The 144,179-nt window shown below is 41.3% G+C and overlaps 2 protein-coding genes across 8 annotated transcripts in view; both read right to left on the reverse strand.

Moving 5' to 3' along the window:
- Nucleotides 1–15,232: 15,232 nt before the first annotated feature.
- Nucleotides 15,233–78,462, reverse strand: MKX (mohawk homeobox). Of its 6 annotated transcripts, none has more exons than XM_084620419.1 (7): nt 78,141–78,462; nt 74,738–75,029; nt 71,839–71,998; nt 63,094–63,247; nt 61,496–61,831; nt 17,937–17,970; nt 15,233–17,820 (listed from the first exon to the last, which is right to left on the reverse strand). In XM_084620419.1, the coding sequence occupies exons 2-7, from the start codon at nt 74,917–74,919 to the stop codon at nt 17,634–17,636; spliced, it is 1,053 nt and encodes a 350-aa protein (XP_084476545.1). In that variant the 5' UTR covers nt 74,920–75,029; nt 78,141–78,462; the 3' UTR covers nt 15,233–17,633. The 6 variants fall into 6 exon arrangements, with proteins under 6 accessions (XP_084476545.1, XP_084476547.1, XP_084476543.1 ...); XM_084620421.1 differs by lacking the exon at nt 78,141–78,462 and adding an exon at nt 77,674–77,875; XM_084620417.1 differs by lacking the exon at nt 78,141–78,462 and adding an exon at nt 77,521–77,664.
- A 20,876-nt stretch (nt 78,463–99,338) lies between these two features.
- The window catches only part of ODAD2 (outer dynein arm docking complex subunit 2), a 192,166-nt gene continuing 147,325 nt past the window's right edge, over nt 99,339–144,179 (reverse strand). The window contains exons 18-21 of one of the 2 annotated variants that reach the window (XM_084620410.1): nt 142,137–142,325; nt 141,197–141,418; nt 138,300–138,435; nt 99,339–99,611 (exon numbers count right to left, since the gene is read on the reverse strand). In XM_084620410.1, coding sequence (XP_084476536.1) covers nt 138,349–138,435; nt 141,197–141,418; nt 142,137–142,325 — 498 coding nt within the window. In that variant the 3' untranslated portion in view covers nt 99,339–99,611; nt 138,300–138,348. The remainder of the gene's footprint in view (nt 99,612–138,299; nt 138,436–141,196; nt 141,419–142,136; nt 142,326–144,179) is intronic. The other variant, XM_084620409.1, reaches the window with a different exon arrangement.

The following is a 144,179-nucleotide window of genomic DNA, read 5'->3' on the forward strand; positions in this document are numbered from 1 at the left end:
GGAATTAAACCTATGCTTAAAAACCCGCAATCTGCTCTTCTGGTTTTGTCTTATTCTTCCTCTCCTGCACCTGTGACCCCCTGTGCTCAGCTGCCAAGTTTCTGGTCCTACCTCTCCTGCTGGTAGCATGCCACAGAAGGGAGTGAAAAGATAGCTGTGTCGTATGGTTCAACCTGTTTATGTTCCAAACTTATTTCTCAAATAAAGACAGACTACAAGAGCTGGAGGTCAGCAACAAACACGTTTCTCATTTATTCTTCGACAGGCATCACATGGGGTTAGATCCTCAGTTGGTGTTAATCAGCAGAGGTCCATTGACACCAATAGAGTTATGCCAGTTTACATCAACTAAGGATCTGCACATTAGTTTTTATATACAGTGTTAATATGAAATAATCACTCAGTGCAAAACTATGCAATCACTAGATGTAACATATTGCTCTCCCCCCATGGAATGCTCTAATATTTGACTATTATTAACAAGAAAATGGGGATTGACTACTATGAATTCTGTCCTAGACCAGGAAGCATGATGTACCCAAATGTCTGTAGAGGAACTGGAACTTTAACTGTAGCATGAAGTATTCAAAGCAAATATCACATGAAAGCATCACTTACTTTTGAAAACATGTTGACAAAGGGCCATCTGCTAACATTGATATTAGAGAAAGCTCTGGAATGGAAGAACTGATAAACGTGTGTCTAAAACCTGAGCAACATGTCTCTGGGATGTGAGGCCATTTATGTGCTCCTTGTGCATGATACTGGTCCTGTCTTGCTAAGGGATAACCAGGAACCCATTTAAGCTGTATAAGATATTTGTGAGCTATTACTTGTCCTGGTGTTGACTCGTATCTCCCAAGGCACCTGTTGTTCTTGTGCCTTATGAATCATCCCCAATCGTTTCAGTAAATTGAAAGAAATGTCCTCTAACTAGAAGTACTGGGGACTCCATTCTTGTGGTGTGAGCCAGTGTTTCAGTAAGTTAACAAGTTAGCTAAGCCTTTATGCATACATTGGGGTTTTCTCAATGAAGAATTAGCTGGATGGTCTGGTGCTGATTTAATATGACCTCCTTCCCCATTAAACTGCAAGAGTTTTGAACTCAGAAGATAGAAATAAAATTCCTTTGTCACTCTGTAGTTGTCCTGGCAGACTGACTGAACATTTCACATACATCTTGGTAGCATACTCAACAGATGTGAAGGCCATTACACAGATCTCTGGCCACTTTGAATAAGCATCAGTGACCACCAAGAACATATGTCCTCAACAAAAACACCCAACAAAATCCACCTGAATATCCTGCCATGGATTCTCAGGCCATGATCACATATGCAGTGGTGCCATGTGGTAACCCCTGCATTCCTAGGGTCGCCATTCTCAGGGGCAGCCTATCTCTTCTTAGGGCACTGATTGAACAAATGTGTCAGCTTCCCAAAACAGGCCCTGTCCTCAGTGGCAACAAACACTGCGTAGTCATGCTCCCCAATCCTATAATTCAGGGAAACTTTTAACACTTTGGAAGCATTGTTTAATATCACATAAACCTGCCGATGAAAGGAAAAGACATGCTCTGGGGTTTTACAGCCCAAAGGAATCCTCCTGATAGGGTTAGTGATCTTCCCATAACCCACCAGGTCTCTAGCCAGCTGCTCATTTCCTAAGAAAGAAGGCACATTAGAGATAGAGACTTTAACAGCAGGTGTTGAGAGGGGCACTAAAGGGACGAAAATCCCTCAACCACCCTAAGTGTGGCAACACACACAATAACAGCCTCTCTCATGTGGGAGGCATACCTCACATGTTTAAACCCAATCACCTTCCCCATAGCTAGAACCCACTCCCTCACAGAGGCAAAATCTGCAACCATGGCCACGGGTTAAAGCCTTAGACACCACACAAATTGAGGTCTCTGTCCCCCTGGGCTGGCCATGACAGCCCAGAGGGCTGACAAAAAGCTGCTAAAACAAAAGAGAGCCTGAAATTAACCTAACAACCACAAAACTAAACACACAAAAAACCAAAACCCCATTTCCCCAGCAGAAAAAGCACAGAGAGAACAGCAAAGCACACCCATTTTCAGCCTCACTCCCACAATCCTTAGAGCATTAGGTTCGCAGATACTGTGACTGTGCAGGATGCAGCTGGAACATCAGAGGAATAGAAAGTGTAGAAACTTAGGCTATGTCTTCACTAGAAATGCTGCAGCTGCAACACTGTCTGTCCCAAAGAGCTTGCAATATAAAATGATGTACAACATACATGGAGTGCAGTGATTGGAGATAGGGCCTTAGGTTTTTCTTTGATCTAGAAGAATATTTAGAACTGTAGGTAGATGAGGAATGAAGAATCTATAAAAAGAAAAGGAGGACTTGTGGCACCTTAGAGACTAACCAATTTATTTGAGCATAAGCTTTCGTGAGCTACAGCTCACTTCATCGGATGCACATCGAAAGCTCATGCTCAAATAAATTGGTTAGTCTCTAAGGTGCCACAAGTCCTCCTTTTCTTTTTGCGAATACAGACTAACACGGCTGTTACTCTGAAACCTGTCATATGCAAGAAGAATCTATAGTAATTCAATAATCCCAGAAAGGAACTAAATATATTCAGAATTTTCAAGAACAGGAACATCCACTATGGTCTTAACCTTTGTGGGTACCTTGTGAAAACCATTAGAATCACCCATATGGCCCACATATTAGGGAATGCTGGAAAACTTTGCATTTGCCATTATGAACTCTCAGACTATAATGCTCAACATGCCAAGAATCTGTACATCATCTTGCTAACTTTCATTCTGACCAATGACTAGGTAGTAGTGTATCCCCAGCATTCCTCTCCAAAGCCCTCTGAAACAAAGCTGGTTCCAGAAGATAAACAACACTGCCATCCGATGAAGTGAGCTGTAGCTCACGAAAGCTCATGCTCAAATAAATTGGTTAGTCTCTAAGGTGCCACAAGTACTCCTTTTCTTTTTGCGAACACTGCCAGGGTATCACTGTTGTTAGTAAACCTTGAGATTTTTCCACCATTTGCATTTATAAGTAAGTTTGGCACAGGTCAGTTTTGCTAAGCTTTTCACTCACTGCAAAAGAAGCGGAGATCAGAGGAAGTGGATTTTAGTCTGAATAAAATACTAGCTTTATAGTTACAATGGTGTTTCCACAGATTGGAATGGTGGCATAATGGGAAGTTGCCCATTTTCTCAGTCAATAAAGAATTCATGCCTTGATCAGAGGTTTAAGATCCGCTTCAACATTTGATGACCTATGTTTCTATTCTCACCTCGCATCACCTGGTTAGTTGTCTGACTTAATGTTCAGCTCTACAGAGATGCCTTTCATGTTCCCCAATTCCCTCTTAAAAGTAGCAGCTGTTCCTGCAGCACTGTGGTTGGACCTTGTAACTGACTCACTGTCCTGAATCGCCCCCTTCTGGCATGATACCCCATTTCCACAATTCTGCCTCAGCTCTCCGTTGAGATTTGGGTTGTCCAGCATTGAGATGACTTGGCCCTCTGGCCATGGCCCACTCTAGTCCCAACTTTCTGGGGTACCACTGTCCTTTGAGTCTCAGGTAATGTCCACCATGATGCCCTTCACATGTAATCTCCTCCAACATCTTTTGTCCCTCCTGGGTCTCTTTTCAATCCTGGTCTTGCTGCCAAATGGTGTCAAACAAGAAGTATCCCTAGACCTCACCCCCTACAGGGCTTGAAATTTCAGTCACTTTTCCTTTCCCCCCTGAATCCTCTGTCCTGTTCTCAGGATGTTGACTCGCAGGCCCTCCTTGCTCGAATTTTATCCCTTCCCAGGGCCCACCACAGTAGCTAATCCTCTCCTACAGCTTTTCCATAGCCCCTTATCCATGGCTCTTGCCCATCCTCTCCTCTCAGGAGGGGATCCAAGGCTGCCTCTCCCCTTGGCCTCGTCCAGCTGCCCTGGGAATCTTCTCTTGAGTCTGCCACACTCTCTTCAGGTGTACCCAGGCTCTCTGGATCTAATTAACCCCTTCTTCTCCTGTGTGCAGTTTTGACACCCCGTCACAGACCTGTTTCAGCTTTCATTGTTGTCATGCAATGTTCTAGCCAATTCTTATGGCTCCTTTGGACCAGGAAGGATGGATCACCCTTCATTAGAAAGAATGGCAATCTACTTGTTTGTGACTGTTGAACATGAAGGGCAATTTGCTTTGCAAATGATATAGATCACAGAGGAAGGTGACTGACTTTGCTATAACCACTGCATCAGATAATGGAATTACCCAGAGCTACAAAAAGGCCTACAATAGTGAAGACATGCAAGTTTGTTTGTTTGTTTTCTTCTTTCTCCCTCTGTTTTCTGGCTCTAGCCCCTTTCATTGTCACAATTTGACAATCCTTCACCTTCCATTCTTGCCTCCTTGTGCCCCATTTACTACCTCTTGCCTGCAGCCATGTGCCTTATGCCACAACATGCAGTCAACAGGTCTCTTTTCACCCCACTACCAGCCCATCAGGTCTTTGCACCATGCCAGGTCTTTGCTTCTGAGTGACCCATCTTGTCACATCAGTAACATTCTGAAGTAATGATATGTGACGTGAAAATTCTGCTAGCTTGTGGACTTTGTTAGACACATTCACCACTTGGGATTCTCTTACAGCAATGTCCATGACCTTGTGGTATGACACACCTTGCTCAGACAATAGGCACTTGTTTCTGTATTGCTTAACTACATAGCCCAGCCTGTCATGAAGGGCATCAGTTAATACTGTGTCCACCATGTTTAAGACTGCAATAAACTGTGAAGTTTTTCCTTCCTCTTCTTGGCTTCTTTTATGTAACCAAAATCCCACAGCAATCACCAGTGGATCCGGAGCTTTATAGGATCTCTGCATGTGCTTTTGTTCCTGGTGTGTCTGTCTGCATCAGACTCCATAATAGAGTGAAAGTTTTATTTCCTGTGCTGTTCAGCAGAGTGAATACAATCTGGTCCTTCAGTATAGCATGTGCAGCTACGTAATATTCAAAAGTATAGGAGCTCCACATTCTCATCAACAGATACCTGCCACTATGGTGACATGTACCAAAGAGCATGTACCAAAAATCTCTCTGTCTCATGATCTGCTCAGTTGCACCTAAATGCAAGTTTCCTTGCTTCTGGAAATTTTATCTTTCGCTTTAAATATGCATCTCTCTTTCTCTCTCTGTGCCTCCTTCCCTCTTCTTCAAGTACTTTGTTTTCCATCAAGGAGCAAGTGTTACCTCTTACTTAGAGACTGGAAGACTGGAGAAACAGAGAGCTTTGCAGTACTAACTCTCCTGCAGGTAGGAGATTTGCCCTGGTAGTGGTGTCACAAATTGTTGTCTTCCTCTCTAGAGCTGGGTATTTTTTCAGTTTTCTCGCAATTCTGAAAAATCAAGAATAGTCTCATTTCGGGTTGTCATGAACATGAAAAATCTCCAATTTTTGGCAAACCTAAATAAAATAAATTCATTTTGGGTTGAACAAAAAAAGTTTTGTTCAAATCAAAATAAAATGTGTCAGGTTCAATTTTGAACATTTAAAAACATTTTTGATTTTTTTAAAATAAAATTAAAGAAAATATGAAAATGTCACAATGAAATGTTCTTTTTCAGATTATTGTTTAACTAAACGGTTCAGCGAAACCAACACAATTCATGAAACAGTTCAATGCTGGTGAATCTGCATTTTTCAATGACCAATGTCTCAGCCAAAAAATGTCGCCCTACTTCTTAACACTATTAAGTTCGGAAAGGAAACGTACTCCAGTAAATGAATACACCAGCTGTGAGTTATCAAGGCATTCATCTAATAGTCTGTGGCACAATAGACATTAGATGGCTGCTGCCATCCCACAGGTTTAAGGTAAACTGTTATGGTCCATGTTATGGTGGACTATCTATGTTCCGGAAAGTAACACTGACTACCAATACATAATGCAACCTCAACCAAAAGTGGGGCTTGGCTGTCTACCCCAAGAGATCAGAGTAAGGTTGTGGGTGTACGTAACCCTCTGATCAGTGCATATTATGCATGTCTGACCCACAGAGGGCGTAAATATTACGGTGCCCAGTTGCAGTGCCAGGCTGCTTAGCTCAAGCTGTAGAGACTCGGGCTTTTAGCTCTGGAGGTTTCTGGTTCAATCTCTAGTGTGTTGTTCAACGAGTTAGAGCCCAGATGAAGGGGCTATAGCTGCATCTTAAAGCACTATTCCTTATGGTTTTCACTCACCTGTCATGTGGCATTCTGAAAAGGTGAAATTCATCTCTGTGCAGAGGGCCAGCATAAAGTTTGTGCACCACTTACATCCATCTCTAACATTATAATAGTCTATATATGTCTAAACTGCAGCCATCTTGAGATAAAACTCCTACTTGAGCAATGAATGGGTCATCACAGTGGACTATGGAAGGCAAGAAACCCAGAGGATAAAAAAATATTCCAAAGATTCTTAGTAATGCATTTAAAAAATAATAATCCTGGAGCTTGTTTTTGGTAAAAATTGAAATTGATGGAAAACTTCCATTGAGTTCAGTAGAAGCAGAATCTGGCTACATTTAAGACTTCACAACAGAAAAAGAAGTTTTTATGCTAACTTTTGATCTATGTAACTGCACACGCCATGTTTGTTCAAGACCTTTATGATATGGCCTTGAATTTTAGTCAATTAAGAAAAAAAGAATGAATACTAGAACACACCCAGTTTAAAAAATGTAACTAATTGTCCTTGGTCCTCAGAAGACTTTTTTCTTTTTGTTCTTGTAAAACAAGTTTAAAAAATTACACTTGGCATTTAGTTTCTGTGCTACCATTTTGTTGCTGTTGAGGAAATGTAGCAAAAAGTAGCTAAGTATTAGTTTACATAATAATGTTTCCACATGCCCATATTTAATGTCCAGTTGTAAATCCATGTTCCACTAAATCCCACACTCATGCTGGTACATGTCCTTGTGAAACAGATACAGGGGATATTTCATTTTATAAATTGGGTATAGAATTCCCACCACAGTTGCCCATGAGGAAATTGCAAAGAGGTTTCAACCGCTCTCCCTGTATTTTTGTTTCTGAAGGGGGCCCTGAGCAATGGTCCTCAGACTATATTTAATGTAGTGATTTATTTATAGTAGTTCTTACAGTAAATGCTTTTATTTTAAGTTGCTTTGGTTAAGATAGCATTTGTGGCAATGTATTTTGATAAGAAACAAGTTTGGTTTTTATATCAAAGGGGGTAGAGTACATATAAATATATGTCTAACAGTGCTACACATTTCAAACAAAGTGACAAACACTTTGAACATTTTCAGTAAGAGCATAATTTAGATATGGTCATATGGGTCTTCCCATGCCATGGAACCAGCCTTGTGCAATCTTCTCTGATTAAAGTCTTTATACTACTCATTCACAGACAACCTACTGAGCTGATATCTGTTCCAAGAATGTAGCCAATGATTTATAAAACTTTGACATTTCCAAGTTTTTCTTTACAAGATATTTTAAAAGGTTTGGGTCACTGTCAACCATGTTTTCTGAATTGACAGTTTATGTTGGTTTCACGACCAGTAAAATATTACAACAAATCTATGGCCACCTGGAACTTTATGGTTACCATTTTGCTGCTCACCATGACCATTCAGAAATTCATATACTAATTTTTTGTTGGTGGTGGTTATCATTTTAAGTGCAGGCAATACCCACCTCTTTGATCTGTTGCCTTGTGCTTTCTCCTGCTTCCTCCTTTGCTCAAAAGGATCTTGACCCTTACCTTCAGGTCTGGAAGGAGAAATGCATGATCTCCTGCATGAATTTGTTAAACACAAAAGCGTAACTTTTTGAAAAATAAAGGTGTGCAAAGTTAGGCTCCCAAGTGCACATTTTGGCACCTAAATAGGTGGCCTGATTTTCAAAAATGCTGAACAACTAGACGTTCTTAGTGACAACAGTGCAAGCTGTGGAGTATTCAGGACTTTCAAAAATCAGACCATTTATTTAGTTGTCAAGTTGTGTGTCACAGTTGAGGGCAACTGCACCTGTACTGACCTTTTATAGTCCAGAAAGGGCACCCACCCTTAGGCTTCCAGTTCCCCGGCCATCCCCTCTCTTGGGAGGCGACACATGTCTCTTCCACTCCTGACCAGGGTATTGCCAGGCTGCACAGCTCCCTGCCTACATGGTGAATTATCCAGCAAAGTCAGACCATCTAAACAGGACTACTTTACTTTTCTCCACAGAGAGAGCACAATAGGCATAGTTTGACTTACATATTGGGAGGGGTGGGGGCAGTTCCGGCCAGGTCAACGGGGCCATGCATTGGGGACAAATTCCACACCTGCCCAAGGCTTGCAGGGCTGGGCCTGCCATGGGGGTCACTGTTGGCCTGTGGGGCTGGGCATCTGCCCTGGTTTTGTTTGGGTCTCACACAGGTATCCGGGCGGGGGGGCGGGATTTAACCAGGGTCACAGGGTAGCTAATGTGCAGGAGCCCCAGCCGGGGGTATGGGGGAGGAGGTGCGTGTGTACTGGGAGGAGTATTTGGGGGTGCTGGAGGGGATATTTGGGGTGCTGGAGGGGATACCTGTGGGGTACTGGAGGGGAATACCAGCAGCCTCACACTCGAGGTGGTAGTGTTGTGATCCCTGTTATAGTGGCAGGGAAGCTGGTGGAGGCCCAGGATGCAGCACCAGCCCATCAGTCAGCACCTCCGTGCAGGTCTCTCCCACTCCCCCAGGAGAGGCAGAGACCTGGCCCTGTCACCCCTCCTGGCCAGGCTGTGAGGCCCTGCATTGGTGCAGGCGTCCCAGCCAAGAAGCACTTCCTGGCTCCACTTACCTGGCAGACTGGGCCAGGCCAGGGTGGGCGGGATCCAGCATCTGCAGTTGCAGGGGGGCAAATGGGGAGGCAGGGGGCAATCAGCTGTGGATGCAGAGCCGGGACCAATCAGGTATGGAGACGGCTCTTTCTGAGCTGCAACATCTGCTTCCCAAGGAAAAATCCCACACTTTGCCTCTTATTTGAAAAGTCCAGGTGGACAGAGAGCAGACTACCAAAAAAGAGGCAAAGTCCAGGAAAACCCAAACCTATGGTAACCCTAGCTTTTGGGGGGTGGGGAGGAACTCAACCCATGGAGAGCACACAGTGTAATTGCCACAGTTAAATTACCACAGGGCTCTTTCTAAGTGAACACATTCTTTAGGTGAAAGTATTACAGAGAAAACATATTGACACATGCTAATAAGCTTACCAGAGACAGGGCCGGCTCCAGGCACCAGCGTTCCAAGCAGGTGACTGGGGCGGCAATCTTAAAGGGGCAACAGTCCATGCGTCGTTAGGGTGGCATGGGTTTTTTTGCCGTGGCAGCAATTCGGCGTCAGCTTGTATCTTCACAGTCCCGCGGCGGCAATTCAGCAGCAGCTCCCTTCTTCAGGCAGCAATTCGGCACGCTGCTTGGGGAGGCAAAAACTGTAGAGCCAGCCCTGACCAGAGATCACCCCAACTCCAGCCAGGGCTCTGGATGGTGAATAGTCCTTCAAACCCCAGCAGGGTCTGGTCTGTGGTCAGGCGTTCATAACCCCTTGTGCACAGAACAAGAACCCTCATGACTGTGAGTTATCCCTTTATGCTTTTTGGGGGAGGGATAGCTCAGCACTTTGAGCGTTGGCCTGCTAAACCCAGGGTTGTGAGTTCAATCCTTGAGGGGGCCATTTAGGGAGCTGGGCCAAAAATTGGGGATTGGTCCTGCTTTGAGCAGGGGTTTGGACTAGATGACTTCCTGAGGTCTCTTCCACCCCTAATATTCTATGATTCTATGCTGTTTGGGCCTTTTGATCCTGGGAATAGGTTACTGGTGGCCAAAGGTCCCTTCCTAAAGGTGAAGTTTCAAAGAGCAGGCCTGGAGGTGGGCATTTGTATTTCCCTCCTCTCAGGTATTTCCTAAGTAACCTACTCAGCTAACCATACATTCTTGTCTTGGCCCACTGTTTAAAAGAGTCCTACAAAGCTCATAACACTTCCCAAGGATTACATCAATTACGTCTCCTAAACAATTTACATATAATCCCACAATAACACACAAACATTTGCATTTTTAATACAATGCACTCCTACAATACTTAAACTTATTTCAGCAAGGTTTGGCCAGGGTAGTGCAGGAAATTGCCTTAGCTGTCACACTACGCACTTAGGAGACTAACTTTAGGCACCTATATTTTAAATACTGGCCAAAAAAACTTAACTAAACTCTTTTTTATTTGGGTAATGTCCCTCATCAGCATCCATCTTCATCTCACCAACAACCAGTGGACCAAATTCTGAACCACTGTTCTGCTGCCTCCAGGCTGAGCAGTCACGAAAGAGAAATGTAATCTTGAGGGGGAACCCACAGGAACAATGCAGTCTCTCTGCACCACAGGCTGGGGAATCTATGAACCTGCTTTCCATGGCCATATATGTTGTTCCTCATCTGCCATCCCAGCACAGGGTAAGGGTTATCTCTGGCTGTGTGACATCTGGGTAGCTCATGAATGTGCCACATGTTACCCCATCATTTACAGACCTACAGACAATTCCTATATGAGGCTGCCAAGTAGGGAGAACAGGATCATCAAGAATGAAAATTCCCCCCCTCAGGGCAATTGGGAAGGGGGAGGAGCTAAGACAGCTTCCCTGGAATCCCCAAGCGACTCTTGCACAAAGCATAATTTTGTCCCATCTTCAGGCTCCTCTCTCACCTCCACAGCAGCTTTGTGAGTCCCAGGATTGCAACAGACTCCAGAGAGAAAATGGAAAGATCCAGAAGGGCTGATTGGCACGGGCAGTCCGTTCAAATGCTTGAGCCCTCACCCCATTCACCTGCTGTGTGTGCCCCGACCTCAGAATGATATCACACCTGTGGCCCACATGAAGGTCAGAGTGCTCCCTAGCTAGTGCAATATATGAGAGGTCTTTTTGAGCTGTAAGTCCCAGCTTCTCAGGAACCAACAACGCCCCCTTTTGGTGTTAAAACATCTCCTTTATTTACTAGGCGGACAAGGGAAACATGGTTTCCAAAATCAGCTTTGTCTCTCATACTTTTCTTCACTGCTGATGTAAATGTTACTGCAGTTACTTACCAAGCTTTAACTTTCCACAACCAAACACAGACAGACAGCCAAGCACAGATATCAGGGAAGACAGCAGAAGAGGGAAAAGGATAAAAAGCTCAGCTGTGGCTGAACTGAAATAGTGTTATCATGTCAAAGGTGGCACCTGTCTTGGATTGGCAGGAAGCCTGGCCCATGGACATTCGGGTCGTCCTGGAGTTGGAGGTGAAATCCTGTTGTCAGGAGAAATTGCCAACTTTATCCCAATAGAAGGAACCAGTGGAGCAGGCAATGACCAAATTCTGGACAGGCTAGGTCATACTGAGAAAAAATGTGGTTTGGTAGGTCCTTCTAGAGCAGAGGTTCTTAGAACAATTTTTTTGGTGGCCTAAGAATACAGCCACCAACTCTTGCTGGTGGCCACACTCACACTTTTTCATGAAATACTTAATTACCTTTAGGAAAACCAAATAAATATGCACAAATTATGATGATTTGGACATGTATATATTTATTGCTAGCTAGTAAGTCTGTTGTGAAAAGTGATATTAACAAACATACAAGTATTGCTTTTCACAGCAGTCTTACTCAGCCCTGGCAAGCCTGGGGAAAAATTAAGCCCTGGATGGAGGATCAGGGGAGGCATTGGGGGCCAGGGAAGATGGGGGTTGGCAGAGGTAGCAGGGGACCGGAGCTTGAAGCCCTGCTGCCAGAGCCTGAAGCCTCGCGGCTGAAGGACAGGGCCCAACGACGGAACTCAAAGCTGTGTGGCCAGAGCCTGGGGCCTGCTGTTGTGCAGCCAGAGCCCAGGGCTGGAGCCCAAGCCCCATGTCCAGAGCCTGCCTCCCTGCTACCTCAGGGCTGAAGCCCAAAGCTTGAGCCCCACTGCCCCTGTGAAGGCCGGGAACTCACTGGCTGCCTGGTCCTTCAGCCTTGTGCCCCAGGTGACTCCAGAGGGGGGCAGGACCCAATCCCTGCTGATAGCCCCAGCAACCAACATCAAGGCGGTGCATCTAGGCGCAACAGGGACTCCTGGGTGTTAAACAAAGCATCCCTCTCTGCACTGTTTGAGAGTTGAGCCAGCAAGTCTATGGTCATCCTGAATGAGCAAGCAAACACTATGCACACCACACAGACTCCCACAAGACCACATTCTGTCTGCTACTTCAGCTCCTTCCTTCCCTCAGGAGCCTGAGAGTTTTCCTTGAGAAGATGGCTCCTGAGCCCCACAGTGAATTTCCAACAGGGTCAACCCAAAGAAGTGCAGTGTTCCCAGCTCCACCTATGTGGCCACAGAGAGGTCACTTGACCTTGTCAAAATGAGAACAAAGCATCAGCATCAGACTGGTAGCCCATTGAAATAACCCTTTGCAAATGTTAACAGGGTTTTCCTGATCTGTTCTATGCTACATAATACTGCTGTGAGACCTGGACTACACTGGCCTGATGGGGCAGACATAAATGAATTAATGACCTCTGCTGAACAGGGAGAAAGTGAAGCAGGGATTCAGGTGGCCATAATATGAAAGAAGCTACAGTACTTACAGCACCCTCACCCTTTGTGGGAGAATATGCAACAGTTGCCCCTAGCCTCATGAACGTACCATTTCTCCAGCAGGTATTCTAGGCAGCCATACTATTAGTGATGTGAATTTTCCATACACACCTCCCCATTATTCGCATTTCTGATGTCTTGTATGTTTCCAAGTTCTGTGTTTGTTCTTTTCGTTACCCAGTGCTCACTGCGTAGCCCCTGGTTGGCTGCCAGATGGGGTCCAAGAGTAATCGAGGAACACTTTTGCATTTTGCAGCTTGCAGGCCCAATAGGACAGATGATCCTCTACTGCATAACCTAATATGATAGTAGCATCTTGAAAACCCATTAGGCTGTGAGTGCTCACCTAGATTCAGAGCATCCGGGCAGTATGGGAAGCCAGAGCAAGGGTTACATTTTCAGAACTTCTGGATCATTCTGGACTACAGCTTTGAAAATTCTCGTTTTTGAAAGCATCCATAACAGAGAGCTCCAGTCCCCTGATGTTTACCCCATGACTTCCTTTGGAACTCACGCTACATAGGCCTTACTCAAATTCACACAGGAAGGCTGTGATAAACCTGGGAATAGACTCCAGGTCTTCACATGCAAACCATCTTTCTGTCCCTCAAGGTAATGTGCCTTTACCGTAAAGGAAAGAAATGCCCCTAATTTGTGGTTATTTACAGCACTGTAAATCAAGCATTTGCCATGAAGTACCAATAAAAATTGTTTAACATCAGACTTAAATAACTAAACTCTCAGCAGCAGCTCATAAAATGAGACTTGGCAGTTCTTATGCAGTTATGGTTAAATTGACAGTCCTTTAGGGAGTTAAGATAGCCAAAAGCAGTAATAGTTAAGAACATAGTGATAGATAGTGCAGTTTGTTGGTTGGACAATCTTTACTGCACACTGTTGAGCCCTTCACATGTTAGGAACTGTTAATTAGCACTGGAATGGGAGAATGAAGATATCCGTTAATGGGAGACTTTGTCATTCAGTACTATCCTACTGAACTGATATAGCCTTCACCCACATGGGCCTAGACAGAAGAATGAGCTCTGGCATAAACGGTCCTGTTGCCATCTGTATGTAATAGGATACTTTTCAAGCAGGAAGAAAGATGGAAGAGGAAGCAAGTCCAAAAGAGGCTGAAAGGGAAAATCAAAATCTGAAGAAGGGACCCAGAGCACAAATGTAAAAAGAACATCCATTAAGAATCTACATCTCAATTCCCTTTAAAAAGTCAGGTGTGTGAGTTAAATTAGCCTTGAGCAAGGTCTAAGTTCCACTGCCAAAAACCACTTCCACTGCCAATAGCCCAAGCTGACATAACAGAAGCATTTGGGGACTTTTCTGTAGCATTAGGCATTCATGTCTCTTTTCCACTTACTTTTTTAAAAATGTATTTGTATTGTGGCCAACTACCTCCCTCTCTGTTAAACACGGTGAGTTTACAGATGGCGTCCAAATCAGATCCACAGCCCTACACTTTGAGGGACTTTTAACTCTGTCCCCAGACCTGGATCTGACTTTTGCAGTCTCCCGTATCCTGGAGCAAAACATGCTGAAACTTTGGCATGTTCAAAATCTGGATCCAAATTTTGCAGCATAATCCCACCTCTGGGCTCCATTTCTGTTACAGTTGTGAAAGCAAGGCAATGTTGCAGTGCAGTACAGCCTTGTGATCCACACCTAGTCACACTCCCCACCCCTACAAGAATGCTGAAGCAACTTTCAAAACTCTAAATGCCAGTGGGCACTGGGAGTGTTCAAAGGCTTTCAGTCTGCAGTCTGAAATTTATTTTCCTGATATTAACTTGTGCAACTCTAAACTGTGTCCTTCATGCCCATGCATGAGTGTGTCCAGTGGCACAGAACAGCATCAGCCCCAGAACAGCTCAGGCTTTATGCCACAGAAAGCTGGCATATATGCCAGGGGTGGAAAGTCTGCAGTGGTGAAAGTCAGCTGCAAACTTCCCTTTGCCACATGATTCAGAGGCATCCAAGGCAGCCCAAAAAAGTGGCAGCACTAGGTGGGGACGGTGTCTTGTTAGTGTGGCCAAAGAAATGTGCTGACTCAGAACATCTCTGCTACAACCTTCACAAACTGGACCCCCAGACAGACTTAATACTAGCTACCGTCCCACCGGGGGACTCCTCCACCAGGCAGTTACTTTCACTGATGCATAGAGCTTAGAATTGCCTTCCTGTGCCAGCTTTGGAGAAAAGGCCTAGCATCTGTCAGAGCATAAGAAATGGCAGCATCAGAGCCATCAGCATGAGCATGAGACTGTTCAGGGGAAATTCCCACGTGAGATTCTGAAATCATATTCTGTGTAGTCTCCTCTCCGTAGCCCAACACACTATGCCAGGAGGATCAGCCAGTAGCCATGACCTGGGGTGCACTCAGCTGCTACCATTCAGTCACTCGTCAAGGGGGCTACTAACAGATAGGCGACAATTCCCCTCCTCCCTCTGCTTATCACACGCTGCACCCCATTCTAACAACGCCATAGTACTACACGAAAACAGAGAGAACATGGCATGCAAATGATGACTAACGAAAGAGAAATGACCATTTATTTCAAAAATGGCAAGATGTGGTTTGCAGTTATTTATTTTATTAAAATGGTTACATATGTTGAAACAAAAAAGAGCAATACTAATAATGTTTGTTTTTCCTACATCATAAATAATTATTGAGTCTCCATTAGCTGTTGGCTCAGCACTGATCATGATCCTTGTTATTTAAAAAAACCCACACACACATACAACCTATTAGCATTTATGTTTTTAGAAAACATTTAAGCAGCAACAGAAAAAAATAAATTAAAGAAAATTGTAACAAGAAATGATGCAAGTATTTGTTAATTGTAAAACCTACTTGATATGTTTTTTTCAGGCTATTCTTTGTGCTTTGATCGTTTAAAAAAAGACAAACACATGTTTCTAAAATGGCTTGTCTTCTCCAGTTTATCCCAGAGAAGTCACTGAAAGTACTTTTCATTTTTAACACTATGACAAATATTGTTGTCATTTAGTCAAATAAAAACACTGAGAATATATCTAACAGAATAGTTTGACAAGACAATCAATTTATTGTCACAAAATATTTAATACCAGAATAACTTATAATAGTATGAACAAGAGTGAAGTATTTACTTTCTGTTCTTAGTTACAAACTCACATTATTATGAAAAAAATCCAGTAAGTCAGGTATCAAAAATTATTGTCATGGAATTCTAAATACATAATGATGCAAGTCAATAAGAGGTATACTTCAACTGTTCATACAGTCATGACATATGTTTCCTGCTTGGCACTTTATGTCAATGCAAATCAGCAATTTAGAAAACAAAGTAAAAATATATATGTACAAAATATTTCCATATCAATCATTTTCACTGTACCCTAAATAAACCCAACATAATAGTATGTTACATCGGGAAGTGTCCTAGAAGTCACAAAAAGGATATTTGCTATATATCTTGACTATTTTAGTGCAACTGGAACAGACTATGCTTGTAGGGTAGTTTCATTATTGGCCCAGTCCTGCTTCCACTGAAGTATATGGGAGTTTTGCTGTCAATGTCAACATTCCAGGACCAAAGGGCGAGCAATAACAACTGATAGGTTACCCACAGGAAAAAATATCCAAACCCTGGGAACAATCAGCTCTTTTCCAGTTTTCTGTAACTGATTCAGTACAAATTATATTTGGCTTCACCCTTGTTTATTCAAGCACTGGTTAGGATATTGTTGTACGATTCAAGAAAACCTTGTACACCAAACACAAATTTCTGCTTTTACATTGATTATATCACTCAATAGCAGTCAAGTTTAGAGACTTAAAATGTTATTTTTAACGCATGATTTAGCATTGACTTTAAACCCTCCTAAAATACATGCTGATATTTTTCAGTGTTTCATGTCCCAGATGTTTTTAATTTGCGTTTTAACTTGGAGTATATATAGTTTTGATTATGTCTTTTTTTCCATTGAAATGTGAATTGTCAATCAACTGTCCTTATTTGATACAGTATGTACAAAATAAAGGCATTTGGACATATTAAAGTAATAAGAGTTTCCATTGTGGAAAGTTATTGAGCTCCAGTACAAATAACAAACTGTACTATAGGTTTAGTTTGGTACCAGAAGAGATTGGTTTTGTTTATGTATATAACTACTTCAATAAGTCAATAGCAAAGCTTTAGAAAGATGAAATCCAAATTGACTGTACAGATGGTCTTGCTGCAACCTTCTCCACTATAAATCTCTAATGATCACAATGTCTGTGTGTACGTGTGCATTCAGATTAATTTGAATGACTGAAATATTCCTAAACCTGTATGTTTTCTACAGTATTGCACTTTTCAAAGGAGTTATTTTGGTATTTTAACACACTGCAGATACAGGTAAGAAACATGCACAACAACCTCATTGTCACTTTGACAAAACAGACTATACAATTTTTAATAATACTGTGGATTTAAAAAAAAACAAAACATTTTCATTAAGATTCGCCAGTCATCAATTTGTATAAGTCAAATACACAAAAATTCTCTCAAGGGCTTCCAGCAATAATGTGTTCAGCCCTAGACTGCTCAGGCTCACTTGAAATAATATACAAAGATTAAGGTTAATGGCATTGTCATTTTGAGGCATAACTGTGTTGTACTATGCCCACGTTATAGCTTATTTTTTGAAAGCAAGGCACTTATTGTTATAGCAATGCAGACATTTTATGCGCACTTTGATTAACATAAAATAAGTTAATATTTTGATAAAAATGGACTTTATTTTATAATTTACATGCCTTTTATAGAAGCAATTGAACATTTTATTTAATACAATGAAAAAGTCTGGGTCTGAGAGTGCATTTTAATTTTTTAACTGACCATAATGTTAAAAGGATCTATTTTCAATATTTGCTTCATAGCTGTGGATCGGATTTTACTGAAAACCAATGCTGTGAGGAATGTCCATTTGACCAAAAAATGTAACAATTTCTCAAAACTGCTGAACTAATGGCACTTTAACAGTCTTTATTTCTGATATATGTGATGACTTTTGAATGATGCAGCTGGTAGTTCCCTGCAGTTTATCCTTTCCTTGGGCAAGGTTTGTTAGGGCCATCGCTGCATTGATCTCCTTCCAGTATGTTTCGTCTTTGCTTGTTCCTTTTCTGTTAGCTGCGCTAGATTCAAGCAACAACAAACATTTACATGTACAGATTACATATCTACCATGACATGTGACCAGGGTACATATTGCACAGAAAAATTCAAATGGCAAAGACAGCCCCTCACTCACCTTTCACACTTGTTGGGTCCATTTTCCAAAGTTTCTGAAAGCAGAGAGAAAATCCTATTATTGTCCATTTTGCGCAGAGTATTTCCCAAAACATACCCCCAAACCCAGCATTAAATTGGCTCCGGTGGAAATAAGACTACTTCTGAAATGGAGATTAGTCTTTGATTAAATTAGTTGTATAGATATCCAATGGGAGAGCCTGAAATACCGTGGACCAGATTCACTCAAGGGTCTTGGCCAGGAGGAACTAGCATAGACCCTGAGCAAGGCACCAGGTGACAAAAAGTCCACTTTGAGAAGCTATGGCCAGGTAAAGACACAGGGGTATCATAACCAGCAAGGCCCCCAAAGTAGGTAGCATGAATGGGGAAGGAGCTGCTCTCTAGGGATGAATTCCTCCTGAGCACAGCGTACCAGGCTTGGGGGTAGATGTAGTTCTCCCAGCTTCACAAAGGTGACTCTGGCCCTGGAAGCTTACTAAAGGTTCTGGTGGGATGAAGCTAGATGTTAAAAAGAATAATCCCGAGGACATCAGGGATGATAAGAAACATGAAAAAGCAGAACCACAGTCCTGTACGAATCTAAAGGTAAATTTTCTACAAAAGAAAATTTCCACTGACAAGACAGTATGTGGTTTTAAATGTGACCCTGACCCAGTTTGTAACTAAACCACAAACAGGGATTTGGAAAGGACACATATTTACAGAAATAACAAACACACATGATCAGTAGCCTTTAGTGATTTTGTTGTATCACAGGCATTTTCTCCTTTGCCCCATCCAGGCGATCCTTTTCAGAAAAATTCTGTGAGGGGAAGGGAAAGTTGCATCAGCATCTAGAACATTATATGTGATTATGCTAAATCCTGCAGTTTCCAGGGTGCGCCAAGTGGCGCATATAGCCCTGTGAAACATCTGCCAGGCAAACCAAGCGTTGGGGGGCAACTTGCCCCATAGCAAATGACACCCTTGCCCACTCAAGAATGACAATTGTTCATTCAAGGAAGTTCTCCACAGTAACAGACGTAAGTGGATTTCCAATTAGGCACAGTAGGCACATGCCTAACGGTGCTGGCATCCCCTGTCTGTGTCTGGATTCCAGAGAAGACATATTTGAGAATCAGGCTGATCACTGGTTGCCAGCTACCACGATAATGCCAAGGATGATCTTTTCTTTAAATAGAGCTTCCATCTGAAGGGATCCCAAAACACTTTACAAACTTTACGAGGTAACTGTGCAAACTATATATAAAGAATCACTTCATCCGCCACTGGAATGCAGCCACTTCTGTCATGAAACCCAACATATGTTTATCAGCACAACACAGCACATAGCTATATTCTATACCAGTTCAGGGTAGGAAGTAAAGAATATGATATCTAGCTGACATTGCAGGAGAAAAGTAAGCTGGCAGGAAATAATTAAACGAGTTAGAATTTGGCTAGTGTGCCAAACTTTAACAAATACCCTCTCCTCTTCCGAAGTGCCATGAATTTCATAAATCTTCCCAAGTGGTCAGGGACCTGAATTTTCTATGTCTTTCCAAGATTAAATGTACAAAAGCACAGTGCCCACTAGCAGTATTTTAGGATATTGCTTCAGTACTGGTCTCAGCAGGGAAAATGTGCGATCTGTACTGAGAGAGGGAGTCACAGAGAGAAGAAGAAACATTTGATTTGGTGGGATGTACTGAATCATCCCAGTATAACAAAAGGCCACCTGCTTAACCCTGTACCTCCCTGTATATTCTTTTCTTCTGATTCATTTATTTTCTTTCATTTTAAGAGGATAGGATGGGGGTGAATATGCCCCACCTTGTAAAAAACCCTGTGTGGGTAGGTGTACAAATAGAAACGGAAAAAATAATCAATGTCACTGCCATAAGAACACACACTCACTCAAGCATCTGTGAGACTTTTACTTTAGGAAAACATTCCTGTGAACAAAAAAATTGCTTGTACAAACATTTGAGGAACATGGCCATGAATGGTGATCAGTATTCCAATTCCACTGTTGATTTCAATGAGTATTTGCAAATCTTTTTTAGGAGTGTTCATCTAGATATAAATGAAAGTGACTTGCCCAAGGTCATATCAAACCAGTACCACAGCCAAAAAATAGACTCTAAGGGCTTGTCTACATGAGAAGTTTAAATTGCACTAATTTTAGCTAGAATACACTCAAATAACTTGCATATATACAACGCAATTCTAGTCCTCACTCACCGACATTTACCATTACATAATGCTATTGTTTTAAATAAAAAATAACTCTTTAACTCAGTCAGGTTTTGTTTTAAAAAACAAATAGATGTACTTAAAATGTTTGTCTCTAAAATTGCACTGTAACAGAAATATCATTGATTATTTTGCAAAGTTCTTGCTAACAATTGATAAAAGAGAAAGATTGTATAATGAACTCCGAAAACCTTTTATTTCCAGGGTTGTGGCCCTTTTTGCTGCCAAAATTCCTTTGCTTCTACTCCTAGTTTCTACTGCACTTCTTGTCTTGCACTTCTATAGTAGCCAAGAATCTCAAACCACTTTACAAAAAGTATTAATTAAGCCTCACAACAACCCACTGAGGTTGGTGGGCACTGTCTCCATTTTATAGATAGGGACAATGCAGCACCGAAAGGCTAATGACGCCGTTCAGCCAGGTGATAAGTGCCTTTACCTCCCCCTGATGTCAAGGGGAATTGAGGGTCTCTAGGATTGCTCAGCACCTTGGAAGATCAAGTCTTTAAAATGACTGGACCAAATTCACAAAGCAAAGCTACATTTTGCTTGTTGTTCACCTCTCGTAATTTGTCCTGCTCCGTCTCTCTGAGTATTGGGCATAATGTCTTTTGACATTCTATGTATCTGAATACCAACTAATCAGAATATTTTAACTGCAAAGGCAACACATTGGTGAAAACAACTTCTGAATGTAAAAAAATACCCACAGGACGCTGTATTTCTGAACAACAAAGGAGATGGGGATCTTGAATGCTGAAAGCCAGAATATACAATGTATTCCTGAAAATGGTGTTGTTTCCTAAGACAGATCCTTTTCAGTCGCAATGGTAAAAATGGCATGACACTGGCACTGAATACTGTCCTTGACAATGGTATTTGCAAGGACTGAATTAATAATGCTAAACATATGAAATCCCATTGACCATACCGAGGTGAACACTTGGTCATCAGCAATGTACAGAATGAGCATTTTAAACTTGACCTATAACTACTATAAAATAGACTTGAACTGCAGATCCCAAATTTGACCAGTACTTTATTCAGGAGAGCAGGGATACCCCAGATTTACCCTATTTAGTAGCCATGAGCCTATGAGCTATCTTAATTTGCATAAAGTAGACCTGATTGCAGACATCTTTCTCTAGAGGCCCGGCTCTCCTTTTGGTTCCATCAAGATGGAGCAATACATACTGGGAGCTTTAGCCTCAATGAGCCAAGCTTCTTTACTAAAAATTAATAAAGGCTGCATTGTAGAGGTCTCTAGTCCACATTTGGCTTTGGTATTGTATTTTGGTTACCAACCCTGTGTAGCTTGATAAAGGAACAAGCCAATATCATGTCATGCACTATGTACAGTACTACCAAATTATAGGACCTCCATAGCACTTTACATATGAAAAGCACTGTATAAACAACTATGTCTTGAAGAAGAACTCCAAAGTTCGTCTCTCTCACCAGCAGAAGTTGGTCCCATAAAAGACATTACCTCATCTACCAGGTCTCTCTAATATCCTGGGACCAACACGGCTATAACAACACCGCATATAGAAAAGAAGTACTTGTGGCACATTAGAGACTAACCAATTTATTTGAGCATAAACTTTCGTGAGCTACAGCTTACTTCATCGGATGCATACTGTGGAAAATACAGAAGATGTTTTTATACACACAGACCATGAAAAATTGGGTGTTTATCACTACAAAAGGTTTTCTCTCCCCCCACCCCACTCTCCTGCTGGTAATAGCTTATGTAAAGTGATCACTCTCCTTACAATGTGTATGATAATCAAGGTGGGCCATTTCCAGCACAAATCCAGGTTTTCTCCCCCCCCCCACCAAAACCCACTCTCCTGTTGGTAAAAGCTTATCTAAAGTGATCACTCTCCTTACAATGTGTATGATAATCAAGGTGGGCCATTTCCAGCACAAATCCAGATTTTTTTGTGATAAACACCCATTTTTTTCATGGTCTGTGTGTATAAAAACATCTTCTGTATTTTCCACAGTATGCATCCGATGAAGTGAGCTGTAGCTCACGAAAACTTATGCTCAAATAAATTGGTTAGTCTCTAAGGTGCCACAAGTCCTCCTTTTCTTTTTGCTAATACAGACTAACACGGCTGTCACTCTGAAACACTGCATATGTAAGGATAAATATATAGCAATAAATATATGACAGGCACCTGCAGTCATTATCAACTGCATAACACTGTCTACTGAATTCCAAATATCACATTTTCTAAATGTCCTCTAGTTTCAGCTGCATCCAATATTCTTCTTCTGTGTCCTACTGAAAAGGTACTGGATTAAGTATCAGAGGATGATGCACTTCAGTGAGGGGAGGAGTGATTTCTGTGTACACTTTGGAAAATACTTCAGGGTCCTTGGGGTGAAAGACAATTAAACAGCAACAGTCAGAAATGCCCTTTTATTACGTGTTTGTACTGTGTCTAGTACAGGGGACGCTGGCCTACAACTACCACAACATAAATAATAAATAATTATGACTGTTGTTGTTGTTGTTGTTGTTGTACCTTCCTTTCTGCTGTTCCTTTCTGCTCCCAATTACACAAGCACTCAAGAGGGTTAGATTTTATTGGCCAGAAATGCTTCATTCTGTTCCCACCATGCACCCAAAGAGACCAGCTCGGCTGAATATTTGTTCCCTGTTGTTTATAGCAGGAAGTACCAATAAATCTCCTACCAATGGGATCCTATATACCTTTCCATTAATAGAAGTGTTCAGTATAGAGTAGGCATTAAAACTATAGCATTCAGTGCCAAGATTATAGTTACTGGACAATAATAGCTCCGTAATGCAGTATGGTATTTTTCAGGAGTCACATAATTATCATTATTAATACATCACACATATAGTATATTCTGTTTTTCATATTCAAAGTTCTGTAAAAGTATTAACTCATTAATAATCCTGACAACACACTCGTGAGGTAACTGTTATTATCTTCATTAGAACAGATGGGGAAAATGAGACGCAATGTACTGAAGGTGACACTATTCACTCGAAACTCGTCAACTGCAAAAGAAAAGTTAAAAGTCATATTTTTTCGTGACTATGCCCACCCTGAGCCCTCCTGCCAGTTTTAGTACTTTCATCGGCACAGTTGCCTATTTTAAAAATATTTTTTCTCTCCCTTGCTACTGCATGAAAGACCCACACAAACTGAATGACAGACTGCACAAGAGAAACAGTGAAACTGGCTAGACAGAACAGGCTGTCACATACACTAAGTCAAACTGAGGAAAGAGCAAGGTGTTTTTCCTCCAGTGTCTTTCCATTACATTTATCTTAGCTGTTACTTGTAACGATAACAGGCAAAACTTTTACAGACAGATATGTGGTTTTTGTAAGTTGACGGTGTCCCTTTACATGGCTTGTCCGATGCCCCAGAAGGAATTGGTGTAAAGCCAGGAGAGGAATACAGGGCCATTCCATGCAACTAGGACAGACACCAGCAAACTAAGATCTCCTTATTTTGACATGCTTGCAGCAGTTTCAGTTATTTTAGAAACACTCATAGGCTTGTCCAGTTATTTCAGTCTAGCCTCCAAATATGGAAAGAGGCTGGAATTTAAGAACAAAGCTTTCAATAATATAAATTACAGCTACAGCTTAGTCTTCATTTTGACCTGACAGTATTATTTTTACAGCACACACTTGTGCAATTATGAACAGCTTCACCAAAGTTCCCTCTAGTGAGCAGCTAATGAAAAAACGATCAATTATGCTGCGTCCTGTTAAGGGACGCACATCCCCCTTCCCTCCTATTTTATGAAATTTATAAAAGGATTATGCAAATTGCAGTATTTGTGTGCCAGACCCTGCTTTTTTGTTATCATTTAGAATATGCAGAGCAAATGGAGCTTACAATTCAAAGGAAAAGGGGTGTGTATGAGAGGTTGGAAGAGAGAAAAAGAGAAGGTTACAGATTACATAGTGAAAACAAACCAACATGGAAATTAACAGGAAGTCACTCTCATGTGACTGAAACATATTTAGAATGTATAGATTCCTTATAAATTTTACATTCTCTATTCCAAAAATAAAGACAACTCTGATCAAAAGGGGCTCTTTGTCCCCAAATCGTGAATACTGTAAAATATTTGCGGGGTTGATAAAAGGCCGTGTATAACTATCTTCATTTTAAAATTGGCAACAGCACTCGACTGTTTCTCTTTCCTCCTCTTGTGCACTGTGTTTTGTTGGTTTGGGAGACCCTGGTTTCACATGTGTTGACCAGCATTTTCAAAACAAGCTAAAGAAAGAAACAGAAGGAGGAAGAGGGATGAAGAATAATAGGAGTCAGTTGAATGAAAAATAAAGTTTACATATGTATGTAAATTAGTGGTGATGTGATATAATTCTCCAGGTTACAGACATATCTTGATTGTATAATGCTTTTCAAACCACAGTTTAAGGGTACATGACTTAAACAGCAGTGTGAGAAAGCAGAGGGGAAAGCTGGGTTAAGTGGAATTAATATTATTATATTAATTTACATCAATATAGCTCCTTTCCTCCCAGTAGATCCCAAAGTAGACCCATAAACCAATCAACATCACTAAAAATCCAGCCACCACTGGAGGACAAAGGTAGCAAGCAATCAGCGTAGAGCATGCTAAGCAACAGAAAGGAGAGACAATTGTAATCATGAACACTGGGCCATTCTCCTACTCTTACAAAGAGTGTCATTTAATATCCACGCAGAGCAGGTAGTCCCTTCTGAAAGACCCGAACTCAGTAAACAGCAGTTCATCTAACTTGAGTGGAGGAAATGTGAGTTGACCCGCCTCTGTGCTCAATCTATGGAGACTAGGTGTTACTGTTCTGTTCCTTAAACCAACAAATATACTTCTTTCTGAAGGACAATTCTGTTCAGCTAATGGGCCATTCTATCAAACAGCTTTATAGAGCATTTATGATCATCTTCTGACCCCAGAAACTGGTGCAGAGTTCTTCAAAAAGCCTTTTCCCTTTGTGCTCCCCTGTTCCATGTCTCGCTGATCTACAGAAGCCCCATGACAGATAAATTATAGAGGGAGGAGGGTAGAATGGAAATCTCACTCTGAATCTGACTGCAGTATATAGCTTTTTTTTCTGCAGTGGAGAAAGTCCAACATCCTCTCCCCCCCCACAATTTCCCCATCATAAGCAACAGAACTGCTCAAGGCAGTTTACAGCCTTGAGAATCTGGCCTGTCTCCACCTGGAATCAGAATTAAATGTTTCTCCCATGGGGAATTTTCTATCTGCTTTGTGGACAGGGTTGATCAAATTTTGAACAGACTGGCTGCCGCTGACAGAGTTATTTGCGTCAGGCCAGGGGAGAAGCACTGGTCGACTTACTGCCAGTTTGCACTGCCAGAAGTGTTGGGGAGTATCAGGCTATGACCTGTGAACTGGACCCACATCCATCCTACCGATATAATCTCCTGAGCACGTACTGGGTTCACACTTGGCAGAAATTTGTCAATACCTTATTTTGTGGAGCTGGAGGAGGAAAGGTGCCAGAAACTCTCAAATGAATGACCTCTAGCCCCATGCTCAGAAGACCAATTCTTTAAATTGATGTTTTCACTGATGATTGCCCTTTCTGTATGCTACAAAAGGTTACTGAGAAGGCTGTGATGAAGTAGCTCCAGCAACACCTTGCCTCGACCCCTTTCAATCTGATTTTAGATCTGGCTACAGTACAGAGCCTGAACTGGTCTTCCTGGCTAATAATCTCTTTCTGTCACTAGACAAAGGATACAGGTACCTGTACTGTCCTTCTTAGATCTGTCAGCTGCTCTCAGATTTATCTTTGGAGCCTGGCAGCGGGAAGAGAGTTGTTTGAATGGCCCCATTACTGCTTTATGCAGAGATTTCAGAAGGTGGAATTGGGACATTTAAATATAGATTTGTATTTATTTATAGGGATTTTTTGCTGAGAGGAGTTGCTTATCTGCTCTGATGGTTCTCTCATATAGGTATCAAAATCTGTCACTTCCCCTCTCTTGATTCAAATGTATATGAGGTCACTGGAAGAGAGTGAGATAGTGTGGGTGCAGTGCCAACAATATGCTGATGACACTGGGTATGGAGGTTATTGCACATAGGCCTTACCAGTTATTCCTATATTTGCCAACTCCAGACTGAATAACTGCAATGTTCTGTGCATGGGAATACCTCTGTAGACCACTTGAACTTCAGCTAGTGCAAAAGCATTTTATTTAGATTTTTTTTCATTTGGATCATATTATACCTATTCTCCACAGACTGCATAGGCTACTAGTTTGTTTCAGGGTGCAAACCCAGGTGTTGGTATTGATCGATTCTTTAAAGCCCTATATGGTTCGAGTCTTGCCTGTTTCAGAAATCACCTTCTTTTGTGCACCCAACTCACAGTTTGGAACAGTGCTGCTCTGGATTATCATCCCTAGATTTGAATGGCTGGGACAAGGCATTCTCAGTGAAACCTTCACTTCTGGAATTTGCTTCTGGCTCTGGAACATCAGACCCAAGTGTGTTAACCTTCAGGGATTGGTACAAGGCCTATCTACTCACTCAAGTCACTGGAGACACAAGAGCTTGAAGTTTTCCTCTGTGGAGTTTATAACAGAGAATGGGAAGCGTTGATCTTGGTGGAGAGTTGTCAGCAAATGGAGGATTGTGTTATGTTCTTTTGGGGCCTGATCCAAAATTCACTGAAGTCAACGGGAATCTTTCTTCATTGACATCCTTAGGCTTTGGATCAGGCCCTTCCTTTGTAATTAATAATGTTGCATATGAAGGGACTACAAAATATCTTGTATTGACTGGAGGAATGGACCAGATGATCAAATAGGGCTTTTCCATCTTGAACTGTTATGATTTATAATGTAAACTAAGAAAACTTCATTTGTCAAGCAGTGGGGAGGGGAATAGGAGAGCTAAAGGAGGGAAAGAAAAGAGGAGAATGGAGAAGAGAAGGAAAAAAGGTAAAGGAGATTTTAAAAGGGGGAGTGGGGAGAGAGTGAGAGTACATGAGGAGAAAGGGAGTAAGAGGTAAGAAGAGAGGATATTTTCTGTATGTATTTCTTTATTTTTAATATTAAAATATCCCCTTCCCAGCCAAGATCCTCAGACAGGCATGTTCAGATTTTCACTCTATTTGAAAAGTATAACTAGGAGTTCTTAAAGATTAAAACAAGGCTTTTAAAATAAAAAAAGTTAAAGTTAAATGCAGCCAGGGTAAGCTCTCTTATACTGCATGGCAAGCCCCAATTGTTTTTCATTAAAAGTGAGGGATAAAGGAGTGGGTTTCAAAGTCATTTTTCAACACTGTGTTGACACTATGGCAGTAAAATCAGATTTTGTTATGCTAGTTGGCTGTGGGTTTGGGAGCAGACCCTACACGCACGGTATAATATTATGATATAAATGCATACACACAGGATGTTTTCAGACTCCTGCCACAGAATTCACAAAAATGTTGCACAGAACTCCAGGGACTCTGCTCATAACCATTCCCCTGAGCTGTCCAGTTCCCCCACACCCCAGTCAGCCCTCCCCAACAACAACAAAACATATTTATACAAGGTACAAAAGTCATTTAAGCTGCAAGATGCCCTATTGTCAGGCCATACATCTGAATTTCTAACCCAATGCCAGAACTGATTCCAGGGAGTACTTATCCAGCATTACAGAGTGAAACATGCAAGTCAGAAGAGGGAAAGGACTTAATTGTTTCTCTCTCTCTTGCATACACCTGATTGAGGAAAAGGTAAAGAAGTACTTGACAAACTGACATGACCTTTCTAAATATAAATCCACAACAAAATGTTCATTTCAAAGCACAATGGGATGTCAGCAATAGTTTTTACAGCTAAATGTTCAAAAGAGTCACCTAAGTTGTGCCTAGACATTTATATTACCTATGCAATCACACAGGAAAGGCTTAAAACAAGGCTTCAATGGTGCATAAGCATTGCAGGGGCGAATTTCACCTATATACAGAGAACCTTCATATGCACACATTGACCCACCTGTCACAGCACTTTTGAACCAGCCTCAAGAGGGGAAAGAGCTTAATAGGGCCCCCAACAACTTGTTTCAGATCAGAGAAGGGCAAACAACAGATTTCTCAATTCAGTGGGAGTTCCAAAACACAAGGAATAATTGTTTTGAGTTGACCTGAAAGGAAATGTTTTTGAAATTTCTGGTGAACCAAAAAGTTGGAAAAAAATCTGTTTGGGGCTGAACTAAATGGTTCATTTGGCCCAAAACAAAACGTTTCAGTTTGACAGAAATTAATACACGAAAAGTCATTTTGAATAAAAAAAAATCAAAATGCTTCATTGCATACATTTCACAACAAAATGTTTCAATTTTTTCAGAATTTTGTTTTCTTTTGATTTTAGCAGAGACAATCTGGCAAATTCAAGGGAGTAGTTTGGTGCCTTAGTCCCCCGGGAATCTAGCCCAGAGTTCGTGTGTGACACTAGGCAAGTCACTTAAACCAACATCTCACGGGGGTCACTGATTGTGTGTTCCTCATTTTCTGAGCACCTTACTTGGGACCCTGGGGTCTGATTTACAGAAGTGCTGAGCACTCACAGCTGCAACTAAAGTCAACGGGAGCTGTGATTTGAGCACATAAAATGCTATATAATACTAAGTACCTTGAAAAATCAGGTCCTGGGCATCCCAAACTGGACACCCAATATTAGGGGATCTCTCTATGCCTCAGATCCTCATCTGTAAAATGGAGATAATACCACGCCCATTGTCTCACAGGGATGTGCTGAAAATAAATTCATTAATGTTTGTGAAGCACTCAGATACTATAGCGATAGGTGCCATAGAAAACCCCTGAGGAAACCAACAATTCTGTTTGAGTAGCATGCAATAAATAAGGCCTATGGCCACTCATGATGAGGAGAAACAAAATATTGAACAGCTCTTCATTAAGTGAGCACCATCCATCTTATGCACCAAATGAGGCAGGGGTCTTGTGGAAAAAACGGTATGGCCCAGTCTCCTCCCATCCCAACTCCCAGTCCCAGTTTCCACACACACATCCAGGCTCCTTGACCCAATCTACTCCTCTCCCCTCCCCTTGTCTGGGTCTCGGCGAGACAGTCTCTTTGCTCTCAGTCCAGGTGCCTGTACCCCAACCCAACACAGCCCACAGCAGCCTAGAGATGCAACTGCAGGAAAAGTCCTGCTCCGTCCCAGTGTGCACAGAATCTTTGGAGTATTTAGCTTCTAAAATCCAAGCAGTCTCTACTTAGAATGTGCAAATCACAATTTTTCAAAGGCTTATAACTTTGCCAAATTTGGATGGATTTTCACGGTGTTGGGAAAAGGCATATCTTTGATACAAAGGCTACCCTCATACCAAATTTCAAGTCCCTTCTCCTCCTCTGCTCACCACAACTCAGTTTACCTTTAACTTCTTGTCTATTATACGTTTCTTCCCAAATCCAAATATTCCCAGACACCTTCCAAACAACAGGCCCTTGGAGATTTCCACAAGCTGGAAGGTTTGTCAATGTAGATACTATGCTTTCAAAACCATTAAATGAGTGATGAAAAAGAATACAGCAAACAAGATAAAGGAGGGAAGAATACTGCAGCAAAAGGAGTTCACAAATTTTGTCCAGAGTTCAGGAGAAGCAGAAATTCCTCTGCTCCTCAAGGTCTCCAACCACCTGCCTGTATGCAAAGAAAGATTTGGGTCTGTCTTTGTACCAGGAGATTCTCTCCCTACAGATGTGAGGAAGGTGGAATCCCATGTGGAGTCTAGCATGGTGCAATTTCAGTGTGCTGTCAAGAAACTAATCTTTGAAAGAGCTCTCAAACCCAGCTATGGTGGTGGGTGTGGTATCAGGAGACAGATAGCTTAGCTTGTGTTCTTGAGGAATAGAGGAATCTTTACATTTTAAATGTCAACTCACTGAAAGTTGTAAAACAGATGAGGCCATTTTATTCCAGTATAGTGTCTAATGTGCGGGAGGTCTTAAAACAGTGGTAGATAGATTTGTATATGACACTGTGAAGGCTTTGGATCCGAAGAGCTGTGAGGAGGCGAACTGAATGGTTCTTTCGGCAAAACATTTGAAACTGTCTAATGAGGTGAATGAGAATAAAGAGAACTAAACAAATATTTGTACTGAATGCCTTGTCAGAACTGGGAGATTGCTTCTGATATGATCTATATTTCTAATGTTATTGTTTCTCACAGGCTTACAGACTTTGTAGATGTTTGTTGGCTACTAAATCATTCTTTAAGAATGTTGGCACCATTCCTAAGCTTGACTAGTCTAAATGAGAAGAGATTTGTTACACAGTAGATACTGATGCTTTGAAAGAAAGTGGTCTTGAAGAAACTAGCTTTCAGAGGAGAGTTGAGGGTGTGATCTAGTGGTAAGAACATTGGTCTGGGAGTCGGGATTCCTGGGTTCAGGTCTGAATTATGCTTCCGACTGTGTGACCTGGGCAGCCTCCCAGTGGCATAGCTGATCTATTTGTATAATGGGTATAGTAACTGCGGAAGTTCAAACCCAATGGCATTTGGGGGTTTGCAGGAGACTTACATTACTTTAAAATGTGTTTGAGGAAAAGTTGCAGAGTTTTGTCTGTTAACACTGATATAAGACATGTTCGGAAAGATTCTGCCCTCTCCTGAAATCTACACAGCATAGGAAAAAGTTGGGAGAGTGGGAAAGGGCCATCAGGCAGCAGCTTCTGACTTACAGCTGGTCAGAAATTTTTCGTCAAAATCTTTTTTCAATGAGAAATGTTGTTTTTATCAAAATTGAAACATTTAAAAATGTGTTGATATCAATGAAAATTCCTACAGAAAAAATATATTTCAAACTGGACAACAAAATTGTTTCCGAAAATTCTGCAAAACTTGAATTTTTCAGAAACTCCATTCTATGGGAAATATTAAAAATATTTGATTTTGTTCTGAGCCAAACTGAAAACAAATTATGAAATGTTAAAATTTTCTACCAAACAGAAATTCAGACCAGCTCTATTACAACTTCATTTTCAAGCTCCCCTGGCCTTAGTCTAGGGGCTGCTCTAAGCTATGGTCCCTACAATGAATTAGACACCTCTCATACCCCTCTTCACTATTGTCACGGTTCCTCCCCCACTCTGAACTCTAGGGTACAGATGTGGGGACCTGCATGAAAAACCTCCTAAGCATATCTTTACCAGCTTAGGTCAAAACTTCCCCAAGGTACAAAATATTACACCTTGTACTGGCCGCTACCACCACCAAACTAATACTGGTTACTGGGGAAGAGCTGTTTGGACGCGTCCTTCCCCCCAAAATACTTCCCAAAACCTTGCACCCCACTTCCTGGACAAGGTTTAGTAAAAAGCCTCACCAATTTGCCTAGGTGACTACAGACCCAAACCCTTGGATCTGAAAACAATGAAAAAGCATTCAGTGTTTTACAAGAAGACTTTTAATAAAAAATAGAAGTAAATAGGAATAAAGAAATCCCCCCTGTAAAATCAGGATGGTAGATATCTTACAGGGTAATTAGATTCAAAAACATAGAGAACCCCTCTAGGCAAAACCTTAAGTTACAAAAAAGATACACAGACAGAAATAGTTATTCTATTCAGCACAATTCTTTTCTCAGCCATTTAAAGAAATCATAATCTAACACATACCTAGCTAGATTACTTACTAAAAGTTCTAAGACTCCATTCCTGTTCTGTCCCCGGCCAAGACGACTACAGACAGACACAGACCCTTTGTTTCTCTCCCTCCTCCCAGCTTTTGAAAGTATCTTGTCTCCTCATTGGTCATTTTGGTCAGGTGCCAGCGAGGTTACCTTTAGCTTCTTAACCCTTTACAGGTGAGAGGAGCTTTCCCCTGGCCAGGAGGGATTTCAAAGGGGTTTACCCTTCCCTTTATATTTATGACACGCCCCCCAAATCTCAGCTAGGGTGAAACACTGGCTGGGATTTCTTCCTGGAGCTCTAGGAAAACAGAGTTAATAAGACACATGCATCTCTAAATATACTACCAAGTACATAAAGACTAACAATATTTTCCACATCTCAAGGACGATTTTAACCAGTTGATTCTGGGAAACTTTCAAGGGAGAGTGCATCAGCCACTTTGTTAGAAGCTCCTGAGATGTGTTGGATGTTGAAATCAAAATCTTGGAGAGCTAAACTCCACCGAAGAAGTTTTTTGTTAGTTTCTTTGACGGTGTGAAGCCACTTTAGTGCAGCATGGTCGGTTTGCAGGTGGAAACGCCGTCCCCAAACATATGGGCGTAGCTTTTCCAGAGCGTAGACAATGGCATAACATTCTTTTTCAGTGACTGACCAGTTGCTTTCCCTCTCAGACAGTTTTTTGCTGAGAAACACTACAGGGTGGAATTCTTGATCAGGTCCTTTCTGCATTAAAACTGCTCCCACACCACGCTCGGATGCATCTGTGGTTACTAGGAACGGTTTGTCAAAGTCTGGGGCCCTTAGTACAGGGTCAGACATGAGTGTCGCTTTAAGCTTGTTAAAGGCCTTCTGACACTTTCCGGTCCACTGAACAGCATTTGGCTGTTTCTTTTTGGTTAGGTCTGTCAGTGGGGCAGCGATTTGGCTGTAGTGCGGTACAAATCGTCTGTAATAACCGGCCAAGCCTAAGAAGGATTGAACCTGTTTCTTTGACTTTGGGACAGGCCACTTTTGGATAGCATCCACTTTGGCCTGTAGGGGGCTGATAGTTCCTTGACCCACCTGGTGTCCAAGGTAAGTCACTCTGTTTAGGCCTATTTGACACTTCTTAGCCTTAACAGTTAGTCCTGCCTCCCTTATGCGCTCAAGGACTTTTTGTAGATGTTCCAGGTGGTCTGCCCAGGAATCCGAAAATATGGCCACATCGTCAAGGTAGGCGACTGCATATTCTCCTAATCCCGCTAGGAGACCATCTACAAGTCTTTGGAAAGTGGCGGGTGCATTTCGCAGCCCGAAAGGGAGTACATTAAATTCATACAGCCCGAGATGGGTGATGAAGGCTGACCTTTCCTTGGCAGATTCATCTAGCGGTACCTGCCAGTACCCCTTGGTTAAGTCCAAGGTAGAGATGAACTGGGCCCGTCCCAGTTTCTCTAATAGTTCATCAGTGCGTGGCATTGGATAGTTGTCTGGGCGAGTTACAGCATTTAGCTTACGGTAGTCCACGCAAAAACGTATTTCCCCATCTGGTTTGGGAACTAGAACCACTGGAGATGCCCATGCACTTTCAGAGGGGCAGATTACACCCATCTGTAACATATCCTGGATCTCCCGTTCTATAGCAGTTTTAGCTTGAGGAGACACCCGGTAAGGGTGGACCCTAATTGGGTGAGCATTACCTGTGTCAATGGAGTGGTATGCCCGTTCAGTCAGTCCTGGGGTGGCTGAGAACGTTGGCGCGTTGCTAGTGCACAGCTCCTGGATATGCTGTCGCTGCATACGCCCAAGGGTCATGGAGAGGTTCACCTCTTCCACACCACCAGCACATTTCCCTTCGTAATAGACACCTTCAGGCCACTCAGCGTCGTCTCCTCCCTGGGCTGTAAACTGACAAACCTTTAATTCTCTGGAATAAAAGGGCTTTAGAGAATTAATATGATACACCTTAGGCTTTCGGTTGGAGGTGGGGAATGCTATGAGATAATTAACAGCTCCCAGGCGCTCCTGGACCACGAATGGCCCTTCCCACGATGCTTCCATTTTATGGGCCTGGAGCGCCTTTAAGACCATGACCTGGTCTCCTACTTTGAAGGAACGCTCTCTGGCATGTTTATCATACCAGGCTTTTTGCTCTTTTTGAGCATCCTGTAAGTTTTCTCTAGCAAGGGCTAAAGAGGTTCGGAGGGTGTTTTGTAGGTTGGTTACAAAGTCCAGAATGTTAGTTCCTGGAGAAGGTGTAAATCCCTCCCATTGCTGCTTCACCAACTGCAATGGCCCCTTAACCTCACGGCCATATACAAGTTCAAATGGGGAAAACCCTAAACTGGGATGTGGTACAGCTCTGTAGGCAAAGAGCAACTGCTGCAATACTAGGTCCCAATCATTGGAGTGCTCATTTACGAATTTACGTATCATGGCCCCCAAAGTTCCATTAAACTTCTCCACCATGCCATTTGTTTGATGATGGTAAGGAGTGGCAACCAAGTGATTTACCCCATGAGCTTCCCAAAGGTTTTTCATAGTTCCTGCCAGGAAATTAGTCCCTGCATCTGTGAGGATGTTGGAGGGCCAACCTACCCTGGCAAAAATGTCTGCTAGTGCCTGGCACACACTTTTAGCCCTGGTGTTGCTTAGAGCTACTGCTTCCGGCCATCGGGTGGCAAAATCCATGAAAGTCAGTATGTACTGCTTTCCTCTGGGTGTCTTTTTCGGAAAAGGACCCAGAATATCCACAGCTACTCGCTGAAATGGAACTTCAATGATGGGGAGTGGCTGGAGAGGAGCTTTGACCTGGTCTTGGGGTTTTCCCACTCTTTGGCACACCTCACAAGACTGGACATAGGTAGAAACATCCTTGCCCATTCCCTCCCAGTGGAATGACCCCCCCAACCGGTCTTTGGTCCTGTTCACCCCAGCATGGCCACTAGGGTGATCATGGGCTAAGCTCAAGAGCTTGGCCCGGTATTTAGTTGGAACTACCAACTGTCTCTGAGGATGCCAGTCTTCCTGGTGTCCCCCAGGAAGAGTTTCCTTGTATAAAAGTCCTCTTTCTACAACAAACCTGGATCGATTAGAAGAGCTGAGAGGCGGTGGGTTGCTCCGTGCCGCCGTCCACGCTCTCTGGAGGCTTTCATCTGCTTCCTGTTCGGTCTGGAACTGTTCCCTTGATGCTGGAGACATCAGTTCCTCATTGGATTGGGGACATAGGCTTGGTCCCTCTGGAAGCGATATAGGGGATGGAGCTGTTTCTGTTGACTGTGAACCGCTCTCCGCTGGTGCACTATGTTGGGATTCAGGCTCCGGCTGAGCCTCTTGTGTAGGGTTATCGGCTGCTGCCAGTTCAGGTTCGGTGGGGCCCTCTGGTGTTGAGGTTGCAAGTACTGGATTCAGTGCTGGCACGGGGTCTGGTGTTGGTTGTTTGGCTGGTTCCGGTTCTGGGACTGGTTCCGTCTGGGTCTCTGGGACTGGATCCACTACTGCTGTTGCAGACATTGGCCTGGGGTCCGGGTCCATCACCTCTGACCGGGCCCTGATAGAAGTTTCCGGAACAGAGCTAGGCCTCACGGCTTGTTTAGCCTGGCTGCGGGTGACCGTTCCCACCCTCTTGGCCTGCTTCACGTGATTGGCCAAGTCTTCCCCCAACAGCATGGGGATGGGATAATCATCATAGACTGCAAAAGTCCACATTCCTGACCAGCCCTTGTACTGGACAGGCAACTTGGCTGTAGGCAAATTGAAAGAGTTGGACTTGAAGGGTTGAATCGTCACTTGGATCTCTGGGTTGATTAAATTGGGGTCCACTAAGGAAGCATGGATAGCTGACACTTGTGCTCCGGTGTCCCTCCACGCAGTGACCTTCTTCCCGCCCACACTCACAGTTTCCCTCCACTCCAAGGGTATCTGGGAGGTATCTGGGCCTGTGGACCTCTGGTGTGATTCCGGTGCAATGAACTGTAATCTGTTGGGGTTCTTGGGGCAGTTGGCCTTTACATGCCCCAGCTCGTTACATTTAAAACATCGTCCAGCTGACGGGTCACTGGGGCGAGGTGGGTTGCTGGAGAACGGGGTGGTGGGACGATAAGGGGTCTGGAGGGTTCTTTGGGAGGTAGGTGGGGCTTTGGGCGGCCCCCGGTAATAGGGTGTGGTCTGGGGTGGTCCCTTCTGGTCTCCGCTCCAACTGCGACCAGTTTCTTCTTCTCTGCCACCTCCACCCATCTGGCTCCAATCTCTCCTGCCTCGATTACAGTTTTGGGTTTCCCATCTAGGATGTATCTTTCTATTTCCTCAGGAACACCCTCTAAGAATTGTTCCATTTGCATTAGGAAGGGCAAATTTACTGGAGATTCAACACTTGCTCCTGATATCCAGGCATCCCAATGTTTCACAATGTGGTAGGCATGTCGGGTAAATGACATGTCTGGTTTCCACCTTAGGGCTCGGAACCTCCGACGAGACTGCTCGGGTGTTATCCCCATTCTGACTCTCGCCTTGGATTTAAACAGTTCATACTTGTTCATATGTTCTTTAGGCATTTCAGCTGCCACCTCAGCTAAGGGTCCACTGAGCTGCGGCCTCAGCTCTACCATGTATTGGTCAGTAGAGATGTTGTACCCAAGGCAGGCCCTTTCGAAGTTTTCTAAGAAGGCCTCAGTATCATCACCTGCCTTGTAGGTGGGGAACTTTCTGGGATGGGAAGTGGTACCTGGAGAAGGATTGCTAGGGTTTGTTGGTATATTCTGCTGGGCCTTTATCCTCTCCATCTCCTCCACATGCTTCCTTGCCTCCATTTCCCTCTTGTGGGCAGCCTCCTGTACCTCCTTCTCCAGCCGCATGAGTTCTATCTGTCTTTCATGTTCCCTTTGTTTTTCCTCAGCCTGAAATTTGGCTAATTCCAGCTGTAGTCGAGCCGAGGATTTGGCCATTCTAACCTCTCTGTTTTTAACTAACTTTACACCCGAGGTTTAGAAATAAACAAACAAAACTTGGCTGTAAAATTTTGCTGTGCTGGAATAGAATACCTATTCTCTGATAGTGATTGTCAGCCTACAGAAAAAGACAATTCCCTTGTCTCTGCTCTGGGCCCAATTTAAAGCAAAAAACCTCCAACTACTTGGAAACCTGCTTACCCAGCCCAAAGAAAAAAAAAATTCTTTTCTAACCTGTGCTCCTTGTAAAACAAAAAAAAATCAAAATCCTAAAAAAAACCCTGCCACTTTTGTCTCCAGGCAAATGGGTAGAGCACAAACCCCCTATTTACTTTTAGGAAGAAAAGAAAAAAAAACCTCTGGGTTGGAAGACTGTGAATTTCCCTGCAGGAGTTAAGTACCCTGCCTCCCAACACTTGCACCCCCCCTTTCCTGGGAAATGTTGGATAAAAAGCCTCACCAATTTGCCTAGGTGACTACAGACCCAAACCCTTGGATCTGAAAACAATGAAAAAGCATTCAGTGTTTTACAAGAAGACTTTTAATAAAAAATAGAAGTAAATAGGAATAAAGAAATCCCCCCTGTAAAATCAGGATGGTAGATATCTTACAGGGTAATTAGATTCAAAAACATAGAGAACCCCTCTAGGCAAAACCTTAAGTTACAAAAAAGATACACAGACAGAAATAGTTATTCTATTCAGCACAATTCTTTTCTCAGCCATTTAAAGAAATCATAATCTAACACATACCTAGCTAGATTACTTACTAAAAGTTCTAAGACTCCATTCCTGTTCTGTCCCCGGCCAAGACGACTACAGACAGACACAGACCCTTTGTTTCTCTCCCTCCTCCCAGCTTTTGAAAGTATCTTGTCTCCTCATTGGTCATTTTGGTCAGGTGCCAGCGAGGTTACCTTTAGCTTCTTAACCCTTTACAGGTGAGAGGAGCTTTCCCCTGGCCAGGAGGGATTTCAAAGGGGTTTACCCTTCCCTTTATATTTATGACAACTATGCTCCTTATTTTCCCCAAGCATGCCCTCAGAAACAAGAAGGGGGCAGTTGGTGCAGGAGTCAGCTCCATCATCCCTACACCATCAGAGAGTCCCCACTGCTAAGCATTGCAAAGTGGCTGGCTCTTAGTACAAATATCCACTGTACAAATGTGAAATGTCTCTATGGACAATTCGTTCACAAGAACAGGAATTTTTACAAAGTCAAACACTGAACAGAACAACAGAGGCTCCCAACGTGCAAAACTCAAACAAAAACGTAAAATCATTTTCAAACAGAGAAATGAAAAAAACCCAACATCTAAAACAAAAAGGTTATTAATGGGGTGTTGTTCTGATTAGCTCTAGGACTGTCTGTGCTCTAAATAAAAATCACTCTCTTGATTGGGTGAGATGATTCAAAAAAATTATTTCATTTGAAGAAACTGTATTGCCCATTTGAAACCGTAGGTGATAAAACAATAGTACATGCCCTTGTTACTATAGTTTCCCATATACCAGCACAGCCTCATCTACCTGACAGGGAGACTGTATCAATCATATTTATTATTACATATGGTTCTCAGAAAACTGTTCATTGCCCTGCCCAATGCAAACTAGTCTACAACTGAGTCTGAAAAGCGATGCGCATCAGTGATTTCCATTGAAGTCTAGCTCCGTGACTGGGGGTCATCACCCCTTCGAATCAAGTACCGTGTTATCAAAAGCAGCACCTAACAACAATGTCTTGAAACTATATCTAAAAACTGGATATGATTTAAAGTCTTTGAAAGTCCATTTGAATGTCTTTTGAAAGTCATAACAATCACTCCTACTGTTGTATAAATCAAAACTCTTTGTCTAAGTAACCAGAAATTAGCTATTTAATTTTCAGCTAAGCTTCTACTACTTCATTTTTTTCAGGACTCTTTGAACTGATAAGTAATGTGACCTTTAAAATCAAATTTGTAACAAGGAATTCTATTTAAGCACTTGATAATATAAACATGGTAAATTACCATATGAATATATTTTTAAATTGTGCCACTCTCTTTACGAGAAGATCAAGCTATATTTTCTTTTTGTACCTTGAGGCAAAACAGGAGTTGTGGAAAATGTTTATCAAAAAAGGTAGTCTTAGAAACCCAGCCAAAAATTTGTCTTCATGTTTTCATGTTATTTTAAGAATGCTGAAAAGTGTGTGTGTACACACACACACGCACATATAATTTCATACAGAATCTTAAATATGTTTAAGTTCTACAGAAACAGTAGAAAGTTTTCTTTCACATACATTGAATTTTAAATTAGTGTGTAACTATGTCTTTAGCTATGTTATTGTTCCTTGTTTCAGCAGATTATTCCAGATGCACTCCACTATGAAACCACTCTGATTCCTAAACAATAGAAATGATGCCCTCCACCAGGTATATGCATATTGTTTATTTCTGTTGCAAAGAAAAATTTAAACAAACCAAATGTCCAGTCAACACTTACTCATTTGAAACAAAAAGAATTCTCTCTCTCATTGAAAGCAGATTGTAGTGAAGAAGCAGCAGTCTTCAAGGTTGTATGATGTTGGCAAAACTAAAAAATGCTTGTAGTCCAACTTGTTTATGTTCAGCTGTGTTTACTTAGTCTTAACTCGACAAAGTCTGCCTCTAATTATACATAGCAGCCATTGGCCCACAGATAAATAGATATTACACAAACGTTTGGAGGGAATGACGTTTAGCCACTATAATTTTTGGAATAATTTACTCTGTATCCTGAACTTAAAGCACCAAAATGATTCATAACATTTTTGGGATCCAAACATAAATATTTCCACTTAACAAAGTGATTGATCTCTATGACCTTTATGAATTTACATGACATGTTACTCACAAACAATAATTCTATAGTTAGGAATCCTGCATGTTTGTAAAGGGTGATTTTAGGTAGAGGTAGGGACTGATTCGAAGTGAGGTCAATGGCAAGACTCCCATTGGCTTCAGTGGGCTGTAGCCCAGAATTTGCAATGCAAACTGAAAAGAATGTCGCAAGAGAGATGACTTTAACTCAGTGTTAAAAGACATCTCTGTAACATAACAACATGCATGCAAGTATATATTGCTCAGTTATCTCCAGAGAATAAACCTCAGATTAAAGCTTATGTAAGCTTAGGTAAGAAGCAAAACCTCATTGCAGTGCCTAAGTTACATATGTGTATTGCATATTAAACATGTATTATTTACTTTGCTGGCTGTTATTTATACAATGAAAAATTAACATACATTGCTTACACTCTTGGATGCTATAATCCAAACTCAATTTTCTCTTTAGATCAGGCAGATTTTGGTTTGATGATATTTACATATAATGCTTGTAGTTAAGTAGGCCTAGTTCTTCTTTGAAATCAACAGGAATTTTGCAACATTAAAGATATTATTTGGTCCATGTATTTTGTATTATAAATTAGTAATTTGAATAAATAAATAAATTATAATCCTTAGCTCTCATTCCCCCACTGATACCCTCTCCTATTGCTAAACCTGTACCAATCCCCACAAACATACCTGAAGAAGAGGTTTGACCTCAAAAAGTGAGACATGCCAGAGACTCCTTGAAGTCCACTAGGGACTCCAGTATTGCTATTGATTTTAATGCAAGCTGCTCAGATATTAGGATGGTGGGTAGGAGAGTAAACTGTAGATGGGGTGGGGGGTGGGAAGAGAGACAGAGAGAGATTATTGGATTTTATAAAATTAACATGCTTTTGAAAAATTATCTTTTTGATCAGAATATTAAATAAAGAGACAGCCACTGATGCAATAAAAAGCATATGGTATTGATATAAGCAGCTTGTCTACCTCTGACATCTAAAATATTCCGTTTAAAGAAAATTAAGACACTTGTTTACACAGTTCTAGCTCTGTGTTTACAAAACTAAAATGAATGTTTCTAGATGGGACGATTATACCCCAGTCATTTCCTCTCATTTTGCCTTGATTCACAAATGAAAATTGTTATAAAAAATGGAATGTGTTTTTGGATGTGGGTAGCTGCAGAGACAGAAAACAGATTTTTATCATGTGGAACAGCACAATGAATTCTTTCTTTTGAGGCTATTTTCTTACAGAGACTTTATATTAAGACCTTATTAGGTTGTGATGCAAATCTGCATGCGTTCAAGAGTGTACCAATTACTCAGAACTGAAGAAGACTCAAAGACCAACTGAATCCAGGAAAATGAAGCAGCACAGAAATCTCATCATCAGCCCAACCACATGACAAAAACAGAGGCATCTCCAAAGTCACTGATAGAAATGCCTGCCAAAAAGAGAGAGACTGCTGCAAGAAAAATAACTTTCACAGCTTGATATCTAGGTCTTGTGACTGCTGTCCAAACAAGGAGTAGAAGTGGTACTATCTAATGTGGCAGAGTAAACAGAACCACCCACTCACCACCACAGATAGCATTTTTAATCCAGATAATTTATTTCTTTTAAAAGTGATATTTTGGGGCCAGGGAAGCGGGAAGGGAGAACAAAGGTTCTGTTGATGTTCCATTTAAGTTTAAAATTATATGGATAGTCTGATCTGCCATGGCATACATTTATACACTTGGATATACATGTAAAATGAATTATATGGGAATGTAGGATTTGCCATGCCAGATCAGACTATTGGACCATCTAGTGTGATGTCCTTTGTGTGCCAATAGCCAATACTTGATGTTTCAGAGGAAGGCTAAGATCCTGTAATGCTCCTTACCAACTGTCCAAAGCCTGTGGAATGGGGTAGGTGAATTTTCTTCCTGGGCCTTATAGATGGCAGTCTGAAACGTCTTAAAACAAGTTTCAGAGTGGCAGCCGTGTTAGTCTGTATTCGCAAAAGGAGTATTTGTGGCACCTTAGAGACTAACAAATTTATTTGAGCATAAGTTTTCAAAAGCATATGCTCAAATAAATTTGTTAGTCTCTAAGGTGTCTTAAAACAAGAAATTCAATTTGCAAAGGTGACAGAAAAGGAATTATGGGGTAAAGTTCAAAATATTTGGAATATTGGGTCAGAGATGCATCCAAACATGTCCAAACCACCTTACAGTAGGCTGAAAATTAGGCTACAAATTTGAAGACATGCCTCTGTGAGAGATTTCCAATACCTCCAGGTTTGGGTTCGGTTAGGCCAAGAACACTGTGAGTACAGCATTTGTCATAGTATTTCAGCACATCCACTTCCTGCCAAAATCAGGAAGTGCATACGTACTGGAAAATTAAAAGAAAAAAAAAAAGAAGTCAACTGAGCCTTTTCCAAACTCCAAATAAGATCAGATTTGTTTTAAATTTTGAGCAAAGACTTGTATCAATTCTTATTGTATCCTGAGCAGGTCATACCAATCCTTAGAGAAAAAGTGTGCTTACTTTGATCCCATGTTACATGTAAAAACAGTACAGACATGCAGTGAGTGGACTCACAGGTGCCTGCCAGAGGCTGGGTGGTGAAATACATTTCTTAAAAGCATGTCCTTTTATGGAAAGTGCTGTTTAACGAATGATGCCACCTTTTCATTTACTCCATAGGAAGGTTGACATTTTCTATGCTTGCCTAGATTTTTTGCCTAGATTTGCCCCAGTGAAACCCCAGGCCTTCCCCAACACTTCTACCAGTTCTCTGCCCTCTCCAGCATTTTCTCTTCCTGTCTCCTTCCCCCAACACTTCCCTTTCCTTTTCCTCCTCTTTTTCTCTCCTTCCCAGTGCTTATTTCCCATTCCTTTCTTCCTTTTCCTAATCTCTATCCTTCCCCATCAGCTTCTCACTATTCCTTATTATCCATTCCTTATCTGCCTCCTGGCCACAATGCCTTTTTCTCCACCTCTGTTCTTTCCTCCTTCTCTTGCCTCTTCCCCCACTTCATGATATCACAGAGATGAACTGACACAGCAGGAGGAACAAACAACATGCTACCTGAAGAGTGAGGGTAAATCCTGTAAGTTCACAGTCACTGCTAAAGTGAAAAGTATCATCTAAAAAAGACATGATCACATATGAATAAAATGAATAGGGAAGTGTTATTTATCCCTTCTGTGATGGGGCGTCTGCCCTGCACTGGCCCTGAGAGAGTTAAAAACAGCCTGGGGAGGCTGAGTGGCAGGCAGCCAAAAGAGTGGCTGCGGGGGAAACAGCCAATTAGGATGGCAGCTGCAGACAATTAGGCGGTGGCTGGACCAGCAATTCAGGGCCCAGCCAGTCCATATAAATGGAAGCTGCAGACCAGAGTGAGTTAATCTGCTGCAGGGAGCCCTAGGGAGAAGACTATCTTCCTAGAGGGCTACAGAGAGACCAGCATCTGGGGAAGGACTGGTGCTAGCAGGGACCGGAAAAGTTAGGGAGAGCTCCTGATGGGCTGCCAGGACTTACAGGCTTGAGGACCTGCGAAGAGGGCAAAGGAGCTGGAACCAGAGGCAGGAGCAGAGGGAAATGAGGCTCCGTGGAAGTGGCCCAGGGAATAGAGACAATGAGCTGGAAGGAAGAGGCAGCAGGAAGCTGCTGTCTGCAGGGTCCTTGGGGTGGGGCCTGGAGTAGAGGACAGGCTTACCCCCACCACTAGCCGCTGAAGGAGCAGCCTGGCTGTGGACTGCCAAGCCGCTGTGAGGAGTGGCTCGACTTTTGCTGGAGGAGTCTCCAGGAAGGGGAGGAAGCCGGATGGTGGCATGGCCGGAGGGGCTGTGCCACGAAGCAGATGCCGAGTGAAAGGAGCCATAATGGGTCTGCGAGTGGAGGCGAGGATGGGAGAGCTACCACCACCTGAGGGTGCATGCACTGGGACTAGAGTGACCAGGCAGCAAATGTGAAAAATCAGGCCAGGGGGTGGGAGGTAATAGGAGCCTATATAAGAAAAAGACCCAAAAATCAGGACTGTCCCTATTAAATCGGGACATCTGGTCACCCTAGCTGGGACCAAGCTAATTCCCATAATGCCCAGCAGGAGATGCCAATGTGGTGAGTGACCCCGTGACACCTTCCCATAACACAAGAACAAGAGGTCACCTAATGAAATTCATAGGTAGTAGGTTTAAAATGAATAAAAGGAAGTACTTTTTCACCACAATGCTCAATCAGTCTGTGGAACTCGTTGTCATGGAATGTTGTAAAGACCAATGTATAATTGGGTTAAAAAAAGAATCAGATAAGTTCATGGAGAACAGCTCCATCAATGGCTAGACCAGAGATGCAACCCAATGCTCTGGATGGCCCTAATCCTCCAACCACCAGAATCTGGGACTGGATCAATCAAAATTGCCCTGTTCTGTTTATTCCCTCTGAAGCATCTGGCACTGTCCACTGTCAGAAGACAGGATATTGAGCTAGATGGACCATTGGTCTGACCCTGTATGGCCATTCTTATGTTCTTAAAACAGAAGTAAAGGACTACACCACATAGTGATAGCAATGGGAATTAAGCACACGAATCAAGACATTATACACACTTGCTACCAATTCCTTATGCTGGAAAGGGAGTCTTGATTGTGTACAGGATTGTAACAAAGATGTATCCTAAATCAATACCCTGGATGGCCATGGAATAAGGGATTTTCTTGCACTGGCCACAACAAATTAGCGTTGAAAACAACAGTTCAGATAAAATAAGATACAGCCTCAACCTTCACCCAGGATGGAACCTAACACAACCCAAACCTTTGCTGAGGTTCAAAAGTGTTAGACAAAGCTTTTTTTAAAAAAAAAAAGAAAAAATTGTTAACTTCTACACTCTCCCATTTCTGCTGGGTCTTACAGCAGAAACATTAAAATACCACAAGAGAGGTTACTTGTGTGGTGTTTAGGACCAGGCCAACACCATAAAGTAGTGGAAATCTTGTGAGGCAGCCTTTTTGTCTTAAATTTCAAACAAAGGAGGAATCAGACTCACTCCTGGCTTAACTTCACTTGAATCAGTAGAATTACACCACGAATTAATTTGGCCCAGGAAGGTCAGAAAAATATAATATGCACTGAACTTCTGAACCTTTTGAGGTCTGCCCATCGCTACAATAAATATTTAATCTCCATTAGAAACAGGCTGAACAAAAGACATGCGTAAAGGAATCATGTTTGTACCCAATACACTGGAAACTACTCTGGAACATTTTTTTCATGGTGAAAATATTACCCCTGTAACACTGCCAAGCCTTAAGTTCTGTTCCATCTCCAGCTGGTGATACTTGGGCAAGTTAAATCAGTCTAAGGACTAGTCCAATGTGCACACCCAATTTTTCAAAATTTTATCTGTTTTCTTTGCCTCACCCCTTTTATTTCACTCGCATGCTTTTTTGCTGCTGCTGTCTTTCCATCCTCTCTTCTGTCGCACTGCCTGCAAGGTGAGCATACCAATTCCATGTAAGGAACATAAGGGAGAGAAGCATTGCATGATTTTTTCTGTGCACAGTAACTTGCACAACATTTGATAATACACAGGGATTAAGTCATTCATGAATAGGGCCCAAAGGGAGGAATAACTCCAGAAAAACAACCCTCCTTACTGGTAGAACAGCATCCAGAAATTCAGTCATTACTGCCACAGTTACAATTTGTAGTCTGTCTGGCAAAGTAAGGAATCTAACTGCAGGCTCTGTGGTTTAAATAAAATGTATCTACAGCAGTTTGGATCGATGTTTAAAAATGTTCCATGTTATTTTAGTCCAAGGACAAGCTTTTCAAATTAAAAGAAAACTTTGGCTTTAATTATAGATTAAAAGTGAAAGTTGTTTAAAAAGAATGTGTTTTCTGAACAGAATAGTTACAGAAACTGTTTGAAATTTAAAATTCATTCTCCTCTCCCAAGTGTGAGGCAATATTACCCATAAATATTTAAAGCAAATGTGTGAAAGTAATTAATTTATGAACAATATTTAGGATGCTTTTGCCATTACTATCGTGGATCATTGGCGTAATCTTACTTTTTCCAATGTTTAAGTTTTTATGCTGAAATAAATGTAGGATTATTCCAGACTACAACGACGCCACAGCAGGAAAATTTACCTACTTTTCTTGATTAAAAATATTTACTGTTAGGTATATGCAATGTAGCATGTCACCACTACACACATTAATGTAAGGGTCTCATTCCAGATCCAAGTATTGGCAATGTGGTCTCAAAATAGTTAGGTGCTATAATGGAGAAGCTGCTACTCTTGGGATGATTTTCAGCAACAATGGCCCATCTGAAAATCATTAGTGCATAGCAGTGGATTTTCCACATGTTCATATGCTGGACAAGCAGGTTGCCCTTGAAGTATTGTTCCCTAGGGGAAGAAGGAAAACCTAGAGAAAAGTATTCTATTGTCAGATCACTATTTAACTATAGCCAGACAAAAATATGGTCAAGCATTCAGTTAGCTGTGCCAGACTGGCGACAGCTAATGAAGATGACAAAGGATTGAGATTCAGAACAAAGAAGGCTAATGGAAGGAGATTTCTAAAAAAATAGAAATAGGACTAAATATGTAAATCTCTCGTCTTTCATAGCATTGACCTTTATTATTATAAGGCCAAAACTTTGGAAAGGGTATTCTCTTTTTTTGTGGAATAGCTCGGTATTTGAAGTACCAGCTAGAAATGATTGAAGTAACCCTAAATAAAAAGGGTAAGAAAACATCTATGTAGTATTTGACATTTAATGCCCCATTAATCGATAATTTGGCTTGAAGGAGAAAAAAAGTTGGCAAAAAGGAATGGAATTAATTCTTTAGCTCCTTGTTTTTACTTTAAAAATTCCCATCAGGCCCCACTTAAACAAAGAACTCTAGTTTTCCACTGAAAAGACAAAAAGAAAATCTTGCTCTAGTATGTCCTGCCACATGCTTAACTACACAGTAAAATAGTATGTACTTGGATTCCAGTCACATTTCAGAAGTGTAGTATTTATTAGCTACTCTGTTGCCAAGTTCCACTATTATCATTTTATTATAACTAAGGTATATTTTTACTAACTAAATTATATTTAGCTCTTTAGTTTAAGCACTTGTAGTTTTGAAGGTACTGGAGTGTAACAATATGCCACATATAGATGATACACAATATATCACAGGAAGTTGAAGTTTTATTTTTCTTGCTCTCTATAAACAATTACTATGTGTTTGTGGTCCTGGGGCATTCGACTTTCATAAAGCTCTACTGAAGCTCTAAAGACGTGTAAGGTTCTGCAGAGCATGTCCCTCAGACTGAGCCAACCTCAAGCTGAGCTTGGCAGGGAGGAAGGGGGTAGCTCGAGGGGGGGTGGGGGGGAGCTTCCAGGTGCAAGGGGATGAGGCTTAGTGGGAGGGTGTTGGGGGGGGGTGTCGGGTCCAGATGCACGGGGGTTGGGCAGACAGGGGGAGCAGATCCGTGTACAGTGACTCCTCCCACCACCTACACACCCAGAACCCTCCCTCCACCAAGCCACTCCACATCAGGAGCCCCCCGCACCCAAACTCCCTCCCCCCATATAAGTCCCACAAACTGCCACCCTGCCGACCGTCACCCCTGCCTCATGAGTTCCCCCGCACCCAGACCTCCCACCCCACTGAGCCCCAACCAGCTGCACCTTGACCCCCCTACCCCACCAAGATCCACTCCCCCAGCCCCAGCTGAACTCAAACCACCTTCACCTGGACTCCCCTGCAGAGTCTCATTCCACCTGTACTCAGAACTGCACACCGAGGCCCAGTGGATCCAGCTTCTCCCCCTGTACCCAGACCCCCCACCAAGCTGTCCACATCCAGATTGTGCCACACAGAACCCTGGTACTCTTGAGAGAATTCCGCACCAAAAAAATAAAAAAATTAAAATGTTGCAAAGTTCTGCATATTTTAATTGTCAAAATAACACAGAAACACAATAACAATATAATCACACCATTTTCAATTATTTTGGTAATTTATTTCAAAACACTTGTCAGCAAATAATTGAAAATGGTGTGATTATATTGTTTTATTTTGACAAAAATGCAGAATTTTAAAATATTGTGCATAGAAATTTTAATATTTTGATGCAGAATATTTAATTAGAATTCCCTCAGGAGTGTACTACACTCTTTACTTAACTCCAACTTTCATTTACTTGAATGGATGTTTGGGGTAAGGAAGAAAAGCAGGATTGGGCCTATAATAGGAACACTTCATTGTAATGGTGAAGCATAATAACCTGGGGAGAGGAATAAAACATCAGGGCAAGATTTCCTAACCAATAGCATTTCCTTTAGCTTTAGGAATGCTAAAAGAAATGTTCTAATGGGTAACAATTAAAATGATCCTAGCTGAAGTAGTTAAATAAGCAGGAAGACAATGCAATTGACTTTAATATTGCAGAAGGTGTTATCACAATAGAGAGCCAAATAAATCAATATGCAATATAGTGGAGTGCACTAATTACATGTACAAATTCAATCTCCTGAAATGTCCAGGGTTCCATAGCATTTCTCATATATTTCCAGTTCGAAAGTGTTACTAAATATTCAATACTGTTGAGAGTCGATAATGATGATGGTATGACAATTACACCAACAAATATTACTGAAGGATGAGGACTCCAAGTTGTATGACAAACCAATGATATACGTTATTCCCATGAAAATAAACTAAATGAGCTAAACTGTGCTTTCATTTACCCCTGTACAACCACATGGAAAACAATGTTTTTATTGCTGTGTTTTTACTGCTCTCAGGAACTCCACTGAAGTCAATGAATGTTTTGTCAGCAAAAAATATTAAAGGACTAAACCTTCCTTTACGTGATCTTATCTGACAATCCAAGTAAGTTATTAATATTATGTCCTAATCAATGGAGACACCATCTAAGCAACATAAAAGAGAGAAAAGTAGGAGAGCAGTGAATTTTAGTGCATCGCTGTAATGCATAATATACCACCAACCAACACTGCATTCACCTGAGATGTGGGAGTCTCTACTCCAAATCAAACAGAGTAGAGATTTGAAAACAGGTCTGCCAAATCTCAGATGAGTGCCTGGCCATTGGCTATAATAAGGGAGGGAGATTGATCTCTATCGATCTCTCTCTCCCTCCTCTTCTCTCTCCCCCCCCCCCCCCGCCCCGTCACAAGAAAAGAATGGCCTGGCTATGACACCTAACTCCAGGAGAGGGTTCACAGCTGAGAATCCCAAGCTAAGATAGGTGCCTATTTCTGGCCTGTCAGGCACCTAAGTACCTTTGTGGACCTGGGTCTTAAGCCCCACCCCTTCCTCTGCATTTAGGTGGCTCCCTGCTTGCTGGCTTTTGAGAAGGTAGCTAGCTCTCTGGGGCACCCAATCCAGGACTATGAATTGCATTGGACGGCAGAGGAGTTACGAGTTAGGCGTTGCAATGCTGAGCACTGCAATGCCTAAGGGCTTTGTGTATCTATAGTGCAGGGTGACTATTTTTGTTCAGGAACCTACGGTGAAACGCTGATCCCCATTGTCAATGGCAAAACTCCCATTGACTTCAGTGGGGCCAGCATTTTACCCTTTGTCTTTATATCTGTCCAGAAAGTGTCTAGCACAGCATTTCTCAAATGCGGCCACCAGGGAGTTTTTCTGCAGCCATGACAGCCTCCTTGTGGGGGGCAGGGCAAAACAATGCCCCGCCCCCCACATAGTGCCCAGCTGTGGATTCTGGCTGCCTTGGTGTTTGCTGGCACCACCAGCAGGAGATCAGCATCCTCCACCATGCAGCCTCCTGGGGGCTCCAGGCAGAGGCTCTGCAGACACATGGGGTCAGTGTGTGTGATCAGCGGGCTTCAGGTTTCAGCCGCTGGGCTCCAGTTCTGGGCTTCAGCCCAGGATGGCAGGCCTTGAGCTTGGAAAAATTATCAGAGTGTCCACCAACAAGGGTTGGTGGCCGCACTCTGAGGCCACCAAAAGATCGTTCTGAGAACCCCTGGTCTAGCACACTGCTAGCATTAGACAAATAATAATATAACACAGAGAAATGTCTGCGAACAAAAAGAACTTGAAGTGGTTCACTCCGCCAGAGCCTGTTTATAAAAAGCCCTGATTTTTTCAGCGAGCTGGATTTAAGATGACAAATAGTAGCTGAGAGAGAAAGAAGGAAGCAGACAAAGGGAAACAGAGAAAACAACATTTAACTTTAACTTCAATAGTGTAAATCTGTCAAGAGTCACAAATGGCCACAAGACTCTAATATTCCAACTTTAAGCTAGTCTGAGATACCACAGCTCTGGCACTTAGCTAGTACTTCATGCTGGAAAGAGAGTTTTTACATTTAGAAATGTAAAACACTGTAACATTTAAGGAATTTTGGCTATAGTCAGCTGGCCATCTTTCCTCCCAGGTTCAGCTGACAGATGATTTTGAATGTTGCTTTGCCTTCCGTGCATCTGTTGTCTAAATCAACTTGGAGGCGGGAGGGATTGAAAACTGGCTTTTGAAATAATGGTACATTTTAGTGTCATAACTGAGAATCTTGGCAATCAGTGCCATACCAAAAGATTTGGTCATCATAACGTTAGCCACTAGCCATGGGTGAAAGACCTAGACACAGGAAGTCTTTCATATTAAGGTTCAAGGCTTGTGAAGAATTAAGAAGGAGAACACATTTCCTGACTCATTAGAATTTTTCTTTAACTATTTATTTTTGTGTCCCTTTTCAGCTGTTCTAACCCTCAAGCTTTTCATTTCATTCTCTTTTTTATTTAGGTTGTTCTTACTTTTCCAGGTTTTCTGCAATACAACTTCCTTTTCCAATTTAGTCTCTTGCTTTAAACTTTTGTCTCTCTGGGGTTTTTTGTTTGTTTAGTTGGTTGGTTTGCTTTGCTTTTTGTCTCTCATAAAACTCACTCACATATACCTTGTCTGTGAATTGAGTGTATGTTTCAGACACCCCCACATTATGTAAAATGTGTAGTAATTTCTGCAACTGCTTCTTGAAAAAAACTCAAAAGGCATCAAGTAATATCTAGCGTTTATTATTCATGGAAGTTTAGGAATCTAGTCTTTCTTGAAGGACTATATCATTGTAACTAGAGAGAAGCCAAAACTGGAACCTTAAATCCCACCCTGTTTGAATTTTGGAGAGGGATGGGATGGATACACTTGAATCCAACACTGGCTCCATGTTTCAGTTATGATTTTTGGTCCAAAATGGAAGAAATCTCACGAAAACTGGTTCTCGTGAGTTTCCCCCTCTCAAGATGGCAGAAATATCACAAGATAAGTTGATCCAACAACTTTCCCACCATTATGAGGGTGAAGCTAATGAGATTTTGGAGTGAAAGACTATAAACCTAATTCCCAGTCTAAACCTGGTGCACACACAGATCAAAGCTCTGCTTCCCTCAATCTATTGCTATTTGCTATTGGTGTCAACTGTCTCCTGTAAGAGTGCATTTGCACATGTATGTAAGAGCAGAAGTCTGGTCTCAATAACCTACTTCCATCATTATGTTTCAGGTGTTCACATTATGGACGAGTGACCTCAAAATTTCTGTTAAATGCATAAAGTAGTTTTTTAAGTTATGCTGTGGCTTTCAAAAGCCACAAACCTACAATGGGCAACAGGATTTGCTATATCATATAAGATTATTGGTCCACCTACTTTGGCAGTGTCCAAAACATGACATTTCAGACCAAAATGGGAAAAAATATAGTGAATAAAACTGATTTTGCAGTGCTATACTGAAGAGAATTTTAAGTATAATTAATTTCTGCCCTACTGTTCAACCTTTAATTTAAAAAAAAATCAGTTAAAAAACTGGCTCCCAAGAAAAGCTATCTGAAACTATCAACTATTAATTTCTCATGAATTTGTATATCTAATCAATAAAGAAATTTCACCATTTTCACCAGTGAACACAAGTTTTCACCATGAGAAGTGGTTAAATGATATCTTGGGGCAACAAACTAAGGACATTCACACATTTGTCAACCAAGTTAAAATATTTTCACAGCAAAATGGCAGTCTTTCTTTTTCTCTGAAAGAAGTATGTGTATGTGAGAGAGAGTCAGACAGACAGAACCCAGAAGAAGGAAAGAAAAAACATTTTGTTTTTCTACAAACCATTGTAAAAACAGTTTTTCACCAGTTTCACAAGAGGAGTAAATTTATTCACACATCTCTACTCCTGGTAAGATGCCTTGAGTTTTATTTTCCTATCAACACATCAGGGATTTACAAGCATAACTCAGACTGGTATTATTGGGATGTACCTGCTTAAATCCACTACACCCAGATAGGAGAATAAACTCCCATCTATGCCAAGTTTCAGTCTAGACTGAATTTTAACAGCTGGGTTATAAAGTCAGGGATTAAAAGGGATTTTAATGGAAACACCAATACAACCTTAAATATAGCAGCATCAACAGCACCTCTCTAATATTGTAGAAGGACACAGGCCAATCCAATAGACCATGGTACAAGTAGAATTTACCAGTATGTCAACAGGAGTTGTTTTATTTATATCAAACAGTGAAAACAGAATGGAACACACAGAAACACCATCCCAGGTATGAAGTTTCAATTCAGACATTTTTCCAGAATGAAATGAATTTTTATAGGCTCCCCACTCCTTTAAGTTTACTGGAAGGAATGCTAAAAATACATGCCTCTTTCATTCCCCTCCTGCTAACACCCCCATCCTGGAATGGATGTTCGGATGACAGTTCCACGTATTGTGCATGTTCATTTGGGTGCATTTGCACACTTGCATATACACTTTGGTGCATTAACATGTGTACACACAAGATGAGTGGAATTTTTAGGTGTAAAATTCACCAAGCAAAAAGGTGTTTTGTCCTTGACAATGTTATTACCTGTACATGCAGGTGTGAGTGTATGAGTGGAAGCTTCCATGAGCGATGAGCCATTGAAAATCCACTATGCAAAACAGGAACATTTCAGTGTCAGGCACAACAAGTGTGTTGCCAGTTCAAGCTCAGCAAAGCAGCAGTTTAGTCTGTCTCCAGCTACAAATTTGTACTAGGAAGTAGAATCTCTCTTGTCAATGATAGAGTGAAGCATGTGATTTAAAAGCCAGTCCCCACGGAGTGGAATCACATGTTTTTATCTGTGGAAATTTGTTTTGTTTCTTCCCTTCACATTTCACTTGAATTTTCTTTGTCTCATGTCATATTTTTCACTTTCTTTGCCCCAACTCCTCCCTCCTCCACAAATACCTGGTAAAAGGGCTTTGCATTAGGGCTTCCCAAGAGTCGGAGAAAACAGATTCTCTCCTCCCACTCCCAGATGGTAAAGCTTCGGTAGAATGGTTTTGTGGCCACTGCACATGCCTGCCCCAAACCTCCCCCATAAATACACAAGGGAGTTCCAGTGGATCTGAAAGGTGCCATGTCCCAGCTTTATCCCCCAACCCTTCCATGGACCCAATGGGGAGATTGCTCCAGATCTCTGTTCTCTACGGCCTCTGCACCATTCCTCCCCAAGCAGCAGAACTATGGCAGGTCACTTATGCTCAGAGCCTTCTGGTGACTTTCTGTGGGCCCAAGAATTTTTCCCTTTGTCTGTTGTATTAGGAGTCCCTGCTTTTATTGTTCTGTATTGTTCTGTACATGCAGGAAGACAGACAGGATTCAAGGGATGTAGTTTAATTAGGCTGCAACTTTATTAACTTAACTCATCTGGGGACTACCCAGCAATAACTCATACAGTATAGGTCATCATTCCTTTGTTAATCATTTCCACCTGCTATGGGAGGACTGCTCTCAGTCCTCCCCCCTCCCAACCTGGCCCCAACCCATTGCTGGGACCCCATTGCCCTCATCTTGTATGAGTGCTAAGGGGCTGAGGAAAGCAGGTTGTCTCCCTCCTGTACCAGACATTAGGAACCTTACCTCCTTTCCCCAGCTTCTTTAGGTGATGCCTTCCCCTCAATCTGCTTCCAATTCCCAGTTTATTGGGGAACCAGATGCCCAACAGAATGAGTATGTGCACTGGATACATGCCAAGTTGTCACAACTTGAACCGAACTCCTGACCCTACCCCATCACATCCATGAGCTGCTTTGACATAGACAGAAAACACCACCCCCACCCCAGCCAATCTGGCAGTGAGGGAAAAATTCCTTCTCAGTCCCAAAAAAGGTGATTAATCCAACGCCTAACAGCAGACCAAAACACGTGATCCTACTCTGAGCCCAGGGTGCTGCTGCTCCAGCATGAAAGAGGGCTCTGTCTGGAGGGAATGGAATATAAGTATTCTCCCTCCCCCAGGTGTGCATGGCCAGTATCCCACCTGAGCTCCTTCCAGTCAGCTCCTGGCTCAGGTGATGCTCCTCCTTCCCTCCCCTTTTAACCCAAGGCGGGGGCTCTTAAAGATGCCGCAACTCCTTTTCTTCCCACTGGCCAGACAAGGCCCCCACATTCAAGACTGCAGGGAGCACATTTTGGTGTGCATCCTACCCTACCCTGTAAACGCTGTGAGCAGTCCTTACTTAAGCAAGTAATTTCACTGTCTTCAGTGGGAATCACTGACATGAGTAAGGGTTTGTAGGACTGGATATTAGGCCTTCTCCACATGAGAAAATTGTACTGACTTAACTAAATCTGTTTCAGAATGAATTTATTTAATTGGTACAAACATCTGTGTGGACCTTCTCACTCTGGTTTAAGAGGGTCTTATATCAATTTAGTTTCTGAAGTAGATTTTCAAAGGCACAAAGGGGAGTTAAGTACCCAACTCCATATACTTTCAATGGGAGTTAGACATGTACCTTTCCTTTGTGCCTTTGAAATCTCCCCTTAAATTGATAATTTATTGACTAAACTTAACCAATAGTCTAAATTGCAACAAGAGTGCCCACATACAGGTGTTAAACTCATTTAACTAAATCAGTTTCTAAAGCAGTTTCCTTTTCAGTTTCTACACACTCATTGAATATTCCTTATTTAAATGTTAATTGTCTTATTCTAATTTCCTTAGTATAGTAATTATTGGTCATGCTATCCATTGCTGAAGCTGAAAAACAATTTATGACCAATCTAACCTTCTGTTTTCACACACTCATAACTTCCTGAAACAGTCATATTTTGGGCTGGCCTCTTTTTAAAGGCAATTCTTATTCTTTTCTTTCTTTCTCTTTCTTTTCTGCAAAATCTCTTCAGTCATTTTGGACAATGGGGAAAATGGGAAAAAGATATTCTTTTCCCTTAGTACACAGGTTAACCACATGTTTTCAATAAGCCTAGATGGATGAAGTCTGAAACATGGTAGGGACATAGTCCTCACTGAGGACTGGAGCATTTGCTAAATTTGAGGGAGGATATGAACATAAAAAGGTGTAAGCAACGGCCAATGATGTTTGGGCATACTCTCTTGGCGTTGTCTACCATTTCAGAGGCACCTGACAATAGTGCTGTCCCATGATGACAGCACTGTATATTTTTTCCACCTGGCCAGACATAGATCCTGGGCAGGCACAAGATCCTGGGCAGCTTTCAACCTAGTGGCAAGAACATTTGTATGAGGGAAGCTGTAATGGTCTCAATTAAACACACATTGTCATAATATCGATGGCAGGAGAAAGCTGTAGCCACACAATCATTGCTTAACCCATCATTTTTAGATCTCTCTGGATTTTTTGTCACATTTTAATTTGAATTTTCCAATTCAAAGTTTTAATTTAAAAATATATATCCTTCTCTGCTGTATTGATAAAGCTAGCAAAAAACATGAAAAACATTGTGCTGCTACCCAGCAACAAATCTGCAACCAAATAACTGGCCTGCAACCAAATAACTGGCTTCATCCTGCTTTTATTAAAGTGCATGGGAATTTTGCCTTGCCATCAGTAGAAGCAAGAAGAGAAACTGACTAGAAACAACTATGAAATTGACTTAAATGATTTTCATTGTCAAAATGGAAAGAAATTCAGAAGTGTGCAAACAGCTTAAGTAGTGAAAAGCCAACTTGAGTTTTAACATTCTCACAGTTTGTTTACAACATAAGATATATTTTTAAACTGATATTGCCCATTTTAGCACAGGTAATTTCTTGTTTCTCTTTTTTCTAAAAACAACAATAAAGAAATTAAATGTAATCCCTTCCCAAAGAAAATCTATATCAATGCAATATTGCCCAATCTGATAATGCAAAAGGTAAAGTTCCATTAGCAAAGTTATTTAAACTGTGTAACCTTCAAATTTCAGTTCTAGCATTTTGTGCATTAAATACTATATTTGATATTCCACTTCCCAATTTTGGTTCTTGACTACACTGGGGTCTGCAGCTAGGACCTCCTGCAGTTTGTTTTAAGTGACCATTTATTTTAAAGTATCCCCAAGGATTCCTGTACAATTTAGTTCAAATTTGCAGAAATCATTAATACTAGAAATTTTTGCTAGCCCCTCAAGACAGGTTCCATTGTATTTAGGTTATGCTTTAGATTTTATAGCCCATTTTAAAAGTACATGTTCTGAAAATATTAAATTGAGAGGAAAAGTTGGCAAGGACAACACAGAATCAGAATGTTCTGTAGAGTACATACACACACAAACACACACACACACGGAGGCATAAATGACATTGGTGATCATGGGCCGGATCTTATAATTTGCTGAGTGCCTCCCACAAAGTTGAGGTGCTAAGCACCTTCAGCTCCCAGTGCAGCTCAGTGGGAGTTGAGGGCGCTTACAAAGTGCACAGGATCAGGCTGTGTCAATCACAAACTTCCCAGGAATCAGAAGAAGGAAAAGAGGAAGGAGAAAGGGGGAAAAAAGGAGAGAAAAAAAAAGCAACAGTAATGAAAACACCAGAAACCAAACATGCTCCTGAGTACAAATGTCTAAAAATAAAAATCAAACATCTTCAAAATCAACCAGTCTCTCAAGTTTTTTTTTAAGCTACCTTCCTTTCCAGGTCTGCAAGTCTTAATTTCCTCATTATTTTTATTTGTTTTGGCTCTCCTACAGTGCTAGGTAACACATAAAGTAAAATTAATGAAAATCCATCTGTCTCAAGAAGTTTGCAAACTTTCCATCCTGGCATTTCATTCTTTTTATTTTAAATTTTAAATTTTGCTTTTATTTATCAGCCCTAGCTCACAAAATAGTGACATTCCAGGAAGTTGCGTGGTTTTTTAATTTCCTTAACCTGTAATAGTGCAGAAGATTCTGTATCAATAGGTGACCAACAGATAGAGCATTTGAAGAACATATCAAGATAATTACAATGTTAAAATTTTAATAAACCATTGGGCAAAGATTAACTTAGGTTTTTGACACACATCCAGATCTCACTAATCTTGTTAGATCTTTTTGTTATATTATTGTACAATGCTTAACACAACAGAAACCTGGCCTGTAAGTACCTCCACAATATAAATTATAATAAATAAGAATAGATAAATGAGATTCTCAGTTCTTCATATATTCAATGAGTACATCAGAACAATATACAGTGGAACCTATCCAAAGGGACCAGTAAAAATTGGTTACCTAATATAAATATTTTTTTAACTAAAGGTTAAACACAATCGTATTGGAAAACCTGAGATACATAAAACTAAAGGCAGGAGGCTGATCAATTCTATACATAGTATATCTGCACTAAGAACTACTCTGGACAGATAACTTTCTGTCTTAACTGAACACATATATAACAGCACATGATATATGTATCCCTTAAGGTAGAAGCTCTTACGTAAGTAATATGTATGAATGTATATATTTTTCTCTTTTTCACTGTTCTATCATTTCATGAGCTGGCAATGGTACATATCATTTCAGTCTGTTCTCCTATTTAACAATGTCAATAATATGTGAGAATGGAGTGAAATGGCTGAGGGAAGTACAAACCAAATACAGAATGTGTAAAAGATTTAAGCTATGCAGCTTTCTGTTTTCTTTTGAAGACTATAGTGGGTATTAAAATGCTAACATTTGGTTCTCATGACCTCACAATAATTATGTAGCGGTATAACACAAACACATTCTCTTAACAATAGGTTACACTCTAGCCTAGATCTCAAGGTAGGACTCCCTAATTCCATACATGGATCTAGGGTAGCATATGGTCCAGTCTTTATAAGCATATTAATGATTGGAATGGGAAATGGTACAACCCATTTTCCGTATAAATTTTAAACTGCAATTTCTTGTTTTTATCATTGGACACTGAACTCATATCCTGTTAATTCGGCCAGAACCATTAAGATATACAGGGCCACATTCTGATCTCAGTTACATCAGAGTATATTAATGGAGTTACCCCAGATATACAGATATAACTGAAATCAGAATGTGACTTGTAACATGGACCAGCTGCAGTTAGTAAACTTTAAATTCATGATTAGCTACAAGAAATTGCTCTTAAGAAAATGCACAATAAATGATTTGCTTCAAAACAACATTTTCTTCTGGCATGTCTTCTACCATTATAAACATATCAACTTTGCTAATATTTTTTCAAAACTAACGTGCAAATCAATTTTCACTCACAGTTTATTTAAATGCCAAATAAATTGTTGTCATGAACTAAAATGCCAAACAGTTTGAAATTCAATTCTTGTCTGCTAAGAATTATTTATTTTATTAACACAAACTATATGGGTCAATAAATGTATAGTAAGCCTCACTTTTTAAAAAGTCATTCTCTAATTTTCTGCAATCAGAGACTTATGACTGACATCAGAAAATAATAATCGGCTAATCTGGCATCACAAGAATGGATTGTAGCTATTATTGAGAACATGCATACATGTCTGCTACATGATTATTCTGGGAACAATGGAGAGGTGGAATTCTGAAACACTAAAACTTTCTTATTTTAACTCAAACTGTCTAGCAATCATTTTGGTAATTTCAAATATTTCTAAAATAGCTCTCATAAATGGACTTGAAATAACTTGAAAACACACACATTATTTTTTCTTATAACAGGCTCTGTTCTTGCATCTCATAACACCACCAGAACCCCTTTAATGGAATTATAAACTTACAGTTTAAAACAGCCTACCTGCATCTACTATTTTATGAGTAGCTCTGTACACATGGGAAAGAGATTGCATGACATTGCACACACCTGGCAATTTTCTTTCCACAAACTTCTGCTTGTCTGTTTTATAAGTGTAGGTAGAATAAAGTATATCCTAAAAGTTGTTCTGTTCTCATCAAAGACTGTGGCCCTCAAAAAGTAAATAAAGGTATTTAAAAAGTGATTTAAAAAGATCTTACAATGAATTCCATATATGCCATGGTTATTAACTTTATGGGGAAATATGCTGCTATTCGTACATTACAGCCCAGTCTGTTAACACTGCAACGGTTATAGTACGGCTGTCTCAGCCTTTCCATTAAAGACCCTATTTTTCACTCTTGGCTGAAACCTGACAAGCAAAACTTAGCCCAGTAGCAAATTTATTACATTTAAAAAAATCATTGTGACCATTTTAAAGTTACAATATAAAAGTATAGAAAATCCGAAGTTTACATGTCTAAGCCGCTGTAACTTCTTCAATAACTTCTGATTTAAAAACAAAACTTGGCAGGCGATTAGTACATAATGTAGACCAAATGCTCTTGGTATGCCAAAAAATAATGTTAAATGATCAAGCAATTTAATTTTTGAATGTATTCACTATGCGTGCACCATTCCTGTTCTACATAAGATTTGATATTACCACACACTCTAAATTCATCATCCCCCTAAGATCTGCATGAAAGGGGTGATTGCTGTCTTCTTAGCACTGTACTTATCCCCTCATATTCAGCAGAGAACTCTTCACAGTGACAGAGATCCTGGGAAATGGGCAAGGGATGAGAGGTAAAGAGCTATCGACAAGTCAAGAGGAACCTGTGTCTTTCCCTCCCAATCAGCCCATCTGGAAATCCACAGCCTAGAGCCGTATGAACTTTCCCACAGAGCCCCTCCAAGCCATAGAAAAATGACCACTGCTGAAAGGATTAAAAGCTAAGTACAGAGTCCCTGGTAGGGCAGCTTCAGGTGGGGAGACCCCAAGCCAGTGGGAAGGCCCTATGCTGGTGCTGGTGAGATCAAAAGTTTGAGGTTCAAAATTCTACTTTTTTCAAGTACGGAGGGGAGCCACTGCCCATGTCTTCCATCCCCCCAAAATTGGAATAAGCTCCAAAGCAGAGCTCTTCTCCCCTCACCTCTCTCCCCCATCTGTGAGGCGGTGGCGGAGCCCAGAGAGGGTGCAAATCTTGCCCTAACATACACCCATTAAAGGTGGTGATTTCCTGACAGACAGCCTAGTGGGTGACACAAACACATTTTTTCTTTTATTGTTAAGATTAAAAGAATAAATTAAATGTTAAAAATATTAAACCAAGAAACTGAGAGCAAAGCCTAAAACTGCATGAGCGCAGTGTGTGGTGCCTAGGTAGTACAGCAACAACAGGGCCAAGCCACTTGCCAATGTATGCAGCAGTAGGAAGTGATTAACGATTATAAGCCCCAAGAGGTCATATAACCAGCTGCACACTGGGGCTGACTCATCCTGTGGATGACTGAGCCTGATGTAAGCAGGAAGGAAGGGATCCACATGGTCTGCTTGGGGAGCAGGTAACTCACATAAATATGCTCCCCCACTCCAAGGATGCCTAGATGGATTTAGATCCTGATGAGGCAAGGGTGGTACTTGTACCCTAGCACTGCAGTCATGTGACTCCTAATGGAGAGAGAGAGAGAGAGAGAGGATGGCTGAGCCCCCTAAACACCTCAGGACTTTCCTTCTGGGCTCCCGCAAACTAGGGCACCCACTTCTGAAAATGTTGGCTGCATATATCTTTTTATGCCTACCCTGAGGGGGGAAAGATTAAGGAGTGTCTCAAGAGTTCTTTGCCATCCTCCCCCGTCTTCAGCCCCAACAGATGCCCACCTCAGCCCCTGGGGCAACAGCTCTGTACTATCCATTTTAAAACGTGTCCCTGATGTCCATTGTAAAATATGGTATTTACACCAGGGTAGCTTAATTTCATGGACAATCATCATAGAAGTGTAGGATTGGAAAGGACTTCAATAGGTCATCTAGTCCAGTCTCCTGCACTGAAGACAGGACTAAGTAATAACTAGACCATTCCTGACAGTGGTTTGTCTAACCTGTTCTTACAAACCACCACTTATTGAGATTCCACAGCCTCCCTAGACAATTTCTTCCAGCGCTTAACCACCCTGACAGAAAGTTTTTCCTAATGTCCAACCTAATCCTCCCTTGCTGCAATTTAAGCCCATTGCTTCTTGTCCTATCCTCAAAGGTTAAGGAGAACAATTTTTCACCCTGCTCCTTGTAACAACCTTTTATGTACTTGAAAACTGTTATCATTCCTCCCCCTCTGCCCCAAATTCAGTCTTCTCTTCTCCAGATTTAAACAAATTCATTTTTTTCAATCTTTCCTCATAGGTCATCTTTTCTAGACCTTTGATCATTTTTGTTGCTCTCCTCTGGACTTTCTCCAATTTGTCCACATCTTTCCTGAAATGTGGCACCCAGAACCGGACACAATACTCCAGCTGCGGCCTTATCAGTGCAGAGTACAGTGGAAGAATTACTTCTTGTGTTTTGCTTATGGAATGATGTTCTGGGATGTATCAGGGGAGGGTGTTCTGATGATGACAATAATAGCTTATAACTATGTGATTGCACATGTATCAATAATGGGAGTTATCCATTCATATGAAGGACAGAATGGACACCTATATTCATTTTCACGTGACATTAACAAACAGAGCCAACTGTTTTAAAATGATACATGAAGAATTCCTTACCTGTCCGGTAGACAAAATTGCCTTCAGTCTCCGATGATGATGGGGACACCAATTCCTCCTCAAATTCATTGGAACTAAATGAACCAGAATGATTCCTTTGTCTCGTTTTTTCCATCATGGCTGCATTAGTAGCCATGACATGTCTCAATGAGTCATTTAGATAACGATTCAATAAGCTACTTTTGTATTTGGGAGGTGAAACATAATCCTCATTGGCACTTTTCTCTGGTCTCACTCCTGTTTTTATCACCGAATTTTCAGTTTTAATCACAGTGTGGTGAACTGGTTTGTTATATCCCCCTTCATTTATATGGTTTCTTGGAGGATTTTCCCCATCTGAAGAAGAAAGATACATTATGGTTTATATAATAGTTATAGAGTAGCCTTATCTGTGCATCTTTAAATACATATAACATGATTAAAGCTAGGCAAATAACATAACTAATGATTTCTCAATTAATTTCACTTTTTCCTGTTCACAAATTGTCCATAAGCAGATCATAATCTTCTCAAATGTTTTAGCTATTCTAAATTATTTTCTAACAATTTTAGAAATAATGCTTTGTCTGTAACTTTTATATGAACAGTGCATTCCATGCATTTGATATTTGAAATCTGAACAGTCAACTAAATCACATGGTATCTTTCAATACCCTGATCTGATTAGCTTAATTCTTAACATTGTGTTTGCTAAGAATTGTGAATTTGAAATTCATTTCCCATGAACACTCTGAAATATTTGCTTAAAATTTGCTCTTTAAACAATATTCCTGCAACTAAACTTTTATGGAAAGTGAACACAAAAAAAACCACCCATGCAGATGAAACAAATTCATTTAAAGGCAAACAAATATTTCCATAAATGTTTTGCAGCATTGGCTCATTTCTAATATGACTACAGTGGATAAATACATATATCATGTAACAAAATTATTGGAAAATTATTTAAATGTATGATTACTATCAACATTCAGAAAACAAAAGTAGAGTGCCATATAAAAATTTTTCACAGCACTGCACTTTCATTTTGCTGAGGAGAGGAAATGTGAAGGAATTTTCCAAGGACTGCTTTTTCTTCTATGATCACACTACAAACCAAATCCTGCTGACCTTACTATGTGAGAAGTTCAACTGTAGTTAATCAGACTACTTTTGTTAATAAAGTGACCAAGTGATTTGGCCCTACCAGCATATAATATCACATAAACACAGGAACATTACGGCCCTTTGATTACAATTAGACTAACCATGTCCTTAAAGCTCATTTTTAAGTGTTTTGCTGTACCTAAAGGAGTAGGTCTGTTATTTAATACCCAAAGAACTAAGCATTATTTTGTCTAATAATAACATACAGCAAGGACAAACAAACCTAATGTATGGCCAGATTCTCCCCCCCAGTTAAACTATGTAATCCTATTAACTATAGTGGAGTTACTTGTGTACAGCTCCAAACAGAATTTGGCATACTGCTCATGAAAAATAAAGCCTATGGCACTGAAAGCTTTTTGTGAAAGATCAGAACCCTTTCTGAAGAAACTGATATTTTCTAGTTTCACATAGAAACATGGAACAAAGTTAACATAAAAATATCAACAAACCTTCAGAACACGAATCATCACTGCTTACACTAAGTCTTTCAGCATTTCCTTGAACATATTTGTTGTACAACTTTATTCGTAAAGCCCAGCTGAGATCTGGTTGCCGGACTGTATTCTTTAGGCGACGTCTTGCATTGGCAAACCAGTTTGATACCTACATAAAAACAAATGCAATGGTTTTCCTCAAAAAAATTACAAATCTGATCTGCTAATTGTTTTACAAGTTTCATGTATGCTTTGTGAAAATGACTGAAATGTATTCATATGTATCAAGGCCCGAGTGTGTGTTAAACTCAATTAATGAGAATGGAGAATTTTGCCTGAGACAGGAGTGAAGGATCAGGCCTTCAGTTGACAAATACTCTTTCTGAAGCATTAGCAAGCACTTGTTATTAATAATAGTCAGTTTTAATTAAACTCTTCCATAAAGTCCCTTTTATATTAACTTCAGCATCTTTGAAAAAAGATAATATACTGAAATTTTTAAAGGAACTCCAATATACTATTAGTTTTTTAAATTAAAGTAATGTTAGATCATCTACCAGTTGACATTGCAACATCTATTCTTAGACTATAAAGTATGTGTATAATAAAAGAGTAAAATATAAACCCTTTTCAATATGTTGACATAAATGACTAAATTCTGCCATTTGCTATGCTGGCACATTATGATGGATGACAAGAAGGTAAAGGGAGCAGCATGTAGGGAACATACCATGTTTAGAGTCACTGTAGAAACCTAGACATTGATCTATAGATAATTATCCAAAACAATATTTTTCGAATAGTTAGATATGACAAAATGGACAAAAATTATTTAACACATGTGTTGTGCCTTCTGATATACACTGGCTCCAAGAAGTGAGACTAAAAAAGAGAGGGTTGCAATATTGTGTAGTACTTTGTGTGTTAATGAAGTGAAGAAGCATGTTACACATGCCATAGACTCTGACAAGTCACCTACATTGTGCAAACATTCCAAACACGATCCCATGTGTTTACAGTGACTTTGAATAGTAATGTTTGCAGTATTTGGGGAAATGCTGACTTTGATTCCACTTTCACTTAAATGAGTGTAAAACTGGAGAAACTTGATTGATATCAGTGAGCTACACTGATGTAAGTAAAGAGATTCAAGCCGCCTACATTCTATAAATTTGGAAATCTCAATAGAAACTAATCATGTAGAAGGACTTTAGAGTGCAGGTTACTTCTGCCAGGGTTAATTGTATTTTGATTGGCTCTCTTCAGAAAGGATGCAAAGCCGCATGACTTGAAAAGCAGAATGTGAGGGATCTCTGGATTGTCCACAAGGCCCTCCCCTATGTTTGTGCTGTGAGAGTCCTAACACAGAGAGCTGTAGAAGAGGTGATTCACACTGATTTCAGCACGATACCATGGCCTATTACCTTGCAAAGCCAGCTAATGCATGTTCAATCACCTGTAGCCATGTAAAAAGAAAATGAGGACTTGTGGCACCTTAGAGACTAACACATTTATTTGAGCATAAGCTTTCGTGAGCTACATCCGATGAAGTGAGCTGTAGCTCACGAAAGCTTATGCTCAAATAAATGTGTTAGTCTCTAAGGTGCCACAAGTATTCCTTTCTTTTTGCGAATACAGACTAACACGGCTGCTACTCTGAAACCTGTCATTATGTAGCCATGTAGTAATTGTATCAGTAATCATAAGATAAAGGCTTAAGGAATGGATAGCAGAAATGCTAGAGACCTACAGGCCTAGACCTATAACAATAGCTTAAGCAGTTAGCATAAGTATAAGGTCTTACAACCCGATAGGAGTAATTACTCAATAAGTTAGCATAAGAAAGTAAACTAACAATGACCTTAAATCACAAGATGCCATAAGACTTTGTTTATTGTTTTGTAATAGTCACGAGTGTTTCGAACTGCTGGTAAGTGACCACAAGAAAGCAGTTTGTATCAGATTAGAGTACTTTTGGAGGGAACATTATCAGATGCTCAGCTGCAGATAACCACAGTAATCCAATTGATGTATATGTTTATAAGCATTGCTTAATTAATATATTCACCTATAGGATAAGGGCACCCCAATATTATGAGGGGGAATAAGTTAAGATATAGTAAAGGAGGGAAGAGCTATGCATACATATACATGAGGACCATCAAGGGCTATAAAACATCTCGTCTCAGGTATACCCACTGGAGTTCTTCATCGGCATGCCAGTCTCAGAATAAAATATGTCTCAACTTCTAGAGCTCTCCCCAAGTATATACCTGAGATGGTGCGAGCCATCTTGACAACATTATACATATTATATGACTTTATTTGTTAGGATTGGTTTACTTATTGGACTAATTATTCTAATAATAAAACTTTTATAGTCATAGAAAGTCTTCCCTGACTGGGAATGTTGTTGTCACTGCCATGGCCCATGGGGCTCCCAAAGCAGCAATTCTGATAATACTGAGCCTGATCTTGGGACAAGAACCTACCAAATTTCAGAGCACTAATTGGGGATTCTAAATTAATAACCTAGTCAATAACTAATCAACAGATCAGGCAACACAACAGATAGCAGCCTATTATCAGAAAGCTGCAGTGTGGATCTCAAAGATGGATTTGGCCTAGTTTTATAATCCAGCTATTGCAGTAAAGTATATAAACAGCACATAAGTAGTTAGCTAATTATTTTGATCGCTAATCCATTTAAGGGTGATTATTGGGAAAATAAACACTACCTGCTTAATTACAACTAAAATTTTCGTCCCGCTTTCTACCTGGAACTTAGAAGAGACTCGTTAAGCCTGTCACTTTGATTTTACTTAAATCCTATTTTACATTAAACAGGGCTCCGCAGCAACTAGTGTGAGCTCTGGATCAGCACTCTAATGCCACATTCATTGCTTTACAAACCCTGTTGTTTGCTGTGTTGGGTTAGGAGACCAAAACTGTAGTTGGCAGAGAAGACTAAGTAATGTTTGTTCTGCTCCAAGGCTGCTTGTTTACATTCATCATACTGACACAGCAATCATTATAGTAAACCAGAAGGGATGTATTGGAATCCATCCACCTTCTAATGCAGTTAACAAACTCATTCCAAACTGTTCAGATGAAATGTTGGTCACCTGACTTTCACAGGATTTAGTATAATTCTAGATTCATATGTGCAATAATAGAGACTGATTGATTTGGGGTCCAGTTGAATATTTTAACAGTTTGTGCAATGCCTAAGAAAACTGACCATTTTCTCAGCATCCCATGAGAAACATATTGTTATCAAGCCAGGCCTGCACAGATTACCATGGTGCTATTAGAGTGCCACGTACAGAAATGGTGTGACTCTTGCATAAATGCAATTATATTTAACTAAAGTGATTTACCCTATCAATTTGTTGAAAACCTGACAGCAAACACTGTGGATATGTTCTTTCCATGCCAACTTTAAACATTTTTCATATTAATATGAATGAACAGTATATTCATATTTTAAGCCTTCCGGTATGAGAGGGTGAAATAATAATATTCAACTATTAAGAAATAATCTTAATTCAGCATTTACAAAAGAGACTTTTCCCAAATGTATAGTATTACAGATCCTGCCTCAGAAATACACTCCAGCTACTGACTCCCCCTTAGATGACTTTATACACAGATTCTGAACGGAACTACAAGACTGTTCACTAATGCTGAATGAAGATTAGGCCTATCCACCTAACAGTTCCTAAAATACTGTGGATGAAATCCTGGCCCTGTTAAAGTCAAAGAGAGTTTTGCCACTAACTTTAACTAGGGCAGGAATTCATCGTATATCTGTATGTGTTCATTCAAATGTTGCATGTCAAGTGTCCCAACAAGTCTGTTATCCTAAGGCCTATGTTATACAGGAGATCAAGCTAGGTAATCACAGTGGTTCCTTCTGAGTTTATAATATATTAATCTGTCTGCACACGTCATTACCACTATTAGTTAGGATTTATTTATAAAAGAAAGTACCCTAAACTAACAACACCCAAACACCCATTAAGATGGTTATGAATTATATTACTCTGTGTACATGAGGAAACTTAGCAAACAAAAAAAAAATAATGACTTGCTTACAGGGCACTGTGAGAAGAAATTTGTGTTAGAATCCAACCAATGATTAAGTATGGTTACTCCCTATTTATGCATAATAATAATAATAATCGTCATAGTATTAAAACAAGAGCCTTATGTGTAAACAAGAAAAAACAGGTGGATTTACCATAAATATGTTTGTCAGTCTTCTAGAAATTCCCCAGAATGGTCAAAAGTATTTATGCAGGCACCCAAGAAATACTGACCCTTTGGCTTTACTGCTGAAAAAATTTTTCTGATTTATTATGCTTTTCTACTCAAGAAGAGCCAAGGATTTAGAAGAGGGATAATAGCCAAATGATCCCTTTTGCCCAAATAAATTATGTCATAGATATGCTTGTGTAAACGGTAATATTATTAAATCCACAGCAGCACATGACCAGTATATTAATCTTGCTATGGCAAACAATTTCTTATTAAACAATAAAGCCATTCATATTTCCTTTTGGAAAGAATATGCAGTCATTTTTCTTTTTTATTTCACAAGAATATTTAAACTAAAATTTAAACTAAAATAAATCAAATGCTGTGGTAATAGTGCAAATGAAAACATAACATATTCATGGCAAATTAACAGAACAAATTGCTGGATTCCAAACTGGAGTCTAATCTGTGGGGTAAATTGTAAGACAGCTTTTAGAAGTACATTGCTTTCAGGTCTTCTGCCTTTGCAATTTTGGGAGTATAATGTTTTGAACTGCTCGCCAAATGCTGCAGTAACTTACACCCAATGCAATCCTATTGACTTTACTGGGGTTGTTTAGGTATAAATCAGCACAGAATTTTGCCCAATGTGTTTATATTAGTGATTAGAAATAAAGGAGCTTCGTAATACCTTCCAAACCCTAGCTCTTCATACAAGTCTGCCTTTATTTTCTAAATTTCTAGGGGCCAGGAAATAGAACAAACCTCCTTTTAGTTTCACAGCATCAACAGACAAACAATTACTAAAATGATGGAAATTAATTAAAAAAAACCTGGGAGGCAGTGGAGGGAATTAAAATATCAGGACACTCGAAAATGGCCCAAAATCTGGCTAGAAAGATATTACTCTAATAATAACCCTCCCCTGCTTCATATGATCCTGCAGAAGCCCTATTGTGCAAATCCTGCATTTTGGAGGTTTGCATATTTGGAGAGAGTGGGCGAGATGTAGACTGGGCAAAGCCTGGGGACAGTCACTCTACTGTATTCAGCATCATTTGCCAGCCAATTGTAGAGAAAATATATGCAGGAATGAATGCTGATTCTGTAAAGTTAAGTAGTAAGTTCATACAGGTTTATTCTCCATGCTTGCAAACACCATGTGTGGGAGCAGACAGGTGCAGGCAAGGAGACATTGGCAGCACAATTCCACCTGTAACTATTCTGGAGTCCAGAACATAGCATAGAGGAGCTGGACGTCAGTGCAGATGCATCTAAATGTATGAGAATTATTTATCATTCTTGGAATCTCTGCAGGGTTGTTACAAGGTAATCATTCAGGAAAACAATACCACCAATAAAACCAATTGGATGGTTCCCTGGATACACTGTTGGTGGAAACTCAAGGGTTTTCAAAGTATTGTTTGGCCTCCCATAGGATTGTCAATGCAGGGTGTGAACTAAGCCTGTCTGCAACTGAAGGTGAAACAGCTTCAGTAGATAATAAGCTTGAAAGACTAGTTAGTGAGAACATAACTACTGTGAACGCAGGCTGATATTCTAGGTGATAACAAAGGATGCTGTAAAGCTCTGAGAAACTGAATTGATGAACTGGAAAAAAGCTAAGATGAAATGTAAGACTGTTTAGAAAATTTGAAGGAATGCAGTCAGGAGAAAACATTACATAATGGTTCATGGTTCTTCTACATGTCTTGGCATTTGGATTACTAGATTAGAAGGGCACTTATACAACACCCTGTTTGATATATCTGGAATATGCAACTCTTGGAATGAGAAACAAAATTTTCAAACAGATACAAAAATATGGCCCAGAATCTGCCCTTTGTTATACCTCTCTCAATTCAGAGTAACCCCACTGACTTCAGTGGAGTTATTTCAGATTTACACCAGTGTGTCTGAGATCACAACCTGGTTCTGCGTGTTTAATTCTCAGGGTTCAACTATTTTGATCTGGATTCCAGTCTTGTTCTTTTTTGGCATTTGAAAAGCATATATGGGATACTGTTGTTTTATTCTTCCAGGCGCAGGAATTACTGTGGAAGCCAGACATATATATTTATCTCTCATACAGATGCTATGGTACTTCTGGATTAAAAGAATACTACACCTGAATTATGGGAAAAACAGATGGAGTTTCTCTTTGATCTTGTGCTTCTGTAAATTAAGATAATAACTGATTTACATGATTCTTTAAAATGTGATTTTCACATAAAATGCCTAGGCCAAATTCAACCCCAGTGTAACTCTGGTGAAGTCAATGGCCAGGGATTAATTTAGCTCTATATTATTCTTTTACTCTGCATCCTACTTAGAATATAAATTCTGTGGAACAGGGGCCATGTCTCACTCCATGTTTGTACAGCATCTATCACAAGAAGCCAGAGCCTGATTAGGGCTTGTGATTGCTACTATTATGTAACTATTAAATAATAGCAATCCAGTACAGTTTGCTTTATACAGTTAATCTGTGGCACTTCTAAAGAAAAACAGACAAACTTCTCTAATATACCAGCTATGTGAAATGATATTTTCTCCACACATGTATTCTGAAAATATTTTAAGTCTCATGTAAAAATACAGAAATGTTCTAAAGGTGCAGACCAATAATAGTCATATCAAGCTGTTGTAAGTTATAGATAGTGCTATGTAATGACATTTAAAAAGTCAGAGTGATCCTTTCATATCTATTTTTAAAAATTCAGATAAGTTGTTTCAACTATATCTTCCAGTTATAAATGGCATTTTCCAGGATGTAAATATTATTTTGGTCAAAGCTATGTTGCATTCACTAGTGCATTCAGTTCACACACATACTAAAGAGGTACTCTCTTCCAAGTACAGTTCATAGTACAGTCTTCTTTGAGGGAACATGCAAACTAATATTGGATTCCTATCTCCTTCCTACTTTTCTAATATTTGATGATATTTTCTACATGGATATAATCTGCTAAGTGGCACACAGTGGAGTACTGAGGTCCTGACCCTACAGAGACATACACACCTGCTTATCTTTATGCACCATGATGAATAGTCTTACTACAGTCAAGAAAATCATTCATAGTGTATAAGTCTTTGCAGGATCAGAGCCTGAGATAGCACCACCCCACAGCTGATACCATGTAATGCCATCATCTAACAGATGGTGCCAGATGAAAAAAGAAAATATAAGGAAGTAAGATTTACAAATCCTTGGAAACCAATCCTATACTCCTTTCTCTTGACACAACCTTCACGAATTTCAGTAGGAGTTTTGCCCAGGTAAGTAAAACCAGATAGGCTTCCATATCTATCGAGATCTTATAAAGATAATTTGTATATACAGTCTTGTGAAAATGGGAAAGTCAGAATCATTAGATGCAGGTACCCTTTGTGTGTAACGGGTGTAATACGTAGTAGTAGTGATCTCTGTAGTTAGGACTGGATAGCTCTTTCCATTCTATCCCATTTTCATATGGGAAATGAACAGCTACTCATCACTTTCTGAAACATTTGTCTTTTGTGCTAAAATCTTCCATGCTTAGTCGCTGCCTTAAGATGATTTTTTAAAGACTAAGCAAAATTGCTTTCATTAATGAGATGATTTAAAAAGTATACCCCTTTCTCACAAAAAAGGAATCTCTTGCAACTTGTGTTTTAACAGTTCTACCATCAGACTGGATGAAGTTAGAAAGTGCAAGTGTGGTAGGGAAATAGTCCTGTTTGAGAGGAAGTATTAATGGTTTGGTTCTGAATTAGTTAAACAAGTGCTTGGAGTCCTTGCCTCATTCTTTGTTCCTGAGACCTCTCCTGCCCCCAGCTAGACCTTTCAAGGTGTGCCTGGGCTGAGCCACGGACTTTGCAAGAGACATTTGTCCAGTCACTAAGGTGAGCACTGGTGTTAGAGAGGGGATAGCCAATTAGTTGCATAGTGAGGAAGGGGGGGGGGGTTCTTATTATATATTCCCGTAGCATTCGAGAGAGCGAGTCCATGCTATGGGCATTCTGTTTCAAAAGGTGTTACGCGCATGTGACCGTTTGTTCAGTGCACAACATCCACGGAACGCCAAGCTGCGGTGGCACGTGCAAGCTGAACCCCGCCCCCGTGCGTGTGCCGCGTGTGTGCACCTTACAACGGGGTCTTCAATTAGGTGGCCACTTCGCGTTTTCAAATCGGCCAATATAAACCGCACCCGAACTAGAGTATTTAGTCACGCCTCCTTAACCGTCTCCTGGTGAGGGTTTTGTGGGTGCCTGCTGCCTGTGTGTCAAATATTTCGGATACTGTCCGAATACTAAGGAGAGGGTCACACCCAGCCGGAGTCAGGACTTCAGCTCCCTGTCAGCACCGGAATACGTGGCCCTACACTTACACCCCACGGACAGTGTCACCCGAGGGAGGCTGGCGCCCGGCGGCTGCGCAAAGCCAGCGGAGGGATGCCGCCGGTCCCTGATGTTGGCTGCTTCCGCCGACAGTGCGCGGGGCGGGAGGCGCGGGGTTACCTGCACCAGGGTCATCTGGGAGCCGAGGGCCAGCAGGATCTTCTCGGTCTTGGTGGGGTAGGGGTTGTCGCGGTGCTTGTACAGCCACTGCTTGAGCGGCCGGGCCATGTCCTGCAGCGCCTGCCGCTTGTGCCGCACCTTCCCGCCGCTCTGCCGGGCCCTGCACGGGGAGAGAGCGGCCCGGCCGGTTAGTAACTCGCGGGGCGCCCTCTGCAGCCTCCCTCCCTGCGCCCGGCTCCACAGCGATGGCTGCGGCCCAGGGGCCCCGGAGCCGGAGTTCACTGCCTGAGAGCGGAGCACGCGCTGTGTGCACACGTGCGTATCCCACCGCACCACTACACCACGCGAGCTGTAGCTCTAGACACGTGTGTGTGCACACGCCGCACTGTGCAGTACAACTAGCGGCAGGGGCGGGTGCAGCTACACAATCTATAAACCCACCCCCGCGCGGTGTCTTCTTCGTGTGTGAACCTTAACATACTGTACAGGTAGAGTACGTATGCTTTGTGGGGGTGCAACACACGGGGACCCATGCACACCACTGCACGTGCGTGCCATATGTTTGCAGCAAAGGTCCTACAGCACATTCTGGCAAAACAAACGAGCGAAAAACCCCATTCCACTTCATCATGGTTTTCTAGCATGAGTGAAATTAATCCCAAAGAATGATGACAACACTACGTAACAATACTTATGTTGACACCCAAAGAGTACTGTGTTCAGCAGCCTCCGTGTCTGTGGATTAAGACATGGGGCCAATTGCCCACAAGAAAATACAAATTGCATTCTACTACACCCACTACTGTGCTCTCCATATTGCAGTGTGAATGTTTGTCCGAAGAAACAAACTCCTTAGATTTCCACGACGAAGCAGGAAAATTGTGGAAGCGTTTCAGTGAGAAGCACAAGCAGAAGGCTGACCTTGGGACACTGAAGAGGGGAGGGAGGAATGTAAAACAGACAAAACAGAGATTGCAATAGAAAAATATTTAATGCCTGTCATAAAAACCCAGTGTCCTCCTAGAACATAAAAGAAAGGCGGTGGCAAAGGGCTACATATACCCGCGCTGAAGTATTAGATTGCTGAGTAACGTGAATCAACGACGTGTCTGGTACAAAATTAGCGTCCGTTATCAGGAGGTGTATGGTATTCGGCATCTGCAAATATTTTTGGTAGGTTTGTAATCGGCCTTTTCAGCAGGTTTGCGAGATCTAAGGAAGCCTCTGTCTTGAGCACATTTAGCGTTTGAAAATATTGCAGCACCCCTTCCCTGCCTAGTTTAAATCTTTTGTATCGCCACTAGAAATATGTTCTTCTGTACAACACTTTGGGAATGTACACTTAAAAATCTGGCTAATCTAACTGAGTTAATTTGCCAGTGATAGACAATCCATTCGCGCTACAACTTTAAGATGTTAAGCAGGTCCTGGTTCATTGGTGCACAAACCCTTGTTAAATCAAGAGGTCAGACAATCATCGTCTTGAAAACACACGTGTCATTTCCCAAATTTGCAGGCAAAAATCTCGGATTTGAAAACAACTAAAAGAGGAAAACGTGAAACTCTAGTTTAAAAGATTTAAAATGCTTAAGGAAATAAAGAGCAGAAACAATAAACCAAACGCAGAAGAACAAAAATACAATCGGATTAAAAATAGTCCAGGGTATGTTCCCAATGAAATGCCTGCTACATCGTTAGCGGCTGCTACAGGGAGCAGGAAGAAATGTGATTTTGGTGTTGTAGTTCCAGACTTTGTCGGTAGGTGTCGCTGTCCGGCCTCGCCAGCTTTCTCCCATATTTTCCGGATTCTTTCGCCTGTTTCCCGGTCTTTTAAAATACTTTATTTAAATCTATGTCTGAGTCGGCTGGTAATAACATTTTGATGAAACATAATCTCTGCCCTACCAACCAGCACTGCAGTTAAAAGTATGAGCTGATGCAATCTTTAAGGTGGAAATTCAGCAATAAAGCTCTTCAGCATTTTTCGTTTTCCTTATCTCTTTTAATGCCTTAATCCTTAATTTCTAAATTTAACCAAAGATTTATCACAACAACACTACAAAGTATATTTTATTAGACTTTTAAACTAACAAAACTTATTATTTCCCCTCCTCCCACACCACCTCCCTTTTCACCTGTTCCAGAACAAACATTAAACATCTGATGTTTTATCGCCAGGTGGATTTTTAGCACAGCTCTGTGTCTAATACCAATATTCCCGGTCTTTGAAGGGCTTTAATGAAAGCGTGATTATTTTAAAATCCTCTTGCAAACATTGTAACAAAACATAAAGTTCATTTTCTTTAGCTCAGCTTGTAAACTTAAAGCAAAAACAAATTTGTAGACAGTTTGATTTACACGGTTAGACTTTCTTAAGGCTCCATTTGCTAAAAAGATCTCAAGATATCACTTCCTAGAGCTCGTGTTTTATAGCTGCCCTATCTGGCTGATTTGATATAATGCCATGGAAAGGATCATTTATAGAGGGCTTTCCTTCTTGCTGGTCTGTTATTGCGTTAATTGTTGTTAACAATTGTTAAATGTTGTTATTGAGTTAATATTTTAAAACAAACAGTATAAAGACTTATTTTACCCCTTTTTGTATTTGTATTTTTAAAAAGCAGGAGATAAGTAATCCAAAACAGAAGTACACTCTTTCACACATTCCAGTAAAACAAGATTGACACTGCATTATCTGCTACAGGAATTTCCACTATCCATGGCTGTGGAATTGGAATCTCAAGAGATTAAGGATTAAAAAACATATTTACAATCACCAGTCAAACAATAGTTTGACACCGCTAGATTCAACACACACCGCGCTTGCTTCGCTAGGTTCTGTTGTTATGTAGCGCTGCAAGAGTAACACAAATTACAGTGATCAGAATGAGGGCCATACCCTGTCCGCCTGTTCCGAAGACTGAGGTTGTCTTTAATTGAAGGGCTGTCGGGGATGTGGACTTCGGGGTGCTGTGGGCTGTCAATGACCCCCAGGTAAGGCCGGCTGTTACTTTCCCTTTCTTTGGCGTTTTCCTCAAAAAGCACTTGGCTGTTGAATTTGTTAAAGACTACGGTGTTCATGGTGCGGGGGAGGGCTGGTGGTCGGCTGCAATCTGCCTGGTTCTTCAGTTGCAGCAGACTCTGGTAAGTGGGAAACTTGCCGCTTGGATGTCCAGATGACTCGGTTTGTGCTGGAAAGAAGAAGCATCGGGTTACTCGAGGAAATCAGTCATATCACAGTAATTATTTAAACACGAGAAACATCAAGGCGAACTTGGCAGGGAAGGAGCTTTCTGCCGCTGCTTTTGCTGCACACGGTTCACTACAGAGCTCCATGTCCAGTCTGAATTGTTGCCCAGGTTGTGAAGCTGCTCTTTGTGTGTGAGAGCCAGTGTGTGTGGTGGGTGTGTGCACAGCTCCGTTCTATGTCCCTGATTCTCACTGGAATTCCTGCCCCATCATCTCTTCTCCTGCTCTCAAATCTCCCCCAGAGCCAGGGTTATCTAAAAGCCGTCGCCAGCCGCGGGGCTCCCCAGGGTGTCGCAACAGCCTGGAGCTTCCCCTCTCCGCTCCCTCTCCCCCCAAAGCAATAAAAAGAATCACCTCTGTAAACTCAGGATGGTAAATACCTTACAGGGGAATTAGATTCAAAACACAGAGAATTAAAACATTGTTTTAATTCCCGTAAAGCCTGAAGGCTCGCTTTTATACAGAGGTTACTCGCGAGGGAGATCTACAGCGCAGGGCTCGTTGCTAACTAAGCTCCGGAGCCACAAAGTCATCTCTTGGGAGCTCGGCGGTGTGCCCCGCTATCTGGAGCTGACAAAGGCTGGATTGTGGGGCACTCCGTCCAGACAGGACCCGAGATCCTCAAAACGCAAGCGCAGCCCGGGGGACAGAGCGCTCCGATCGCCCGGGAGCCTCACGCCGTGGGGACACGAGTGTTTCCCGAGTCACGGCGTGAGCGTGGGTAGAACACAGCGAGCCGCGCCCAGCGTCCGACCCGGGCGGGGGGCGGGGCGAGGCTTTAGGCTCCGAGGCGATCAGGCGGGGGGGCAGCTGAACCCAGCCTGGCCCGGGGCGTGGCAGCCATCGGTGCTGGAACTAGTGGTTGCCATTATAGGCCTGGTTTGCAGTTTGGGTCCATGGCTCCGGGCACCCCCCACTATACAAATTCTTCCAGCGCCCAGATGGCCGTGCCCAGAGGAGAAGGGCGGGAAAGGGAAGGGGTTACCAGCTTTGGTGTGTGGCCCAGTCTCTGGCTAATTGCACCCCCCACCTGGCACTAAGGTGAGCCTGGGCTATTTTTAAGACGCGGGAAGAGCTGCGGCAGGTAGCGCCGCTGGGCACCCTTTCCTTGCAACTCCCCAGGCTTATCCATGAGGCCGCGGTCCAGCCAGGCGGACGGCCTGGTCCGCTTCGCGCCATGAACTCGAACGACACGTTCTCGGAGAAAGGCGATGTTTTTTTCTTCTGGTGTCAAAGCCTGTTTGGCCGACCCCTGGGGCGATGGTAGGGAGAGTCCCGCGCGCTTTGTGTTTGTTTCCAAAGCTGTCCCCTGCGCATTGACTTCCTCCGCGACCCTCTCACTGTACCGCTCTTGTTTTCCAAAAGAACAGCCCCCTTCCCGCTGCTGCCGCCCCCCCCCCCCCCCAGCCACCCGCCCCGGGAACCTGCAGCCGGGCCAGCCCGCCCTCGCCAGTGGCTCCCGAGGTTGCTGCGCAGGGAAATGTTTAAGTTACTGTACACAGAAATTAAAAGACGGCCACTGTCAATATTTGCAAGGATGCCATTCAGACATTATTTGGCTGCTGCGTGTGAAATATGACTAGATGTCTGAATCCACTGGCCTGGGACGTGCACACTGCTCTGAGTGTGTGTTTGCACACAGATACACGTATTACAATTACACCGCTTCGGAGTTGCCACAGCTCCTCCTTGCTTCTTCTTTCGGAGCCTTTGGATCCCCACCATCCAAACTGCCCTTTAAACGCGGTAAAAGGATCCATCATCTGTTCTACCCTCACAGGGTTCATTTACCCATGTGCTTATTTTGCCTGGTCCCACTATGAATCACATTTGCTTTCCTGTCCTAACCCCCAACAGAAAGCAAAGGCGTTTCCATGATCCAGCCGACGTGTTTTCAGACATCGAGGGAGCAAACAACACAACTGAATCTAACAAGCCAACTCTTCTGACACGGATTTTAAACACAAACTATTTGCCAGGGCCTCTTAACGGCACAAAATTACTTGCTAACATAATCCATTGATGCCCGAGGCACAGGACCCAGGTGTACGTATCCAGCACAGCTAGCTCCATCCCGAGTTACAACCGTATCCCAGGACACAAGGATTTTGCTTCACTTCCCCAATAGGACCCTGCTTGTGCACATTCCAGAGCAAGCTACCGTGCTGTTGTCAGTCCCATCAGACAACACACAAACACACACACACACACACACGGGTGCATAACAACGCCGGAGAACCGAAACACGGGGAAACCACCCCCGCTCCCTCTCCAGCAGCCCGGGAGACGTGCTCGCGAGGGGCAGCAGCCAGAAAGCCGGTTCAGCCGGGGATCCTGCTCACACGGCAGCTCCGCAGCGGGTCAGAGCCTGCTCCAAGCCAGGCTGCAGAGCCGCGCCTGGCCGCCAGCCTCCGGGCGGCAAGGAGACAATACCTGATGCCGGCGGGCCCGCGGAGTCCGCTCGGTGGGGAATAATCCAGCTGGGTCCCTACTCCCCTTCCCACTGTGACTCCCGCCGCATGTTTGCTACACACACCGCCCGAGCTCTGACCACACCGACCGCGGCAGTCGCTCCTCTTTATTTACCGAGCAGGGGCCCCGGAACATGAATCCCGAAGCCTTCTCATGTTTCCCAGCTGCGGAGCTGAGCCTGCGAACATCCTCCCATTGCGCTATCCACCTTCCGGGGCCGTGCAGAGGGGAGGCTACCGGGCTCCGCGGCGATTCTCCTTGGCCTCAGGCTGCAGAGAGACCTGCCCGGCGGGAGCCTCCTGCTCCTTATTTTCTTCTGGTTTTGCTCCTAAAATCCCCGGAAAACCCGCCCTATCCCCCATTGCTTGCAAAGGAGCGAAGCCCCGCCGCGCTGCACGCCTGGCTCCTGGGCCCGGGGGACCTCTGGGGTCCTAGTTCTGTCAGCCCGTCCGGGGACAGGGTGTCTGTTGTGGGTCGGGCTCGGGCAGAGATTAAGCGGGGAAAGCCGGCGCATTCATCCCAGCCTGTGCTTGCTACCATCCAAACACCTTCAACACACAAGGTAACCCAGCAAGGTTTACCTGGCTGTTTGCTACGCAGGTGGAATCTGAACTCCTTCGGAGCAGAGGTGGGCAACCCTCCTACAACTGCCCGGGGCAGCGCCGGCCTGGTTAACCCGTTATTTTAGACCGACAGGCCGAGCAATAGCCAAGGAGACATCCGCTTTCTTCCTCTGCTTCTGTCCGCACAGGAAATGTTTTGCAGCTCCAGCTGGCCAACAGCTGCCCTAATGAGTGACATCACTTTGTGTCACTGTGATGTCACACTGTAATGTACAGGTAGATAAGTCAGGCTACCTGCTTAACAAGTAATACAAGCACGTTAAAATGGCCGCAAAATATGGATCGAAACCCTAATTTTAAAATTCATTAGATCGTTACGTATTCTAGGAGAATTGGTGGGGCAAGTGGGGTGGCCTTTCGCGAAGCAGAAACATTTAAGATATTCGAAGCAAAAAAATAAACAACTTGCCACTTTTTGAACAAAGTTTTTAAGGGCCGGTGTTTAAGGGCAGCTCTCAAAGTGCAAACTGCAGAGTTCAAACTCGGAGCTTTCCATCGTCCTTTTATTTTTGTTATCCTACACTTTTCCATCTTACCTTCCACTCTATGTTCGCATCAAGAGTAATGCATAATTAAAGACGCTGGCTGTTTTATGAATAGGAGGCATACTTTTAAAAAACGGAGCCTGTAAATTATATTCGACGGTACCTTTTAATCAGGGCAAACTGTTGCAGCCTTACTGAAAAGCATGCAACTCAGCGATTATTCACTGCCCTGGGTGAACTGTTTATGACGTGAAAGTATTATTATCATTGTATTCCAGTTAAACAAAACTCCAAAGCGAAACACTAGCTCAGGAAGGAAAAATGAAAAAAACTTCCGAAAGCTTTACTTTAGAGCAAGAGCTGGACAGAGCAAAATGAAAAGGCAATTTAGAAAGTGTTCATTTTCAAACATATTTTCCAGTTACCGCCTCCTTTCCTCTTTATAACACCGCTTGAACTGTAAAAATAATCCCGCAGAATAACACGTGGAATTATTTACACTTGACGGTACATAATTAGGTTGTAATTCCATGGTGGTGTTCTGTTACTAAACATAAATCACCAGGAGAAAGATTCTGACTGGTTTGCTAATGTCATCTGGGACCCCGAGGTAGAACTGTAGCCCGGAAATGGCATATAGACTGAGAGCAGATCACCGAAATGGATTTATGGATTTCACTGTACTGTGCTGGCGTCTGAAAGTTTTAATTAAACATGGTAAAGAATATTTAAACATTCTGTGTGTTGGGAGGAAAGACTATAGGCTTGACAATGATTTTTAAAATCGTGACTACATGACTTTTGATAATACAAAGAATTATGGTGCCCAATACAGTAATTCGATTTATGAATCTGGTAACATTTTTGTGGTTTCTTTATACACATGTCAATGCTAAAACGTTAACAATCCGTGCTCATTTTATTCCCAAGGAGTAGACCCATTTATTTCAGGGGATCTGACATGGTTTACCAAATAATTATGCGATTCATCTATCAGTTGTTTAGTAATCACACTAATGTGATTGTCACAATTAACAAGTGCATGTTCATAAACACGTGTGCCTGCATATTACATAATACTAAGAATAATGAATAATAATGTGGTTTGGATTTTAGGAAATCTCACTATCTTTGATCTGCTTTTGGAGGGCTTGCTTGTTTTCTCAATTTTTAAAAATGTAAATATGTTGTTAATCTTGCTAGTAAATCACTTTCTATTTTCAGGTCTGTACTAGAGGCATGTTGTGTACCTTAACTACTCATGTAAACTCACTGGAATATAGCTTTGTTATTTGATTTATAACTTATAATTATTCACTTGAACATGGTTTGCACATAAAAGGGGTGAAAGCTCACCAAGAAGCAGGATTAGACTTTATAATAATCCTATTTTTATTCTTTTTCTACAGACCTTGAATTTCATATAATAGCGAAATGAAAAACCAACAAAACCAATTTTGTCATGTAGCCTTTATCTACAAATGTCACCAAGGAGTAGGGTGACCAGACAGGAAATGTGAAAAATCGGGACAGGGAGTGGGGGGTAATAGGAGCCTATATAAGAAAAAGACCCAAAAATCAGGACTGTCCCTATAAAATCGGGACATCTGGTCACCCTTCCAAGGAGCTTTTGCCACACTTTAATTGTAAATAAAGTCTATGCACATTTGGTCCACTATTAAGAGCTGTAAAATAGAGATTTGGATAATACTGATACCTAGTTCATTCTGCAGGAGCTCCATAATGAAGTTGTGATAGGTTCTCAAGACTTCTTGTCCTGTATTATCATGGAGGTTATTAAATCAAAGTGAAGAGAAGCCCCACAAGTGACACTTTAATTCTACTTGTAACAAAGTTCTAAAACATTTTTAAAGCATGATTGTAAAACTAAGCAAAATATTTACTTCTAAGTTAAAGACTCACTTCCTTGTGTTTTGTAAAGATGCTGTTTTACTAAAGGCAAAATTCTTTCTAGTGGAATCATTTTTTCCATTAGTGCTTTCAAAAGAAATTCCTGTCATTTAGGCCACATCCCCAGTCATCAGCAAGTCTTCCAGAAACACACAGATGACAGAGTCAGGAGACTGAGTTCTGCTCTCCCAATTGGTCATATTAATCGATAGGTGGACAGCAGGTTAACAGAGAACAGCCTGTATGACTGATAGCAATAAAAAATATTTTTAAAAAATCAACATTTGGAAAGCGGTGCTGGAAAAATACCAACAGGCCCTGTAGGGAAAAATCTGCCAAACAGTGTGAAGGAACTGCAGGAGCAGTCGGCACCAAAATACCTTACAAGCCTTTAAAGTAGTGAGATCTACCAAATAATCACATGTAAATTTCACATACACTCTCGCCCTCCATATTTTATGTCTTAGACCAAATTTGAAAAGCTTTAATGAAAACAAGATTTCTATTTTCAGAGCATAACATTTAGAATGTGATACAGAATGTAGGCTTTATGTTTTTAATTAAGGGTTACTTACCCAACACTGCATGGAACAGTAAGTCCATAGCCGTTAACTGGGCAGCAAGCTCACCACTCAGTTCACTCACACTTCAGAATGTCCACAGAGGGATGGCAACAGTGATATTGTGTCTCAGAAATTATAAAAGATTACACAAACAACACCAGCAGTGAAATGTTAACTGTATCTAAGGGCAGAAATTCATAACAGGGTGGAATGACTGGGTGTTTTAGGCTATAGGTCAAACCCTGAACAATAGTTTTGAACTCAAAATGGGCATCTGTTACCTGGAGTCCCACTGAGAAGTTGATTCTATATTTAACGTAATTGGAAATTTCCATTCATGACTCAGGAATGACCCTTTTGGTGACTAGAGCACTTAACTGGAACCCAGAGAAGTGTCAGGAGGGCATTTTCCAGACATGTGTTACTCAGAATGGGCTCCAGAGGGCCTGAAAAAGGCACCATTGGCCTAATGATATTTCCCATTGGAAGCACCAGTAAGTGCAGGCTGGAGTTCAGAAGGTGATTTGCTTTAAAGGCTGAAATAATAGAAACCTCCAAATCACAAGCCCTCATGTGATACCAATGGCACTGAACAGGAAATGGTGAGTACTGGCTAGCCAAGACCATGGGAAATCCCACCTGCTGAGCAAGCTCCTGAGCACATTGAAATCTTGAAGAAAATTATTCAGCCTTCCTCCTTTTCTCTTTAATGCTGCTTTGAGAACCTTCTTTTTCAATGTTGTGGCAAGCTGAGGTCATGCTGAAGTTTCTAAGTGGTGGGTCTCAAAAACAGTTTTCCACTAATTCTTTCACTTTCAACCATATAATCCAATCCGAGGTCCACTTTTAGTCTAGCAATTTATATATACTTAAAATAAAAAGCTGATTTCAATGATCCTTCCCCTTCCACAAAATTTCACTCATATTACTCACTTTGAGTTACAAATTGTAAAATGTTATATTTCAAAAATATCACCTTCGACAAGATCCTGAAAGGTATTTAGGCACCTAATTCCCATTGATTTCAGTGGAAGTTTGGATCTGAATACCTTTAAGAATCTGGGCTCCTCTATATGTACAATTTCCTTTCAGCTGCAGATTCCTACACAGTTAACATATAGGTTTAAAATTCAAAGAATTTCCCTGTCTCATGCACACACACTGTGCTACTTGATTCTGGGTGGCTAAGAACTATCTTCCTGTATTTAAAGAGCCTAAAGCCCTCATGTAGGTGAGGGATTGTTTCGGATAATGTAACCAGAAGCCTTATTTACTCTCCTACACAGAACACGTGTTGACAAGTGTTGTTAACAATGATTGCCAATGAACCAGCACTGAACATGTTTCAGCTGTAAATGTAGAGAAGAAAAAACCTGGTTAACCAAATTAACTGAAATGGTGAGAAACTGGGTTTGCCCTTGTGTGACCCACGTTTAACACTTCAGTTACAATCACTCCCACTGCTACTGTTTGGTAATCTAGACAAGGGCTCAAGAGCAAAGGGATGACACTAAGTAAAGGTAAATTTAGGATATGTTTCCTAATAGTGAGGCCTCATTAGATTGGGAAATACTCTCACTGCATCCGATGAAGTGGGCTGTAGCTCACGGAAGCTTATGCTCAAATAAATTGGTTAGTCTCTAAGGTGCCACAAGTCCTCCTGTTCCTTTTGCAAATACAGACTAACACGGCTGCTACTCTGAAACCTCTCCTCCCAAAGGAACTGGTGGAAGCCTCATCTCTTGAGACACCTGAAATCAGACTGGATCAAGTTCTAGAAAATATACTGTCACAGGCACCATTTTTCCAAGTTGCCGGGGGGGGAGGGGGGAATGCTTGACTCCCCACTCCACCCCAGGCCGTGCACCCACTCCTCCCCTTCCCCCAAACCCCCATCTGGCCTCTTCTCGTCCCATTCCACCCCCTCCCCTGAGCGCACCCCCTCCCTCGCTCCTCCCTCTCCCCCCCACAGCACCTCCTGCACACTACTGAACAGCTGATCACCAGCAGGCAGGAAGTACTGGGGGGGGAGGGGTAAGAGCAGATCGGGGGGGATGAGGGGGGGCTGCCAGTGGGTGCTGAGCATCCACTATTTTTTTCCCGTGGGTGCTCCAGGGCTGGAGTCGGCGCCTGTGTATACTGTACCAAACAAAGGAAGCAAGCTTGCATTGGTAGGGAAATAGGCCACATAACCAAACTAACCTAGCCTAGTAGGTTATCACAAATGATCTCAACAACAACTTTTTTCCTGATGTGATCATGGTGGACAGAAGTCTAATACATAAGGAGAACAACTGTTTTATAGGTCCATTCGAAAATGCTAAGTCTGACTCTGTGGATATGACCAAATCCTTGGAAAAATATGTTCAGAGCCTCTAGGAGTTAAAGGGATATTAGCAGGGAAATGGGGGATCTCTGCAGTTTCATGAGGGATGTGAAGGATCCATCTGAAAAATAAGACAAAACCTTGCATTTTTCTTTTTACAGACATTGGACTAAAGGAATTAGTAAAAGGAGGATGATAAGTGGGAAACTATATTTGAAAAGTGAATAAACCAATATAATGCATGACTGTTTTTAAATTAACTTTCCTGCTGACTCTGTGGCCAGATGATATTGTTAAGCTGCTGGATAAGGGAATGTACAGCTCAAAGAAAAATGAAAAGGCAAAAAGACAAGATTGTCAATCTATGACATTGTGAAGACTGGCAGAATTAATTGTAAAACAATATAATGTGTTGTCCAATTTTAGTCAGACTAAATTCATTGAGAAACAAAGATTATATACCTAGCAGAGACTTGCTCTCAGAATAACTCACACAATTATTTCCTACCAGGAAAGACATTAATTTCAAAAAGATGGCCTTGAGTATGAAAACAACTGAAAGTAAGATGCTGCAAAATTAAATCTGGAAGAAATAGACAATGTCAGAAATGAAAGCTGAAAAGAAGAGCTGCCCCAGATTCTTTTAAAATGCAGGAGAGCACTTTGTGTTAAAATGGTATTAACTGGAAACATCGTGTGAGTGGTTTCAGATGTTTGACATATCAGAAAAGGACTCTGGAAGATCCTGCTTCCTTGTGATCGAGAGTTAACATTCACTCTACACCTAAGAAGAGAATGGTAGGCTCCCTGGATTACCTGGAAAAATGACAATCTAAGGCTGTTAATTTAGAATATTGTAATCACAGCAATGTGATGCCTCCAGTTTATTGCCCTTTCTGTCACGGATAGCATGGACCTCTGATGCATTCAAGCACCATTTTTCCTCTCACTTTATCCAGTAATTTATTCCGAGGTGGCCATCACTTCCCCACAGACAATAATGGACAATAAATAAAGATAACTCTTGCAAAATACGTAGTCCTTTTCATCCATAGATCTCAAAGGTGGATAAGCATTATTATCCCCATTTAGAATAGTAGATTAAAGCAAGAAGACTCAGAGACTTGATCAAGGTCATGTAACAAATCAATGGTAGATATAGGAAGAGGACCTTGGTCTGCTGATGCCCAGTGTGGTACCCTGGACCCAGCTGCCTCATTGTCTCAGGACAATGGCCAAGCTTAGAAAGCTTAGTGCTTTCTTTTTGGGCACCTCTTTTGGGCACTTCTTTTGTTCATTGCATTCCTCAAAGTTCCCATTCCCTGGACAAATTATAACAAAGCAAATCGTATGTGGATCTGATTCTACTCCACTGAAGCCAGTGTTTTCTTGGTACTGACTTCAATGCACACGGGGCAGACCTTGTGTGAGATGCACTGTGCTATTGCAAGACCCATTCTCTCCTTTTCTGATATGCACATTATGTTGTGAATGTATTTTGTTTTGAGGACAGCCATGCAGGCAAATAAAATCCATGCTTTTACTGAATGTTTGCTAGTGTTTTACTTGGAATTGCATCAGGCAGGGACAGTGGTATAACAAGTGTGTAATTATGGAGAAAATCAGATTGGCAAGCGATTCTGTGCAATGGTCACCAAGGCATTGTGTATTTCATATTCTTCTACTGGAATTCAATGTACAGTTACATTTGACAAGTTACGGAATAATTCAGTTCCAACTAATCCAGCATCTCAAATGGCAGATTACTTCCAGACGTTTCCAAAGTGATTGAGGATTTACTGGGGATTCACCATTAATTGGTATGTGCCACAATGCTAAAATTACCTACTGCTACTTTGAAAACTTAAGGTTAAATGTTTAACAGTCTATAACAATAAAAATTCATTTGCTTCATTTCAGACATCTGTGCAAAAAATAAATATCACACATCATTTTATTAAATTCACTAATATTTATTCTGGTTCCCAATCTAGTTTTACTGAAAGGGATAAAGTCAGATATTTGTAGGGTAACCTATACCACTGGCATGACTTCACCAATATAATAAATACAGTTGCCAAGCTAGCATTTTTAATAATCGAAAGCATTATAATGTTTCAAGTTGTGAGGGACTTTTGTTCAAGCCTGTCTTTTATACACAGGGAGAGACATATATGTTGGGGCTGGCCAGAAAACAACAATTCCAATTACCAAAAAAAAAATCAAGGTTTCAGTATTTTTCATTCCAATGTGGACCGGGACCTTTTGGGAATTTTTGTGAAAACAGCAGCACACAAAGCCAATAGGGCCTGAGCCTGGGATGTGGGAGATGCAATTCTAAATTCCTGCTCTGCCTGAGTCACATCTCCCATATCCAAGGGAAGTGCCCTAACCACCTGGCTATTCTGAGATGGTCTTTATAGCTATCGATATAAAAATTTTAGTCTACATGCTTGACACTTCATCTGTCCTCCATCTTCGTGGGACTTAGTCTACCGTTCCAAGCTCTTCAGCATCTTTAAATAGCTGCCATATTTATAATAGAACCAAACCAAAACCTGTAATAGGTGGATGGCTTATAAGAGTACTGATAGGCTTGAGGTGAAGATATGGGAGTGGAATTCATGAGGTCTTGGTTCAATTCCCAATTTGTGTTTGATCTTGGACAAATTGCAATCTCTGTGCCTTAGCTCTTCATCTACTACAAGGGGACAATAGTTGTTTCGTACTATGCTTTGACAGTGCCTAACACAGTATGTGCCAGATCATGGGTGGAGAACCTAGGTGCTACTGTAACATTAATAATACTGACAGAAAAATGTTTCCTCCTTCTTACTTTATACTGACAATATTCCTCTCCTGGTATCTGCCCACAATGTCTCAAGTTACTTACCCTCATCAAAAAGTTTGGGCAGTGTGAAGGGGCAGCTGCCCCTCATTGACTGGCAAAGGGTTAATAGCAGCCCTTGAAGTGGCTGCGCAGAACCCAGCCAACCAGATGCAGGCTTAGAAGCAGCCAATCAGGATCAGACTGGGCCCTATAAGAATGGCTGCAGGACAGAGAAGAGCTTAGTCTCTCCCTGGAGCTTGAGAGAGAAGGACTGGCTGCCTGTAGAGAGAAATGCCTGGGACAGAGCAGAGCCGAGCCGGGCCAGGCCAGGCCAGGCCAGGAGAGTAAGTGGAGCCCCAGCCTGGCTGGCTCCCAGATGGAGGCCTTGATACAGGGGCCAAGTAGGTGCTGGGGCTATGGGGAAGTGGCCCAGGGAAAGCAGGTAGTGGCAGAGGGGAAGGAGAGGCAGAGTGATTGCCAGCTGTTGGGTCCCTGGGTCGGGGCCCGGAGTAGCGGGCAGGTGGACCTGGCCCCCTCCCTTACCCCACTGGCCGCTGAGGTAAGTGGCCAGCCAAATGACTGCAGTTTGCCCCTGAGAGAGGGGCTGCAGTTCACCTCTACGGTGAAATGCCAAGTGAAGGACTGCCAGTTCCCCTGGAAGGGGGGAGACAATGGAATTGGGGCACAGTTGGAGGGCTGTGCCCTGAAGAGGATGTTGTGGTCCGGGAGCAAAGTGGGTCTCCACAGGCAGAGGAGAAGCAGTGATGGACAGTGAGACACCACAAGAGGAGGGTGCCCTGCTGATTGACAGAGCTAATTCCCAGAGCAATTAGCAGGACTCTCTATGGTGGTGAGAACAATTCATTACAGGCAGTTATCTGGTTACAAAGTAAACTGGACTAAGTCAAAAACAGCGAGGAGTCTGGTGGCACCTTAAAGACTAACAAATTTATTTGAGCATAAGCTTTCGTGGGTAAAAAACCCACACAAGAAGTGGGTTTTTTACCCATGAAAGCTTATGCCCAAATAAATTTGTTAGTCTTTAAGGTGCCACCAGACGCCTCGTTGTTTTTGTGGATACAGACTAACACGGCTACCCTTCTGATACTGGACTAAGTCAGAAATTCTCCCAGCTTCTATGTGTATAAATAAATTTCATGTGGACTTTGAGGGCTTAAAATGGATAAAAAGGGTCGTAATATACTTAGGCATGCTTGTCTCCCAGTCACTGAATAATATAATCAGAAGAAACCTCCCTCCCAGCCCCCCCCCCACTTCTTAAATTCCCTGATTATTGTAATCAATAAGCTGCTTTGTCAATGCTTTGGTTTGAAAAATGTAAAAGTTTATTCTGAATAAACCTTTGTCTTAAACTCCATTCAATGGATTTCTGGTCCTGGAAAGCATGTGTCAAGTCAATCTGCATTCTAGACACGATGCTGAATTATCATTTTGTGACCTGAAAAAAGAATCCCCACTTGTTTCCAGGTGCTGCAAAACTTGTTTTGGGAAGGCTAATCTGGGTTGTCTGAAACCATGGAAAGACACTATTCTCCCTGGGTCAATCTTGAAGTGAGACAGTCAGAGCTTTTTCCGGTATAGGAAGACCAATCCTGATAGTTCTGAGATTGTGTAGGTTTATGGAAAGCTTTTTCAAATGTCTCTAACTGTGAAAACCACAGGGTGTGCATGTGAAAAGCCTCTTCCACATGACTTGCAGTCATGCAAAGCCTGTCCTAGGTAGCTCTACCTTCTGGTTTACGTATGATCTTGATTATTTAAAATCTTGAGTTGAAGCAGACGATTTCTTGGCATTTAAGAGCCAAGTTTAATAGAAATAGCTATTCAAATAAATGGAATGACAGGCATAGCTAATTAATCTGTTGTGCTGATGGTTGTACTGTCTCATTTTTAATATAACTGAATTAATGTGCCATTCAAACAGTTGACAAGTCACATGCACCATTCTAAACCAGACGTTAAATCCAGAGATACAAAATGCTGGTTGTTTCTTAAAGTTATTGCCAGTGTTCGAGACATATTCTTCTTGGAATGATACCCAAGAAGCTGTAATGATCACATAGTCTAGTGCTTACCCCTTTTGTTTACAGATCATATATGTGTATTGTGTAGGTTGCAAAATGATAGAAATAGCAGTATGACTAATGCAGAAAATGCTATCACCACCTGTTGGTGAAAATGGGAACTGCAGGTGAATGCAAGATCAGCGTGAACAGATGGGGAGTCCTCATGACTCCCTTTTATGATCCCAAAGTAGTTGTCTCATGCAAGAACTCCATAAGATCCTTAATATGTTTATAAAAATGACGTAAGGCAAATTAGAGCCATACATCCACCATCCCCCAGGCCACTTTTCCACTTCCCCCCAGAACTTTAGGCCAAATCCCAACATATATCCACACTGTGAATGAAGTCCAGAACTCTCTTAAAGGTGGGTGGCACAGTGCCAGAACAAGATGTCACCTACTAACAGACTTTAACTGAAATGTTTTCACATTCAAACGCCATCTCTTATAACACAAAATATTTGTGAGCCATATGAGCTAAGAGAATGGCAGCTTAATCACAAAGCATTTTTCCCCTCTGTTACCTAGTAGGTCTTTTGGGAGACATGTGATTATGGTAGCATTATGATTGTGATTATGGTAGTATTCTGATGATCAAGCCCGCGGACCGCTACCCCTTCCTACTTCTGAATGTGGGCACCAATGATAATGCCAAGAATGACCTTGAACGGGTCACTGCAGACTACATGGCTTTGGGATGAAGGATAAAGGAGTTTGAGTCACAAGTCATGTTCTCACCCATCCTCTCTGTTGAAGGAAAAGGCTCAGGATAGGGATAATCAAATTGAGGAGGTAAATGCATGGTTGCGCAGGTGGTGTTGGAGAGAGGGCTTTGGATTCTTCGACCATGGGATGTTGTTCCAGGAAGAAGGATTGCTAGGAAGAGATGGAATCCATGTAACAAAGAGAGGGAAAAGCATCTTTGGAGGCAGGTTTGCTAACCTAGTGAGGAGGGCTTTAAACTAGGTTCGCTGGGGGATGGTGACCTAAGCCCATATGTAAGTGGGGAAGTGGGATACCAGGAGGAAACACAAGGAGGAGGGTGCAACAGGTGAGGCCTCTTGATTCATACTGAGAAAGTAAGGCAATCGGCTAGTTATCTTAGGTGCCTGTACATGAATGCAAGAAGCCTGGGAAACAAGCAGGAAGAATTGGAAGTCCTGGCACAGACAAGGAACTATGATGTGACTGGAATAACAGAGACTCGAGTGGGGTAACTCACATGACTGGAGCACTGTCATGGATGGGTATAAACGGTTCAGGAAGGACAGGTGAGGGAGAAAAGGTGGAGGAGTTGCACTGTATGTACGGGAGCAGTATGATTGCTCAGAGCTCCAATATGAAACTGGAGAAAAGCCTGTTGAGAGACTTTGGGTTAAGTTTAGAGGCGAGAGCAACAAGGGTAATGTCGTGGTGGGCATCTGCTATAGACCACCAGACCAGGGGGATGAGGTGGATGAGGCTTTCTTCAAACAACTAAAGAAGTTTCCAGATCACAGGCCCTCGTTCTCATGGAGGACTTCAATCACCCTGCTGTCTGCTGGGAGAGCAATACAGCAGTGCACAGACAATCCAGGAAGTTTTTGGAGGGTGTTGGGGACAACTTCCTGGTGCAAGTGCTGGAGGAACCAGCTAGAGGCCGTGCTCCTCTTGACCTGCTGCTCACAAACGGGAAGAATTGGTAGGGGAAGTAGAAGTGGGTGGCAACCCGGGCAGCAGTGACCATGAGATGGTCGAGTTCAGGCTCTTGCCAAAAGGAAGAAAGGAGAGCAGCAGAATATGGACCCTGAACTTCAGAAAAGCAGACTTTGACTCCCCCAGGGAACTGATGGGCAGGATCCACTGGGAGGCTAATATGAGAGAGAAAGGAGTCCAGGAGAGCTGGCTGTATTTTAAAGAAGCCTTATTGAGGGCGCAGGAACAAACCATCCCGATGTGCAGAAAGAATATCAAATATGGCAGGCGACCAGCTTGGTTTAAACAGAGAAATCTTTGGTGAGCTTAAACACAAAAAGGAAGCTTACAAGAAGTGGAAACTTGGAGAGTTGATTAGGGAGGAGTATAAAAATATTGCTCGAGCATGCAGGGGTGTAATCAGGAAGACCAAAGCACAATTGGAGTTGCAGCTAGCAAGGGCTGTGAAGGGTAACAAGAAGGGTTTCTACAAGTATGTTAGCAACAAGAAGGTGGTCAGGGAAAGTTTGGGACCCTTACTGAATGGGGGAGGCAACCTAGTGACCGATGATGTGGAAAAAGCTGAAGTACTCAGTGCTTTTTTTTTTTGCATTGGTCTTCACAGACAAGGTCAGCTCCCAGACTGCTGCACTGGGCAGCACAGTATGGGGAGAAGGTGAGCAGCCCTCAGTGGTGAAAGAACAGATTAAGGACTATTTAGAAAAGCTGGACATGCAGAAGTCCGTGCTCTGGATCTAATGCATCCAAGGGTGCTGAGGGGGTTGGCTGACGTGATTGCAGAGCTATTGGCCATTATCTTTGAAAACTCATGGCGATCAGGGGAGGTCCCGGATGACTGGAAAAGGGCAAATATAGTGCCAATGTTTAAAAAGGGGAAGAAGGAGAATCTGGGGAACTACAGACTGGTCAGCCTCACTTCAGTCCCTGGCAAAATCATGGAGCCGGTCCTCAAGGAATCCATTTTGAAGCACTTGGAGTAGAGGATGGTGATCCGGAACAATCAACATGGATTCACCAAGGTGAAATCATACCTGACCAACGTGATTGCCTTCTATGATGAGAGAACTGTCTCTGGATATGGGGAAAGCGGTGGACGTGATATATCTTGACTTTAGCAAAGCTTGTGATACAGTCTCCCATAGTATTCCTGCCAGCAAGTTTAAAAAAATGGACTATAAGGTGGGTAGAAAGCTGGCTAGATTGTCGGGCTCAGTGGGTAGTGATCAATGGCTCCGTGTCTAGTTGGCAGCCGATATCAAGCAGAGTGCCCCCGGGGTCTGTCCAGGGGCCAGTTTTGTTCAACACCTTTATTAATGATCTGGATGATGCGATTAATTGCACCCTCAGCAAGTTCGTGGCTGACACTAAGCTGGGGGGAAAGCTAGAAACACTGGATGGTAGGCATAGGGTCCAGAGTGATCTAGACATATTGGAGGACTGGGCTAAAAGAAATCTGAGGTTCAACAAGGACAAATGCAGAGTTCTGAATTTAGGACAGAAGAATCCCATGCACCACTACAGGCTGGGGACCGACTGGCTCGGCAGCAGTTCTGCAGAAAAGGATCTGGTAATTACAGTGGACAAGAAGCTGGATATGAGTCAACAGTGTGTCCTTGTTGCCAAGAAGACTAACCGCTTATTGGGCTGCATTAGTAGGAGCATTGCCAGCAGATTGAGGGAAGTGATTATTCCCCTCTATTTGGCACTGGTGAGGCCACATCTGGAGTTTTGTGTCCAGGTTTGAGCTCCCCTACTACAGAAAGGATGTGAACAAATTGGAGAGTGTCCAGCGGAGGGCAACGAAAATGATCAGGGGGTTGGGGCACATGACTTATGAGGAGAGGCTGAGGGAACTGGGCTTATTTAGTCTGCACAAGAGAGGAGTGAGGCGGGATTTGACAGCAGCCTTCAACTACCTGAAAGGGGGTTCCAAAGCGGATGGAGCTCAGCTGTTTCTCAGTGGTGGCAGATGACAGAACAAGGAGCAATGGTCTCAAGTTGCAGTGGGGGAGGTCTAGGCTGGATATTAGGAAACATTATTTCACTAGGATTGGCAACTAAACCTGCTCTCAGATCTGTCAGTCCATACCTGTTGTTATATATATATATTGGAAATACATAACTGCTTTCAGATATTTGGGATATATAGGTTCCTGTGTATTTAAGGATAGAATTGCCCCCCTCCCTCAAATGTTTGTAATGATGTGACATTTTATTTCCCCCAGAGTACTCAATGAAGCACAATTGTAGCAAGGTGCCAGTCACATGATAGTTTTTGTTTGATGTGGGTTATATGGTATTGCTTTCCCTTTGGAAGGACCATTTGAACTTCTTAGTGGCAAAGCCAAATGTAAATGAAATAGTCATCATATGATTTGTGAAACATTTTCCACCTTGACACAGAAGAGAGCTTCAAAGTAATTTGAAGTACTTGCAATAATACAATGAGCCATGGCAAGACCACCATCTTTTTGATACAACTGTGCTCATATGTCCGATGCATAGCTGACCTACTCAGATAGAACTCAAGAGGCTGATATATCATTCTTCTCTTGTGCAGACTAAATAAGCCCAGTTCCCTCAGCCTCTCCTCGTAAATCATGTGCCCCAGCCCCCTAATCATTTTCATTGCCCTCCACTGGACTCTCTCCAATTTGTCCACATCCCTTCTGTCTTGCGGAGACCAAAACTGGACGTGATACTCCAGGTATGGTTTCAGCAGTGCCAAATAGAGGGGAATAATCATTTCCCTCGATTTGCTGGCAATGAGCACAGTAATTTGTCACAACTCTGTTCCAAAGGGTCAGCGTTACTATAGCTACTGGACCCAGGCAATCGCTGGCCTAACAATGATGCTAATTTCTTCCAACTGTTCTCTATGAACTGGCTGGAGAAACCCAGGTAATTTCATATAGGTTTTCAAACAACCACTCCATAGCGATGACTTTTGGTTGCTATTACCCTCAAATGCATAGCTATCCCTTATCAAACTGCTGATCATCTATTATCAATCTTCATTCTCTTTGTCTGATTTTTTTTTCACAGTTTGTCTCAACATGTGGGTCCTCCCACGCATTCATTGGAAGATTTAATGATGTGTGAAAAACCATGAATATTCTTTGAACATGTTCTGGGAAATCTCCTTACAGTACATCAGTGGCCGGAATAAAGCAACAGGGCTAGGTGACTATGCAATGCACTGTAACTGAAGCCAATGTAAGATGTCTTTCTGCCATTAGAGAAATGCAAAGAATCCTTAATGATGACAGGATCAGACCCATATAGTGTCATTTGATATCCAATGCAGAGCTTCCCACATATGGTTTATGAATTTGTTGAAGGGGAACCAGACTTGTAACCATAATACAATTGACCACTCTTTGTAAGAAAAGATCAAACAGATGAATAACACTATGCACCATATAAATTTGGATAAAACATGTAATATGCCAGTAAAAATAGTAGGAATAGGAGAGGAACTTGCCAGCCAAAAGGTGCCATGCATAGATCACAGAAACAAGACTAGAAAACTAACACAAATCAAAGCAATCTTGTCCATAAAAATCCTTAATATAAAATAGGAACACCACTGAATTGGTATCTAGAATAGTGGTCTCCAAAATGGGGTGCGCGCACCCCAGAGGGCACACAAGATGATCCCAGGGCGTGCGCCGCAGCAGGAGCGCCGCCGGACGGCACTCCGCCTTTTTTTATCTTTGGTGGCAGCTCTGCATGTCCACGGCCGGTGTTCCCCTCCGTTGGCCTGCCTGCGGCAGGTCTTCTGGCCCTGTTCCATTGGCGGCGCGCCTGCAGAGGTCTTTTTCTGTCCACGGCGCATCTGCAGCAGGTCTTCCAGTCTTCACCCTGGGGGTGTGCGAGCCAAAAAGTTTGGAGATCACTGATCTAGAAGACCATGTTTAAAATCCAGTTACAGAAATACAAAACAGCACATTAGGACTAACCTAATAAAATAGAAAAGATTCATAAAACTGGAGCAGCACTTTGCTAGTTTCAGCATCCTGGCTGGGAGAGCGAAGTACTGAAAAGTGTGGCACGTTACAGGTTAAGCAGGGTTGTAAAGCACAATGGGTACGCCTTATCTTTTTTTTGTGAGAAACTCCATATAGTCTAATAGTCACCATAACATAATGGTTCCCATTAGAATGCAGACTTTTGGGCCACTTCTTCTGCTAACATAGGTCCCCTAACCTCAGTGGTATTACACCACCAGAGATTTTTGGCCCTCTAAAAGGTAACTGTGTCACTGAAACTCAGAGGACTAGTTTGTTTCAGTGTGGCTGAGCCACACAAGATTGCCTCTCACAGTTTTTATGCAGCCTGAGGAGTATGTGGCAAAGCTTAAATGGCTACAAAGATGAAAACCACAGCTTACAGCTGGGGAAGAGTTTGCTTATGAATTCAGAAATATACTCTGTACACATACAATCTATATGGAAAGTTGAATATCATCATTAGAGAGACACGTAACATGTTTTCTTTTATGTTATTCTGCTTCTGTTTATAAGGCAAAGATAACTTCGGTAGAAATAAATGTACAAGGAGCAGCCACTTAACTTATTATGAGGTGAAATTCTTAATAGTTCAACCTACTGGAAAGACTCATTTCTTTGCCACTGTGGGGGGCCTGGCACCTCACCGCCCCTTTGGGGCGGGGGGGATGGGGTGTCGGAACCTTGCCACTCCCAAGTTCGTATGCTCACCTCTTTGTGGGTGGCCCGATGTGGCCTAATGGCCTCCCTCCACCCAATCACCCCTTAGTCAAGGTAGTGTGCCATAATGGCCAGAGTCCATATATCCCCTCCTCGCAGGCAGGATAGTGCGGCCTAGTGGCCGGAGTCCGTGTAACTTGCCCCAAACATCAGGGCAGTGTGGCCCAATGGCCAGGGTCCATACAAATCGCTCCCAGCGTTGGAGCAATGCGACCTAATGGCCAGAGTCCATATAATCCCCCGCATTAGCAGGATAGTGCGGCCTAACAGCCAGAGTCTGTATGATTCCCATACTGGGCCACCCCCATGACCAGCAAGTGGGAGGACAGGTAGGTAGGAGGACCCGGGCCAGCCCTCTCCACTGGATCCCGACCCAGGACCCTGGTAGTGGCAAGTTTCCCTTGCCACCGGATCCCGAAACACACCAAGCCTCTTTGCAGCTCTAACGCTATTTTACTCTAAAGTTCCCCTGGGTCACTTCCTACCATAACCTCCGGGTCCTCCATTTTGTTGGGGTCCTCTGGTCTGTTCCCCTTCACTGACGTACTCCGTCTGAGGGTTGGGGCGCATCCCAGCTTGGCTGGCTTCCGGATCCTGGAGTGCAGGCTGTCCCACCTCAGGAGCTGGCAGCTGCCTCCTTCCCCTCCAGTGGTCAGCCCAGATTGAGCAACTCTGCGGGCTTTTATACCTGTTCTCCAGTTGGAGCATGCCCAGCAGAGCCTCAGGAGCCTGGCTTCCTCTGATAGGAAGGAAGGGTTAATCCCTGTGGTACCCGTGCAGGGCCGCTCTGCCCCGTCACAGACACCCAGCGTCAGCAGCTCATCTCGGGTATCTTATGACATGTGAAACAAAAGAGCAAATCAACTGCTTTCAGAAGAAGTGATCAGCTGGCCTACAACAAATTTAAATCTCACGACAGAGCCTTGTGATCTTCAACCCCACCAGCTTTCATTACATTCTCATTGGTCAGCTATAGTATTTCTGCATTAGAAACAATGCTTTTTCTAACTTTTTACCGTTTTTGGAATTTCCATTTTTCGGACTATTTTAATGAAAACGAAGAGCAAAAGTCTAGACCTTCTGCTGGTGTAAATCAGGCACAGCTTTTACTGACTTCGGTGGCACTATGCTGATCTACACTAACTGAGGACCTGGCCCCAAATATTTGAAAAGGTAGTTCCTGCATTGGGACAGTCTCTGCTCTTACAGGAAAACAAATGTAAATAGATAGTAGGCAAGGAAGAGATATTAGAAGCTGCTGCTGAGAAAAGGATTGAAAAATTAAAAAGCAAGCTGGGGAGTTCAAGAGCAAGGTGAGCAGAAGATGCATGCAACAGAGAGGGGCATTTTTCTAACAATCCTTCCGTTGTTATAATTAAAATAACCATTTCTTGTCTAATAATTTGAGACAAGAGTCTGCATTTGTCAATTATTATGACATACGTTTCAAAGGACTAGATTCTTACATGGGTGAGGACTGCTAGGGGAGAGATTAAGGTGCCTTCCTGACCTTTGCATGGCCCACAGAATTGCTGTCTCTGTGCTTAGTGATGTACAGAGATTAGAGCTAGAGATAACTAAGGTCTGATCATCAGAGGTGTTCAACATGTAGGGCCAAATCTTTGGCTCAGGCTAAATCCTTGTGGCTGCTCTAATTTGCACTGGGGGCTGTTCTGGCCCTTGGATGCCCCCATGCTTGGGGGAAGTAAAAGTGCTTGAGAACCACCTTTGTGTCGTTCCTTTTCAAAGAGCTGCTCTGTGGTGCTGTCTGCTCAGTTCAATGAAGGATGTGGAAGCCTTTGAAAATGTATGTGCCTACACTGCACAGCATGTCAGAGAAGCCAGAATTCTATTCTAATCTGTTTAAACTAATTATGTAGAATCCAGCAAGTTTACACAAATGAGAGCTGTATTTTTAATACAGTTACTGTAACTATGTAGCTGTTCTGCCTCCATTTCAAAAGGCTTCTTCTCCCTGGATAGAACAGAACAGCTACAGGAATGCTAAAGGAAACATCACAAATAATACAGCTCAAGGCTAGGATTTAAAGACTCTGATTTAAACGAATGACTTCAACGCAACTACTCCCATGTGTAAGGGCTACTCATGTGAGTAAGAGCTTCAGGTTCAAGCCCTGTAACAATAAGAATTACATTTATTTTCGAAATAGCTAGTTCATAAAATTAAGTTTACATTTAGATTTTACACCCTTTAAAATTTTATATAAAACATTAAAAACTGAAAAGATAAGTCATATCAAGGCCAACTATTCTTGACAGAAAGGTTTGTGTACAGTAAAATATCCACTTGTGTTATACTTTTCATAAGCAAGAAAATTAAATTAGTTTCAAACTATTCTCTCCCAACCTCCCCCTCACATGACTAAAACATATTTGCAAAAAATATTTATTGGCTAGATATATTCTGTGTATAATAAAGACTTCATTGTGATACCAGAAACAAGAGAGACACATCTATTTAAAAGTACTTAGCAAGGCCATTGGTTTAGAAGAAGTCACCAACAGAATTTGAAAGTTCATGATGCCACACAAAGGTTTACATGTATGTAAAATTGTTGATTAGCGGACTCACATTCTGATCTCTTTTAATACCAGTGGAGTTACTCCAGATTTAAACCACTGTCATGGAGCTCAGAATCTGTCCCCAGACATTTTATTAAAACTCCTTATACCTTACTAAAGGGCAAATGCTGTCCCCTGCTCTGAGTGATGTGGAAATGCTGACTCGTCTGCATTGGGAAGGCAGAGCATGGACTTATGCAGAAGGAACTCTGTATTCCCCTTCCCTTCCCCTCCCCCCCCAGCCCCGCAATGCACCATAGAGTTCTACATGTGTGGTGGAGGAACAGACTGTAGATCGTCCACTATGCAAATCCACAGATGCAAACCATCTACATAGGGGATGTGTAGGGTCCAAAACTGCTAGTAGATTCATTTTGGCTGTAGAGGGGAAAGTAGTGTAACTGTACAGATGCTTCACATTATATCTCCGGGTTAGGGTATGAGACTTGTCTTCCCTATAGAGGAGTAAGTTTGGGTTGTTGGGTTTCAGTGAATTTCTAGTTCACGTATAATTTTGTTGACAAATTTGGTGGTGCCAAATATGAACCAGAATATCATTTTAAAGTTTCTAGATCCCAAATCAGGAAAGTACTTGACTATATGTCTAAAGCTGAGCACTTGTTTAAGCACTATCTGGACGTAAGCACACGCTTAATGCTTGCCTGAACCAGAGTCCACCGATTAAACTCACAGAAGCCTTCAAAAACCTAAAATCAGCTCAAGATGCGAGAAATTTTGTTTGTTTCAGGCAATGGATGTTGATTGTTCCTTTTAATTAATAAAATGAGAAACAATTGTATTACACCAATCTAGCTACAGCTAATGAGTCTGTGGATACATGTGAAAGAAAGTAATAAATATGAAAAAGTTGGGGTTTGTAAGAATGTCTCCATTAGAAGCCAACCTCATTCAGTAGCTGCAATTTTATATCACAAGACACAGGGGAAATTAATTAAATTTAATAGACACTGCAGCTTCTAGACTAGGATGTGCTGTACTTTAAATTATCACCATTCAAAAGTATAGTAATACAATTCATTCAGAAGTAAATGTTTGACCGTAAATGCAATTATTTTAAGATTTTTTTTTCAGGTATAACAGAATTGTCCGCTCTTATAATTCAGGGTCTCAGTCTCATACTACTGCTTACAAAGGTTGCTGGGCACAGTACATGCATAAACCTGGACTACTCACGAATTAACTAATTGCCTGAATGTGTTTCAACAATTGTTCTATAATCTACAATACCAATGATATTTCATTAAAACATTAAAATAAAGACCTTCATTACTGAAAGAAAAGTCAATAATTCTGAAGATAGTTTTATGTAAAATAACAATGTGCTTCAAACATTGTTGTTCTAAATTTAAAAGAATAGGTGAATCCCTGAAAGATTATATTTCTAATATATACATATAAGAATATTAGTATAAAATTCTCACTCATCTTTATTTTTCTTAATTTACTGCTGTGAATTTTAACTATTGAGTTAATCGCATGTATTATCTATTACTTATATAATTAAATATTATCTTGTCTGATGTTGGTGCTAGTAAGAGGAAATTTGGGATAATCTTGGAATAATGTCTACAGCTCCAGCTGTTTGCAGTACTTATATAATACCAGATGTGAAATTGGTGCATCTGTAGTCAGTCCTCTCTTGTGGATTGCAAGTGATCAAACAGGCAAAACCATAATGACAGGATGATTAGACAGGTTTAGCAGAAAGGGAATTGCTCAAGACATTCATGAATTACTGTAAGCCACACACAGTGAAGAAAATGTATTTATTACAATTTCATCAAATGCAAAACCATATCTTAAATTTGAGAGTTAATGATGTTAACATGGAACTCATACAATTATTTTCATGTGTTTTAAGTACTTTTTAGATGATAAAATAACTGAAAAACTTTTTAAAAGCATATGGAATGAATACACTATCAAGTACATTTCCATTTTTAAACACATGTATTTTAATTAGATAGTAGGCTTTAAAAATATCCTTAAATAACTGTTTCTCAAACTTAGGCAGGCCATGTAGTTACATATTCAATTGTCTTGCAGTGTGTAAAACATGGGAGCCAGTAAAAGTTGTTGAGGTATCAACCATATTTTGCCTTCTCTGTAGCTAGAGCCAATCTGCGGATGTTTGCTATGCAACCAGCTGCTGCTTCCTGTAGGGTTTCATCTGTAGAGCCCACCATACCCAGCAGAAGCTAGTAAAATAAAATCAGATGGAAAAAATAAAATGAATACACTGAAATTAAATTACTGAATTTAATTTAAAATCATATATACACACATATATTCATATGTATACACACCCTCATATTAACACATTCATATATGCAAATAAGAAGACTTTTTGAATTTTAAATTTAGAAATAATACAAATCTTGTTAGTTCAATTCATATAAAGAATCCTGACATATTTGCTGTCACATTTGTGACAGTGATACTGCTTTTTCTCATCTTATCTTTGTTTATCTTATACACTTATCCTGTTGGGGTTCTCTCTTGGATTGTTTTTCTTTTTTGCAGAACAATTTTCATTGAAATGACTAAATTTTCTTTGCTAAATTATGACAACAAATCATATTTGAGATTTTTTATGAAAGTAGCCATGTGCTCTGTTTTAGACCTTCCTCCTGTGATTGGATCCATGTGGATGAACCCTTGTGCCCAAGAAGACAGTCCACGCACATTCATCTAGTTGAGGGATCCAACTCTTAAGATGTAATTCTTTAGACACTTACGTTTCACAAAGAAAACAATTTAGGGGCAGATTCTGTCCTTTGCTCAAGTTGAGTAGAACTTTACTCTGTGTAGTCCGATTGTTTTCAATGGAAATTCTCTTTGAATAAGGCACTACTCAAAATAAGGGTGATAAAATTGGATCTTTACAGATAAACATTGTTACACATCAGCAAATGACTGATCATAGTTCTATTTCCTTATTTTTAATGTATTGCAAGTCAGTGATGCAACTGAATACCCACATACACTGGAAAACAGAAGACTCTTGCTTAGCTCAAATTAGCTCCACATAATCTTCAGATTTCTGGAAATCTGCCAATCTTAATGTGAGTTCAGGTATTTTGAAGCACAGTCAGCTCTAATTAAAACCCCTACTTTCAGACTGCAATACTTAGGATTCTGTATTCACCCAAACAATGTTGAGTCAAACCACAAAGAAATCTGTTATCACTCAACTCCAGTGCATATTTTTCATACAGCTAAAATATTACATAAAATTATGAACTGCTACATATAAAAGCATAAATTGAATGCAGATATCGAATTCATACGCTACCTTTCTCTAACCTTCCAGCAGTTGTAAGGCATGCATCACAGCTGCACTCATATGGCATTTGCTTATGAAGATCAAAGCATTTTATACTTAAGGAAGTATTTGTGTTAGACTAATGTACAAAATAAGCTTCTTGCCAGTCACTTTTCACCCCTCGACCCCTATAAGTAACTTATGAAAGGCTGCCGTGAATATGCTTGAATTATGTTTAAAAAAAGCTTTATATAAATTAAGTCTCAGTAGGGGTCAATTCTTATGTCAAAGTTTTCACATAAATCCTATCAATTTTAATGGAATTTACATATGTATTAACAGTAGATCAGAATTCTTAAGGTGTGAACACTTCAGAAAGATATATATGTTGTTTATTTGCTCAAAAACAGTTAAAATTGATGGAAAATTGTAGGAGAAAGCTTTGCATCTATACCATACACTCTTATTTTTACCTATTCCCAAACTATGGGCCTAATCCAGCTGTAGGTAAGGTCAATTGAAGCTTCACCATTTATTTCAATGGGAGCAAGATCAGGCTCTGCGTGTGTGTGTGTGTGGTGATAAAACTGCATTCTATAGTACAAAAACAGAATGCATTTCTTATAAAACAGCTTAAATGAGGTAGTTTTTTTAAAAAATGGTGTTGATAAAGAAATATTTTCCTAAGTAATTATGTCACCTATTAAATTTGTTTCTTCAGTAAGTCATAATTCTGATCAACTTTAACTGTCAAAATAAAAAGGGTTCCCTTGGTCATGCCACAACTTTCTTGTCAAACTTATAGAGTAAAGATATATGTATTTCATGTGTCTGATTCCAAACCAAAAATATGCATGTATGTACCGTACATACGGTGATTTTGGTAAAACCATAATTTTGAAATTTTTGAACAAGGAAACCGTAAAATTTATGTAATTACAGTCTGTATGTTCACAGACCTAGTGCAAGACCTTTTTTATTTTAATGAAGGTTGAACCCCAACTTTTCATAATAATTCCATTGTTGGAATTGTGATTAGTTCATGTCACCAGATGTGATGATGGAATTACTGTTATTGGACGTACATTATTTAGTAGCAAATAACAAAAATGTACTTCTCCACTGTCTGCCTGTAGCCCCTGAGCTCCGTGCTATTTATTTTTTTCTTCAGCCACTCACTTGTTTCTGAGTACACAAGATTTTTTAAAATGCATGCTATTTTGTTACTTGATTAGAAGATCAGTAATAAATAATATAAACATCAATTTTTATAAACCTATTCAATGATACTGTCCATCATAAAAACATTTGCCTGGTTCTACTGAAGTCAATGGGAGTTTTTCTTCTGACTTTGGCAGGGCAAGGATCAATCACTTCCTAATTTGCTGTTCTTCCAGATCATCAACAAATGGTGACATGTGTGCAGAACTGCCACTGTATAGACAAACCCTATATCCCAGGCTGTGCTCTGCATAACTTCATAGTGTACAGGGAGAAGTAATTCTCTCACCACAGGCCACTATGGTAGCCCTCTGTGGGGGTGGAGGACACATAGCAGCAGAACCTCTTGTTCTTTCTCTCCCTCACCGTCCTCTCACAGAGTCACTGCAGAGGTGAGCAGCACACAACCCAGAATGTTTCAATTTAGGTATATAATAACATAATTTGGCACTTAAGTTTGAGGATTTTAGCTAAGAGTTGTTGTTATTATCTTTGCCTCGTGAAAAAAAATGTACCCTTTTGTTGCATGGTAGCAAGATCATAAGTCATTGCTGTGCCACCTGCCATTTTTCAGTGGAAGAGTAAATTGTTTCACAGGTTTAATTTAATTCCCTTGTGATTTGGGGTGTTCTAGTCACAATATTGCACATATTTTGACAAGTCCAAGAAGACTTTTTGAGCTTCCAAGGCACCAATGCAACATAACTTGTCTTTTTTTTTCAGATGCAATGCCCTTGAACTTTATGCATCCTTTCTCTTTACTGTTCAGGTATTGTTTTCTGACACATGTAAACGTTAACAGATGTCAGAGGCTGCAAAGAGGCAGGTGGTATAAATGCATCTGTCTGGCTTGTAAGAGGCAATTTCCACAAAAAGAGAAGGCAATTTCAATATTATATAGATTCCATTTTTGTTGGCTGGTATTTATATTCTAAGGCAAAGGTCCAAGCAAATTTGGCACAGGTAGCATATCATACCAGCAAATAAGCACAAACATAAGATGTTTGAAGATCATACAGAGTGTGCACATGGGCTCTAAAAGCAAGAATAATTCACAGCCTCAATTATCCAGATGGTCATGGCAATAGAGAAGATTTTGCTATTGCTAACCCAGCGTTAAAATAATACAAGATTCCAACGCTGCATAACTGGAAATTACTTGCCTTGTAATTCTGCTAATCTGAAGATATTCTTACAGGATTCTGACTGCTGAGTCTTGTGCTCGCTAGCACAAGATGGGTATAAAGCTCTAAGGTATTTGGTCCGTAGTGTGACAATAATGGGTCAGGGCGTAAGCCAGAGCATCTCTGTTGGTAGTTCTGCATCACCAAGGACTCCAATTGCCCTCAAGCGAAAAGAAAAGGCTCCTCAAAGAAAATCTAACCCAATCACAAAACAAACTGATTGAGAAATGATTTCCTCAAATAGAACAATACAAACATCAAATTGTAAAGATATACACCACCTCTGAAAATTGCCCTCCAGACTCTGAGGAGAGATGTGCTTGTGAATGAGAACTCTGCAGAGGTGATATCTTCAAAGAAGCAGTTACAAAGCTCAAGAAATTCTCCTTTCTCTGAAGATACCACCTTGGCAGGATTCTCACCCCTGGAGACTAAGTAGCTCAGGGGATGTCAAAACAGAAAAATGCAAACATCAGCACTGATACACTAGTAAGCCATTCATCCAAAAATATCCTGGTGCCTAAGATAAAGGTTCTGGAGCACAGTAGTGTATATTCACCTTCTTTGCTCTGGCCATGGCCATCTCAGCTACCATAGTCTTGTGTGGGCAGTGGGAGACACAGGAGGCAACATTTCCAGGGAGAATATACTTTATCTTGGGGTCACCTTTCAGAAAGGGTAGCTGTGAAGTGTTTGCCATACATTCTTCAACTGATCCAAACAGCATGCAAGGGCACAACAACCGTACTGGACAAGGGTTTCATGGCCGAGGTAAAACAGATACTTTAGAGACCACCAACAGTTCAGCATCCTGAAAATGTGAAAGACAAATAGACCCTCTAACAACAGAATGAAGAAGTCTCTACACACAGAACATTCAACACCATTCCTTTTCTGTTTTTCTCATCCTTTTTGAACAAATGTATTCAACTTCTTCTAATCAGAAGAAAATATGAGCTACCTCTTTCACTTACATCTATTAGTAGACAGAGAAAGACTGGGAAGTCAGGGAGAGATTAGATGGAGCTTAGAGTCCTTGAGACCAAAAATGTTTGTTTTGATAAGATTGCTGCTTCTGTCTATCACTTTAGCGATGACATATTTTAGATTGACAGTGTTCCTAACTGGTGTTGGGACTTGCCATTGTTTTTTTTTCAGATTTAGTATTTCAGTTCTTTCATATGCTACGATTCCTAGAAGATGATGAGTTCCTTGCACTATGATCTTTTAATTGTAAAACACTCCCATTCCAAAAAAGACATTTTACATGCTTTTTCTAAATCTAACCTAAAAGAAAAAAATACTTTAAATAAAAGCATATGGGAGAAACTTATCCAAAAAAGTATCAATCTGGATCCAGCCAACATTTTGTAACTTTCAACAATATACTGCACACTGGAAAATTTTAAAGCACCTCACTTTGAGTGTTATGTTACACATATAATTTATCCTTATGAAAATATTTCTCATACAATTAAATTATAAATAATACAACATACTGTACAATCAAAACATGAGGTTAAGCTCAGTCACTGTTTCAATTTTACTAAAATCCAAGCTGATTTCCATCTCCAACTGAGCAAAAGGATAAGACAATGTTGGCCATACCCATACTGCTGAAAAAGGCATTGGCCCAGATTCTGCAGTACTGTATGCTCATTTTGCTCTGCTCAGGTGGCACAAAGTGGATGGCTTCCAGCTGTAAAAGAATTCCCTTTGTGGAGGGGAACTCCCTGCTGGTGTAAATCTGGCAGCTGGAGAGAAGCCAGTTCTTGTTCCAGCCACCCTCCCGTTGCAGCACAGAGGGTGTGACAGGGAAGGCAGGGGGCCTAGCAGGGGATGGGCAGAACGGAGTTCCATTATGATGATTCTCCACTGGCATAAGGTCCCTTCTCTTAGGGATCTTATCTAGTGGTGTAAATTAGGGAAGCCCCTGGGGTGCTCTAACTAATGCCCTGACCAGACCAGGCCTAGGTTGAACTGGGGAGCTATAGGGCTAGGTTCTAAATGGCTAGTCAAAAACAAGAAGGAAAGAAATAAGGAAAGACTAAAACATAAAAGAGAAACCTGGAGACAAAGGATCCTGCAAATGGGACAGTGGAAGGGAATATGAGAAAGACTGTGAGATAAAGAGAAATAACTGGACACAAGGGAGGAGAGAAAGAAATAGCATTCCTGAGGGATCCAACATTGGAAGCCAAGTAAGCTGTGTCTGATTGTGTCTGGCAATAAGATGTGATCTATTTATTACAATACACATTTTCATGGATAGAAATTGTGAAATTTCATCACTATCATTTTCCGAATCTCCCCATTCTCATCCCTGTTTATTTCATCCGTCGCATCCTGTCTGATACCTCAGACGTAAGATCTCTGGGACAAGGACTGTCTTTTTTGGTATTTGTCTGTACTGTGCCTAGTACAATGGGACTGGAGTTCTTCTAGGAAATACCATAAATAAATTAATAATAATGATTAATATTGAAGCAGTATCCAGAATCCCCAATCAGGTTCAAGATTCCATTGTTCTAAGTGCTGCACAAACACACACATGGTCCCTGACCTGATGAGCTTACAATCAAAGAAGCGATATACCCAGGGTGTATGGGGGGATACTATCAAATATATAAAGTACTTATAGACATATATATACTTTCATGTTTTTAATGTTGTAAATGGACCAAGTAAGAGTAATCTATCCTCCACTCTCCCTACCCATTATCAATTGGCTAATTTCTTATGGCATTATGGGGCAGATCAGGGATGATGGGCAGGATGAAATGAAGTAGCAAGATGTTTGTTTCAGAATCTGACAAACAGGCAAATGAAGCTGAAGAATCACTGACAGTGCAGAGAGGTGGGGAGCAAATGTAAAATAAAATACTAAAAGTTTGTAAACTTCTTGAATACTGTAAACTATAGGAATTTTTAAGATTCTCCCATTTTATGTTGTAATTCGTATGTTTTCAAGGAACATTTTCACAAATGTAAAATGGGGATCCTACTCATACAGCACACAAGTATGAACTGTACCTAAATATAACTAATACTAAAACACATTATTAATCTTTATCATATATGAATACATGTAACAAGTCTAGACTCTTAGATGTCAGATAATTTGGGTCTATATTTGGCTGTAAGAGGTTTGGGGCAATATTTAGAATTCTATCATCAAGAACATTCCAATGTACTAAGAGTCTTATGGGATTTGAAATTCATCCCACAAAAAGCAATAGGCAGAGCTGATAACCCAGAAATGATGAAGCCAATGATTTTATAGCATATTTTTGTTTGGACCATTATCTCAATTTTATTTTTATTTCACTGTAGTTTTCAAGAGAAGATTAACATATAAAGAAGGCACTTGGAGAAAGAGAGAGAGAATACAGACAAAATCTTTTTACAAATGATTGGAAATTTCTTTTATAAAGATTACAACAGGAGCTGAATTAGTTACTGTATGTAATAGACATTTAGAACAGACAGCCCTTTTCCAGGGATGTTGCATTATTTATTTATTTATTTATTGTAATTTAGTTTGCTTCTGTGACATCCCGAGAACCCTCTTTTCCGTTTGTTGCAGTTATCCTCACCCATCTTTCTTCTTTCGATTCCTTTTGCTATTTCACATTTTGTTATACTTTTCTTTTTTAAAAAACAATGTCTATTTCTTTCTATTTTTGTGAGCATGAATTTTACCTTGCCCTCCCTCTACATGGATTACTGTGGGAGTAGCATAGGAAATCTGGGGAGAGATTGCCAAGTGGCCTCCATCTTTTCCAAATTTTTGTTAATTTGCTATTAATTTGAAATGTTTTGTCAGTCATTCTATCTATGGTAGTTATCTAAAGATTACAGGAGCACAAAAACAGGACTACTATAAATAAACAACAACTAGTTGCTGTGGACTCACAAAGTTCCTACTCTTATTGGGGTCACAGAAATAACAGAAGTCCTAAGAGTAATGTAGTGTATACACTGGCCACAAATAACTCATTTACTGTAGAAAACACACTGGTAGTGTGTGTTCTCATTACTGAAGGGTTATGCATGACTTGTCAGTAAGATCCTTGGTTGGGTGTGCTTCTGGATTCCCAGTTGTTCCTGGATTCTTGAAATTTACTTTACATAGTGTTGTCCTTGAATGCTACTTTGAACTACAGCAAGAAAACACGATACAGCTTCTGATTAGGGTCAGATTCTGCCATCCTTCCATCAAGTAGTACCTTACTCTGTGAAGATTCCTATTGTTTCAAGGTGGCAGAATCTGACTGTTACTTAGTAGAGCTAGCTTCAAGGAGTATATTAAATCAATCTTCAAAGTCTGAACTGAATTCACATTTACTTTTAAGTTTAATTCAACATGATTTTGATCTCTAAAGCTCTACTAGATTTGGGTCCTGGATATCTGAGGATATGTCCCCTCTCTATGTACTCGATCACGAAAGCTTAAACCAGTAGCATGCTTTTGCTAGTACTGCTCAGATCTGAATGCCTGGGGATTAGAAGCAGGATGTTCTTATTGGAGAGCCCCATACCCTAGATTTTACTACATTGGTCCAAGAAATCTTAAATCTGTTGGCCTTCAGGGCAGAATAAAAGGCTCATGTATATTCTCAGGCTTTTGTTTTTATGGATGGCAGTGGTGTATACATCTGATTAATCCCAGACAAGTCTAGGACTGATATTGCTCTGCACATCTTCTGTTTTTACATTAAGTAGATGTTCTAGAGAATGTTTGGTGCATTGTGTAAAATTAATAATAATTACATTATAAAATCAATATATGAACTCTAGAATCTTTTAATGAAGGAAGACTATTTCAAGACAAGAAGAATATATCGACTAAATAATATCAATCTAGAGATGCCTCACATTTGGCTCTCAATATTTGTATACCCAGTAAGACAAAGCCAACATTTTAACCAAACAACCATTAAATATAAAATCAGCATGAACCACAGTTTCACCTCTGTGATTACATGTAAGCTCACTATCCCTGTGGATACAATGAACAGCTCCTCCAATCGAGAAAACTACTAATTTGCCTAGGGCCCAAACATGAGAGGGTCATTTAAAGTAATTAGTTAGTTGTTCTCTTTCCCGTATTAATATTCTCCTTTGTTTCAGGGACTACCAAAGAGATTTCGCTAACAGCAATTACATCAAACAAGAGAAAAAGAAAAAATATTATATGGCACAATATCTTCTAGAACTTCACAAAAGCAATGACAAATAATATAAACAAAAAAATTAAATTTATGAAACAACAGGTACACACTCAATTCTGATTCCACAGTATTGAATTTATCATATTAACATTTACACCATTTCAGCTCCACTGACATCAACCAAGTTACTGCTGATTTACACTAGTATACGTAACAACAAAATCAGGCCCAAAGTATGAAGGGCCCAGATTCTACAAAGCACTTCATGTACTTCCTTAGCTGTAAGTACATGAGTAATTCGGAAAAGCACTTATGTATGTGCTTACCTCCAAACACATGTTTAAGTCCCACTGACCTCAGTGGGACTACTCATGTGCGTAACATTACAATATGCTTAAGTGCTCTGCTCAGCTGTGGCCCTAGTTCTGATTCTGTCTGCTTTACCGGTCTGATGATTCATTCACTTTTTATTGTCATAGTGTGGTAAAATATGAGTGTTCCCTGCCTAACTAATCCAAAACTTTGATGAATAAAACAAAGCATAATCAGACTTTACACCGCATCTTTATTCCTCAATTGCTTTTTAATAGAGCAAAAATACTTCAATTTTTTTTAATGGAATATAATCAAGCATAAATAAGGATCTCATGCCTTGAGTACCTTTTTCTATGAAAGCTGTAAATAAGGCTCTGGATATATTAGGATGAACACAACTATAGCTGACCCTATAGTTTTCTAATTCACCAATTTCTTTTTTAGAGTGAGAAGTCTTATAATTTTTATCTGAATAATTCTGGGTGTCACCTGAGATTCAGAAGTCTAAATTAACTATTATTTCAAAATTACTTTCAGTTTGTCAGGGGGCCATGGTGAAAGAAACAGTTCCCATATTCAGAGATTTTTAATTTTCCATTTATATTCTACACGGTATAATTTATTAGACGTTATTTGCAGTTTCATTGATATTGACTGCTACTAGCATTTACCTCAGTAAGTAGATTCCCAGGTAAGCATCCTATTAAATAAAACTCAATAAAACTAATGAACAGTACAGCAAATTTTCTCATGCCAAGAAATCACTTCTATAGTATGTCTGCTACAGCTTTCACCAGACCAGAAAGCAAGACCTCCAAGGTTACTGCAAACTGGTATCTTGTATGACACCCAGCTACACTGGTTATGTGTGTAACTCCATTAACTTCAACAGAGTTACAACAAGAAATGTGTTTGACCCATATTGCCTATCCATAAATGAAGCTATTGTGGCAAAAACAGAACAGGATTGGCTAAGAAATCTGTAATTCAAGGTCTTTTAAAAAACTGCAGATAATTTATGTAAATCCATTAAGGACATTTCTGGTTATGTATCATCTTTCCCCCTTTTTAATTAATAGGGACATGCACATGAGACAGGATGCTTGATTTTAAGGTCCATCTGATTTTGTTCTTATTCCTTAATATGTCATAGTCTATTACAACTGGTTGCTGTGGAGGAATAAAGGAGCAAGAGTGAAGAACTCTTAAAACCAAGCATCTTGTTCTCTTCTAAATTTCCCTAGTAATGAAAAAATGGGGGGTAGGCGGGGAGAAAAAATATATTATGCATAACAGGAGTTCCCACATTTTTCATAGCATGGACAACATCTTAATAGAAAAAATCTCTCACTTTCCTGTCTATTTGCAATTGAAGAGACCACCACTCTCACATTTGGGATCAATTAACATCTCCATGGCTTTCCAAAGAAAATCAATTGAGAAAGCACTTAACATATTTTAGGTGTCTTCTAATGTGGATTAGCAGGTGGAACCCAGGACAAGAAGTCACCACCATGCATGTGACTATACAGCTCCCCAAAGACCCCAACTTAATAGCTTTCTTTGACAGGGTAACAAGCCTTGTGGATAGGGGGAAAGTGGTAGGTGTGGTATATCTTGACTTTAGTAAGGCTTTTGATGCTGTCTCACATGACCTTCTCATAAACAAACTAGGGAAATACAACCTAGATGGAGCTACTATAAGGTGGGTGCATAACTGTTGGAAAGCCATTCCCAGAGAATAGTTATCAGTGGTTCATAGTCAAACTGGAAGGGCATATTAAGTGGGGTCCAACAGGGATCAGTTCTGGGTCTGGTTCTTTTAAATATCTTCATCAATGATTTAGATAGTGGCATAGAGAGTACATCTATAAAGTTTGCAGATGATACCAAGTTGGGAGGGTTTGCAAGTGCTTTGGAGGATAGAATTAAAATTCAAAATGATCTGGACAAACTGGAGAAATGGTCTGAAGTAAATAGGATGAAATTCAATAAGGACAAATGCAAAGCACTCCACTTAGGAAGGAACAACAAGTTGCACACATACAAAATGGGAAGGAGTACTGCAGAAAGAGATCTGGGAGTTATAGTGGATTGCAAGTTAAATATGAGTCAATAGTGTAATGCTGTTGCAAAAAAAGCAAACATCATTCTGGAATTTATTAGCAGGAGTGTTGCAAGCAAGACACAAGAAGTAATTCTTCCGTTCCACTCCACGCTGATTAGGCCTCAACTAGAGTACTGTGTCCAGTTCTGGGCACCACATTTCAAGAAAGATGTGGACAAATTGGAGAAAGTCCAGAGAAGAGTAACAAAAATGATTAAAGGTCTAGAAAACGTGACCCATGAGGGAAGATTGAAAAAATTGGGGTTGTTTAGTCTGGAGAAGAGAAGACTGAGGGGGGACATGATAACAGTTGTCAAGTACATAAAATATTGTTACAAGGAAGAGGAGAAAAATTGTTCTCTTTAACCTCTGAGGATAGGACAAGAAACAATGGGCTTAAATTGCAGCAAGAGAAGTTTTGGTAAGAAATTAGGAAAAACTTCATAACTGTCAGGGTGGTTAAGCACTGTAATAACTTGCCTAGGGAGGTTGTGGAATTTCCGTCATTGGAGACTTCTAATACTTGTCAGAGATGGTCAAGATAGTACTTAGTCCTGCCTTGAGTACAGGGGACTGGACTAGAAGCCCTCTAGAGGACCCTCCAAGTCCTACAATTTTATGATTCAAAGTGATCCAGTGATCAGAGTTAAACTTTTCCATGGGGTACTGAATGGTATCTAATAATGGCCTCCTTTTCACAGATGAATACTAAGGAAAAATGAAGCATTTGTTGAAAATAAATGTAAATGCAAAGTCCACAGAGCCAATTCATTTTTAGTTTAACTCCACTGAGGTCAGCTGAGTTACACCAGAAATAATTCTAGTCCCAGACATTTATTTTTATTCAAGACAACATTCTGTTGCTATCAAATGGTTAAAAAATAAATAGAAATTGAAATTGAAATATTTTTATTTAAGAAACTGACAATTGCTCAGTGAACTTTTATTAAAAATATAGTCAGACTGGAACTTTAGAGAATATATCTTAGTTGCTAAATCAATCAAAAACTGCTCATTCACAGTCTATATTTTGGCTGAAGGATTTTTGTTGGAATTGTTATTTTTGGTTTTTTTTTTGGTTTTTAACCTTTATGGATAAATAAAAGTCAGAAATCCTGTAATTGGAATTCATTTGGTAAAATACATTGGTTAGAGCACATTACAATCTTATAATACCAAAGAGATCAATGTGCCAAGAAAAAAAGAACAAAAGAAAAATTAAATATACAACTCTTTTGACATTTTTGAAGGTCAGATTGACTGAAAGGGCATACAAAATGTTTTTCTTTCAAAGGTGGCCTCCAAAGGAAAAAAATGGGTTTACAGTCTTTTTGCTTCCTTTTGATCCATAAACTAATACTTTAAAGGTGGGATTTGGTTTTATTTTATTTATTTATTCATTGCTTGTTTTGTACATTAGAAATTCAGGTTCTGCCTACTCTTAAAGAGTTCATGGATGGCTGGAAAACTAAGTTTATGACAGTAGACAAACAAACAAACAAACAAACAAACAAGTGAATCAAGAACTGAGAGGGCAAGTGATTTATTTCATACTGTCTGAAACTCTGTTTTTGTTAGTATCTATTAACTAAAGCAGTAGAAGTTCATTTTCTCTTTGTTGGTGATTCGACACTCTCTCCAACTCAATCCAAATGTCAATGTATTGTCATAGTGGCATTGCAGCTGTGCTACTGTAGCACCATAGTGTAGATATTTCTGACATTAATGGAAGGGGGTTTTCCATCACTGTAGTTGATCCACCCATCCAAGAGGTGGGAGCTAGCCCAGTGAAATAATTCCTCCATTGATCTATCTGTATCTACAGTGGGGGATAGGTTGACCTAACTATGCCACATAGGACATGAAATTTTTCACAGTCCTTGGAGATGTATCTAGGTGAATCTAATTTTTAGGTGTCACCCAACTGTTAAATCGAGAAGCATCAGCATTAGTCTAATGTGCTCACTGTAACCTTCAGAATATTGTGATTTAGTGAACACAGACTGTACGTGAGAAAGTTTAATGTTTTAATGAACATAAACTATACTTGGGAGTGTTAGAAACTTATATGATTATGTTATAAAAATAATTACCATACAGACTTATTATGAGTGACAAAACCTTTACTTGTGACTAAAACACAAAGGCTATATTGAATAAAAACACCATCCAGCTCACACAATCTACATCTGTGCAAGGCAAAGTACTTGAGATTTGCATGCACTTCTGCAGAGAGGAGCAGGACAGACATTTTGTTAAATCTAGCCCTAAGGGCCCTATCTAGCCCCAGATTGCTTGAGTGGCTGCTGGACTTTGGAAGTTTTGTGAGACCACAAATTTGTAAGGCACTGCATGGCCTGAAAACAAGCAATATCACCTTCCTGACTGCTTTGTGCTAGCTAACCAGTGAAACGTAAAGGGTCCAACCTGCTTCCTGCCTTACCTCTCAAAAGACTTTTACTGGGGGATGAATTAAGAACTCATTGATAAAAGGGAAGGCCTCCCATTCTCATTTGATTAAAGCAAAAGCCTCTCACATTCAGTGATTCGATTAGAGAGGTGCCCTCTTCATCCCAAAATCAAGGGTTGTTTTTGTTTGTTTGTTTTAAGAAAAGAAAACCATCCATTAGTGGGAAGTATTGAATTGTGAAACAGTAGAACAGGGAGGGAAAGGAAGTATTAGTGTGTGTTTACACACAGTTTTTGTGCTGCTTTCACTATAATAGTTTGGAAACCTATACAGTGAAAGCAGTACTAATGTGGACACTGTATAAAAATGTTTCAATCCATATATGGCTTAGTTTCACAAAGTTATAGAAATAAACAATACCTATATAAGCACCTTTATAATGGTATAACTGCATCCATATCAGGAAGTTGTAACACTTATGGTAAAGGGTACAAAAACTGTATGCAGACCAGTCCTTAGCAACACAGTGAAAGTATGAAGTCTAACTTCTGAGAAACAAGACATTTAATCATATAATCTTTATATGACACAACAGAGGCTACATCTAAACTACACATTACTTTTGATGGCACGTTGGTATGTGTTACAAGCCACAGTGAAAAGCAAGCTGTGTCCACACTGCAGTGTGTAGCTACATCAATGAAAGGCTCTGGCAGAGGTGAGGCAGTGAGAAAAGGTTTCAGCAGCTTCCTGCTACCGCAGCCTTTCACGATGGTGAGAAAAGGCTCCAGCAGGGGAGGAGTAGTGAGGAAAGGCTCCCCCATCAGAGCCTTTCCCCAATGCTGGAGTCTTTCCCTGCTGTGGGGAAAGGCTCCAGAAACAGGGAGCTGCTGGAGCCTTTCCCCACTGCCTCCCCGCTGCTGGAACCTTTTCCTGCTGCTGGAGTCATTCCCTGCAGTGGAGAAAGCCTCCAGCAGAGGGAAAAAACAGCAGTGTAGAGGGGAAGGCATTTTCAGCAAGTAGAGGGCCATGTAGGGTATGTCTTTGAGTACATACCCACACTCTTCAGGTGTGTCTTTACTCACCTAAGCTGTGTCTCACCACCACTATTTACACCCTTTCTAAGCCCTGGTCTACACTAGGAGTTGAGGTCGAATTTAGCAGCATTAAATTGATTTAAGCCTGCACCCACCCCCACGACGAAGCCCTTTTTTTTGACTTAAAGGCCTCTTAAAATCGATTTCCTTACTCCACCCCCGACAAGGGGATTAGCACTGAAATCGGCCTTGCTGGGTCGAATTTGGGGTACTGTGGACACAGTTAGATGGTATTGGCCTCCGTGAGCTATCCCAGAGTGCTCCATCGTGATCACTCTGGACAGCACTCTCAACTCAGATGCACTGGCCAGGTAGATGAGAAAAGGCCCGCAAACTTTTGAATTTCAATTTCCTGTTTGGCCAGCGTGGCAAGCTGCAGGTGACCATGCAGAGCTCATCAGCAGAGGTGACCATGCAGAGCTCATCAGCAGAGGTGACCATGATGGAGTCCCAGAATTGCAACGGAGCTCCAGCATGGACCGAACAGGAGATACGGGATCTGATCGCTGTATGGGTAGAGGGATCTGTGCTATCAGAACTACGTTCCAGTTTTTGAAATGCCAAAACATTTGTCAAAATCTCCCAGGGCATGAAGGACAGAGGCCATAACAGGGACCTGAAGCAGTGCTGCTTGAAACTTAAGGAGCTGAGACAAGTCTACCAGAAAACCAGAGAGGCGAACAGCCGCTCTGGGTCAGAGCCCAAAACATGCCGCTTCTATGATGAGCTGCATGCCATTTTAGGGGGTTCAGCCACCACTATCCCAGCCGTGTTGTTTGACTCTTTCAATGGAGATGGAGGCAACATGGAAGCAGATTTTGGGGACGAGGAAGATTATGATGATGAGGTTGTAGATAGCTCACAGCAAGCAAGAGGAGAAACCGGTTTTCCCGACAGTCAGGAACTGTTTCTCACCCTGGACCTGGAGCCAGTACCCCCCAAATCCACTCAAGGCTGCCTCCTGGACCCGCCAGGCGGAGAAGGGACCTCTAGTGAGTGTACCTTTTAAAATACTATACATGGTTTAGAAGCAAGCATATTCAATGATTCATTTGCCCTGGCATTCATGGCTCTCCTGGATGTACTCCCAAAGCCTTTGCAAAAGGTTTCTGGGGAGGGCAGCCTTATTCCATCCACCGTGGTAGGACACTTTACCACTCCAGGCCAGTAGCACGTACTCGGGAATCATTGTAGAACAAAGCATTGCAGTGTATGTTTGTTGGCGTTCAAACAACATCCGTTCTTTATCTCTCTGTGTTATCCTCAGGAGAGTGATATCATTCATGGTCACCTGGTTGAAATAGGGTGCTTTTCTTAAGGGGACATTCAGAGGTGCCCATTCCTGCTGGGCTGTTTGCCTGTGGCTGAACAGAAATGTTCCCTACTGTTAGCAACGGGGAGAGGGGAAGGTAGAGGGGCTAGCCATGCACTGGGGGGAGGCAAAATGCAACCTTGGAACAAAAGCACATATGCTATGTATGTAATGTTAACAGCAAGGTTTACCGTGAAAGAGTGTACCCACTGTTCTATAAAATGTGTCTTTTTAAATACCACTGTCCCTTTTTTTTTCTCCACCAGCTGCATGTGTTTCAAGGATCACAGGATCTTCTCCTTCCCAGAGGCTAGTGAAGATTAGAAGGCAAAAAAAACGCACTTGCGATGAAATGTTCTCTGAGCTCATGCTGTCCTCCCACACTGACAGAGCACAGACGAATGCATGGAGACAGACAATGTCAGAGTGCAGGAAAGCACAAAATACTGGGAGGAGAGGTGGTGGGCTGAAGAGAGTAAGTGGCGGGCTGAAGATAGGGCTGAAGCTGAAAGGTGGTGCAGCGTGATGAGAGGAGGCAGGATTCAGTGCTGAGGCTGCTGGAGGATCAAACTAATATGCTCCAGCGTATGGTTGAGCTGAAGGAAAGGCAGCAGAAGCACTGACCACCGCTACAGCCCCTGTGTAACCAACCACCCTCCTCTCCAAGTTCCATAGCCTCCACACCCAGACGCCCAAGAATGTGGTGTGGGGGCCTCCAGCCACTCCACCCCAGAGGATTGTCCAAGCATCAGAAGGCTGGCATTCAATAAGTTTTAAACTTTTAAAATGCTGTGTGGCCTTGTCCTTCCCTCCTCCACCACCCCTCCTGATGCTTCTCTCCTCCACCACTCCTCTTTGGCTACCTTGGTAGTTATCCCCCTATTTGTGTGATGAATGAATAAAGAATGCATGAATGTGAAGCAACAATGACTTTATTGCCTCTGCAAGTGGTGATCGAAGGGAGGAGGGGAGGGTGGTTAGCTAACAGGGAAGTAGAGTGAACCAAGGGGCGGGGGTTTCATCAAGGAGAAACAAACCGAACTTTCACACCGTCGCCTGGCCAGTCATGAATCTGGTTTTCAAAGCTTCTCTGATGCGCACCGCACCCTCCTGTGCTCTTCTAACCGCCCTGGTGTCTGGCTGTGCATAACCAGCAGCCAGGCGATTTGCCTCAACCTCCCACCCCACTATAAATGTCTCCCCCTTACTCTCACAGATATTGTGGAGTGCACAGCAAGCAGTAATAACAGTGGGAATATTGGTTTCACTGAGGTCTAAGCGAGTCAGTAAACTGCGCCAGCACGCCTTTAAACATCCAAATGCACATTCTACCACCATTCTGCACTTGCTCAGCCTGTAGTTGAACAGCTCCTGACTACTGTCCAGGCTGCCTGTGTACGGCTTCATGAGCCATGGCATTAAGGGGTAGGCTGGGTCCCCAAGGATAACTATAGGCATTTCAACATCCCCAACCGTTATTTTCTCATCTGGGAATAAAGTCCCTTCCTACAGCTTTTGAAACAGACCAGAGTTCCTGAAGATGTGAGCGTCATGTACCTTTCCCAGCCATCCCACGTTGACGTTGGTGAAACGTCCCTTGTGATCCACCAGTGCTTGCAGCACTATTGAAAAGTACCCCTTGTGGTTTATGTACTCGGCGGCTTGGTGCTCCGGTGCCAAGATAGGGATATGGGTTCCGTCTATGGCCCCACCACAGTTAGGGAATCCCATTGTAGCAAAGCCATCCACTATGACCTGCACATTTCCCAGGGTCGCTACCCTTGATATCAGTAGATCTTTGATTGTGTTGGCTACTTGCATCACAGCAGCCCCCACAGTAGATTTGCCCACTCCAAATTTATTCCCGACTGATTGGTAGCTGTCTGGCATTGCAAGCTTCCACAGGACTATTGCCACTCGCTTCTCGACTGTGAGGGCTGCTCTCATCTTGGTATTCTTGTGCCTCAGGGCAGGGGAAAGCAAGTCACAAAGTTCCATGAAAGTGCCCTTACACATGCGAAAGTTTTGCAGCCACTGGGAATTGTCCCAGACCTGCAACACTCTGCGGTCCCACCAGTCTGTGCTTGTTTCCCAAGCCCAGAATCGGCGTTCCACCGCATGAACCTGCCCCATTAGCACCATGATGCCCACACTGCCAGGGCCCGTGCTTTGAGAAAAGTCTGTGTCCATGTCCTCATCACTCTCGTCACCGCGCTGACATCACCTACTCACCTAGTTTCGCTTTGCCAGGTTCTGGTGCTGCATATACTGCTGGATAATGCGCGTGGTGTTTAATGTGCTCCTAATTGCCAAAGTGATTTAAGTGGGCTCCATGCTTGTCGTGCTATGGCGTCTGTACAGAAAAAAGGCTCAGAATGCTTGTCTGCCATTGCTCTGACGGAGGGAGGGGTGACTGACAACATGGCTTACAGGGAATTAAAATCAACAAAGGGGGTGGCTTTGCGAGAAACTGAATGGCCCCCTCAAGGATAGAACTCAAAACCTCAAGGATAGAACTCAAAACTGGGTTTAGCAGGCCATTGATTTCACGGAGGGAGGGAGGAGAAAATGAATACAAAACAAATCTGGTCTATTTCTTGTTTTGAGCCACTTCATCTATCTTTATACATCTTGCTGGCAGCAGACTGTGCAGTATGACCGCTAGCCATCGTCATCTCCTGGGTGCTCGGCAGAAGACGGAGCAGTATGACTGCTGGCCATCATCTTCTCCTGGCTGCTGATTAAAAGATGACAGTGCACTGCCGGTAGGACTCAATGGCCATGAGACGAAACTTAAAAGGGAAATGACCTGGCTGAGTCACTCCCATGTTGCCCAGGCGCCCCTGACCTCATTGAGGTCAGTTAAAAGGGCACGCAGGACTACGTCGATGACGGCTACCAGTCATACTGCACTGTCTGCTGCCAAAAGGCAATAAACTGCTGCTGTGTAGCAATGCAGTACCGCGTCTGCCAGCGCCCAGGAGACAATTGGCGATGGTTAGCTGAGTGGGCTCCATGCTTGCCATGGTATGGCGTCTGCACAGGTAACTCAAGAAAAAAGGTGCAAAACGATTGTCTGCCCTTGCTTTCACGGAAGGAGGGAGGGAAGGGGGGGCCTGATGATATGTACCCAGAACCATCCGTGACAATGTTTTAGCTCCATCAGACACTGGGATTTCTACCCAGAAATCAAATGGGTGGCAGAGACTGTGGGAACTGTGGGATAGCTACCCACAGTGCAATGCTCCGGAAGTCGACGGTTGCCTCGGTACTGTGGACACACTCCGCCGACTACATGCACTTAGACCATTTGTGTGGGGACACACACAATCGACTGTATAAAAACGCTTTCTACAAAACCGACCTCTATAAATTCGACCTAATTTCGTAGTGTAGACATAGGGCTACATAGATATGTACACTAAACAGGCTAACAAAAGATGTGTAAGCAGGGTCTGAATGAGCTCTCCCCTGACATCTAGTGATGAACAGGGGGGAAAGACTTCAGGAGTCATTTGGCTATTTGCATCGTCACACCTACTATGTGTAGATGTTCAGCAGACAGAGCTGCTATGCAAAGTGATCAATTTTGGCTAGTTTGGGTTAAGTATTGAGTGCAGAGGTAATGAAACATTATCCTTATTGTATGAGTAAAGGACTGCAGGACTGTGCTTAGCATGCCTTGATTGAGGGGTTCACCCTAATTTAACCTCATTAAAGGGTCTAGGAAGCCACATGACCATTCCCCTTCTCCAGTGTTTGAAGAGAGAACTGACTAGACTTATTTGAGAGTCCTGGTTCTTTCTCAGTGATCAGTAGAGCTGAGCTCACTAATAAACTGATCTAAGGGTGTTAACCCTTAGACCTGGTTCAGGTACAGTGTTGCGGTGAAAAGACAATGCAGAAGGGGCAGTAGCAGAGAGGTTCCCCACTACCCAGTGAAATCACTAAAGAGCTGAAATTACTGAGAACTAGACTAAGTGGTGGACTCTCAGAACACAACATCACAGCAAGAGTTGACAGTTATGGTGGCAGCTGTGAGCAGTGGCAATGATGGTGCCAATGACAGTGGCAGTGACAAGCAGCAGCAGGGACAGTGATAGACAGTGGCAGTGACAGCAGCAGAGACAGCAACAAATGCTGGCAGAAGCATCACTCTTCAGGGTGGGAGGCGAACCCACGCAAACACATCCCTGGATTCTGGTGACATTGCTGACCTCAGACAACAAACTGTGAGTGGGCTGCAGTGGAGGGAAAAAGGGAGTGGCTTGTTAAACATTCCTCCCTTGGACTTTCACCCTGCAGGATGGGAAACCAAGAAAAAGGACACTGCCCAAGATACTGCGGGGAGGGTGTTTTACTTATTGTTTGCATACTTTCAAGTCATTGTTGCAGCATTTTCCCAAATTAGTGCTATTAAAGCTCATGCTCAAACAAATTGGTTAGTCTCTAAGGTGCCACAAGTACTCCTTTTCATGTTTCCTTCTGTTAATAAAAGTTTTCTTTTGTTAAACACCGTCTCAGTGCTTGCGAGTGGGGAAGTATTGCCTCTTACAGGTGCCCAGGGGTGGTGTTTAGTTTTCCCAGATTACTGTTTGGAGGCTAAGGCTGGTTCTGTTCTGCACTGGTAAGAGGATCCCCTAGATATTGAATCTGGTCCTTGTTGCTGCCCTGCACCTGGCAGATGGATTACAGAAGTGTGCACTGTAGACACCCCCCACACCCACATATGCAGAGAAAAACAGAGAGAGACCAATGCATGAGGACCCTCTGGCTGAAGGATGCATCTACAGAAGCTAAAAGATTCAGTGTCAACATTGTGATCTCTGCTCTAACTACTTAGTACCATTCCAGCAGCACAAAACAGCTGGGAATCTGGCTTAAATGGCTACCTGAAAATTCTGTTTGCATACTGAAACTTCCCAGCTGGTGTAGGGACATTGTTGCCAGCATAGTGGGCATTTTCAGGTGAAATGAAGTGTGCCTGGGGCACCTCTGTGGTCTAGCTTTTGCAACATGGAAAGCCAGGCCTAAGGCAGAGCAGCTCTCCCAAGTCTGAATACAGTCTCTTTTTCATCCTGGCTCAAATAAGCAGCTCTTTTAAGGAAAACACTTAAGGACATACTTAGCCTTAGTGAATTCAATGGGACTTAAGCATGTGCTTATGGGCTTTTCTGAATTGAGGCATCTGTCAGGATTGATTGTTGTTGAGTATGCCTCTAACTTACTGGAAAACTGAACACTATATCAGGCTTTTTCCCCTAGGGAAGTCAAGACCCATTTGAGGACAAAGGGTATTAAGACAATTTTTGTTCTTAACTGTTAATTCTTTGAGAGGACAGAAAGTAAAGAGAGGTTCTGTTTTTCAGATGAGGAAATTCAGGACCAGAGAGGTTAAAAGAAACAGATTAACTTGTCAGTGGGCAAAGCCAAAATTAGAAGTGAAGTATGCCTGGTTTCCAGGTCTGTACACGTTCCACTAGATGATGATGCCCATTGAACCTGGCTGGGATCCATTTATATTTTATCCTGGGGTTCATGCAAAGGAGTTACTTCAACCCTATGGTTGCAGGAATTCCTGCAAGCTGCACAGGTGCAAAACATAGAGAGAAAAGAGAAAACAGAGATAAATCCAGTTTATTGAGCTGCAGTACCTGCAAGGCAGGGTGGGAGCACATTTATGTGAGCCCTCTTCCTCAAGCTGATTTGTAGTTTCATCCCATGCAGACTTTCCCACACCCCTTTTTTGACTTAATCTTCTCCAGGGATAGAATGGTTTCTCCATAAAGTCAGCTTCCACTCAGCCTTCTGGTTTTCCATTTTTTTGGATATTTTTTGCTGTATTGGGCCCTACATTTAGAAGTTAACTCAGGAGGACACAATACTGGCCAGAGTAGCAGCCGTGTTAGTCTGTATTCGTAAAAAGAAAAGGAGTACTTGTGACACCGTTACTTTTTCCTTTAAATGACCATGCTCCTCACTTCACAAATAGAACTAACACAAACTTTGAATTCTTACAGTGATTAGCAGTTAGTAAGTATAACCAAATGACAACAGCAAAATTAAAGGAAATGGAATTCGACAGACTTTCAATAATCAAAGAAACAAAGTGTTATAAAATATTTGCATACCTTTTAATATGTATTGTTAAAAAAACACTATTGCAACTGTGATTCAGAGTCTAATCCAGTGCCTATTGAAGTCAAATGACAAAAATCTCACTGACTTCAATGAGAACTTGATCAGGCCCTTACACCTCATTTTACCTAAAATACGTGGGCCTGAGAGAGATGTCTTTTAGGAGACAGATTTTTAAAACTAGAACTCATCTATTGATAGTCTACAGGTACAAAAAGTACTTTATTTACCACCTGCACCTTACACTTGAACCAATCAGACATGCTGTATTACTATAAAAATACTGCTGTGGGGTGTTTGAGGTAGACACATCCAAAGACAATGATGACTAAGTGTTTGAAAGCTATTTTTAACTAAAAACTGATTGATCCTGCAGAGAGAAAAAAGGAGTTTTAGCAGATGATGTTAATAAATGCATATTTTGGTACATTCAGACTCCTGAGTGCTAATTCAAGTACTTTTTACTTATGCACATATGAGTTACTGTATTCAAGAGAAAATAGATCATATTTTCACTGAATGTCAAAAAAGAGTTATTCATGAAGTCTTAAACACCATTATTGTTGTTAATATTATTATTTCTTATGTTCAGCTTCTGTGAATAGCTTCTTATACAAGGAAACTATTTTTGGGCAGCTGAATGCCAAAAATAGTTATCTGGCATTTTGCCCTTGTATTAAGCCCAATAACAGCCAATTAAGAAAATTAATTGTATTCATTTTAAAATTTAATTGTATATACTATTATTCATAAAAATAAACAGCATTATAATAGTATTTTTCCTTTTTATTTCTGCCAAATTAAAAAGAAACATTTCACACAGTCACAAACACCAGACTGTGCAGGGAACTAAACAATTGCAAGAAGCTGCTCTGTGTACTTCTGTGGTTTGGAAAAAGTGCCAAGTCGGAAGGAAAAGACATTCCCTGCATTTTCTAAAGCAAGATAAATACAGAAAAGAAATATAGATGAAAGATGGAACTGCTATCTATGGACTCTGCCAGATTCCTTGGCTTTTTGGCACACCTATTGAAGCTGGCAGACTGAGCCAGTAGCAATCTTTTCCATTAAAAGAAGCAGCATTTATTTTGGTCTAACATACTTTGTTTGTGCATTTTTAACCTTCAAAAATGTCTATTTAAATTTTTTTTAATGATTCCTTCTGCACAGTTGGCTGTAGCTCCACTTATTTGAAATGGCTCATTTATCACTAAAAGAGCTGCAGGGCACAGCTACCGTTGAACAGCTCCAACAAACCTACAGCTTAGTGGGACAAGCTTCTTTTTATAAAACTAAAAGTTGTTTAGAATGTGCCAAGAGAAGCTTTATGCCAGCCTCAAGGTTTGTTATCCAAATGTTACTAAATTAGAGGTCTCCTGAAGCACACAGTTCAGGCAAAGATAAGCTGATTTCCCTTGCTGCTGCTGTTTTTTCCCATCTAGGGTAAGACAGACTTTAACAGAGACTTTCTAGATATCGCAAACATCAGTAATGTGATAATTTTGAGAAATTAACTCCAGTCAAGGTCTACTTTACACTGAATCAAAACCTTTATTGACCTCTGGCAATGATGCAGTAGCAAATTGCGGTAAAGGAATGCTTGATCTGAAGGCAAAGGCTGCTGTTTCCTTAATGGAGTCGGATCTTTAAGGAAAATGTTTCAACCTGGCTGCTTTTAAACAGAATGCACATTGCAGTGATTTACAGTTGTCAAGTTTCAGTAGTCCTTCCTAAACAAAACAAAATATGCAAGTACAGGGGTTGGTTTATGGAGCCTCTTTTCTCTGAAATTCTTGAGTGCAATTTGATTGATATGTTTGCTGGCTTGTAAACAGCAAAGGAATTGGACAGACTTTCTGCAGCTGACAGACATGCAGCAATTTTGCCATCTAGTGCCTTATTTTTTGTCCAAGTACTGTAACAACTAATTTATAACAAGTAACAGCATCAGCTTGGTGTATGTGCCAGCCATGCACTGCACCTCCAGCCTAAACCATGGAGCCAACAATGACAATTACAAAAGTAGTTTCTTCCATATGTTAAGTTGAAAATAAAATTCTAAAGATACGCACATTTGTAAAGAAATATGTGCTGTGTAGTTACATATATTTAAATTGAAATACTTTGCATCAATTTTAAAAATATCTTTTCTTAAACTATGGCTGATGGTGTAAAACAGTAGATTCTGTGCTCTCATGTTCTCACCAAAACACCCTAAAAACCCGATACATAAATAAAAGCCAACTGCTTTAGTATTTCAGATACTACACTTCAAGCCCATACCAGCAGCTGGCAATAGTCATTTCTGGAATATTTGCAGTAGAAATTACAAATAATTATCTTCTATATTTTGTAATTTACCTCAGTTTACTTCACAAAGCGTGTTTTATGAAAGGTCTTTAATATAAAAAATCTATCCAAAGCTGTCTGTAAGAATTTGTGATCTTAGCAAACAATCCCCAGTTCTTCGAAAGCAGTGTATGATAAAAATGCAGAATATACTTTTTCAAGACAGTCACAATATTAGTGTATCACAACATGTCTAATATTAAATCTGCATGTCAAACTAATCTATATAGATCATGGTGAAATTTGCCACTTTTGTACGTTAGATTATTAAAATAGAATGGTAGGATCCATAGATATAAATCTTTCTCCCTTTAAAAATGGCAATATAACTCCAAAGTACACAACCAGTTATTTATATATTAATTCATAATAGCTTTTAGAAAATTCAGTCAACTGTAACTACATCTTTGACAAAACAATACAGGAAGACTGTAAATAAGATGCATCATGTCATTTTAAATTAAAATCTGATGAGGGAAAATGAAAGGGTCAGATTGGCTAATAAAAATTCCCAATTATGGTCTCTTCTGCCCTTTGATATGCATGCAAGTCCCACTGACTTCAATGTGAATTGCACAAGTGTATTTTTGGAATGAAGAAGTGGGTCTTATGACTAATCATTAAAGTTCAATACTTGACACAGTACTCCATGAATTATACTGATTGCAATCTTGGCTCAGAACTTGAATTTTCTTACTTAAGGGCAAGTCGTGTGGCTAATCTTCATGCCCTAAGGGTGTTACGGGTCCCAGATGTACAGGGACTGATGTGGTTCATCTGAGCATAAGAGTGGGAGGGAACAAGATTTTGGAAGCCTGCACAGGGTTTACATGATCTTTCCACACCATAAAACTTAGCTCTATGGCTATAGCTTAGTTTCATACCCCAGCCATGTGCAACAGTAGTTTGAGGGAGGATTCGTGGGTCCACTATTATGAAGATTCACTGGTAATTGTCTCCCTCTTATCAGTGGAGCAAGGGCAAAAGAGAGGAGGCTTCTCCAGACCCGAGGCTTAAGAAGAAGACATGGAACAGACATCAGTGCTGCTCAGTGGCATGTGTATAAGGATTCCTTTCCCATGAAAAACCTCATTGCCCAGCCAAATTACTTGGCCTGGGTGCCAGGAAAAGATCTACCTTTTAATTAAGAATATTGTTTTATACAAAACAATAAGACATCTTGTGCAATAACTGGAAGCTAAGAAGTGGATGGTACTTTTACACTGCTCATTTTACCAAATAGATCACTACAACTATTGTTACCCCCTTTCCCAGCATCCCCTTTCCCATTTGTTGTTCATCTCCATCGTTGTGTCTTATCATATGTTTAGACTGTAAGTTCTTTGCAGGCAGGAACCATCTTTTTATTATGTGTGCATACAACAGTGCCTGCCAAAATGAGTCCTTGATCCTTGATTGGGGCCTCTAATTGCTATCACAATACAAATGAATATGTAAATAAATGACAAATTAATTATTAACATATTACCATTTAGTTAAATTGACAATTTTAGCACACAGCTAGCCTAAGATCAAATGATACCCTTTGGGAACATCAAGAGGTGTCTCATACCCTCCACAACATAGTAAACATGACTGTAAAAGTGATCTGATTGGATGGATATCCCTGACCGTTTTAGAATATTTTTATGATCAGCTGCTTGCAAGCCTAAGAGATATTTTTATGTGAGAAGATCATCATCTTGTTTGCGGCTTTACAGTTTTGTTATCTAAGCTGCTTGTATTCTTATCACAAAGGGAATCAATCATCACTATGTCTGTATAATTCACAAATCATTACAATAAATTTAACCAATGAGATTCCTGTTTTCTAACATACCATACAGCTGCCAAAACTGTCATCTCCAAGTGCGATAATGGAATATTTCACTTTCAAAGACACTATAAGGAGATTCCGTATTTTGATCTCATAAAAAATATTTTATTTTCTAAAGAAATACCTGGACAAATTCAGTCAAACCTGTTAGGTTGTGAGTGATCCTTACCCAAGGAGAGGTAAATATGATTGGGGATTTAAACATTATTTCAACAACCTTTTTTATGTAGTTTCTGGCAAAAGAAACAGGAAAAAAGCAAAAAGAAAAGAAAAAAGAAAATAGTCCAATGCCATATATAAATCCCAATGCAGCTCAGCCAGGCCCCTCTTTGCTTGGGACACTAACATCCAGGGAGCGGATAAGGGGTTAACACCTTAAATCACCTCTATCTGGAGTGAGGCAGAGTATTTTGATTACAGTGGCAATGAAGGGAGGAGTAAGTATTTAAAGAGTAAGAATAAGAGACAATTTATTTTGGAAAAAGATAAAAGAGAGAAGAGTATTTTTTTTCTGTGGATGCTGATATTTTGCTGTCATTGATAGGAGGGACTTCATATGTTAAAGGAGGGGCTTATGTTTTAGTCCTGAGGAAAGGAGGTGGATATAATATCTTTATGGGACTATTTAATCTGTTGTTGATTCCCCAGGACCAACCTTAGTAGCAGGCAGGTACAGTAATCCCCCTTTTCCCACAGAGATGAGTTCTCTGCTAGTGCTAGATTAGGATTCATTAGGACCAGACTTGACACTTTTATTTATGCTGAGTAGTAATTTACAACATAAATAGTTCCACTGAAGACAATGGGAAGACTTGTAAAGTAAATTACTCAATATGAGTTAGGGCATCACTGTCTGGCCCTAGGTTGGTAATTATGCGAAGGGTTTAATATGCATCCACTCTTATTGGAGTCACAGAGTTAACTTGAACAACAATCAGGGACAGCTAGTTTTACTTATTTATTCATAAATTTAAAAAACACACCTTTAAAATGATTTGGAATCAACTAGTTATGCAGTAGCTAACCTATGTAAATATGTGATCTTATTGTTATTCTTGTACTCCCGCCCATTTTTCCTCCTACTGTTTACTATACCCATTGTTAAAACTTGCTTCAGATTACACTGCAAGCTTTTGGGGGAAGGGATCATGTCTTCCCATGTATTTGTACAGTGCTAGCACCATGGGACCCAGATCCTCATTGAGGCCTCATGTCATCTGAACTGGAATCCATCTATAATCTGATGCTTTTCCATTTAGAAGGAGGGGCGGGAACTCATAAATTGTCTGCCCTCTGTAACACTGATAGAGAGATATGCACAGCTGTTTGCTCCCCCAAGTATTAATCACTTACTCTGGGTTAATTAATAAACAAAAGTGATTTTATTAAGTATAAAAAGTAGGATTTAAGTGGTTTCAAGTAATAACAGACAGAACAATGTAAGTTACCAAGCAAAATAAAACAAAACATGCAAGTCTAAGCCTAATACATTAAGAAACTGAATACAGGTAAATCTCACACTTAGAGATGTTCCAATAAGCTTCTTTCACAGACTAGACTCCTTCCTAGTCTGGGCCCAAGCCTTTCCCCGGGTACAGACCTTGTTAGTTCCAGCAGGCATCTTAGGTGAAAAGCAGGGGATTCCACATGACTGGGACCCCCTTTGTTCTGTTCCACCCCCTTTAATAGCTGTGGCACAAGGCAGGAATCCTTTGTCTCTCTCTGGGTTCCCGCCCCTCCTTCTAAAAGGAAAAGCACCAGGTTATAGATGGATTCCAGTTCAGATGACATGATCACATGTCCTGTGAGACTTCATTACCCACTCACTGGCACACACGTATAAGCAAGTTTTACAAGTAAACAGAGCTATTTACAACCAACTGTCCTGTTTAATGGGAGCCATCAAGATTCCAAAGCACCATTAATGGCCCACGCATTGCATAATTACAGTAGGACCTCAGAGTTATATTTCATATTCCTAGTTTCAGATACAAGAATGATACATTCATACAAATAGGATGACCACACTCAGTAGATTATAAGCTTTGTAATGATACCTTACAAGAGACCTTTTGCATAAAGCATATTCCTGTTACATCATATCCACACTTATAAACATATTTTTATAAAAATATGGAGTGCAACATCACAGTGAGATTCTGTGCAGAACCTCTAAGAGCACTAACACAGAATTGACAGCCAAGGGAGAGGGAACAGGGAAGCCACAGTGCCTTTAAGTGAGCTTTGCACCCTCCTGATCCTGGGCTGTTTTGGAGGGTGGAGAAACCCCTAGCATAATTTAGATGGCCCTGGAGCCATCTAAGCTACATATACCATCCAGGTCTACCTTATGCATCAGAGTTCTACTTGAAATCTATGCAGCACTGCTTGCTGAGGCCCAGCCACTGACACAACCATCACCCTGCAAGCCCCCTAGAGCAGAATTTATAAGGAAGTCCTCAGGAGGCAGTCTGATGGCTGTCCCCACAGTGTCTGTATTCGGGAAATCCTCCCTTAACAGAATAAAGAGTTTTTCAAAGGCCAGAAGATTCAAAAGGCCAGAAGGGACCATTGTGATCATCTAATCCAACCTCCTGCATGACACAAGCCATAGGACTTCCCTGTGTTAATTTCCATTCAAACCAGAGCAGATTTTTTAGAAAACATCCAGTCTTGATTTAAACATTTCCAGCGATAAAGAATTCACCATAAACCTGGGTAAAATGTTTCAATAGTTAATTACTCTCACTGTTTAAAATGTGTGCCTTATTTCTAATCTATATTTGTCTGGCTTCAACTTCCAGCCACCAGATCCTGTTACACCTTTATCTGCTAGATTGAAGAGACATCTGTTATCCAGTGTCTGTTCCCCATGTAGGTACTTCTAAACTGTGATCAAATCACCCTTAACCTTCTCTTAAAATACAAAGATTGAGCTCCTTGAGTCTTTCATTAAAAGGCAGGTTGTCCAATCCTTTAATTATTCTTGTGACTCTTCTCTGAACCTTCTTCAATCTTTCAATATCCTTCCTGGATTGTGAACACCAGAACTGGATACAATATTTCAGCAGCAGTCGTACCAGGCCAAATACAGAGATAATATAATCTGTCTACACTTACTCAATATTCCTCATTTTATACATCCAAGGATCACAATAGCCTTTTTGGCCACAGTGTCGCACTAGGAGCTCATGTTCAGTTGATTATTTACCACAACCCTCACATATTTTTCAATCACTGCTTCTCAGGGCAGCATCCCCCACCCTGTAAGTATGACCTGCATATGGGACTCAATTAATAAAATATTAAAAGAGGGTGATATAATTAATGCCAATCAACATGGAGATTTGTGAAAAATAGATCTTCTCTAACTTGATGTCTTGTTTTTGATGAGATTACAAATTTGGTTGATAAAGATAATAGCATTGATGTAATATACTTAGACTTCTGTAAGGCATTTGATTTGGTACTGCATGGTATTTTAGTTAAGAAACTAGAACAATACAAAGTCAACATGGCACACATTAAATGCAGTAAATCTGGCTCACTGATAGGTCTCAAAATGTAATTGCAAATGGGAAACCATCATAGAACAGGTTTGTTTCTACTGGAGTCTTGCAGAGATTGGTTCTTGGCCCTCTGCTATTTAACATTTTTATCAGTAACCTGGAAAAAACATAAAATTATTACTGATAAAGTTTACAGGTGACACAAAGATTGGGGGTGCAGTAAACAATGAAGAAGACAGATCACAGATATAAAATTATTTGTATTGCTACGTAAAAGAATAAATAGACACAAATCAGACGTCAAGAATTATAACATTCAAAAACCAGTTGGAGAACACTTCAATCTCTTTGGTCACTCGATTACAGACCTAAAAGTGGCAATTCTTCAACAAAAAAACTTCAAAAACAGACTCCAGTGAGAGACTGCTGAATTGGAATTAATTTGCAAACTGGATACAATTAACTTAGGCTTGAATAAAGACTGGGAGTGGATGTGTCATTACACAAAGTAAAACTATTTCCCCTTGTTTATTTCCCCCCTTACTGTTCCTCAGACATTCTTGTCAAGTGCTGGAAATGGCCCACCTTGATTATCACTACAAAAGGTTCCCCGCCCCTCCGCTCTCCTGCTGGTAATAGCTCACCTTTCCTGATCACTCTTGTTACAGTCTGTATGGTAACACCCATTGTTTCATGTTCTCTGTGTATATAAATCTCCCCACTGTATTTTCTATTGTATGCATCCGAAGAAGTGAGCTGTAGCTCACGAAAGCTTATGCTCAAATAAATTTGTTAGTCTCATAGGTGCCACAAGTACTCCTTTTCTTTTTGCGGATACAGACTAACACGACTGCTACTCTAAAAGAAAACAAGGTATGTTTAAATATGACCAAATGTACAGTTACACATATAGGAACAAAGAATGAAGGCCATACTTTCAGGATGGGGGACTTATAACTTATTATTATACTTATAACTTATTATTGTTTTGCCTGGGATCGATATCAGGCTTACAGTCCTTTAATTACCCAGCTCATCCCATTTACTCTTTTTAAAAATTAGCATAACATTAGCTTTCTTTTCATCCTCTGGAACATCCCACAGTTCCAAGTCTTATTGAAAAATCAACAATAAAGCTCCATAGAGCTCCTTAGCCAGCTCTTTTATAACTACTGGAAGCAAGTTATCTTGATCTGCTGAATTAAAAATGCTTAACTTTAGTAACTGCTCTTTAACATGTTCCTAAGTTAATGTTGGATGGGAAAGTATTTGATTATATGATTTGAATTAGGGCTGTTGATTAATCACAATTAACAGACGTGATTAACTCAAAAAATTAATTGTGATTAAAAAAATTAATCATGATTAATTGCTGTTTTAATTGCACTGTTAAACAATAGAATACCAATTGAAATTTATTACATATTTTGGATGTTTTTCTACATTTTCAAATATATGGATTTCAATTACAACACCAAATACAAAGTGTACAGTGCTCACTTTATATTATCTTTATTACATATATTTACACTTAAAATTATTAAAAGAAATAGTATTTTTCAATTCACCTCATACAAGTAGTGCAATCTGTAGTGCAATCTCTTTATTGTGAAAGGGCAACTCGCAAATGTAGATTTTTTTGTTACATAACTGTACTCAAAAACAAAACAATGTAAAACTTTAGAGCCTGCAAGTCCACTCAGTCCTACTTCTTGTACAGCCAATTGCTAAGAGAAACAAGTTTGTTTACATTTACTGGAGATAATGATAAGATAGAGGTCGAAAAAATCAAGACAGGTGTGGAGAAAGTAAATAAAGAAGTGTTATTTACTCCTTCTGATGACACAAGAACTAGGGGTCACCAAATGAAATTAATAGGCAGCAGGTTTAAAACAAACAAAATAAAGTATTTTTTTAAATAACGCACAGTCAACCCGTGGAACTCTTTGCCAGAGTATGTTGTGAAGGCCAAGACTATAACAAGGTTCAAAAAAGAAAAAAACAAATTCACGGAAGATAGGTCCACCAATGGCTATTAGCCAAGATGGACAGGGATGGTGTCCCTAGCCTCTGTTTGCCAGAAGCTGGGAATGAGCAACAGGGAATGATCACTTGATGATTACCTGTTCATTCCCTCTGGGGCACCTGGCATTGGCCACTGTCAGAAGACAGGATACTGGGTTAGATGGATCTTTGGTCCCACTATGGCCATTCTTATGTTCTTAATGCTGCCTGCTTCTTATTTAGAATGTCATCTGCAAGTGAAAACAGATGTTCGCATGGCACTTTTGTAGCTGGCATTGCAAGATATTTACATGCCAGATACGCTAAACATTCATATGCCCCTTCATGCTTTGGCCACCACTCCAGAGAACATGCTTCTATGCTGATGACACTCGTTAAAAAAATAATGCCTTAATTAAATTTGTGACTGAACTCCTTGGGGGAGAATTGTATGTCTCCTGCTCTGTGTTTTACCCACATGCTGCCATATATTTTATGTTATAGCAGTCTTGGATGATGACCCAGCATGTTGTTCATTTTAAGAACACTTTCACTGCAGATTTGACAAAATGCAAAGAAGGTACCAATGTGAGATTTCTAAAGATAGCTATAGCACCTGACCCAAGATTTAAGAAACTGAAGTGTCTTCCAAAATTTGAGAAGGGCGGGGTGTGGAGCATGCTATCAGAAGTCTTAAGAGAGCAACACTCCGATGCGGAAACTATAGAACCTGAACCACCAAAAAATAAAATCAACCTTTTGCTGGTGACTTCTGATTCAGATAATGAAAATGAACATGCGTTGGTCTGCACCGCTTTGGATCGTTATCGAGCAGAACCCATCATCAGCATGTACGCATGTCCTCTAGAATGGTGGCTGAAGCATGAAGGGACATATGAATCTAGCGCATCTGGCAAGTAAATATCATGCCATGCCAGCTACAACAGTGCCATGCGAACACCTGTTCTCACTTTTAGGTGACACTGTAAACAAGAAGTGGGCAGCATTAACTCCTGCAAATGTAAACAAACTTGTTTGTCTGAGTGATTGGCTCAACAAGAAGTAGGACTGAGTGGACTTGTAGGCTCTAAAGTTTTACATTGTTTTATTTTTGAATGCTGTTATTTTTTGTACATAACTCTACATTTGTAAGTTCAACTTTCATGATAAAGAGATTGCACTACAATACTTGTATTAGGTGAATTAAAATACTATTTCTTTTATTTTTACAGTGCAAATATTTATAATAAAAAATAAATATAAAGCGAGCACTGTACACTTCGTATTCTGTGTTGTAATTGACATCAATATATTTGAAAATGTGGAAAACATCCACAAATATTTATATAAATGGTGTTCTATTATTGTTTAACAGTGTGATTTATCGCACAATTAATCATGATTAATTTTTTTAATCACGTGATTAATCACAATTTTTGTAATCGCTTGACAGCCCTAATTTGAATATATCATCCAGCATTTTCTCAAATAGAGAACAGAAATATTTATTGAATATGTCTGCTTTTCTGCATTGTTATTGAGAATTCTACCATTTCCATCTAGTAGTGGATCAATATTATTATTGGGATTCTTTTTATTCCTAATATAATTTAAAAACTCCTTCTTGTTGTTTTTAAAACTCTGCTGGCCACAAATTTCTCCTTATGCCCTCTAGCTTCTCTTATCAATATGCTACAATTCCTGGCTTCTGATTTATATTCACAGTTATCAACTTCCCTTTTTCCCTTTGTTTTCCCAAATACAGGGGGTCCCCTGTATACATTGGGGTTGCATTCATGAAAAGGACGATGGATACCGAAACAACGTATACCAGGGAATATTTCCCCAAAAGAAATAATGAAATGGGGGGCAGGGGGGAATGCATTTACAACTTCACCACACTTGCCTATGACAATGCTCTTTTTGCCTAAACAGTGTACCTTTTTACAACAGGTTATACAGTATACATTTATACATAAGTTCATACATATACATTTATACATGAGTTCAGGATCCTGACGCAGGGAAGAAAGGTAAGCAGCAGGATACGGACCCTGGACTTCAGGAAAGCAGACTTCGACTCCCTCAGGGAACGGATGGCCAGGATCCTCTGGGGGACTAACTTGAAGGGGAAAGGAGTCCAGGAGAGCTGGCTGTATTTCAAGGAATCCCTGTTGAGGTTACAGGGACAAACCATCCCAATGAGTCGAAAGAATAGTAAATATGGCAGGCAACCAGCTTGGCTTAATGGTGAAATCCTAGCGGATCTTAAACATAAAAAAGAAGCTTACAAGAAGTGGAAGGTTGGACATATGACCAGGGAAGAGTATAAAAATATTGCTCGGGCATGTAGGAATGATATCAGGAGGGCCAAATCGCACCTGGAGCTGCAGCTAGCAAGAGATGTCAAGAGTAACAAGAAGGGTTTCTTCAGGTATGTTGGCAACAAGAAGAAAGCCAAGGAAAGTGTGGGCCCCTTACTGAATGAGGGAGGCAATCTAGTGACAGAGGATGTGGAAAAAGCTAATGTACTCAATGCTTTTTTTGCCTCTGTCTTCACTAACAAGGTCAGCTCCCAGACTGCTGCGCTGGGCATCACAAAATGGGGAAGAGATGGCCAGCCCTCTGTGGAGATAGAGGTGGTTAGGGACTATTTAGAAAAGCTGGACGTGCACAAGTCCATGGGGCCGGATGAGTTGCATCCGAGAGTGCTGAAGGAATTGGCGGCTGTGATTGCAGAGCCATTGGCCATTATCTTTGAAAACTCGTGGAGAACGGGGGAAGTCCCGGATGACTGGAAAAAGGCTAATGTAGTGCCAATCTTTAAAAAAGGGAAGAAGGAGGATCCTGGGAACTACAGGCCAGTCAGCCTCACCTCAGTCCCTGGAAAAATCATGGAGCAGGTCCTCAAAGAATCAAGCCTGAAGCACTTGCATGAGAGGAAAGTGATCAGGAACAGCCAGCATGGATTCACCAAGGGAAGGTCATGCCTGACTAATCTAATCGCCTTCTATGATGAGATTACTGGTTCTGTGGATGAAGGGAAAGCAGTGGATGTATTGTTTCTTGACTTTAGCAAAGCTTTTGACACGGTCTCCCACAGTATTCTTGTCAGCAAGTTAAGGAAGTATGGGCTGGATGAATGCACTATAAGGTGGATAGAAAGCTGGCTAGATTGTCGGGCTCAACGGGTAGTGATCAATGGCTCCATGTCTAGTTGGCAGCTGGTATCAAGTGGAGTGCCCCAAGGGTCGGTCCTGGGGCCGGTTTTGTTCAATATCTTCATAAATGATCTGGAGGATGGTGTGGATTGCCCTCTCAGCAAATTTGCAGATGATACTAAACTGGGAGGAGTGATAGATACGCTGAAGGGGAGGGATAGGATACAGAAGGACCTAGACAAATTGGAGGATTGGACCAAAAGAAATCTGATGAGGTTCAATAAGGATAAGTGCAGGGTCCTGCACTTAGGACAGAAGAACCCGATGCACAGCTACAGACTAGGGACCGAATAGCTAGGCAGCAGTTCTGCGGAAAAGGACCTAGGGGTGACAGTGGACGAGAAGCTGGATATGAGTCAGCACTGTGCCCTTGTTGCCAAGAAGGCCAATGGCATTTTGGGATGTATAAGTAGGGGCATAGCGAGCAGATCGAGGGACGTGATCGTTCCCCTCTATTCGACATTGGTGAGGCCTCATCTGGAGTACTGTGTCCAGTTTTGGGCCCCACACTACAAGAAGGATGTGGATAGATTGGAGAGAGTCCAGCGAAGGGCAACAAAAATGATTAGGGGTCTGGAACACATGACTTATGAGGAGAGGCTGAGGGAGCTGGGATTGTTTAGCCTGCAGAAGAGAAGAATGAGGGGGGATTTGATAGCTGCTTTCAACTACCTGAAAGGGGGTTCCAAAGAGGATGGCTCTAGACTGTTCTCAATGGTAGCAGATGACAGAACGAGGAGTAATGGTCTCAAGTTGCAGTGGGGGAGGTTTAGATTGGATATTAGGAAAAACTTTTTCACTAAGAGGGTGGTGAAACACTGGAATGCGTTACCTAGGGAGGTGGTAGAATCTCCTTCCTTAGAAGTTTTTAAGGTCAGGCTTGACAAAGCCCTGGCTGGGATGATTTAACTGGGAATTGGTCCTGCTTCAAGCAGGGGGTTGGACTAGATGACCTTCTGGGGTCCCTTCCAACCCTGATATTCTATGATTCTATGATTCTATAAAACATTGACTAAAATAATGTAGAACCCTACTAACACCATTCAAACTCAAAGAACATTTTAATACAGTAAATACAGTACAGTAATACAGCATAAAACAGTGTCAATTATGCTAAACTTAGGTAGGGGTGGTGGCTGGGTTTTCTTGGGCTGGCTTTCCTGTGGCTGGCTTTTTGGTTGCAGAAGTCTTAAAAAAGGATTTTATCAACATCTGCTCTCCTGCACTAATCTTTGAATGACAGATCTCCCTGTAGCAAGCCACTGTATCACTGAGAGCCCTAAAGACTTTGGCAGACGGTTCACAAAAAGGTTCACTGATCTGTATGATTTCCGTCATCTCATCCAACAATCCAAAGAAACAGGAGAGATTCTTTCTCATCAGACTCCTGGCTTCCTGCCCTATGTCATCGTAGTCCTTGCTTTCTTTGGATATCCGTTGTTAGTCCAGCTCAATCAGTTCCTCATTTGTCAATTGCTCAGCATGAGACTACAACAACTCCTGTACATCATCCTCCTCCACCTCCTCGAAGCCGACATTCTTTGCCAACTCGACAATTTCTTGCTCGAGAGCAGGAACAGCATCAAATCCCACTAAGCTGTGGACAGCATCTGGCCATGCATGACATCAAATGCCATTCATACATTGCGAAGTGACCTCTTCCCCCAATGCGTCAATGTTTTCCATGCCGTTCAAGATGTTGTAGGACTTCCAAAACTCCTTTACATTAAGCTGTCCTTCACCTGCCATCTCCTTAATCAGCATGGAGAACATCCTTCATAGGTAATAAGCCTTGAACATGGCTGGTGGAGGCAAGTACAGTACTGTACTGTACAATATGGGAATGTGTTGCAAATCACGTCCGGCCCGATCCATGCAAATGACGGATATGCGGATCAGGACCAATGTAAATTGGAACATGTTCCCCTATTGATGAGTGACGGATATCCGAAACAAGGGATATGGGGAAGATGTATACCAGGGCCCCCCCGTATATATATAATTTTTGATAGCTCCTTTATTTTCCCCTCTAAGCCAGATTGGTTTTTTAACCAGTGTAGCCTTCTTTCTGAATTTTGGGATTGTGGCTTTTGGGTATCTAGTAAAATGTTCTTAAACAGTTCACAATTATCATTTATATTTTTCTGTTGAATTTTTTCCCCAGCTGATTTGGCCCATAATAGTTTTCATCTTTGTGAAAGTGGCTCTTTTAAAGGGACCAAGTATACATTATTGGTTTGAACTTTATTCTGTTTGGACATAAATGTAATTAAACTATGATCACTTGCACCTAAGCAACCACAAATTTTTACTTCTGGAATCAATTCCTTTTTATCAGTCAAGATGAGGTTTAATACACAATTCCCCCATGTTGTATGCAACACTTTTTGAGTTAGGAAATTATCATCTATTTTTAGAAATTCATAGGACATTTTAGTACTGGCAGCATGAAACCTTCAGCATATATCACTCAGATTGAAGTCCCACATGATAATGGAGGTTTTTTCCCTCACGTTATAGTTAGATAGGTGCTAAAGGAATCAGTCATCCTGTTCTCATGTGATTTAGCGATCTGTAGCAGACACCAACTAGAATACCATCCTGTGCTTTAACCGTTAGAACACTGATCAATAAACATTCAAGATCATGTTCTTAATTGTCAGTGACTTGGAAACAGGTGACTTGTTGATATAGAATGTTACTCTCCCATTCTTTCTGCCCACTCAATCCTTCCTAAATATGTTATTATTAAGGCTAAGATTTAGTCATGGGTTTTTTTAGTAAAAGTCATGGACAGGTCACGGGCAATAAACAAAAATTCACAGCCTGTGACCTGTCCATGACTTTTACTAAAAATACTCCTGACTAAATCTTAGCTGCTCCTGGAGTCCCAGGGTGCTGCTGCTCTGGGTGGCCCCGGGGCACTGCTGCTCTGGGGATCCCGGGGGGCCAACAGCTGGCCCCTGCTCCAGTGGTGGGGGCTAACTGCCCCCAGCCGTCTGCTGCTCCAAGGCTCCCAGGGACCACTGCTCCAACAGCCTCTGGGACAGCCCTCAGGACTGCAGCTGCTCAGGGACTGCTGATCTGGGGCCACCCCCTGGACCACTGTTGTTCTGGCGGCCCCTGGGGCCAGCTGCCCCAGGCCACCTCAACAGTGTCTGGTGTGGCTGGCCCCGGGGCCGCTCCAGCAGTGGCTGACCCAGGGCCACCCCAGCAGCAGCCAGTGAGGCTGGCCCTGGGGCCACTCCATTGCAGCTGCAGAAGTCATGGAGGTCCCAGAAAGTCACAGCATCCATGACTTCTGTGACAGACTCACAGCCTTAGTTATAATCACTGATTTTTGCATTCCAATCATGCAAATATTCCCACCAGGTTTCAATACTATCGGCTCGGTTGAATTTATGCTCATAAATGAACTATTCCAATTCCTCTTGTTTATTATCCATGTTCCAAGCATTGGTGTATAGACAATTATATGAATTTCTTCTCTTCATGTCCTATGGTGTCTTCATTAATTTTGTTCTCAACATCTTGATTGCGTGCTAAATCATGCTCATTTGTTCCCTCATTTCACCCTCCCTTTTTGTTGTTAGTTAAATACTCTCTTGACTAGTCTAGCCAGCCTGTGCCCTAGAAGATTGGTTCCTTTTCTACTGAGATGGAGGCCATCCACACTACACAGCCCTTCTACCCATAGAAGGTATACAAATGTTCCACAACACCAAAGCCCTTACATTACTTACTTAGTCAAGTGTTCACTTCCAGAAGCTTCTGCCTTCTGTCTTTCTTCAGTTACGACGCAGGAAGTATCTCAGAGGTGATCACTTGGACATTCTTTTCCTTCAGCACCCTTCTAAGTTCCTTGAAGTCATCTGTAATCTGTAAAATGTCATGTGAAGCCATGTCATTAGTGTTGATATGCACTATCATCAGTGGATTATTATTTGCCAACTTCAGAAACCGATCCAATCTTAGAGTTACATCTCGTTTCTTGGCTCCAGGAAGAGTGTACACCAACCATCCTGTTGTCCACCTGTCCTTTGCAGAGTGTTCTTTCCATTCTTCTTAGTACAGAATCCCCAGCAAGGATCATCTGTTTTCCTCTTTTCTGGGCATGCTTGATTGTCTTGTAGGTTGGACTGAGAATCCATCCACAGTTATGTCCTGTACACCTCTCCATTCCATTTGACCAGCTGGATCTTCAGAGATATTTTCTTCAGTTTCCATGCCAAGAATATCATAATGATAGGATTCTTCTAGCTGTGTGGAATCTTTCTGGTCCTCTTCTCTCTGGTGGTCACAGCATACCCATCCACATCTGCCTCCAGCCATGTAGAATGCCACCCGGTTCTCCTGCCTCTGGTGATTATAAACTATCAAGCCTCCTCTCTGGTTTGATTTCTGGCTTCAGGAAGGAAAAAAACACGTGGCAAAGCCATTGCAGGTCACAACCACTGTTCCATCACTGGACATCATGGTACTGAGTGTAGAAATGTACACAGAATGAAAACCTTACATATTCCCTCTATAAACTCCCTCTGAAATTCCACTGATTGCTCCTGTTCTCCTACTCAGGAGTTAGCCAGGCAAATGACTTATATACCAGGCCTTGCTGTTCAGCTCCACTCCCTCATTAACATGAAGGAATTACCCTCTGGGACTGATCAAACACTGGAGCTGATCAAGGACCCAAGGGTCCCAGCCACATAGCCCTCCCCTCACTAAGACACAAACAGACCTGACTCACCCAGACTGTTCAGGGGCCCATAGTCAAGACACATGACTCTCCCAGAAAATAAATGAACAAACAGACAGACCAAACAAGACAAACACCTACAAGATCTCTATCAAGCATCCTTACAACTACAATACCTACCTGCTGAAGTGAGGAAACAGATTGACAGAGCCAGAAGAGTACCCAGAAGTCACCTACTACAGGACAGGCTCAACAAAGAAAATAACAGAATGCCACTAGCCATCACCTTCAGCCCCCAACTAATATCTCTCCAGCGCATCATCAAGGATCTACAACCTATCCTGAAGGATGACCCATCACTCTCACAGATCTTGGGAGACAGGCCAGTCCTTGCTTACAGACAGCCCCCCAACCTGAAGCAAATACTCACCAGCAACCACACACCACACAACAGAATCACTAACCCAGGAACCTATCCTTGCAACAAAGCCCGTTGTCAACTGTGTCCACATATCTATTCAGGGGACACCATCATAAGGCCTAATCACATCAGCCACACTATCAGAGGCTCGTTCACCTGCACATCTACCAATGTGATATATGCCATCATGTGCCAGCAATGCCCCTCTGCCATGTACATTGGTCAAACTGGACAGTCTCTACGTAACAGAATAAATGGACACAAATCAGACATCAAGAATTATAACATTCAAAAACCAGTTGGAGAACACTTCAATCTCTTTGGTCACTCGATTACAGACCTAAAAGTTGCAATTCTTCAACAAAAAAACTTCAAAAACAGACTCCAGTGAGAGACTGCTAATTGGAATTAATTTGCAAACTGGATACAATTAACTTAGGCTTGAATGGATGGGTCATTACACAAAGTAAAACTATTTCCCCATGTTTATTTCTCCCCCTCCACCCCCCACTGTTCCTCAGACGTTCAGTCTTGCCAGTACTGAGTGGGGGAGGGGGAGACAGAAAATATGGGACAATTTGCCCCTTTTTAAGAAAAAATCGGGACACCTGCAGGAGGGCTTAAATACAGGACTGTTTCTTTAAAAAAGGACATCTGGTCACCTCAGTTCAAATCTTGGCCTCTTAACCAATTCATGCAATAAATGCATTATCATTAACACAAATACAAGATATGACTTTAAAACTCACAATAATATTGCACCATAAAGCATCCCTTTTACTTCCAGCACATTTATTATGGATGCTAAAGTAAAAAGAGGAATTCTAAATAGTAAAGCCCTTAAGAAAATTTATCATAATTGGCTTAACAGAATTCCCATACCCCCTCCCCACATCTCAAACACCATAATCCTGTTCTGTCCAGTTCCTCTGGCTTTAACCTCTGGAATCAAAACCTTTGCTAGAAAAAGCTTCTAATAAGAAGACATACCCCTAACAGATAAAAACCTTTGGGTAACGTGCTGTCATGTCATAAGGCTTTTATAAGTGAACGCAGAGCACAAAGAGCTCCTAGGCTTGTACTGCACTACCTTAATTTGGCCCAACAAGATCCATTACATAAGTGGATTCAGCTGCTCTCAGATTCTTTCACTATTAGGTGGCTACTGTGGCACAGTATTCAACCATCCACTGAGATGATCTAACTCATTTTGCAAAGACTAGTTGAAATAGTAAGACAATAATGACTCTGTATCACAACCAGCTTGGACCTGAGTTGAGTGAATAACCTAGAGGTGAATGGCTCATGTCATATTACCATTTCTGTCAGCTATCCAGCTGACTTCTTTTTAGAATATAAATACTCTCTAACTCATTGTTTACCCAAAGTTCTCTGAAATACACCTGAGTTGATCTCAGGTGGGCAAGTATATTCAGAAATTCCCTCATGTGCTGGAACTCTTCTTATCATGCCAATGCTATTTAACAACTTGAACCCAGAGTTACAAAAATCTTGCACCTTACCTTCACTACTCCATTTTCATGCATGGTGATGCAGTTATTGGGATCCTCTGAAAGTTGGTACAAGGCCTGAGCAGTAGCTCGATGAACAGATGTGTCATTTGATTTCAAGTAACGTACTAAAGGGGCCACAGCTTTGGTTTCTCCAAAGGCAATTCTGTTACTTCCCCACATACAACAGCGAGAAATGGCCTCTGCTAAATGACGCCTTAATTTGTCATTGTTCTGGGCAAAGAAAAAAGAAGCCATTAACTATCTTTCTTAAATAAATAGGAGAACCATATTTCCAAGTCATTTAAGGGCATCCACAATTTCAAAAGAAAAGAAAAGAAAGAAAGAAAGAAAGAAAGAAAGAAAGAAAGAAAGAAAGAAAGAAAGAAAGAAAGAAAGAAATGTACTATGATCTCAGTTTATGAAGAATCTTGCATGAGTGCAGTGGAGCTGACAGCTTTATATTGTTCTGTGCTTAATGGATGCTATATATTTTCAAAGATTCAGGTGTGTGTATAGGCTGGTTAGAAATTAGGCAAAATTAGTGTTAAAATCTGTATGAAAAGCCACAGCTTGGAATGTGGCTCCATCACTGAGATTCTGAAAAGGATTTCTCTGTGTCATTCAAATATACTACTCATTCCTTTCCTCCTTGTTCCTCCCAGAGGACAGCTGCTACATAGAGAGGCACCCTTATCCCCTTTGGACTACTTGCAAGGAATACTAAAAAGGGGTTCACGCTCCAAAGCAGCTGTAGTATTAGTCACAGAGTGACTTCATAGCCAGTCAACATTCTGAAGTGGGAAAAGAGTCTATAACCCTTTTCCACAACTGCTATAGAACTCACCACTCATGCCATGCTCTTTCACTTTGGGTTTGATACAAGGACTGGAATCGAATGGCTAATTAAATTTGCATAGATGGTTGGATATTACAGAAAGATGTCACTTACTGTGTTTGCTAGTTTAGACAACAGAGGGACGACTCCATGATCTGTTATAACAGCTAAATTCTCTTCATCTTTGGCTATGTTGGTAATAGCAGCACATATACTTGCTAAAACTTCTTTATTCTCAGATTTTAGCAAATTGACAATCAGTTCCAAGCCACCAACAAAGGAGCGAACCATTTCTCCAGCATCCTACGTGAAAACCAAAAGAAATGTTATTTTTAAATGACCAATCTGCATTAGATACAAATATTTAAAAATATATTAAAATGTACATTATGACCCAAATATTCAAAACACTGCAACTCTCATTGGGTTGCTTTTCCTAAGGGCATGTCTACACTACGTAATAAAGTCGAATTTATAGAAGTCGGTTTTTTAGAAATCAGTTTTATATATTCGAGTGTGTGTGTCCCCACAGAAAATGTTCTACGTGCATTAAGTGCATTAACTCGGCGGAGTGCTTCCACAGTACCGAGGCTAGAGTCGACTTCTGGAGCATTGCACTGTGGATAGCTATCCCACAGTTCCCGCAGTCTCCGCTGCCCATTGGAATTCTGGGTTGAGATCCCAATGTCTGATGGGGCTAAAACATTGTCGCGGGTGGTTCTGGGTACGTATCATCAGGCCCCCGTTCCCTCCCTCCCTCCGTGAAAGCAAGGGCAGACAATCGTTTTGCACCTTTTTTCCTGAGTTACCTGTGCAGACGCCATACCACGGCAAGCATGGAGCCCGCTCAGGCAACCGTCATTGTATGTCTCCTGGGTGCTGGCAGACGCCGTACTGCTGTGCTTCTTACACAGTAGCAGCAACCCCTTGCCTTGTGGCAGCAGACGGTACAGTACAACTGGTAGCCGTCATCGTCATGTCCGAGGTGCTCCTGGCCACGTCGGCTGGGAGCGCCTGGACAGACATGGGCGCAGGGACTAAATTTGGAGTGACTTGACCAGGTCATTCTCTTTAGTCCTGCAGTCAGTCCTATTGAACCATCTTATAGTGAGCAGGCAGGCAATACGGATTGCTAGCAGTCGTCCTGTACCATCTTCTGCCAGGCAGACAAGAGATGAGGATTGCTAGTAGTCGTATTGTACCATCTTCTGCCAGGCAGGCAAGAGATGAGGATGGTTGGCAGTCGTACTGGAACATCTTCTGCCGAGCAGCCATGAGATGTGGATGGCATGCAGTCCTTCTGCACCGTCTGCAGCCAGCCAAAGATGTAAAAGATAGATGGAGTGGATCAAAACAAGAAATAGATCAGATTTGTTTTGTACTCATTTGCCTCCTCCCCTGTCCAGGGGACTCATTCCTCTGGGTCACACTGCAGTCACTCACAGAGAAGGTGCAGCGAGGTAAATCTAGCCATGTATCAATCAGAGGCCAGGCTAACCTCCTCGTTCCAATAAGAACAATAACTTAGGTGCACCATTTCCTATTGGAACCCTCCGTGAAGTCCTGCCTGAAATACTCCTTGATGTAAAGACACCCCCTTTGTTGATTTTAGCTCCCTGAAGCCAACCCTGTAAGCCGTGTCGTCAGTCGCCCCTCCCTCTGTCAGAGCAACGGCAGACAATCGTTCCGCGCCTTTTTTCTGTGCGGACGCCATACCAAGGCAAGCATGGAGGCCGCTCAGCTCACTTTGGCAATTAGGAGCACATTAAACACCACACGCATTATCCAGCAGTATATGCAGCCTGGTCTACACTAGGACTTTAGGTCGAATTTAGCAGCGTTAAATCGATGTAAACCTGCACCCGTCCACACAATGAAGCCCTTTATTTCGACTTAAAGGGCTCTTAAAATCGATTTCCTTACTCCACCCCTGACAAGTGAATTAGCGCTTAAATCGACATTACCGGCTCGAATTTGGGGTACTGTGGACACAATTCGATGGTATTGGCCTCCGGGAGCTATCCCAGAGTGCTCCATTCTGACCGCTCTGGACAGCACTCTCAACTCAGATGCACTGGCCAGGTAGACAGGAAAAGAACCGCGAACTTTTGAATCTCATTTCCTGTTTGGCCAGCGTGGCAAGCTGCAGGTGACCAT

Source organism: Lepidochelys olivacea (genome assembly GCF_965140295.1).
Source record: "Lepidochelys olivacea isolate rLepOli2 genome assembly, chromosome: 2".
In the NCBI taxonomy this organism is placed as follows: domain Eukaryota; kingdom Metazoa; phylum Chordata; order Testudines; family Cheloniidae; genus Lepidochelys; species Lepidochelys olivacea.

Coding starts and splice junctions, on each gene's coding strand:
- MKX (XM_084620419.1), bottom strand. CDS start 74,919: ATGAACACCGTAGTCTTTAACAAATTCAACAGCCAAGTGCTTTTTGAG. Junction 71,999..74,737: donor CTTCGGAACAGGCGGACAGG/GTATGGCCCTCA, acceptor CTCCCCGTGCAG/GGCCCGGCAGAGCGGCGGGA. Junction 63,248..71,838: donor CCCAGATGACCCTGGTGCAG/GTAACCCCGCGC, acceptor GTTTTTATGTAG/GTATCAAACTGGTTTGCCAA.